This window comes from Ursus maritimus, unplaced genomic scaffold (assembly GCF_017311325.1).
Source record: "Ursus maritimus isolate PB19 unplaced genomic scaffold, ASM1731132v1 scaffold_2, whole genome shotgun sequence".
NCBI classification, from domain to species: domain Eukaryota; kingdom Metazoa; phylum Chordata; class Mammalia; order Carnivora; family Ursidae; genus Ursus; species Ursus maritimus.
Window position 1 is genome coordinate 6,241,937 of NW_024424452.1, and position 127,685 is coordinate 6,369,621.

At 48.8% G+C, this 127,685-nt stretch overlaps 3 protein-coding genes across 3 annotated transcripts in view; all 3 read left to right on the forward strand.

Moving 5' to 3' along the window:
- The first annotated feature begins 14,057 nt into the window (after window positions 1–14,057).
- Window positions 14,058–77,154, forward strand: LOC103669982 (myosin-16). Its single transcript, XM_040634785.1, has 43 exons — window positions 14,058–14,526; window positions 17,691–17,834; window positions 19,287–19,443; window positions 20,063–20,090; window positions 20,412–20,508; window positions 21,314–21,406; window positions 22,446–22,509; window positions 22,791–22,889; window positions 24,336–24,439; window positions 25,181–25,319; window positions 25,677–25,945; window positions 30,208–30,378; window positions 31,808–31,987; window positions 33,613–33,739; window positions 34,713–34,771; window positions 35,626–35,713; window positions 36,453–36,570; window positions 37,740–37,860; window positions 41,331–41,467; window positions 42,781–42,862; window positions 45,512–45,685; window positions 46,591–46,818; window positions 47,324–47,428; window positions 49,576–49,662; window positions 49,888–50,033; window positions 51,183–51,273; window positions 51,697–51,753; window positions 52,436–52,522; window positions 54,275–54,520; window positions 55,417–55,534; window positions 56,799–56,926; window positions 57,285–57,481; window positions 58,714–58,846; window positions 59,883–60,099; window positions 62,010–62,146; window positions 62,240–62,343; window positions 67,699–67,891; window positions 68,870–69,073; window positions 70,078–70,203; window positions 71,245–71,415; window positions 72,020–72,220; window positions 73,231–73,462; window positions 76,763–77,154. The coding sequence occupies exons 1-42, from the start codon at window positions 14,317–14,319 to the stop codon at window positions 73,429–73,431; spliced, it is 5,838 nt and encodes a 1,945-aa protein (XP_040490719.1). The 5' UTR covers window positions 14,058–14,316; the 3' UTR covers window positions 73,432–73,462; window positions 76,763–77,154.
- A 13,591-nt stretch (window positions 77,155–90,745) lies between these two features.
- ARPC1A (actin related protein 2/3 complex subunit 1A) lies at window positions 90,746–118,344 on the forward strand. Its single transcript, XM_040634786.1, has 10 exons — window positions 90,746–90,898; window positions 95,827–95,919; window positions 100,840–100,944; window positions 106,832–107,054; window positions 109,034–109,141; window positions 111,438–111,650; window positions 113,787–113,862; window positions 114,085–114,278; window positions 116,361–116,451; window positions 117,946–118,344. Exons 2-10 carry the CDS (start codon window positions 95,856–95,858, stop codon window positions 117,982–117,984), a joined length of 1,113 nt encoding a protein of 370 aa, XP_040490720.1. The 5' UTR covers window positions 90,746–90,898; window positions 95,827–95,855; the 3' UTR covers window positions 117,985–118,344.
- A 5,717-nt stretch (window positions 118,345–124,061) lies between these two features.
- ARPC1B (actin related protein 2/3 complex subunit 1B) overlaps window positions 124,062–127,685 on the forward strand; it is a 13,087-nt gene continuing 9,463 nt past the window's right edge. Inside the window, exon 1 of the mRNA XM_040634795.1 lies at window positions 124,062–124,203. The gene's annotated coding sequence lies outside the window, so the exon portion shown is untranslated. The remainder of the gene's footprint in view (window positions 124,204–127,685) is intronic.

Sequence of the window (127,685 nt, forward strand, 5' to 3'; positions counted from 1 at the left end):
CGGGAGGAAAAGCACTTTGGACAGAACCCGAGTTCTCAAATGGAAGTCACTTCATCCTTCCCTACGCCCAAGCCCCAATCATGAGTAGCGGCCACACCATCTGACCTGCCAGGAGCCCCACATCAGCCTCCCATTCCCTGCCTGCTTCCTCCATCAGCCCCACCCTCCACTGAGTCCCGCTCCTCAGCCCTCCCAACCTCTGTTCTGCTGACCATAGCAGGCCACTTGCCCACTGGTCTAGTGACACTGTCCTAGAACCCCTGCCCGACAAACTCCTACATTAAATTTTCAAGAATGAATTACCCGGATGGGTTTATTTACCTGGTTTGTTTAACCTGCCTTGACTCCTCTGATGTAGTAGGAATTACTAATCCTGTTTCACAGAGCGGGAAACTGAGGCTGCTCACATTGACATGACTTGCCTGAGGTTACATGATGGGGGAAGGCCAGGTCTGTGTGGCCCCATCTTTGCCTCCATGCTCGGACCTGTGCTGGGATGGTGTCTGACTCCCTCCCTTCCTTCCCTTCCTCCCTTCCTTCCTTCCTTCCTTCCTTCCTTCCTTCCTTCCTTCCTTCCATCTTTTATGGTGGTAACATATATATAACATAAAACTGACCATTTGAACCACTTTTGAGTATAGAGTTCAATGCGTGAAGTGCATTCACACTACTTTGCAGCTGTTGCCACCATCCGCCTCCAGAACCTCTTCCACTTCCCAAACTGAAAGTCTACCCCCATCAGACACTCATTCCACAAGCCCCTCCCCCAGCCCTGGACACCCAACCTTCTACTTTCCTCTCGGTGAGTTCGACTCCTCTAGGGACCTCATGTAAGTGGACTCATATGATATTTGTCATTCTGTGACTGGCTTCATTCCACAGAGCATAAAGTCCTCCAGGCCCATCCATGCTGCAGCAGGTGTCAGGCTGTCCTTCCTTCTGACTCCTTTCTTTGAAACAGGAACATGGTTTTGTTTTGTTTTATGTTGTTGTAGTTAAGATTGTTGTTTATAGCGGCGTCCCAAGCATGGGTGTAGGGCAGATGTCCTCCCAGGAGGGGAGGAGTATTTATCATTGACTTTGCTTACAAGGGCCAGCACAGGGTGGTAAAAAAAAAAAAGCAGGCTGATTTCTAGTCAGTTTTCATTCTTGTTTCAAATCCTCCACAGTCAATGCACCCCCTTGTTCCCCATATTCCTGGCCAACTGTTCCCACCCCCCCTCAACTTGGTCCATCCCTGATTATTTATAGATGCCTAGTCATCATATTATGATATAAAAGGCGCTTAAGAAAAAGAACCCTGGAATTAGAAAGTGGATGTAACAATTCCTCACGAGGCTTAGGAAAAGTTCCGTGATTGAGGTCAGTCTCTGGGAACCCACTGGCTCCTGACAAATGGAGCCATCCACATGCTTGGCCTCTGCGGGTGAGAGTGTGTGTGCATGTGTGCGTGCATGCACACACAAATGTGTCAGAGAGTCCCTGGGGTCTAGGGAGACTTTAACTTCCCAGGGTGATGACCCTTAAGCAGCTAATTTTAGATTCTTGGTAGATGCTATTGGCCCAGAAGCAGGAGATGAGAAAAGGGGATATTAAGGAAAGGAAAAGGCGGGGTGGGAAGACAGCAAAACAAAACCAAAGGCTGATTATTCATCAGGTCTGCGGGCACTGCAGTAAAATCAGAACCTGAATTCCTCAGTACAGTAGTTATTTCCTAAAAGCGTGTTCTGTTTAATGCCCTGATCCAGCCCCACTGCTCCCAAGTCTCCTCATCCGCCTGATGACCCTAAGCGTTTTCTTTTCCAGGAGTGTGGGGGCAGTCTACAGACACTTCTCCTCTCTGGGGCCTCTGAATATCAGAGGCACAGATCATGCCCGAAGCCCAGGGTCCTGTGTGGCTTTCATCTGATGCCATGTGACCCAGGAGCTGGGCTGTGGACAAGGCTCTGTAAGGACCAACTACTGGGCACCGACTCTGTGCTGGTTCTGCAAGGTGCAAGAGTGAATCAGACAGGGTCCCTGCCGCCAAGGAACTTAGAACTTACCTGCCATCACTTGAGCACCTGGGCTCTAATAATCACACAACGTCTTTCTCTCTGCCATTCACACCTCACCTTGTAACAAACTGGTGAGATGGATATTATTATAATCCCAGATAAGGAAGTGAGTTAGGTATTCAAAGACAGCACTGTGTGTCTAACACAATGTTCTCACTCCCTGTAATGGCTCCATGGAGGACATGTTCTCCTCAGAGAGTGCAAGAAAATAAGACCAAGGTTCACTCCAGCGCAGTCCCTGGCTCTAGAGGGAGCACCTGCTGAATGGACAGATAAATGAGTGAATGGATAGGTAGATGGAGGGGTTATGGATGGATGGATGGCTGGCTGGATGGATGATGGGTGGATGGATGATGGGCGAATGGATGATGGATTATGGAGGAATGATGGACGATTGATGGATGATGGAAGAATGATGGATGGATGGATGGATGGATGGATGGATAAATTATGGATGGATGGATGGATGGATGGATGGTTGGTTGGATGGATGACGGATGGATGGATGATGGGTGAATGGATGACAGCGGATAAATGATGGTAGATGATGATGGATGGACAGATGGATGAATGGGTGATGGATAACAGATGGATGATGGATGGATGGATGGATGGATGGATGGATGGATGGATGGACGGATGAGAGATTACCCAGCTGAGTTGGGGTTTGAGTACACCTGGACTTTTCAGACACTGGGCTTTACTCAACCTTGGGAGACTCACGGTAAATAAAGAGACTCTCTCCTTTGGAAAAAGAAGAATAAATACTTCTTGGCAAAAAGGCATGATGCCAGGAGGATGAAAAGTTGGAAAGATCTTTAGATATTTTTGAAATAATAAAATAAAAATGGTACTTCAGTGCCAAATAAAATCAAATTGAGATATAAGTCTAAGCACAGTATTAAAAAGAAAGAAATGCAGCCAGAGAAATTGATCTCCAGCAGCCTTGACCACCATATTTCTGGGATCCCATAAAATTCACCATTAATGAGGAAATCTCCAGTTGGCTTAGAGTCAGACACTTTTCAAGCTGAGCTGACTTTGGAGAACTCCTTGTCCAGGACCTAGGTTCTTTCTGTCTCAGCTGCAGAGCACTGTGTTCAGAAGAGCCTGTCTTAGGCCCTCTCTTTCATTTCAGAGCCTGCAAGGAAGATTCCAGCAGTGGCCTGCTGGGGCTCACCCTTCCCTGAGATGACCCTACAGGATTTCAAGGGTCTCTGGGGCAAGAGGCTATTTCTGGGCCTCAGACTCTGTGTCCATGTTTGGTCTTCAAGGAGCACACTGTGAACTTTCCTCCACCTGCCAAGGCTTCTTCCCGCAGCCCTCCTGGGAGGACACTGATCCTCTTTCGTCCAAGATGGCAAACAACAGCTGAGAATGTAGCTTCTGGACCTTACCAGGAAGGACCCTGCAACCACCACCCTGGGGCACAAAAAACAAAGGGAGCCTCTTGAGACACATCGATTGACGTTTGTTTCCTTTTTTTTTTTTTCCCCTAAAAAATAATTCCAGGGGCGCCTGGGTGGCACAGCGGTTGGGCGTCTGCCTTCGGCTCAGGGCGTGATCCCGGCGATCTGGGATCGAGCCCCACATCGGGCTCTTCTGCTGTGAGCCTGCTTCTTCCTCTCCCACTCCCCCTGCTTGTGTTCCCTCTCTCACTGGCTGTCTCTATCTCTGTCAAATAAATAAAATCTTTAAAAAAAAAATAATAATTCCAGGTCCTAAAAACAGTCCTCATTAAAAGAACTTCAGGCAACACTGATACATTTAAAGGTTTAACTTGGGACCCCTGGATGGCTCAGTCAGTTAAGCTGCTGCCTTCGGCTCAGGTCATGATCCCGGGGTCCTGGGATTGAGCCCCATGTCGGGCTCCCTGCTCAGCGGGGAGTCTGCTTCTCCCTCACCCTCTGCTCTCCCACCCCCCACTCGTGTTCTCTCTCTCTCTGTCTGTCTCATTTTCAAATAAATAAATAAAATCTTTAAAGAAGGTTTAACAAAAAAATCACCCGAAATTCCACCCCCCAGAGCTAATGGGTGCGATCACCTGGCAGAGCATCCTTTCAGACAAGTTCTTGGCACATCTGTTCACACAGGTGCCATTTTGCAAAAATGGCTTCAAGCTATTCCATAAACTTTCTTTAAAAAAAAAAACAAACCCAAGTATGCAATGGGCTCTGTTGAATGCCAAAAAATATGAATTTACGTTGTCAGTTTAAAAAATATTCATTGTACTTTATTGAACTTTATATTATTTATGTTACTATTTATATTCACTTTATTAACTAATACACTATGGATGGACAGTTAAGTTGTTTCCAAGGTTCTGTGGAAAGCCAGCTTAGAGCTGCCCGAGAAAGGGGGGAGGGAAGTAGGAAGGATGACCCTTGGGCTTCTAAGGAGGTCATCCAAGGGCCTGAGGCGGGAGCCTGGGGCTGGGCGGTGGCTGGCGAGGGGCAGCTCTGGGCCTAAGGCTGGAGGTCAGTGCCAGAAGCCTCAGGCTTGCCTCAGTGGCTTTTCCAGATCAGAGGGTCCCAGAGCCTGAATTACCTTGGGGGTGTGGGTCCGGGTGGACCCTGCCTCTCCGGCCTAACAATAACCCACACACTCAAACTGCGTGGAATGTGAAGCTGGTACAGAGAGGTGGCAATGAGATGCCCCCCTTGGGGGCAGGGATCAGGCTGCTAAGGATATAACCCTGCAGACACCTGCAGAAACTGGCTGAGGAACACCGAGGCACGATAAATATATTCCAGTTCTGTTCCCTGCCCTCCCACCTCCAGCCCCAAACCATGTCATCGGAACTTCCAGCTCCAACCCCTGACCTTGCTCCAGGGAGCCCAACATGCTCCATGGAAGCATCCCAGGAGATAAGCATTAGTAGATGGAGGTGGAATTTCTTAGGGTCTCCATACTGTGTCATTTGGGGAGACCCTTAATAGGTAGGCAGCATACTCCTACTTAAAAGCATTTTCAAGACAAACCACAGGCTAAGAGAAAATATTTACAAAATACACATCCAACAGTGGTTTTGTATCTAGGATATATGAACAATTCTTAAAATTCAATATAAAAGGGCTCTTGGATGACTCAGTCTGTTAAGTGTCTGCCTTCGGCTCAGGTCTCAATCCCTGATATTGAACCTGTGTTGGGTTCCCTGCTCAGCAGGGAGTCTGCTTCTCCCTCTACCCCTCCCCCTACTCATTCTCTCTCTCTCTCTCTTTCTCTCTCACAAAAATAAATGAATAAAATCTTTTTTAAAAATTCAATATAAAAAACATACACACAACTACCTGGTGACAAAACACGGGCAAAAGATCTGAATGGACACCTCACCTAGGAAGACACGTGGGTGGCAAATAAGCAAGTGAAAAGATGTTCGACATCATGAGTTGGTGGTGATTAGTGAAAAGTTTAAGAAAGCATTTTCAAGTCCATAACACCTCTTGATTGTTCCATCAATTCTGGGAGGTCAGGAAGCATTTATCATTATTATTATTATTCCCATTTCATAAGGAAGAAATGGAGGCTCTTGGAGGTTAAATCACTTGCCCAAGGGCAGAACTGAGACTCAAAGCCATGGAACTCTTTCCACTTGGGAGGTTTCTGTGTTCTAAGAATGTTCTAGAAGCAAGCACTTAGTATCCGATTGGACAAAGCCACACTTCTCATTTCAAGCAAGGAGTGAAGGCCACGCCCCCCCCCACATATCCTCCCTCCCCCACCATCATGGATGGACAGGCCAGTCTCATAAGCAGGAGGACCCATAGGCCTGCCCCTCTGGATGCCAGGAAACGTACTGAGCGAGTGACTGTTGAATGTCCAATAGCACGGCTCTCATAGGCTGGAAACCAACTCCTGTGGACCTTCCACAGCTGGCCCTTTGCTTCATAGAACGGGTAGCTGTTCCAGGAGAACCAGGTTCCTAGCCCAGGGCCTGGCACACACAGCAGGAAAGCCAAAGTAACCTTGGCTTCCCGGCCCTGGATCTGGACAGGAGTCTGATTTTCTTCAACATACCTTGACTGAGAACTCTGTTGTAGCTGAGGTTCTGGGCCCTGGTCCTGGCGGTGGGCGGGGCCCTTCTGGGGCACTGAGCGTGGGGGTCTCAGGCTGGCACAGGATTGACCAGGGTGCCACTCCTCCACCTTTATCACTGTGCCTCCTCTGCCCTCCCCAGTTTTCCCCCCAGAGGCCAAGGGGCCACAGTGCAAAGCCCTCCAAGGCAGAGAAAGTGTCTAGTTACTTGTATGGCATTGCTGGGGTCTCGCAAAGAACTTAGCGCGGAGCTCACGGAACTGGGAGAAGGAAGGAAGGCACATGAGGGCCAGCAGCCCTATTTCCCAAGGCAGCCATCTGGGGGCAGAGCGTAGCTCTCCATGTATCTAAGACCAAAGGCTTCTGGATATAGATGCCAAGAACAATTCCCATCTCGATGACCACCCGGAAATTTTGTGCTTGGAGTACTGTTCCCACCATATGGTCCCAGCTTTCACTCATGCAACACGCGTTATTAATCATCTAATAGATACCAGGCGCTTTACATGCATAAACTCCCTTCATTCGTAGAACAAAGTCATTCGGTAAGTACCGCTACCGTCCCCATTTTACAGACAAGAAAACTGAGGCGGGGAGGGGTCACAGAGCTAGTAAGGGGCAAACTTGGAACATCTGGTTTCAGAGTCCAGTTTTTGATCCCCACACTCTACTGCCTCCCAGGCCAACCCCTGCCCTCACCGTGCTTACATTCGACGAGGGAAAGAGCCCAGAAACCATCTAATAGACCCATAATGCAGTGTCGAGAGTGATACACGCTAGAGAGAAAGATAGGGCCACGTCTCAGACGCTGACTCACTGTGTGTCTTCGGACAAATTGCTTCACCTCTCTGAGCCTGTTTTCTCATCCGCTAAAAGCAGGTCATTAATCATCTGCCCCACCCACCTGCCCAGGTCGTTGGAAAGATCCAAATGAGCTAATGGACATGGGAGCACTCTGTTCTTATTGTTGTATCAATACTAAGCCATGACTCCAGGGAATTTTCTTCCCCTGGGGGGTCTAAGTCATCTTGTTTTCTACAGAGAGGAGTAACCAAACTTCCCCCACGTATCTTCACGAGCCAGATAATTCCAAGGCCAGTGCTATTCTTACCGCATTTTTAAAAGCAGAGAGCATTACGTGTACCCGCCTACTCTTGGGAGGTGGTACTCACCTGACAGTTACTCTGAGGGCCTTCTCCTGACCAAAGACTCTTACTGAAATGGAATTTGCTGGAACACTGGCCACTAAAAACTCCCTGGTGAGAAGCTCAGGAGACACAGAGGAGCAGGTGCTTGATATCTTATGCTGGCTCCACATCCATATCTTATGTTTCCTCCACTTGTCCTGTGTCCCAGGAGGCTGACCTCCACCGGCTGCCTCCCCAGGTCCCTGCTCTCTGGCTCTGGTTGGGTGTGGCCAGAGGAGATGAAGGGAGGAGATGGGTGAGCAGGTGGGGAGATTTGAGCAAGCCCCTGGCCCTACTGGGTCTGGTTGGGCAGTAGCTGGGCCGTCCCCCTGAGGACTACACTTTTCCCACTTTTCCTACACTTTTCTGGGGTGTGGTGGCTTTCCCACTGCCTCTCCACCCCCTGCTGGTTCCCCTAAACCCTGCCCCACCTTATTCAATAGGCTCTCCCTTAAACTCCAGGCTGTGATAGCTTTGGAGTGTGCTCTCTCCTGCTGGGGCCCAGCCTGAAAACCTCCTGCCAGGGAACATTTCTTCCCAGAATCACTGTCAGTGGGGTCCCATTTCTTCTCACTGACCCCTGCTCTCATCAGCCAGAGGATGAAGATCATGTGGGAATAAGCTGGAAGCTCCCTGGCTGGGGGGAAGGGAGGGTGGGTGCATTCTGAGGATGGACTGTAGGCCCCAGCTCCCACTGCATCCTCTCCTGGATAACTGTCTTCAAAGCCACCCCCCCCCCAGGGTGATGGGGTGTGGGGAGGCCTCCTCCCCTGCTCTCCCCAGAGAAACTCCACTTATATCTGTTGAGTCTCTCTCTCCCTCTGCCCCTCCCTTGAAAACAACCCTGCCAGGTGATCAGAATTTGGGGAGCCGGGGCGCCTGGGTGGCTCAGTCGTTAAGCGTCTGCTTTGGCTCAGGGCGTGATTCCAGAGTCCTGGGATAGAGCCCCGCATTGGGCTCCTCCACTGGGAGCCTGCCTCTCCCTCTCCCACTCCCCCTGCTTGTGTTCCCTCTCTCGCTGGCTGTCTCTCTCTGTCAAATAAATAAATAAAATCTTTAAAAAAAAAAAAAAAAGAATGTGGGGGAGCAGCTGATTGGCGGGAATGGCACCTCAGTAGCATTGACAACAGCCTTGATTGGAGGCATCTCAGCCAAACTCTTGTTTTACCTTTGGGGAAACTGAGGCCCGGCACGGAAGAAGCGCGGTCCCTCCTCAGGTGTGCAGTATTTAAACAGAGCAGGTGCTAGGACAGCTTCTACATCGTAATTGCTAATTAATCCAATTCTTCATTGACAGAGTCCAGTTTTCAGAATACAGTAATAATGCTGCAGGGATCAGTTGATAAAAGAAAGCGTCTGCAAAACAGTAATATGTATTAAATAAAAAGTTCTTTGGTTACCTCGGTAAAGTAGCTGCTTCCCAGGCCCTAATTCAGAGGGACAAAAAAAGAAATCAGCTCTGTGCCTAGGTGGGGTCCTTTTCCCTTTAAGAGTGAATTAAGGCATCCAGAACCTAAATATAAAATCTAAAACCATACAACTCTCAGAAGAAAATGCAGGGGCAAATCTTCATAACCTTGAATTTGGCAGCAGTTTCTTAAATATGATGCCCAAAACACAGGCAACAAGAGAAAAAAATAGATAGATTGGACTTCGTTAAAATTAACTTTTGTGCATCAAAGGGCATTATCAAGAAACTGAAAATTTTCTACAGAATGGGAGAAAATACTTGCAAATCATGTATTTGATAAAGATCTGGTATCTAGGGCTGCCTGGGTGGCTCCATCGGTTAAGCGTCTGACTTGATTTGGGCTCAGGTCACGATCTCGGGGTTATGAGATCAAGCCCCCCCATCAGGCTCCATGCCAAGTGTGGAGTCTGCTGAAGATTCTCTCTCTACTTTGCCCTCGGCCCCTCTCTTCCTCCCCACCCCAATTAAATGCTCTCTCACTCTCTCTCTAAAAAAGGGGAGGGGGCACCTAGTATCTAAAATATATAAAGAGCTCTTATGACTCCACAACAGAAAGACAAACAACCCAATTAAAATATGGGCAAAGGACTTGGATAGACATTTCTCCAAAGATATACAAATGACCAACAAGCACATGAAAAGGTGCTCAACATCACCAGTCATTGGGGAAATATAGATAAAACCCACAATGAGATACCAACTCACACCCACTAGGATGATCATAATTTAAAAACAACAACAAAACGAAACAAAAAGGAAAGTAACAAGTGTTGGTGAGGATCTGGAGAAATTGTGAATCACTGGCAGGAAGGTAAAATGATTCATCGCTGTGAAAACAGGTGGTTCCTCAAAAAGCTGAACATAGGGGTGCTTGGGTGACTCAGTCAGTCAAGCATCCGACTCGGTTTCAGCTCAGGTCGTGTTCTCACAGTTGTGGGATCAAGCCCCACGGCTGGCTCTGCGCTCAGCAGGGAGTCGGCTTGAGATTCTCTCTCTCCCTCTGCCCTTCCCCCCAGTCACATGCCCGCCTTCATTCTCTCTCTCTCAAAATAAATAAATAAGATCTTAAAAAAAAAATCGAAAACCTGAGCTCAAATAAATGTAACCGTATGTTACGCCATTCACAGTAGCCAAAAGATGAGAACAACCCAAATGTCCATCAATGGGTGAGTGGATAAAATGTTGCAGATCCATTCAATGGAATACTGTTCAGCCGTAAATGCTACAACTTGAATGAGCTTTGAAAACATGATGCTAAATGAAAGAAGCCAGACACGAAAGGTCACATGTCACACAATTCCATTCATACGAAATACCTAGAATAGGCAAAACCATAAAGATAGAAAGCAGATTGGTGGTTGCCTGGGCTGAGCAGAAGCTGTTGAAAGTGTACCAGGTTGGGCACCTGGGTGTCTCACTCGGTTAAGCATCTGCCTTCGGCTCAGGTCATGATCCCAGGCTCCTGGGATCGAGTCCCCTGTTGGGCTCCCTGCTCAGCGGGAGTCTGCTTCTCAAAAATAAATCTTAAAAAATAAAATAAAATAAAGGGTACCAGGTTTTCTTTTAGGCTGATGACGTTTTGGAGACTAGGTAAGGGTGGTAGTTGTGCAACATTGTGAATGTACTAAATGCCATTGAGTTACTCACTTACAGTGGTTAATTCTATGTTAATTTGTCTGAATTTAAAAAAAAAACAACAGTGGGGGGGGGGTGGAGATAAGGGTGAAGGCAGAGCCAGGAAGAATTTCTCCCTCCAGACCCAGAGGCCATCTTTGCTTGAGAAGGGTACAGATGGGGAAGGCAAGCCCGGCAAGGGCAAGGACTTGCGCAAGGTCACAGAATGTGTGGGAATCCATGGAGGAATTGGAGGCATGGCTTTAGGACTCCAAGCTGGCACTGCATCATAATGCCTCTGATGGCCAAGGTGCTGGAGGGGGTTCATGGCCGTGATCAAATGAGGGAAGTCCAAGCTCACACGGCCTTCCAGACGGACAAAGTCATCAACCATTTGGTTATCTGGGCTCATCCATGCCAAAGATTTTGGATGTGTCAGCCCGGGGCTTCCTCCTTGAGAGTCGGCCCCCTCCATGGGCAGAGTCCTAGCTTCGAGGAGAAAACTCATTAGCCAGCTGTTCTATTTCTGCCCTCAGTTTGCACCCCTGGGCTGAGGTCATCAGTTTCCCCACATGGGCAATGGGAGGAAAGAGAATGTCCTAAAATTACAGCATTCACTGATCCCCCCTGAGGGACCTGGGGGCATCCAGTCAAACTCTGGAAGGTGAAGCCAGCCAGAGCCCTGAGGGGTTCTTTTCTTTTTTAAGGTTTTGCTGGCTCAGACCTGTTGGGCAGGTATAAAAGGGAATGGCCAGCCTCTGCTGGGCACCCAGTCTCTTCCAGTGTGGTCTCAGGTGGGTACCATAGGGGCTGCGGGGGGAGATGGGAAACAGGGAGGTGGGTGCTCTGGAGGAGCCACCTGAGGCAAGAGGGTGTAATGATGCCAGATTAGCAAGGGGGAGCAGGAGGTGAGCATTTCTTGAGCACCTGCCTGCCCCAGGGGCTGCAGAGGGAGCATATTGTTCAGTGCTCCAAGGGATCTGGACCTGCGGGCAAGGAGGCAGCCACTGGGGCTCGTGCTGCACTCCACAATGAGACAGCAGCAGTTGGGATTTGAACCTGGATCACCCCCACTTCACTGCACCACCTGCCTTCCCTCGTTGGGGGCGGGGTGGGGGGGAGGAGGTGCTGGGTTCACCCAGGGCTCAATCCCAGCCCTGTCCTTCCCGCACCATAATGCATCTCTGCATCTCTGCTCCCCCCTCACCCCCAGGACCCATGCAGCTTTTGCATTCCTTGAGCTGAATGTTTTCTATGTTTTGTGGTTTATGATTTTAAAAAGGGGCCTGAGGGGGTGTCTGGCTGCCTCAGTTGGAAGAGCATGCAACTCTTGATCTCGGGGTTGAGAGTTTGAGCCCCACGTTGGGTGTAGAAATTACTAAAAACAATAAACTTTAAAAAAATTTTTAAATAAAAAAAGAAAGAAAGAGAAAGTAGATCTTAGTTATCAAAGATGCCTGGAGAGAGCTGTTGTCTGGAGGGAAAGGAGTAGCTTGAAGATGCAGGGGAGCCCGGGAGGTGGGCTCACTACTGAGCAAGGGGCTGTGGCCACTGAGAGGGGTGGGACCTGGTGTCAGAGGCTTGTACAGCCCTGGGGAGCAGCGCCTGGTCCCAAGGGTCTGTGCCCCAGGCCCCCAGGCCAGAACAATAGCAATGACACCATAGCTTATGGTTCCTGGCAAAACCATCATAAAAACAAAACAAAACACAGAAGCAGCCTAATTGGAATAAACAAAGGAGAATTTCTGGCCCTTCCTCCCACATTAGAACCATTTAAAAAGGCACCTGGCCCTCAGACTCAAGCAGTTGCTTTGTTTTAATGACAAGTCTAATGCATTTTAATCTGACTTTGCTGATACTTGCATTTTCTTTTTCATGTGGATTTTGGTCTCATTTCTCCGGTGACTTCCATCTGTGGTAAACAGAAGCAGGAAAATGAGGCAGCAAAAAGACAATGCAATTGAGCCCTCGGGAAAACAAACGACAAAAGGAAGTTTCTGTTGAGCAATCTTCTCTTCCAGGAAGGGGGAGGGGGGAGATCCAATGCAGCCTGGGCGCTGCCCAAGGTGACTTGTGGCAGAGCTGAGGGAGAACCAAGTCTCCTGGGTGCTGGACGGACTGCTGAAAGCTCCCAGGACACTGAGGACTCCCAGCCCAGTGCTCCCCCAGGACGGGACTCTGGATGAATTAGGCAGGGTTCTCACCCTAGGCTCTGGAGTCTTCAGTGGAGAAACAATTCCATCCTTTAACGGAAATGTATCATTCCCTCCCTTTTAAATACAGGCAACAAATCACAGTCCCCAACACCTGTGACTGTCGGCAATGGAAATCGCCACGATTTTCACATCACTGGACGATGTTGTAGAGAGCGGGAAAGATTGTCGGTCCCCATCGTTGCTTCAGAACGATGTTGGGTTGTTAGACTCGCGGTCAGATTGTGTCATTTGATGTGTTGGTGAAGGAGTACACGTATTCCTGTATTACACAGGAATATTCTGCTAATTATATTTTAATACCATTTGTTTCCTTGGTGATCCTGAATTTACTACCTGAATTTAAAAAGTTCATTTTGTCCAGTGGGAGCATAGGCATCACCAGATGGCACAGGACGCCCACCCCCTTCCTCTCTTTCTCATTTTCTGTGAAACAGACCAGCTTTGGGGTCGGAGAACCCACAGAGAGATGGACGCCACAGAGAGATGAGACCAGGAGGAAGTGTCTGCTTTGCTGCCACCTCTTGCCTCTCCTGGGTCAGCCTCTTCTGGAAACATCAGAGCCCTTGACGGGAAAATCTGGAGCCCTCCTGAGGATAGCTCGGGGAGGCGGGGATCCTGGGAGGCACAGGCCTGAGACCCTCCATCCCCAGCCGGCTTATTTAGAGCTGGAGGCTGTACTCGGCCTCTAGAACAGCATTGCTGACAAAGGCGCTCAGAACCACACCCTTCCCAAACTTTTGAGAAGGTTCTTCACCCCCAAGACAAACTGGGATACCCCTGACTTCTCTCTCTGCTACCATGAGTCCTCAGTTCTCCTACTTCTTGGTGTTTTGCGAAATTATGTGGGTTTAGAGACCAAGAGGCCCAGACTTGCCCCCAGAAGGGCCTCATCTTAAGAGAGGTAATCATTGAATTGGGACAATTACTCTGGACCAAACACTTGCTTAGCATCTGGCAACACCCGTAGACCTCAGCTCAGATTAGTGTCTTTAAACACATTAAAAAAAAAAAAAAAACCTACATAGGGTTACAAAGGAAACCAATTGTATTAAAATACAGTTATCAAAATATTTAAAAGTTAACCTGTGATACAGTAATTAAAAGTCTACTTCTTTATAAGTAGAATTAAATAAGAGCTAACTGAGGATGTAATAAGACCATGATTTCAAAGTTGAGATGAGGGTAAATAATATTTTGAGGTGTCTGCAACTATGCTAAAATTAAAGGAAACTAGCTGTGGTTTCTATTGGGGATAAACCCAACAGAAACTGTATTACTGGGGTGCTACTGTGCCGTGTGGCCTCTGTTCATACCTTAAGAGAAAACGAAAACCAAGTAGCAACTGTTTTCCTGTCCTAATTTCATGGTTAAAATCCTTGCTTTAGCCTCCCCAGGCTCCGGTCTTCTCCTCCATAAAACGAGCTTCCTGATCCCTACCTCACAGCCTTAGTGTGAGGGGCATATGAGAGGACAGAAGCAAAAGGGTTTTGCGGTTGGTGGGGGTGGGTACACAACTCTGAGGAGCTATTACCTAATTTCTAATTCTTGATTATTAAGACCTAATGGCACCAAGACACTCAAAGTGACATGAGAGAAGAAGCCTCATCTCTCTTGGGGCATTTGTTCTAGCCTACCCATCAGTCCTGGCAAACTGTCCTTGCTCTTCCCTACAGCACCCAGGGAAGCCCTGGTTCCCTCCCTTGGTTCCTTCCTGCTCCTCCCTCAGCCAAGCTGCGATGCCTGGTGGATACAGAGGTGAATGTGGGGACGATGTGGACCCGATGCCCTTCCTGGCACCTCCAGAAAAGGAGAGGATCGAAGCCATGAACAAGCCCTATGACATCAAGAAGTCCTGCTGGGTCAAAGACGAGAAAGAGGGCTTCATCGCTGGAGAGATCCAGTCTGAACAGGGTGACCAGGTCACCGTGAAGACAATCAACAACCAGGTGAGTGGGGAATAATCTCCAGGATGAATCCGAGCTTAGGGAGTGGCAGACACCCCGGCCTTGCTGTCCACGCTCAAGAGGCAGGGTGGTAAGAGGAGTGGATGCCTCTGAGTCCTGTGTGCTGGGTTCTAGTTCAGACTTGGCCACACTCAAACCGTGGCCCTAGGCAAGACACTTGCCCTCACTGAGCTTTGACTCTCTCCCAGAAGAGATTCCAACATGGTAGGACACCCGGAAATACTTCGTATGCTCCGAAATAGCACATGTGTGCACGAGATTGTCGCAGGAGTTACTTATCTTTAAAGTCCCGAACAGACTTCATGTGGCACGACAGTGAGCATCCCAGACGTCAGCAGTTGCACTGCGTGCCCACAATGGCACGAGGAATGTGAGGCAGGGCCCACAGCACCCTGGCTGACCCGGGGAGCTCTTCAACCCGCGTGCCCACAGATGGAGGCTCACAGCCCCTTGCTGCATGGTGCCAGTGTGCCGGAGCTGGCTTGTCCTGGCTTGCAAGGACCCAACACCCAACGCTAAACAACCAGGCGCTTTGCAGCTGAGTCTGAAACCTTTGGCAGCTTGCTGTCTTGACAAATGGTATAGATCAGGGATCCCCCCACCCCCGCCATATAGCTGGTTTACCAGCACACCACTCTCTCTACTGGTCTACACTGTGTCTGACTGTGAGGGTGACTTGAGAGAGTGGGTAGAAAGTTTGGTTCATTAAACCACTACCCTGCGGCAGATTCCCGGTGAGGTGCTAGCCATTTTGTTTAATCCTCTCGATAATCTTATGTAGTAGGATTTTAGGAGTTCTTATTTTGTAAAGGATCAAGGAGGCCCTACGTAACTTGCCCGTGGTCACAAAGACGGCAAATGACGAGCTCAGATTCAAACCTAGCTGTATCAACGTGCCCCCACGTCACCACACCATCTCTCCGTGGTGGGCTGTGTGAGCAGGAGTGTGAGGTGGTCCTCGGTCAATGTCAGGAAGACAAGGGGCCAGAGACCTTCTGTGATCGGAACCTGTGGCAGCTGAGCTGAGCTTTGTGCTCTGCTTCCCTTTGAGGGCAGAGGCAGCAGGGAGATGAGGCTATCCCTGCGTTCAAGGGGGTTGGAACACCAGAGTCAAGCTGGCTTCTCAGGAGAACCTGCTTTTCAGAAGGGCAGAGCACTGCAGTGTTGTACGGAGTAACGTGTGAGACCGTGGAGCCCAGGGGCCCCCATTTGCATACACGTTAAGGACAGCACGTAACTTCTGTGAGCATCCGCAGGTTTGGGACAGAAAGACTGACTCACCTGACTTCTGAAATAAAGGCAGACTTCTGCGATAAAGGCAAAGTCCCCTGTCCTCTCTGCCTACGCCGCCGCCGAGAGAGGCAGAGAGAGAGAGAGAGAGAGAGAGATAAGTGTTTGCCTGGGGGCGAGGCCCAGAGATCTGGGAAGTCCCGGAAATGAACTCTGAATAAAACCCAGCTTGATTTACCAGGGGGTGTGGTGACCATTAGTGGGTAGATTTTCCAGAACTGTCAAGGTTTCAAATTATCTGCCTAGTGGACTCATAAATTATTAAAAGTCCCAGAAATCCCAGCATGTGTTCAAGCCTCACATCTCAGGCTGCAGGCAGCTCAAAGATGTTTGTTTTCTGGATCACATGTCTTCAGCTTTGGTCCCAGATGCTGGAACTTAAGAGCTGGTGCTAGTTTTCATTTACAGACGAAGAAACTGGGGCACAGAGGGGGGCTGGGGTTTGACTGCCATGCACAGGCATTCCAGACTCCTAACCCTGTGCTACTTTCACCCTAACACATTTACTGCTCAGTACTCATTGTGGTGTTGTTGTTGGTTTTTTTTTTTTAAGATTTTATTTACTTTTTTATTTTGACAGAGAGACAGCCAGCGAGAGAGGGAACACAAGCAGGGGGAGTGGGAGAGGAAGAAGCAGGCTTCCAGGGGAGGAGCCCGATGTGGGACTCGATCCTGGAACGCTGGGATCACGCCCTGAGCCGAAGGCAGACGCTTAACGACTGCGCCACCCAGGCACCTTATTATTATTATTATTATTATTATTATTATTATTATTATTTCGGTCTTGTTTGCTTGCTTGCTTTCAATTTTATTCTTCAAGGTGGCTTGGTGGGAGCAGGGAAATGTCTTTTTTTAAAGACTTTATTTACTTTATTATTATATATTATTCTATTATATTATAAATATTTTATTATTATTATTATTATTATTATTATTATTATTATTATACTGGCAGAGCCACCCAGGTGCCCCCTTATTTATTTTAGAGATAGAGAGAGAAAAAGCAGGGGGAGGAGCTGAGGGATAGGGACAAGTAGACTCCGTTCTGAGCGTGGAACTCAACAAGGGACTTGATCCCATGACCCCAAGGTCATAACCGGAGCTGAAATCAAGAGTCAGACACTCAGGGGCGCCTGGGTGGTTCAGTTGATTAAGCATCTGACTTCGGCTCAGGTCATAATCTCGGGGTCCTGAGATCAAGCCCTAAGTCAGGCTTGGCACCCAGAGGAGAGTCTGCTTCTCCTTCTCCCTCTGCCCCTCCTCCCACTTGTGCTCTCTCTTTCTCTCAAATAAATAAATAAAATCTTTAAAAAAAAAAGTCAGACTCTCAACCAACTGAGCCACCCAGTCACCCCCCCCCTTTTTTTTCAATGAAAAAGTTCACTGCTGTTTAGAAGCCTCCACCAATTCTCAAGGCAGAGAGCCAAGAGTCACATCTCTGCAAAGAGTCCCTGGGATTGAAGAGCAAGTTCTGCTCAGCCATCAGAATGGACTTGGCAGGAAGAGAAGCGGGCCCAGAGGTGCTCTGAATGTAGGGATGGAACTTAATCACTTAGAAGGTATTTTACGTGATCCCACGTAAGTTAATACAGTTCTCCCAGCAACCAGCCAAGGAAGCTACTGTCATCCCTATTTCAGAGGGGAGGCAGTTAGGACTCAGATGGCCCTGGAGGTCCCTCCTCAGCCCAGGGCACACAGTAGGACATGGCTGGACCGGGAGTTGGGCCCACTGGTCACCTGATTCCAGCTCCTTCCAAGATACCAGAGAGTATGTGGTACCTTGCGCCAGAAGCCGATATGGCTGTGGACTGTACTATTTCCTAATTCCCGTTGTGTCTTGACACTCCCCCACCCAGACTGTCACTGTGAAGAAGGATGATGTCCAGCAGATGAATCCACCCAAATTCTACCAAGCCAGCGACATGGCGGACATGACTTTCTTGAATGAGGCCAGCGTCCTGAACAATCTACGCCAACGCTACACCAACATGAGGATCTACGTGAGTGCCCGGGGCTGGCGGGGGGGTGAGAGGTGGCTGCAGATCTTCTGCCCCCCTCCTGATGGGCAGGGCACAGCTGCTACTCGTTCCCAGCAACCAGCACACAGTATGGCTCCGATAAGGGCACGGGGACCATGTTTCTGACACCTTAGTACTTCCGCTCCAAGCCTTCGATGCCTCAGTGATGGTGCCATCTCCACAGGCAGCTGATACACCTTTCCTGAGGTTGTCGTCCGGAAGTCTTCCTCCCCACCACACCCCTGTAAACTCCACCATCAAGACATCATTTTCCCCCTGGTGACTTCATACGACCTTGTTCGATGTCACCCCCGTCCGTCCATCCACCCATCCATTCATCCATCCATCTGCTGTCCGCCCCACCCCCACCCTCAGACAGTACTGGCAGGAAAGAGTGACACAGCGGCAGGAGTTCCAGGGTGATACACTGTGTGTCATACTCTCAACTCCTTAAGTGGGCTCTATCTTATCTTTGTTTCTCTTTCTTTGGATCACTTTCTATTTAATAAGATTCCTTTTATTAAAAACTCAATATGTAGAGTGCAGCTATGCTAAGAAGAGGCTGGGGTGGGGAGGCGTTTTATCCCCATTTGGGCCAAAGTGGAAGGTTTTAAAGTTGAACTGAAAAGAGGCACCTGGTGGGGGGAGTGGTATCAGGGGGATGTGAGCATCCGGGAAGGAGAAGGACAGTTTGGGACTCATGGATGGGGACCCACAGACGTGGCCATGTTCTGCCCTCCCTTATTCTCCCCTCCGATAATTTCTCTACTACCTCATTGGTTTTCTGATTTTTTTTTCTTTTTAATGGGACGATTTCCTTACAAAATGGCCTTGTGATGAAAAGAGAAGCCGGTGCCCCCTCTTCAGAGTAGATCAAACCCAGCTGCCCACCAGGAAGGGTTGTGCCCACACAGGGAGGGCTCTGCAGCTCTTAAAACACCCCAGAAGTCCCTCTGTGAACTCTCATGGAAAATCTGCCAGATAGATTAAACGGAAAAAGCAAGATATAGAACAGTATTACAGAAAGCTATCTTTTGTTTTAAAAATAAGAAGGGGGGAGAAGAATGCATCCCTGGACTTGTATGTATATGCATCAAAAACCAGGAAGAGGGTGTTAGAAATTAACACAGTGCTTCCCCGGGGGGAGGAGGAAGCGGGCACCGAGCTGCTGGGGGGACTTCTTCCCACGTATTCGCCCATGCAGTGACTGTGTTATCTATGCAAATAATTAAACCAAAGGAAAATGAAGCAAATATAGATGAAAGTGAAGGATTGTTTTGCTTGCTGACTAGACGCTCAGATACAGATTTTGCCACTGTATCTTTCTAGACAGGCAGCGCCCTCCAGCAGGCCGCTCTAGGACAGGCTAGGGCTTAGAGGGAAGAGGACACCAGCAGGGAAGGCCAGCTAACTGTCTTCCTCCCCTCCCACCAGACCTACTCGGGCTTGTTCTGTGTGACAGTGAACCCCTACAAGTGGCTGCCCATCTACGGGGCCCGCGTGGCCAACATGTACAAAGGCAAAAAGCGCACGGAGATGCCACCCCATCTCTTCTCCATCTCTGACAACGCCTACCACGACATGCTCATGAGTGAGTGCGGTGGGGCCTGCTGGGGCTCTCAGGGTGGGCCACAAAAACTCTTTTTGCCATTGGCTCCAAACGCTTTAGAACCATGGGCTACCCAATCCCGACCCTGACTCCAGACCGCCCGTTGAAGTTCTTGGCTACGTGCTGAGAAGCAGCAGCATGTGATCTTAATGCCGGGTACCAGGGCTCGGTGAGGGCGAGGGCACTTGCTAAGTACCAGCCCTACCTCACACCGCATCTCATCTAAGCTTCACAGAAACATGGATGCCAGGTTAAGTAACTTGCCCAGAATTCAAGTCAACACCATTCCCTGTATGATCTCTGCTGTATGGCATGGTGGCCCGTGAAAGGATTTTTATTATGTTGCTTGTGACTGGGTAGCTGTATAGGATGGGGCTGGTAAATTCTGGGCTCTTCTGCAAAGGTGCACACTGCAGTGGCAGGCATGTGGCCGTGGACCCCACAGGCCCCAGGGGTTTGGGCCTCTGCTGGTTGCTGCAGTCCACCTCCAAGCTGGGTGGGATGCAGGGAGATGCGAACTGATTGGCCAGGGTGATGTCAAATGTCTAGTTTCTAAGTGTTTCCTAATTACATCTTCCTGTTGCTGTTTTCTTCCCTGCAGATCGTGAAAATCAGTCTATGCTAATCACGTAAGTGTCCCTTCTGTCTCTCAGTCTATATACGTATAATTAGGTTTGTGTCTTACACATGTAATTAAGCCTTCTTAGAATTAATTGGTGGGACTTTGTATGGAAATCTGCAGGCTGTGAGTGGGCTTAGCAGGACATCAAGGCTGCACCTGGGAAACTGAGGGGGGCCTCTGTGCCCCAACCCCGCCCCCAGCTGTCTGTCCCGTCCTGGCTGAGGGATGAATCCCGGGGAACGCTCAGCCTGCACTTTCTATTGCTTTGCTTCTCTGTGGCCAATCCCCTCTTGGTGCTTCACTCGTCTGCTCCATTTTCCGCTTGCAGTGGAGAATCTGGTGCTGGCAAGACTGAGAACACGAAGAAGGTCATCCAGTACTTTGCCAACGTCGGAGGAACTGGCAAACAGTCCTCAGATGGAAAGGTAGGGCCGAAGGGCACACCAGAGTCTGTCACCCCAGCCCACCCTGTCTTCAGGCATACACAGGGGGGCACACATGGGGGGGCATACATGGGAGGGCACACACAGGGAGCCACACACAGGGGGCACAGATGGGCACACACAGGAGGGCACACACAGGGGGGCACACACAGGAAGGCACACACAGCAGAGCCCATGTGACCCTTGCGGCTGTCCTGTGGGTTGGGGCCATTTTACAGAGGAGTAGACAGGCTTGGAGAGAAGGGTGGAACCACATAGGGAGAAGGAGCCCACAGACTTGGGTCTCCTCCTACAAGATGTATTCCACTGCCCCAGGTCCCGTCCCTCCCCAGAAGGGCAGGTGGCAGGGCCACTGGTGCTTGGCAGGGGAGAAAGGGGAATACCAGCTCCTCGGATCAGCTGCTTCTGCAGACCCTGGTGGCCGGGGACACAAGGAGCAGTAGCTGGGCCAGTGGCATCTATAAAAGCCCACAAAGCAAAGAAGAGTTTGTGAGGAAACCAGAGACACCCCGGGAAGGGTTTTCAGGCTCACTCAGGAGTCTCTCCAGCAATAGCAAAGCATGGAACAACAGCTAAGAAGCAAGGCCCGTCATCTGCCAGGTGCCCCTCCAATGTCAAGGCTGCAGAGGGACAGTCATCAGGTGTTGGCCTTGGAAGGTTCCTTCCTGCCCTGATTTCTAGGCCTCCCAAGGCCCTTCCCCTCCTAGTTCCTGGCTCAAAAGCCACAGTCTTTTGAAAGCCCTGAATCCCCAGGCAGCACCCAACCTTGTGTTTCTCTCTGGGTCAGGGGTCCCTGGAGGATCAAATCATCCAGGCAAACCCTGTGCTGGAGGCTTTTGGGAACGCCAAGACCATCAGAAACAACAACTCCTCTAGATTTGTAAGTGTGAGCAGCGGCAACCATGGCCCCTGGGGGAGGGGGACAGGTGTCATCGCCCTATTCCAGGTAAGGAAATTGCGGCTGATTTAAACATGCAAATAGAATGAGGCAAGTCACAGCATTTCCTTCCCAGAGATTTTTAAGGTCTTATCTGTCGGGGTCTATATCAAACAGAGCTCACGTCAGCATTTAAACCAAGGAGCTTGAAAGCAGAGACTTGGTAACTCGGTGATGGAGAGGCTGAGAAGTCAGATGGGGGAGCCAGAGATTCACAGTGGCTGGAAGCTGGGACAACTCCTCTCATCCCTCCTCCCTTCCACCCCCTCCCAGTCGGGAGGGATACGGGAAACGTGCTATCCCCGGGGCCCTGGTGGATTCTGAAGCTAGCTCAGCCCTCTTGTGGGAGCTCCACCTCCCCACTACCTGAGGTGCTGTCCTGGGAGGGGAAATGCCCGGGCTTCCCTCCTGATTCCCAGTCTCCTGCTGGGGCCCCTCATTGCCTAAGCCAGTGGGCTGGCAGGGAGCCTAGGTAAACAGAGCTGGGGCCGGGAGGAAGGGAAGACAGGTGAGAAAGAGAGGCGAGGGGCAGACAGGCCAGGAGCAGCAGTGATGGAGACACAGAGACACCTATTTCCAGAATTTACCAGTGGTTCTACCAAAGGTCAGGGAGAGGAAGGCGGTGTCTCAGTAAGGAAACTCAGTAGTGTGCCCCCTACATCCGGGGGCCAAATTACCACGTCTGCCTCTAAGCAGACTTCGCAGCGGTCCCAGCCCCTCCTGCCAGGGCTCCTCTCCCCAGAAATGCCCTGTGGGGCTACCCCACAGATCCTAAGTTTTGCTCCAAGCCCTGTCCATCCTCTCTACCCATCTGTGTGGGAAATCTGTGGCTCCATGTACAGGACATCTGGCCCAGTTACGTTCCAAACAGCACCCTTGGAATTCAGGGGGGCTGCCAATGAGGGACTGTGGCCAAACCTGGCCCACGTGTTGGTCTAGAACTACCTGCATCCTCCCTCACGACCCTCTCCTCCCTGCTCAGGGCAAGTTCATCCGAATCCACTTCGGAACGACAGGCAAGCTGGCTGGAGCTGACATTGAGAGCTGTGAGTCTGGCCCCCTTTAGAGGGTTCTTCTGGGCGGGACCAGCTACATGGTGTGTGGGACCCAGTGTGGGGGGGGGTGGGGAGTAGTGCTGGTCCTGCTCCCAGGCTCCCCTCCGTGGGCAGTCAGGCCCCCAGCAGCCGTGTCCAGGGCAGAGGGAATGGCTCGCCAGACTGGCTATTGTGTGGGGCTATAGGGAGAGGGAGGCCCGTCGGCCGTGGCACGCTGTACTCCAGACAGAATGGGACTGTATTTATGGACATGTTTGCGTCTTCCTCTCCAGATCTCTTAGAGAAATCTCGTGTCATCTCACAACAAGCCGCTGAGAGGGGCTACCACATTTTCTACCAGATTCTCTCTAACAGGAAGCCTGAACTTATTGGTAAAGATCTTTATGTCTGTCTGCCTGCCCCTTAACTTGTTTTGCCTCTCGTTTCAGTAACCAAAAGGTTCCCAAGGACAGAGCGTCCAGTGACCCACCCCCCCTCATCCCGTGGTTCTGCAGGAATCCCTTCGAGCTACGTGCATAAGGTTACAGGGAACTTTCTCAAAGTTCTACTCACATCCCATCTTCACGATGGCCTCATGAGACTTAGTACCACTTTAGACCCATACCACAGATAGGGCTTTGGAATGCCTGCAACTCACGGCTGAGACACAGACCTGGAATATGGGGCTTGGACCTGCTGCCTCTGGGCCCAACACTCAGACAGGTGCAGAGAGGTCAGCCCAAGACCACTGAATGTGCAATAACAAGAGGCTCCCCTCTGGGTGGACACAGCCCACACTGAGTACATGGTCTGATGAGCAGAGTATACTCATTCACCTAGGCGCTCTTGTGCAGGCACCGACCTGCTCAACTGTTCATGGCAGACCTCCTCAAGATATAAAGTCAGGGGAGAGGTGAAGACTCAATCTCCCACATACATACCTCCTAACCCTACCAGAGACTAGTACTGTTCCCCACTCAAATTTGGGCTTTATTTACCTCAGACACACTGTCCTTTTTAATTAATGGATGGCATTTTGAAATTGGAAGACTTCACATAAAAAAACCAAAGCATAACACCATCAACTTCTTGGTTTCTCTGGAGTAGCAAAAGATCCAGGAGCCATGAGCCTGGCCTCCCACATGGCACTAATCAAGGCAGTTGAGTGGTGGTGGCCCCTTCAGATGGAGCTCAAGCTCTCTTGTCTACCACACTCCCCACCAGGCCCCATTGCCTCCTTGACCCTAGAGCAGGGTGACAGCCAACATTTATCTTCCTTCTTGGGCTCTAGTTTTTCTCAACAGTAGCATGAAAGTATTTCTTGCACCCATGTCTCTTCCAAAAGTGGAAAAACAAAGATAGACCATGAAGGGCACATATTTGAAGAAAAAATAGATATATTTCTTTGTAAAAGCAACAATATCCATGCATATTATGTGCAAGTGATTGATACTGCCCACTGCAGACATTGTATTACCTCCTACCTTAGAGTAGAAACTGCACTTTACAGGACAAAGGAAGGGGAAAGGTATGAATTAATTTATTCCAAAAATATCTACGGGGGGCCCAATAGGCGCCAGGTACTGGGCCAAGTAGCGAAGGATACAACCAGGTTGCTGAGACCCTCTTGCCACCCCAAAGCTCATTGTGTGCCCCGTTCAAGTCCCTCTGTGACTCTGGGTGATCCCAGAGGGACCGTGTCTTATCCAGCTCTGTAACCTCACCATGTCCATCATCATGCCGGGCACAGGGGAGGCATTTAGGGATCTGGCTTAAAATGGAAAGAGAAGAAAACTGCATGTCACTCAGCCGCTAACCTGCTTTCCTGCTCTTGGCAGAGAGTTTGCTGCTGGTCCCCAACCCTAAGGAGTACCACTGGGTGAGCCAGGGCGTCACCGTGGTGGAGAACATGGACGACGGGGAGGAGCTGCAGATCACAGATGTGAGTGGACTGGCGTGGCTGGCACATGGTGGGGAGAGCCAAGACAGAGACTGTGAGGGCCCCACACACACTGTCACCAGAATTGGGGTGGGGGCCACTCCAAGCAGCCAGGCAGCAGCCCAGATCCTCCCCTGGAGATCTCTGGGGCTGAGCTGCACTTCTCTCCAGCCTGTCATAGCAAGCAGAACCAAACTAGGATTCCACAGAACCTAAGGGGCCATGTACTCCAGCCTAGCTAGAAGTGACCCTCTTGTCTCCCCATTCCCCACGGCACCCCCTCTCTTCTTTTATGACATTGAGCACCTGTAAGTTCTGTTAGGGTCTGACAATAGAACCGATTCCTGATGCGCCTTTGCCTTTCCCTCTCCCAGTACCTAGCATGAAGCCTTAGCAGCAATAATGATGGTAATGACAATGCAACTTCCCGTTTGTTATCATGTATCAAGTGCTATGTGTCAAGCATTGGACTAAACATTGACACGTCATTCTGGTTTATCGTTATGACCACCTACGATCCCCCTTTTGCAGACGACTAAACACAGACCAGCGAGGGTAAATAAATACAATGACTACATTGCAGAGCATCTGGTCTGCGCTCCTTGGAGGAAAACGGACCTGCCTCCGGGCCAGGGTGCGTCTGACCTCCAGAGCCCAGGCCGTACCACCGTGGCCACCCCCACGAGCGCAGGGCCACAGCCTCTATGAGAAGCCAGGAGTATCTTGCCTTTCTCTTCCCTGCAGGTTGCCTTTGACGTGCTGGGCTTCAGCCCAGAGGAGAAGATCGGCGTTTATAAGCTGACGGGGGGCGTCATGCATTTCGGGAACATGAAGTTCAAGCAGAAGCCCAGAGAGGAACAAGCTGAAGTGGACACCACGGAGGGTAGGTGTTCGGCTGGGGCTGTTCACGGAGGGGCCAGCCAGCTCTCTGAGGCTTCCTGTGCATTCCAGAGCCATGCTGTAAAGAGATTCAGAGATGTGCTTGGATATCCAGACATTGATAATCTCAAAGAGATGTGACAGAGAGTCAGAGCCACGATTCTGGTCTCTATGCTCTGCTTTGCCAGTTGACCTTGAGCGAGTGTGGAAACCGTCTCAGACGTCTCTTTTCTCATGGGCAACACGGAGTCTCTATTACCCTCCCCTTCCCCCTTCCCTAACCACAATAGACGGTGCCGGGGTTCTCTGGGGCAGGGCATCATGTTTCTCTCAATCACCTGCTTTTTCTGTCCCTACTCAGTGGCTGACAAAGTCTCCCATCTCATGGGTCTCAATTCCGGGGAGCTCCAGAAGGGCATCACCAGGCCCCGGGTCAAAGTAGGCAATGAGTTTGTGCAAAAGGGCCAGAACATGGAACAGTGCCACAACTCCATCGGGGCTCTGGGCAAGGCCGTCTACGACAAGATGTTCAAGTGGCTGGTGGTCAGGATCAACAAGACCTTGGACACCAAGATGCAGAGGCAATTCTTCATCGGCGTGTTGGACATCGCTGGCTTCGAGATCTTTGAGGTGTGCCTGCCCTGGCATTCTGTTCCTGCTTTGGGGTGGCCATTTTCCTTTAAAAAGCTACTTTTCACCATGTTTCTCTTGTTTCTCATCTTGGACTTGAGGCCGGTCTCAGTTGTTTGATCTTGGGTCTCTGACTTTTGGCATCCAGAAAGTTCCATCTTCATTTGTATGGTGCCAAATCATAAAGAACGGGGTAAACATACTGGATAGAATGGGTGGCGTGCTGGAGCTGGCCTGTAATGGCTCGCAAGAGCCGATCGTTGAATTTTCAGGAAGTTTGTGACCCAGTTGACATCATGTTGATATATGACATCATGGAAATTGGCCAACACTTCAAATCAGGCTCACCCTTCCTTCCTTCGTTCCTTCCTTCCTTCCTTCATCCCTCCCTCCCTCTCTCTCTCCTTCCTTCCTTCTTCCCTCCCTCCCTCTCTCCTTCCTTCCTTCTTCCCTCCCTCCCTCTCTCTCTCCTTCCTTCCTTCTTCCCTCCCTCCCTCTCTCCTTCCTTCCTTCTTCCCTCCCTCCCTCTCTCCTTCCTTCCTTCTGCCCTCCCTCCCTCTCTCCTTCCTTCCTTCTGCCCTCCCTCCCTCTCTCCTTCCTTCCTTCTGCCCTCCCTCCCTCTCTCCTTCCTTCCTTCTGCCCTCCCTCCCTCTCTCCTTCCTTCCTTCTGCCCTCCCTCCCTCTCTCCTTCCTTCCTTCTGCCCTCCCTCCCTCTCTCCTTCCTTCCTTCTGCCCTCCCTCCCTCTCTCCTTCCTTCCTTCTGCCCTCCCTCCCTCTCTCCTTCCTTCCTTCTGCCCTCCCTCCCTCTCTCCTTCCTTCCTTCTGCCCTCCCTCCCTCTCTCCTTCCTTCCTTCTGCCCTCCCTCCCTCTCTCCTTCCTTCCTTCTGCCCTCCCTCCCTCTCTCCTTCCTTCCTTCTGCCCTCCCTCCCTCTCTCCTTCCTTCCTTCTGCCCTCCCTCCCTCTCTCCTTCCTTCCTTCTGCCCTCCCTCCCTCTCTCCTTCCTTCCTTCTGCCCTCCCTCCCTCTCTCCTTCCTTCCTTCTGCCCTCCCTCCCTCTCTCCTTCCTTCCTTCTGCCCTCCCTCCCTCTCTCCTTCCTTCCTTCTGCCCTCCCTCCCTCTCTCCTTCCTTCCTTCTGCCCTCCCTCCCTCTCTCCTTCCTTCCTTCTGCCCTCCCTCCCTCTCTCCTTCCTTCCTTCTGCCCTCCCTCCCTCTCTCCTTCCTTCCTTCTGCCCTCCCTCCCTCTCTCCTTCCTTCCTTCTGCCCTCCCTCCCTCTCTCCTTCCTTCCTTCTGCCCTCCCTCCCTCTCTCCTTCCTTCCTTCTGCCCTCCCTCCCTCTCTCCTTCCTTCCTTCTGCCCTCCCTCCCTCTCTCCTTCCTTCCTTCTGCCCTCCCTCCCTCTCTCCTTCCTTCCTTCTGCCCTCCCTCCCTCTCTCCTTCCTTCCTTCTGCCCTCCCTCCCTCTCTCCTTCCTTCCTTCTGCCCTCCCTCCCTCTCTCCTTCCTTCCTTCTGCCCTCCCTCCCTCTCTCCTTCCTTCCTTCTGCCCTCCCTCCCTCTCTCCTTCCTTCCTTCTGCCCTCCCTCCCTCTCTCCTTCCTTCCTTCTGCCCTCCCTCCCTCTCTCCTTCCTTCCTTCTGCCCTCCCTCCCTCTCTCCTTCCTTCCTTCTGCCCTCCCTCCCTCTCTCCTTCCTTCCTTCTGCCCTCCCTCCCTCTCTCCTTCCTTCCTTCTGCCCTCCCTCCCTCTCTCCTTCCTTCCTTCTGCCCTCCCTCCCTCTCTCCTTCCTTCCTTCTGCCCTCCCTCCCTCTCTCCTTCCTTCCTTCTGCCCTCCCTCCCTCTCTCCTTCCTTCCTTCTGCCCTCCCTCCCTCTCTCCTTCCTTCCTTCTGCCCTCCCTCCCTCTCTCCTTCCTTCCTTCTGCCCTCCCTCCCTCTCTCCTTCCTTCCTTCTGCCCTCCCTCCCTCTCTCCTTCCTTCCTTCTGCCCTCCCTCCCTCTCTCCTTCCTTCCTTCTGCCCTCCCTCCCTCTCTCCTTCCTTCCTTCTGCCCTCCCTCCCTCTCTCCTTCCTTCCTTCTGCCCTCCCTCCCTCTCTCCTTCCTTCCTTCTGCCCTCCCTCCCTCTCTCCTTCCTTCCTTCTGCCCTCCCTCCCTCTCTCCTTCCTTCCTTCTGCCCTCCCTCCCTCTCTCCTTCCTTCCTTCTGCCCTCCCTCCCTCTCTCCTTCCTTCCTTCTGCCCTCCCTCCCTCTCTCCTTCCTTCCTTCTGCCCTCCCTCCCTCTCTCCTTCCTTCCTTCTGCCCTCCCTCCCTCTCTCCTTCCTTCCTTCTGCCCTCCCTCCCTCTCTCCTTCCTTCCTTCTGCCCTCCCTCCCTCTCTCCTTCCTTCCTTCTGCCCTCCCTCCCTCTCTCCTTCCTTCCTTCTGCCCTCCCTCCCTCTCTCCTTCCTTCCTTCTGCCCTCCCTCCCTCTCTCCTTCCTTCCTTCTGCCCTCCCTCCCTCTCTCCTTCCTTCCTTCCTCCCTCCCTCTCTCTCTCCTTCCTTCCTTCATCCCTCCCTCCCTCTCTCCTTCCTTCCTTCTTCCCTCCCTCCCTCTCTCCTTCCTTCCTTCTTCCCTCCCTCCCTCTCTCTCTTTCTTTCTTTTGTTTTTGAGAGAGAGAGTGAGCTGGTTTACCAGCACAACACTGGTGGCCTCCCACTTCTTTCCTACACAAGAGAGACTCAGGTCTCCTCGCAGACTGGTGTTGTGGGTCAGAAATAGTTTACCTTTATAACTGGAGGCAGCATGATTAAGAGTCAGTAGATATGGTTCTGGACTCAGGTTGGCCCTCAACCAGCTGTGTGACCTGAGGAAAGTAGCTTCCCCTCTCAGAGATTGAGTTTTCTCAACTCTAAAATGAACAGTCTGGAAGAGATGATCTGTAAAGTCCATTTCATTCCATTATTGTATTATTTTAAGATTTCTACTGGCCACAGATGGATTTAAACAAACAAACAAACAAACAAAAACAGCTTAGCCCAGAGGAACCTGGGTGGCTCAGTCGGTTGAGCGTCTGACTCTTGATTTTGGCTCAGGTCTGGATCTCAGGGTTGTGAGTTCAGGCCCCATGGGCTACATGCTGGGCATGGAGCCTACTTAAAAAAAAGAAAAAAGAAAGACAGAAACCCAGCTCAACCCAATTTCTTTCAGGCTCTAAAATGCTAATTGGGGGGCGCCTGGGTGGCACAGCGGTTAGGCGTCTGCCTTCGGCTCAGGGCGTGATCCCGGCGTTCTGGGATCGAGCCCCACATCAGGCTCTTCCGCTACAGCCTGCTTCTTCCTCTCCCACTCCCCCTGCTTGTGTTCCCTCTCTTGCTGGCTGTCTCTCTCTGTCGAATAAATAAATTTTAAAAAAAATGCTAATTGGACTGCCATCTACAATAGAATCGTTTAATTTCATAGGCAGAAGGAGGCTTAGAGTTTCCAAACTGTGCTCGCTGGCATTCTGACGGCCAGCAGAGGGACGAGGAGAAAGGAGGATGCTCTGCACCGACGACAGAGTGTGTGCAATAAACAGACAGGGTTCGATCCCAGCTTGGCCACTTCTAAGCTGTGGGCCTTGCTTTCTCCACCTTCTAATGAGACCACTCCTCAGTCTTGCCTCGTAAGGTTTTAAGCAGGTGCAGCTCAGCGCTGGGTCCGGCACAGGGGCTCTGTGATGACAATGGCACCTCTGCTTTAACCTGGTTTTCATGCAGCTTTAGCATCGGATTTCATTAAGTGAAAGCACTTCTCTGATTTTTTTATTTTTTTAAAGGCTCATAAACCCCCCAAACCCTTTCATCCTACAGATGAGGATAAAAAAACTGCACAGAGAGAGAGAGAGAGAACTGTCCAAAGGCACACAGGGGGTCAGAAGCATAAAGCCTCTGAAATGATTTCTATCCTGGGAAGAAAATGATTCTTTCCACCATGATTTTCATTAACCACACGAGGGGGGATTTGAGGTTTGGGTCCCCCTGCCCCCTCCCCCCCAACTCTCTTCTACCCCCGTCCCCCACAGCCCTGCTCTGAAGGTACTAAGCTGCTCTGGGCCTTTGCAGGGGAGGGTAACTGAGATGGGCTTCTTGCAGGGCTGATGGAGGACCGTCCAGTGGTCAGTGTTCAGGCCTCTGGGCAGCACCTGACAATGTTGGCCCTCAGCAAATTTGAGCTTGGCTTGTGCCCCGTCCCTCAGTCCTGGTCCCAGGGAGGCTCTGCCTGGGTCCTGGCTGACGCCCCGCTCTCTACCCTCCCACCCCAGTTCAACAGCTTCGAGCAGCTGTGCATCAACTTCACCAACGAGAAGCTGCAACAGTTCTTCAACCACCACATGTTTGTGCTGGAGCAGGAGGAGTACAAGAGGGAGGGCATCGAATGGGTCTTCATCGACTTTGGCCTTGACCTACAGGCCTGCATTGACCTCCTGGAAAAGGTAACCTGCTGCTCAGAGGTGGGGCTGAGAGAGAGGCCAGGGCTCTGACCGGGGCGTGCCTAAGAAGGGGAGTCACTGGGGCCTGTGGGGAGATGGCACTAGCAACACCGCTAATGACCTTGGTTGGTCTGGCCTCTAGCTTCCTCTCTGCAAAATAGGTACAGTAGTGTTGCAATGACCACTGTTAGTCGGGCTGTTGGCTGCCTCGACTCACTGGCTCATCCTAAGCTACCACACGTGCGTGTGTGTGGGGTGGAGGGGCAGTGATGTATTACAACCATTTCACAGATGGGAACATTGAGGCACAGAGAAGGGAAGTAACTTGTCCAAGGTCACACAACCTGTGAATGGCAGGGTCAGGTTCTAACCCAGGCTGCCAGTCTACTGGCCACCATGGGGAACGTTTTAGCAAAGGGCGTACTTCAAGAATATATATGGTTTAATCAAATGCAGAAAAGGGACAGTAAAGGGACTTTAACAGGACAGATGACAAAATCTGAACAGTCTGCTCATAGGATCGTATCATTGTTAATTTCCTGGGTTTCATTATTGTTACTGAGGTTGCGTTAACATTTCGAGAAGTTGGATGAAAGGCACGTAGGAATGCTTCACACTCTTTTGCAAGCCTTAAATTATTTCGAAGCAAAAATTAAAAAATAAAGGAAAAGAACTAACATATGTTGTATTTGAGGCTCAGCCTAGGGGCCGTCATAGAGAAGTTATCAGCAAGGCAGCCAGGGGTCTCTGATGTGAGACCAGCCTTAACCTCCCAGGAAAAGTATCTCCAAAAACAGGCTGCGTGCACAATCCCCCCTGCCCCCATCCCCTAACATCTACAAACACCTCCCTGTCCAGCTGTCATAGAACCTGAAATGTCCTCATGTTTGAGCTTTGGGGTTAAGCACTGCCCTCTTCCAGAAATCTTCCTTAGAGATCCAGACCCTCCATAGATTGGGGGAGGGAGGGACAGCATTTATGAGCTCCCTCATTCTGTGAGAAGAGACCTAGAACCATCTGTGACCCATGGTAGCCAGGAATGTCCTTGAGGGCAAGAGCGGATAAAAGAGAGTTAAATGCAAAGAGGACAGGTATCATTGACTTTACCATTTTCCTGAGGGCCAAGCCTGCCTGGCACTACTGTTTGGGAGGGATTAGCATTTGGGGAGCTACATAGCCCCTTCCGACCTCCATCTTTTCTGTTAGATTCAATGAATTCTAGCCTCTTTCAAGTCTAAATGGCTTTGGCATTCATAGACCAGACCATGTAGCTACTGCACCATTACCAGGGCTCCTTGCCCAGAGTTCTGCTTCCTGGCTGGCCACCTGGGTGTCTGGGTCACCCCTCCCACCGCCCCCAGGCCAACACCTGAGTGGCCCCATTGGGGTCCCCTGGCTTCCTGTAACACCATCCACCGCTCTTCCCTTCTAGCCCATGGGCATCTTCTCCATCTTGGAGGAACAGTGCGTCTTCCCCAAGGCCACCGACGCCACCTTCAAGGCAGCCCTGTATGACAACCACCTGGGCAAGTCCAGCAACTTCCTCAAGCCCAAGGGGGGCAAAGGCAAGGGGCCTGAGGCCCACTTCGAGCTCGTCCACTACGCAGGCACTGTGAGTACCCCCTCGGCGCCCCCTGTGGCCACCTTCTTGCTGCATTTGGCTCTGGCTACTGTAGGTCCTTCCTGCCATGCCCTTCCTGACGCTTCCCACCTCCAACTAGCACAGCCGCCATGTAGCAGGGTGATCGGCTCCGTGAAATGACCTCTGACTCATACTTCCTCATCACTTCTCCCTCAGAGAATTCTAAAGCAATCCAGGGAGCAGCCAGCAGTTGACGCCCTCAGACCCTCCAGGGCCACACCACTGTCTATGGCCCTCGGTTTGACGGCTGAACTAAGATCTTGGACAGAATTTCCAACACTTGCAAAAAGAGAAAAGAAATGCCATGAGCCCACCAATTATCCCCCAAATTGATTAACTTATGGCTCTGACAGCTCGTGGCCACCAAACCAACAAAACGACATCTCCGGAGTGGCTTTTTCACTCATGACAAACTTAGTCCTTGGGGAAGAGGGAATTAAGTGCCGCCAGGACTCGGGTTCTATTTGAATAATGGATAGGGGAGACAGTGTTTGTTCAGCCAGCTTTTAAGAATGAGTTTGGTTTCCTTGGGATTGCAGTATTGCTGTAAATGCCAAGGCTCCCGTTACCACTCGAGTTTGTCGAATCTCTGTGGGTTTAACTGCAGGGAAATAGCAGCCTTAGGACAGAGCTGTCAGGAAAGCTGCTGTTGGAGCGGGTACTGGGGCCGGGAGTTGATGATCTCATCAACCATAACAATGCCAATTACTTGCAAAATGAATCGTGCCAATGCCTAGAGCAAACAGCAGGTTGGGAGCCTGACTGCGGTGCTCTACCTCGCCTCCCACAATGAAGTGAGAAAAGCTCCGTGTTTGTAGCAATGGAATGTTTAAAGTCTAATGGGGCTTCCTCACCACTAAGAAGACTCTAAAGTAAGGCCCAGAAGGAAAGCCCAAAAGTTTTGGCTTCTTATCTCCTGCCCTCAGTTCCCTATGCTCAGTGGAAGAATCTGAAAAGGGCTTCCTCTTTGCCTCTCCAGCTTGGGCCACATGGCAAAATGGGCAGCAGAAATTAATGGATGCCCAATTACCTGAACACATGGACCCCCCAGTTATAGATGGATGGAGCCCCCCCTTCCACCAGGCAGTGGCCAAGGGATGTGTGCTCTTGAGCAAGGACTGACCAGACGTCCTTGTAGGGAGCTTTACATATAGCTCAGGATTTCACTGGTCAAGGCTAGTCACTCACAGCAAGGGCTAAGCCTGGAAGAAGATCAGTCTGCCTGGGTAGAAAAAGAGCCTGAGGTCAGGCAGGCTCAGAGTAGCCAGCAGAGGAAGACATGCAAGAGAAGGTCACAGCCGGGTGGAAAGTAGCTGGGGAGGCCTTGTTTGTCAGAAAAGCTCGGAGACAGGGTAGCCTAAACAGGCCAACTGCAAATGCCCAAGAACGCAGATAATGGGGCCCCCACCTCCTACTGTAGTTCAGGGACATCCCAGGACTCCAGGAAATGTCAAGAATGGAAGCCCCCAGAGATGGGGTTGAAGGTTGGTCCTGGGAGCCCAGAGCAGGCCATGCTGTAGGTAGAGGTTCTGGCTGTGGGACCTGGAAGGCAGAGGCTGGACCTGAAGGTCACTGCTGGCACTTGCCCCCTCCAGGTGGGTTACAACATCACAGGATGGCTGGAGAAGAACAAAGACCCCCTGAACGAAACAGTGGTGGGCTTGTTCCAGAAATCATCCCTGGGAATCCTGGCCCTTCTCTTCAAAGAAGAAGAGGCTCCAGGTACAGCTGACCCCTTATTGTGTCCAGTCTCCCTGTGCTGATGCCTTTAGTGACCAAAATGGAAATAAGGAAACAAAACTCTCATGTTCAACTCTTGCTAAATGGATGAATGAATGACAAGTTGCTTGAGGTAGGCCATGGACGAGGGTGCAATGGAGAGATACAGATGCATTCTGGGAAATTCCATCAACTGAATTGATCGCTGGGCCCGTATCACCTGTAGGTGGAGCAATACTGCCTTGGAAGAGTGGAGGCCCAAATGCTGTGTGCTTATTTTCTGCTCACTGTTCTTCCCTGTCTGAGGCAAAGCCCAAGCCCAGCCCTGCCTCCTACCCCATGGAGGTCGTGTGGCCCACAGGGAAACACCCCAGGGTGGGAGCTGCCCAATGTGGCCACCATTCATAGGGACAAGAAATGCAAATTTCCTCGAATTCAGAGATGTTTTCTCCATCCACATGCAATTCCTCTAGATGGTCTGTGGCTCCTCTTCCTTCCCAGGCAATGGGCGGTTTGTCCCCTTGTGTAGCCCTAAATCACAAAAGGACACACACTCTCCAGAGAGCATATGCCCCTTTTGACAATTAGGCCACAGTCACCCCATTTACCCATTCCCTGGTAGATCTCTGTTTCCTGGTGTGAGGGCCCCACCTTACCCAGTCCCAAGAAAAGCCTTTTTTTTTTTTGAGAGAGAGAGAAAGAGAGAGCGTGCAAGGAAGGGGCAGAGGGAGAGAGAGAATCTCAAGCAGACTCCCTGCTGAGCGCAGAGCCCAGTGCAGAGCTCAATCCCAGGACCCTGAGATCATGACCTGAGCCAAAACCAAGAGTCAGATGCCTAACTGACTGAGCCACCCAGGCGCCCCCCAAGAAAAGCTTTTTAAACCAGAGAATGCATTTCCTTGACACAGAACACTATGGGGCTGACTGTCGCCATGCTGTTTTCTGACATGAAACATGCTTGTCTTTCTTTCCTCAGCTGGAAGCAAGAAGCAGAAGAGAGGGTCTTCCTTCATGACAGTCTCCAACTTCTACAGGGTAAGTGGGGGCTGCCCTGTAGGCCACTTTGCATCCAGTGACCCCGCCTCTCCATCAAACCCTCCCTTCTAATGGTGTGGGGGTCGGCCTGCCGTCTCACAGCCAAGACAGGATGATTTCATTTCTATGCCTACAGTTGCCTCTTTCATTCCAGGAGTCGGCTTCCTTCTGAAGGGGTCACAGAACCATAGGTCCTCAGGGCAGAAAAGACCCTTAGAGATGGTGCAGTCCAACCATGTCATTTCAGACTACAATCCAGAGAGTGACATCAATGGACGTATCAGTGCCTAAGATCTTGAGCCCTAAAGTTGGCTGGCAGATCTTCTGGGCTGATCATAACTTCCACAGATTTAGGGCGTGACTGGGAACACGTTCCAAAGTGTAGGTGGGCAGCCACTAGGGAGATGTTGCATGAAGAAAGATTTCAGTATTTCCCAAGGATCTGGCTGCCCTAAGGCAGAGCGGGCTACCTCCCTGGAGATATCCAAGCAGAGGAGGAGGGACCATCCAGTGGGGAGGGTAACAACAGGCAGGGCTTTGTCCTCACAGGCACTACAGTTCCTTCTAGTACTGAGACTCTACAGTGAGCCAGCATTGAGTCAGGAAAGGCCCTGCTTGCTGAAAACCACGTCACCTTGGGCAAGTCCCTCTGAGAGGACAGCCACTGCCCAAGATGCTATCCATTATGATAGCCACTAGCCAAACGTGGCTAGTGAGTACTGGAGAAGAGGTTGGTGTGGCAGAAGAGCTCAATTTGAATTTCATTAATTGAACTCTAAAATAAATCCCTCTGCCGAGCAACACCAGCACTGAGCTCTACCCAGTCCTTCTGTTTCTTTTTCCTCCATCCCCAGGAGCAGTTGAATAAGCTGATGACCACGCTCCACAGCACTGCTCCCCATTTTGTCCGCTGCATTGTCCCCAACGAGTTCAAGCAATCAGGTACATCATGGGGCTCTGTGAAGTTAGTGTTTGCTCAAGTGAAGTACCCCCATTTATAGCAGTTCAATTATTTTCGAAATATGAAGTACTTGTCTCTCTTTTTTGCCTCCCTCTCCTCCCACCAATTTTTTTCAAACTTGGACAATTTTGACCCACAGAAACATTAAGAGTTAATAAAAAAGCTAACATTTGTTGAGAGCAAACTGTGAGCCAGGTATGAATTAAGTCTACTTTTAATCGCCTGGGATGATTGGGGCAAAGCAGGGCACCAAAGGATCCCCCAAAAATGAATCATCCAGGGGTGCCTGGGTGGCTTGGTTGGTTGAGCATCCGACTCTTGGTTTTGGTTCAGATCATGATCTCAGGGTCATGGGATCGAGTCCCGCATCAGGCTCTGTACTCAGCGCGGAGTCTGCTTGTCCCTCTTTCACCCCCTCTGCTCCTTCCCTCGCTCACGCACTCTCTCTCTCAAATAAATAAAATCTTTAAAGAAATGAATCATCCAAAAATCATGTTCTAGCTGCTTTGTAAAGCAAAAGTCATGTTCCGGCTGGGTGGGCACCAGCTGGAAGTCACATTCAGGAGGGCCTTTGGGTCTTGGCTGAATTGCGGGGCCCCCTGGGCAGTGATGGGAGGAGACAGGGGTTGATGACACAGATGCTCAGCGTTCTGCAGTGGCAAGGAGCAGCCTGTCCCACCCGAGGGTCCTGACGGCATCCTGTGCCCTCCCTTTTGGCAGGCGTGGTGGACGCCCACCTGATCATGCACCAGCTGGCTTGTAACGGAGTCCTGGAAGGCATCCGTATTTGCAGGAAGGGCTTCCCAAACAGGATGCAGTACCCAGAGTTCAAACAGAGGTGAGTGGTGTCTCCCTGATACCATGAGTCTACGGTTCTCAGTTTCCGGGCACTGACTAATTGAGAAATATAGTCCTGTTGTCGCAGACACTACACCTCACAGCAGCACCACCTCACTGCCATTGGCCTTTCACCTGCCAGAACGTGCATTTCTTTGCCTGAGGGCCTTCTCTGGCTCTGGAGCCTGCTTTGCTACTTGGCAGGCTGAAAGTCTCCCGGAGTAATGCCTCCCCAGGAGCAGCCCTCAACCAGTGGCTGAGGACAACTGGTGTATAAATACTTCAACTCCCTCATCCTTCTTGGTGGGCTAACTATGAGGCATGCTCTGTACTGGCTTCCAGGTAAATGTCTAAGGCTCTCCAGGTTAAACTTAAAAAAATAGTAACAATTAAAAAGCCCTGGTTTGTAGCGTCTTTGGATTTCCATGGGATAAACACTCCCATGGCTGATTTCAAGCCAGCAATGTGATGTCACTGAATGACTGAATGTGGGGTTGGGTAGAGATGCACACAGTTGGCTCCTGCAGGTTCCAGCACACCACTGTTCCCTGGGTCCCCTAGCAGCATTAAGCCCCAGCTGCCCATTGTGATAACGGGTCTGATAACGTGCCTCTTACTGACTTCCCTGACCCCCTTCCCAACTCTGCCACCCCCCCAAATAAACCATTTGCACTTGGATCCCTGTCTCAAGGTCTGCTTCTGGGGGATCCCAAACTGAGATCTCCACCTTAGGCATTGTTTTTCCTTCTACCCCCCCCCCCACCTGCTAGAACATATGACCACAGACGGACAGAGCAGGACAAGTAACTAGAGGTCATCTTGTCCAAGCCCTCTGAAGGCTCTAAACAGCGAAGGACTTGTCTAAATCACAAAGACGGCTGCTGGCAGGTCAGGAAAAGCAGCGCTTCTCCTATGCCTGGAAGGAAAAATCAGGAAGGCAAGATTTTGGTGTCTTCATTTCCAGGAGCACCTGCCTTCTCCTGAACCCCTGACCCACACCAACGTTCGCTCCCCAAGGTTTCCTGTCCCACCGCACTGCCTGCTGCGGCCATCTGTAAAACTGGTCTAACCTGTGACTCCAAGGCCGTCGCGAAGATCAACTGCGTGGATGTGCTTCCCGAGCTGCCAGCTTGGGCATGACGATGACTGTCATTGTCTCTCTCCCACCAGGTACCAAGTGCTGAACCCCAACGTGATTCCTCAGGGATTTGTAGACAACAAGAAGGCCTCAGAGCTGCTGCTCGGGTCCATCGACCTGGATGTGAATGAGTACAAAATCGGGCATACCAAGGTAGCTCTTCCGGTGACACTCCCTCCCTACGCCACCCAGCCTTGTCCCCAGAGGGTGGGCTTCAGGGTGTGAATTCCAGCTCGGCCACTGACCAGCTGCCTGCCTTGGGCAAGCCCCACAGCTGCGGGGAGCCTCAGTTTCCTCCTCTGAAAAAGGAGAGCTGATACAGCTGATCTCATGGGATTTGGGGGGTGATTAGCACTAATGTGGGTGAGAAGCCAGCTCAGACACGTACTTAATAAATGATAGATTATTTCCTAGGCCTGTAAGAGTCCCAGTCAGAATCAAGGTCCTGGGTTTGACTGGGGCATGAAGCTGGGGGGGGAGGTGAGGTCTGAGAGTGAAGCACCATAATCCCAGCCCACCCACATTGAGAGCTCCAGCCCTGAGCTGGCAGGTGAGTCGGGGCTGACTCAGAGAAGCTTCCTGATCCTGACTCACAGGGCCTGGGCTGCCCTGTGTCTGTCCCACTTCCTGGCCCCGCAGAGTCCTGCTGGGATTGTCAGGGCCAGCCAGGCTAACAGTGCGAGCTGTCCATCTACAGCTGCCCAAGCAGACCGCACCCCAGCAGGACAACCAGGGTGACCCAGCAGGGGTCCTAGCTTTGCATGCAGGAGCCTCAGGCTCAAAGCCTGTCTCTGCGGAGCCCACAGGCCTGCTGGCGCGCACGGACGCTCCAGGCTGTGCACACATCCAGCACATCTGGCCGCTCAGCAAACGCTCCTAGAGCGCCTCCCGCGCCGAGCGCGGTTCAAGGCTCTCGGGATGCACCAGTGAACAGAGTCCCTGGCTCCCTGGAGCTCGCTCCTGGTAGAGTGTTGGCGGAATCGTCATTGTAGGATCTGCCAGAACTCTTAGCTTTGGCCTCCTTCACAATTAAGACATGCTGCATACAGCTAACCTGACTTATAGGAACACCAGGTTTTGCCACAGAATCACTGAATACTGGCTGCTTCTGCCACCCCCCCACCTTTGAAGGATGGGAAACGTGAGGAAGCGGGGACGGGGGCATGGAGCTGATGTGCCCAGTTCCACCGAACTAGGCGGGACGGAGCAGGCCTCAGGCCCCATGACGCTGCTCTCGGGAAGGGGAGATGGGGCTGCCGTTGCCAGCACCTGACACCACGACTGGCTGGGCAAATGGACTGCAGTTTGCTGTTGTTCAAGGGTTGCATTGGGTCCAGATAAAGGCCTGGGGATTCTGGGGACAGCTTTGCTCCCCAAGGACCAGCCAGGCTCTGGTGGCAGAAGCAGAACAGAGAACAGGATGTTTCTGCCTGTTCCCATTGTTAGCTCATGTGGGCCCCACCCCCTGCCACAGGTTCACCTCACCTCTCCTAGAGGGACACACCTCAATGACCAGCCATTGCGAAATATCAAGACACATTTCCTGTAATCAAACCCAGTGTCTCAACCCCATGATGGCTAGCTCTTTGGGTTTTTGTGGGGGAGGAAGGCATTGGAGAGGGAGCATTCTTTTTTTTTTTTTTTTTTTTTTAGTTTTATTTATCTAAGAGAGAGAGTACAAGCTGGGGAGAGAAGCAGAGGGAGAGGGAGAAGCCGACTCCCCACTGAGCAGAGAGCCCAACATGGGGCTCGATCCCACCTGAGCTAAAAGCAGGTGCTTAACCGACTGAGCCACCCAGGCGCCCCGACAGGGAGCATTTTTTTGCATTCTTTTCCTGTTGGTGTCCATAGCATCCATATAAAAGATTTAGTTGGGGGCTCTGCTATAGTCTCTCGGGGCTGGGAGGACTCAGGGTCCTGCACTCCCACTGAACAGGAGGGGAGATCGAGGCTTCCCCAAGGAGAGTGGCTTGGCTAAGGTCGCATAGCACATCCAAGGCAGGCTGAGGCCAGGTACAGGTCTCCTGGATCCTTCTGTCCTTCTAGAAGTTTCTATCATGTCTTACTTAAAGCCTATGAAAAGGTATTACATTATAAAATATACTACTAATAAAACAACCACCCATGAGCCCACTTGAAAATCCAGAACTCAATCTTTGCATCTCTCTCCTCAGGAGTAACCCTTGTCCTGAATGTTAACCATCCTCCTGCCTTTTAAAAATAGTTTTATCACATATGCATCTGGCCTCAGGTTTTGCCCGGTTTTGAGCTTCCTGGAAGTATCGTACTTGATATACTCTTCTGTAACATGCTTCTAACACTTCATAGCATTTCCAAGATTCATCCTTGTTGGTTGGAACATGACAGCCATCCAGTGTCACTGCCGTATCAGGCTGCCTCAGACAGCCGCACCACAATTACCCTTTCTCCTGCCCTTGGAAATTGATCCCCCCCCCGAAGTTATTAACAATGCTACTTTGAATATCTTTGTGCATGTCCTATGGAGGAGTTTCTTTAGAATGAAATTCTCAGCCTTGGCTGTACATTAGAATCCTTTTGGGGAGCGGTAAAAATACCAATGCCAGAGCCTCGTTCCAGAAATTGTTTGAAATCACCTATGTCCAAGTATCAGCACCTTTCCAAGGCCCTCCAGGCAGAAATGATGTGCAGCCAGGGCGGAGATAGATATGTGAATGCTGAGGAGGATATTCGCCCGTTTCAGGGTGTGCAAACATCTAACTTGACAAGGGAATGCCAAACCATTTTCCAAAACTGTTGTGCCAACTCACCCTCCCCTTGATCCACAACCCTGCCAACACTTGCCTTTTTGGAAGTCTTAAAAGTTACAGGTGGAGGGAGGAGTGATTGGTATCTTGCAACCTTAATTTGCATTTCCTGGAGGTTGGGTATTTCCTGCTCCTTCTAACACGTTACAAAGCTGGCCCTATTTTCCTAGGGATGTGTCCCATTCACACACCAGAGCTGGGTGCCTGAAATTGTGCAGCGTTGGTAAAACTCTGTATCCTTTCTACAGAGTCAACCCCACCCCTGCCCTCACTTAGCCCCTCTTCCCACTCCCAGGTGCCTGGGGGACCGTGACTGTCCAAAGGCTGTTTTGCATGGCGGTAAAGAAAGAAGACCCCTTGCCTCCCCGGCTGCTGGGCAGTCACCATAGCAGTGAGGACCGTGAAGATCTATCACCTTTTACTTACAGCTTCACAGTTTATACAAGACTTTCCCACCCAATATCTCTATCTAATCCTTATAGCAACCCTCAGGGAGGGGTCAACATCCCCATTTCACAGATGAGGAACCGAGGCCCTGAGATGTGAGGAGACACGTCCAGGGTGATCCAGCTAGTAAGTGCAAGGCCAGGGCTGGGACCCATAGGAGGAGCCAAGGGCGAGGGGAAACAGATGCTGGGGCCGGCAGTGGTCCTGCTATTGGCGGTGTCCAGGCTGGGGCAAGCTGTTCCCGAGGGGCCTCAAACACAAGCACCAGACTGGCCCTCTTAACTTTTAAGGACATTTCCGAACCTCTGGGGCTTGGATTTAAAACTCCCCGCCAGCGGCTGCCGCTGGTGACAGCTGTGCTATTTTCAGATGACTGTGTCTTTCTCCCAGGTATTCTTCCGAGCCGGCATTCTGGCTAGGCTTGAAGACATGCGGGACGAGCGGCTGGCCAAGATCATGACGATGTTACAGTGTCGCCTCCGGGGTTTCCTTACGAGGATTGAGTTCAAGAAGATGCTGGAACGAAGGTAGCACTCACGAGCACCAACGGGTCAGAACCACTGAGGCCACGCTCACCCACACAGGATGACCAGGGACCCCGCCACACACACAGTGGTCAGCTCCATTAGCGACAATGGGCAGTGAGATGAGGGGAGGGTGCCAATGTCTTCGCTGGCCCAAAGAACCCTGCTGGGGTCCTGTATTCATTTTCTAGGGTTGCCGTAACAAAGCGCCACAGCCTGGCTGCCTTGAAACAGCAGAAATGTATTTTCGCACAGTTCCAGAGGCTAGCCGTCTGAAATCAAGGTTTTGCAGGCCACACTCCCTCTGAAGCTCTAGACGACAGTCCTTTCTTGCTTCTTCCAGTCCCAGTAGCCCCAGGCATTTCTTGGCTCGTGGCCACATCATTCCGATCTCTCCCTCTGTTTTTGCAAGGCCTTCCCTCTGTGTCTGTGTCTCCACACCAGCTTCCTTCTTTTTATACGGACACTGGGCATCTTGGGTTAGGGGCCCACCTTTCTCTAGTATGACCTCCTCTTAACCTAAGTAATGACATCTGCGAAGACCCTATTTCCAAACAAGGTCATGTTCACAGGTACTGGGGGTTAGGACTTCGGCATATCTTTTGGGAGAAGACACAATTCAATCCCTAACAGGAGCCACTTAATATAAATCCTACAAGTCACTTCCCCATTTGGATCCGTGTGATGATACTATGACAGGGATGTGGGAGGGCCAGCACCCTGTGAAAACTGAGGCCAGAAGGGTGAAGGGCCTGCCCCCTCGGTTCAGGAGGAAAGAGTCAAGACTGGAACCCAGAAGCCCTCACTCCAAGCCCTTTCCCCTAGAATCATGTTTCCCAGCAGTCTCTCTAAAACCATCATCAGAAAATAGCTCAGGCTCCCCTGGCTGGCGTCTGGTTGACTCTGGCTCTTTTCGGTCGTAGTATTACTAATAATAACAGTAATGAGCACATAAGAACAATAACGAGTTCCTGATATGCACCAGGTCCTCTGCGACCCTGGCTGAAGGCAGGGACACCAGTTAGGAGCTGAGGGTAGGACAGTAGCCCAGCCCAACCCGGGGCCTTGGCACATAGGAGGTCCTCAGTAAATGACAGTCCGGTGAAGGTGCCAGGGACAAGGAGGCAGATTCCAGAAACTGCGGGTGGATAGGCTGCAGAGAGTTATGGGTGATTTCCCGTGGAAGGAAGGGAAGTGCAAGAAGAAACGAGTGGTCTGTCTCAGCCTTGTGCTATCTGGGAGGAACCGTTCCATCAAGGAGGCCGGGCCCCAACACTGGCACTTTAATCCACGAGACCCCGGCTTCCTTTTTGCAGAATTGGCCTGAAAGTCATCCAGCGGAACACACGCAAATTCCTGGAGCTGCGTTTCTGGGGCTGGTGGAAGCTCTACAACAAGGTAGGTCTCGGGGGGCCAGCCTGCTGCTGCCGGGGGGCCTGGGTGGAGGTGCCTCTCGGGGGTGGGAGGCCACAGGATCCTGCAGGGACAGTCCAAAAATGAGACGGAGGACTCTAGCCTCCTTCCAGACAGGGGCGAATTCCTCTCTGAGGGACAATCACAGTGTGTCTTCCCGCCTCATCTCATCCCTCAAAATAACGTCTCCTTAGGATGGAGAGCCTCCCCCAACAGACACTACGGAAAGGGGGCTTGGTTATCAGCGCCTCCCCCTGGGCATGTTGAGGCATCTTCAACTCCTTTAGTGAAGTCCTCACCTTTGGAGCTTGGAGTGACCTCAGGAAATCACGGGGTCTGACCTCCCAGTTCTCAGGTTCTTCTGAGACAGCAGAGAGGGCAGTGAGTCAGCCAGGTGGTGGGGCCGCAGGACCCCAAGTGGCCAGCCTGCGCTTAACCAATGCAGGAGGCCGTGAGCCGTCCTCCTGATGCAGGTGGAATCATAGTGGGTGACGGTGTCCCTGCCTCTGGCCCCCGTTCAGGGGGAACACAGTGCTGGGCACCAGAGGAGGCTGGACACAGGGCTGCCACATTCAGGAGCTGGGAGGATGGTGTTGTCTCAAGGGGCAGCCAGGTGGAGGGGCGGGTCCTCTCCCTGTCCCTGCAGCCCCCATGGCTCATGCAGAAGCTTCTATCCCTTCTCCGTGGGAAAGCGATTTCTAAAACAGTGCTGGCCACAGGTTCGGAGGAAGGATAGTAAGTTCTGCATCCCCAAAGGCACCCGCACACAGGCCAGCCCCCTCGAGGGCCTGAGATCGCAAGGGAGTCCAGATGAGTATTTCTCAGAGTTCAGTCATCGCTGCTAACTTCCCCACCTGTTCTGTGACGGACCTTCTTTCCTTACGTCAACTCACATTTTTATTTTGAACTTTTTATTTTAAAAGGAAATTTTTTTATCCTTATCTGCTTTAATTTCATCCTAAGCAAGCCTTATCCACAAAATGGTGGATCACAAAATGGATTTGACAAGTTCTTTTCTGTTCTTAAAAATTATTTTTAAAAATTATTTATTCATTCTTATTCTTAAAGTTACTTTTAAAGTAACTATGTAACGATGAATATCAGAGGGTTTCTATGCGATGCTAAATCTATCTCATCTGTCCCCTTGGTATTTGTGTTGCCCTCTGGGAAGTTGCAGACCCACAGCCTTTAAGATTCTTTCAGGCAGAGGGGCGCCTGGGTGGCACAGCGGTTAAGCGTCTGCCTTCGGCTCAGGGCGTGATCCCGGCGTTCTGGGATCGAGCCCCACATCAGGCTCCTCCCCTATGAGGCTGCTTCTTCCTCTCCCACTCCCCCTGCTTGTGTTCCCTCTCTCGCTGGCTGTCTCTATCTCTGTCAAATAAATAAATAAAACCTTTTTAAAAAAAAATGATTCAGGTAGAAAAAAAAAAGATTCTTTCAGGCAGGACACCAGTGGTCACAGATGAGGAGACAAAGCCTGGAAACCTCCCAGTTCTTTACTAGAAAGTAAAACCACTAACTAAACACGGGAGAACAAGGTCCTGTTCCAATGAGTAAAAAAGTAAAATAAAATAAAAATCCTTTACTTTTACTTTTTAATTAAGCTCTAATCTTATTTAGCCAGATAGGATGAGTCGATGGGAAAAAAACAAAACAAAACAACACGCTGTGGGAGGCTCTCACTCATAGTTGTGTGTTACGTGGACCTGCCACCGTGGCATCCCAGGTCCCCACAGCCCAGGCTGGCAATGAGGCTTCCCTGTCATCTTCCAAGAGAAGTGATGCGTTCTCCCAAACCCATCTCCACAGGATGGGCATTTCCCTCCAGAGAAATGCATCCATTGACCAGGAAAAAACCCAAGGGCCTGTCCCGCCAAGCTCTCCTCGGAGCTCTAGGAACAGGAAGGCCGGAGGGAGATTTTCGAGGGGCTCAAGGTCTAGCAGGGCAGAGGACAGGTGGAGGGAGTTGATGGACCCAGGCACTCTTGAAGGGTAAGAAGGGCCAAAGCACGGAGATGTCCGGATGGGCACAGTGGGCGCAGAAGGGCAGGTGCTCCTGGCCGAGGGACAAAGCAGGCCCAGCCCTACAGAGCCCGGAGCAAGAGGGGCAGAGGCCACGAGGGAGGACGTACCAGCTGAGCTGGAGCGCGGTGAGCAAGGGTGGGTCGTGGGAGGCCTGGAAGACCACGTAGGGGAGCAGATGAAAGAAGTAAGTGAGAGAGACAGAGACACGGAGAATATACACAAGACACAGAGATAGACAGAAAGAGACAGAGAGAGGGAGGAATCAGTAAGGGAGAAAGGCAAGGGAAACCAGAGCTCGAATTCAGCCAGGGCTCCCAAGCACACACAATTTGTAGAACGATGTAAGCACTGGGCGAGGCTAGATGCCAAGGAACACCGAACTTGGTGTGTCATAGGATCAAAGAGCCCCTGAGGATTGGTCCTGAGCAAGGACGGGCCTTCTCTGTGGAGGCTAGGGACGCTTTAGGGCATCTCCTCACAGCTGCAGCCAGAGCTGCTTTCCACCCCAAACGGGTGTGGTCCCGTCTGAGGCAGAGCCCCCGAAGCCCATCACCGAGCCCCCGGCAAAGCCCATCCCCCTAACACAGTATGGTGTTGCTCACCACTCAGGTCAAGCCGCTCCTGAATGTGGCCCGGCAAGAGGAGGAGATGAAGGCCAAGGAGGAGGAGCTGAGGAACGCCATGTCCAAGACACAGGAGCTGATAAGCAGGGTAAAGGAGCTGGAGGAGAAGATGGCCACGCTCAGCCAGGAGAAGAACGACCTCACCATCCAGCTACAGGCCGTATGTGGGCCCCTGGAAGGGAGTGGAGGAGGGGATGGGAGCTGGGGGCCCTGGCAACTATCAGGATCCCCAGGGTCACTGAGAGTCAGACCCAGGGAGGGAGGGAGAGCCTTCTGAGAAGCCGTGTGCGAGTGAGATCACAGCGATAAAAGAACCACCATTGATAGAAGCACCTTCATGGGCTCTACCCCCTTATGCCTCACAGCCACGATTTCCCTTATTGTGCAGACAAAAACTGAATTTCAGTAATGTTATGCCATGAACCATAAGTCACACAGCTGGTCTGGCTCGACTGTGTGGCCAGTTGTCGTCTTACAGCACTGACCCCCCCGCCCTCAGGGAGACCCCAGTGGACACCCAGGTTGTCCCTCTTCTGTGCCTTCCTGTCTGCTTGACCTTTGACAACCCCACCCTCCTCTGAATATCGCTTCCCTCATCCCTAACTGTAGCTTGTGGTAACATCTGCCTGGCTTGCCCCTCAGGGTTGTTATAAGGAGGAACCATGGACGGGAAATGGTTTGTTAACACAAAAGTGCTGAATCAGCGTTGGGAGCTCTCTGGGTGGGCAGCCCAGGCCCCACTGACAGATGGAGGAATAGGCACATCCGGGCTCAGCAGATGCGAGGGCAGAGCCTGCGGTACCCAGTGCTGTGCAGCCCGAGTGTCCTCCATTCTCCTGGACCACCTCTGCTAAAACCTTAACTGGGATCTTGTGAAAATGCAGGTTTAAATGTAGCAGGTGTGAGGCCTGAGACTCGGCATCCGACCCAGCTCGCAGGTGATGCGGCTGGTGGTCTGGGGACAGCACGGCTGGACGATGTTTTGTCACACACATCACACGGGGCTCAGAGCTCATGCCTGGACCCTTCTAGGATCCCTTTGACTGGTGCTCTTTCTTCCGCCAGGAGCAAGAGAACCTGATAGATGCCGAGGAGCGTCTGACCCAGATGATGAAGACCAAAATGGAGCTGGAGAGCCAGATCTCGGACATGCGGGAGCGGCTGGAGGAAGAGGAGGGCACAGCGGCCTCCCTGAGCGCCACCAAGCGCAAGCTGGAGGGGGAGATGAGCGACCTCAAGCGGGACCTGGAGGGCCTTGAGACCACACTGGCCAAGACGGAGAAGGAGAAGCAGGTGAGGAGACCCTGGAGCCTGACCGCTCTCCTCACCAGAACAGGGAAGCCCGTGGGGCTCACACCTGGAGTCCCCACTGTAGCACTGCGCAGGACCCTCGCCACCAGCCACGTGGGGCTAGTAACTCACCTTGATGCGATTTAAAATGTGGTTCCTCTGTTGAGCTAGCTGCATTCTGAGTGCTCAGTAGGCACATGTGGCCAGTGCTACCACGTCGGATCCGCAAGTCTGGTGGGGCCCGAGGTCTACTCTCTAAGATACTGCTGACACCTGAGGACCGGGCTTTGAATAGCAAAGGCCTGAACTGGTGGCTCTCGCTGCCCCCCTCACCCTAAGATTCTGACTCGGTTGGCTGGAGTGTGCCCGGGGTGTTCCATTTCTCAGGCTTCCAAGTGACTCTGGACAGCGGCCAAGCTGCAGAGCCCCTCTCTTGGAACAAGTGCCTCCCCCAAGGGTGTTCCCAGCCTTAAGGGCCTGTCTCTCTCTCTCCTGCCCCCATTTCCAGGCCCTGGATCACAAGGTCCGCACCCTGACTGGGGACCTCTCGCTCCGGGAAGACTCCATCGCCAAGCTCCAGAAGGAGAAGAGGGCCCTGGAGGAGCTGCACCAGGTAGGTACCACCGGCTTGCGCTGGGGAGAGCAGGTGGAGCTTGGAGACTGGAGACCTGGGTTCAAATCTCGGCTTTGCTGCCCCTGAGCTGGGGGCACAGAGTCTCCCAAAATTTCAGTTTCCTCATCGGTGAAGTGGGCATTGTTATGTCTTATTGCTGTCCTCCCAGGTTTGTTGTAAGTGGGGTGACCCTGTAATTTATCACCCAAACTAAGCCAGTCTGAGAGTCCCTGGTGCGCTGGAAGGTATGGTCCCCAGAGTCATCAGGATGAGGTGGGGTGCACAGAAGTGCCCTGTGAGTGACGCACCAGGGAACCCTGATACATCTCGGCAACAAAGGGCATGAGCTCTTGTCATGGGAAGGCCCACTCGAGTGTTACGGGCTCAGGTCCTAAACGCAGAGCCAGCTCTGACCAGCCACCAGGGCTGACCGTGGCACAGACCACTTCATAGCTCTGGAGACACAGGTACAACGAGCAAGTTGAGGCCCAGAGCCGGACGGTGGACCCCCATTGCCATGTTTGCCAATACCACGAACGCACAACACATCCCCCGAGGACCTCTCTCTGCTGCCTCTGGAAATACTTCCCCTTAGACTGTGACTCTCAACCATTTCAAACCCAGAGCCCCCTTTTATAGCAAATACGGTCAAGTCTCATTATTCGAGGTAGTCACGTTCTATAAAGTCACCATGAACACTGAATTAGCAAACACTGAATGTCAGCTTTAAGGGGAAATAGGGGGTTAGGTTCCACCAAGCCTCTGGTCACATTTTTGTGAACCAATCAATACATAATACATATTAATGACAATCAACACGTTGCCTTGTTTTATGTATGTCTCTGTTGAAAGACACTATTTGGTCCATATTGTGGATTCCTGAACATTGAGCTCACAGTCAACAGCCCTGTATCTCATGCCTGAACAAAACCTATCTGACACACACATTTCCTCTGTGAGGCACGTCACAGCCTTCTAGAGCTTCGGGACAATAGACGGCATGGCAGACCGTGCATGGGGCCGCTTCATACAGCAAAATCACCAAAACAAAAGCACCAAAATGTAAAAGCCATGGCACTGCATAGACTCTGGAAAAGGACCCTTGTTTGCAGTATAAACGGAGACGAGAAGGCAGGGCTCCATCTCATCTGACCGCAGCTGGGAATGTGCACCCGGCCGGGACTCCAATGTTTCCCTGCTCTGCGCATGTCTGCGAACGACCGTGAAAGCACCACAAGTATTGATTTGGGATTACAAATAAATTTTAGCTAGTAGGTAAACTGGCAAATCGATAACCCGCAAACAATGAGCATAGACTGTATTTTGGAAGCCTCTCTTACTATCCTAAAATGAAAATTATTAAACTAATATGTAACTTTGAAAAAAATCAATAGCGTTCCCTTCTTCTTCAGGGGGAAATGAATGGAATGTAATTTGTAATAAATAATGGGGCGTCCGCGTGTCAAAGCTCACATAGATCCACTAGAAGAGGTCGTGAGCAGTAGGCCGCCCGCCCGAGCCTGCCTAGGTGGCTGCGGATGGGCACGGAGGGTGTGCTGGGACGCAGATAGTGAAGCGTGGCTGCTGTCCGTGACGCGAGTTTACAAAATGGTGATGAACTCTCAGGGAAATTTTGACAATAACGAACCTTCTCTCAGTTTTCATGGTAGATCATTCTTTAAAAAATGTAGTCTACACTAAATGAAAAGAAAATGGCTGAGTTATATGGAAAGTGGTGCTGGGTGCTCGGTTCAGAAGAGTCTAATTGTCTGGCTTATGTGACTGCCTGGGTGGGGCATCAAGTGTATGGACTGCAGGATTCTTCGTGGTGCTGGACTGCCCAGAGCAAGGCAAGGTGCCCAGCATCCCCGGAGCCACCCGCTAAGTGCCGGTGGGGCCCCCATCGTGGTGACAACCAAAAGCCCCCCACAGATTTCCGACACGCCGCAAGGAGAATCAGAGCCCCACTGATGGGTGAGGGCCCACGTGCAGCTAACAGGTGCTCGGGGCTGCTCCCCACCTCACCTGGCACCAGGGGCAGGGTCTCAGTAGCTGCCCACTGAGCTCAGAAGTGATGGCAGAGAACCAGGTCTGTTCAGCTGCTCCCACATGGCTCGTGGGACACACGTGTATATCTTTCCCTCCAGAAAACCCTCGACGACCTGCAAGCTGAGGAGGACAAGGTGAACCACCTGACCAAGACCAACAGCAAGCTCAGCACCCAGATCCATGAGGTAATGCCCTGCTGCTGGGGCCAATGCTATAGCTCAAGGGCCGGGTCCAGCTGGGGCACAGCGTCCTCAGATGCATTTGGGGTACGGACTGACTCACGCCCTGGGGAAGTGAGGGTCTCTCTGAGGCTACAGCAAAGCAACCAGGCCCAATCTGGTTCCTCATCACATTCTGGCCTCAGACTCACCCTCCACCCCTACTTTCTCTTGTTTTTCTTGTTTCTGCAGCTGGAGGATAACTGGGAGCAAGAAAAGAAAATCCGGGCAGAGGTGGAAAAGGCTCGTCGCAAAGCTGAGAGTGACCTGAAGATGACCATTGACAATCTCAATGAGATGGAAAGGTCCAAGATAGACCTCGAGGAGGTGGTGAAAAAGTATGTCCTTGCAGGCATTCCTTCTGCCCATAACAACATTAGCAGTATCTAGCACTTCCTGAATGGTGCCAGGTGCCGGGCACTGTGCTGAGGGCTCCATGTGCATTAATGCATGTCCCCAGCACCCGCTATGTGCCAGGCTCTGTACCCAGCACAGAGGATGCATAGAGGGGGGAGTAGGCGCTGCCCGTGCACAGGGAGCTCCCAGGCTCACACAGGGCCTGTTGGGCACTGGAAAGGGGACTGGTACTAAGCAAGGCACCTGTCCCAAAAGGCAGGGAGTCTTCATAGAAACCCATAAGCTGGACTTTCAAAGATCACAAGGAGTTGAGGGGCTATTTTCTCAGTATTGCTCTGGCAATAACAGGGGAGACAGGTGGAGCAGAGAAACACTGGAAGCAGGAAAGCAATGGGAAGGCTACTGCAACAGTCCGGGTGTAAACCCGAACTAAGCTAGAGGCTGAGGGGATGGAGGTGAGGAGTCAGACAAGGAAAGCTCCCGCGGAGTGGAATTTGGACAATGCATCTTTGAGGAGCATTTTGCTAAGGCAGTTTCACAGCACCACGGACTGCTAGGAGGGTGGGCAGCTCGCTCTGCATCTCGGCACGTTTTGTCTGTGGCACGGCCAGCCAGGGGGTGCACGGGACCTTGACCATCCTGCCCATCCACTTGGCCTCTGGCGTCTTAGTTCTCACATGTGGCTCCTTGGCGTACGGAACCCACATGTCAGAAGGAGACACCCTTTCATGGAAAGTTTTTAGAGGAAAATTTTCCCTAAAAAGGCAAAGCATCCAGGTGATTCTGGAGCCCCTAGAATGTGAGCTGTGCCAGAGCAGTGATGTCTGTCTGGTTCATTCACTGATGTGTCCCCAGAACCCCAAACATCTGGCACATAGTAGATATTCAATAAACTTCTACCAAATTAGGAAGTGCATGAGTGAATGAATAAGCAGCTGGAAAGCGTGTGCAGCAAATTCTGGGCTCTGCAGGGTGAGACCTTCTGGGCGTCACCCCAGACTGCCAGGCACTGGGGGATGAGTGGGTTTCAGCAAGTTCCACGCCTCCTCCAGCAGCCCAGGTTGTTTCCTCGCCAGTGGCTGATCTCCCCTCAGAGCTCTTCTCTCAGGAGAGCAAACCTTCTCTTGCAGGAGGGATATGGAAATCAATTCTGTCAACTCTAAATATGAGGATGAGCAGTCTCTGAATTCCACACTCCAGCGGAAACTAAAGGAACACCAGGTGTGTCCAGGACTGAGAGCACAGAGCTCTCCTTCTGAAATGCACTTCCAGGCACCTTTGCTCCCATCAGCTGCTTGGCCACCTGGGTTTCCCGAGGAGCAAGACTGCCCCCGAGTCCTTGAGACTGATCCATGTTCACCTCACACCAGCTTTGAGTCAAAGCCCCTACAATGATTACAGACCGTGGAGGTCTGCCCCTGTTCCCTCCCTGACCTTGTCACCTGGCCTGCCCCCACCACATACCCCAGCCTCCCTCCTGCCTCAGGGCCATTGCACACACTCTCTGTGCCGTTTCCCTCTGCTTTTGACGGTGTCCATCATACACTCAGCAACTTGCCATCATTTCCATACTAAAAGACCAAGTGGGTAAGTTTGTAACTTCACCCGGGAGAGATAACCCCCCTTTGCTTATTTGTCTGCTAGGCCCGAATTGAGGAGCTGGAGGAAGAACTGGAAGCTGAGCGGGCAATGAGAGCCAAGGTAAATGAAATACTTCCGCACTTCCGGAGTCTGAGGACCCAGTGCCAGCCACAATCCAACCGTAAGCAGACACTCCACTCAGGAAAGCAAGAGGACAGGTTTCCAGTTGAAAAGGCCTCGTTGATTCTCGAGCTGTGCACCAGGCACGGTGCTACATGAGCAATATTAATTATGATGTAAGATGCTAAGATACTATTTCTGGTGTGAGTCCAGGGAGAGGAGGCTAGTTCTGCCCGGGGCAGGTAGAGGAGGCAACATTAGCCTGGGGACGCGGAGACTGAATGCAACAGACTGACACCGGCAAGAACTTCTAGGCAAAGGGAAGAAATAGCACCTCTCTGCCCAGTTACAAAGAATGGAAGGAGTCTTTAGGGTGGGGTCCTGCGGAGGCTGAGGCCAGAAAGCTGGTGGGAGATGAATCCTCACACACCTGAACTCCAGATTCAGCCAAACCCGGCCGGGGGTAGGAAACCCGGCCGGGGGTGGTGTCCTTCTGCACTTCCACCCAGTGCAGAAGGACACGGGCATCCTTCACTGAGCATGTGGGGTGGCAGGCAGAGGGCAGAACTCCCCAAGTGCAGGCCCCCAGCCTCACAGACACCATGCAGTCACTGTAGTCTTTACCAGAGAAGAGACCGGGGCGCCTGCACGTCTCCCGTCATGGTCATTTGATCTTCCCCAGGTGGAGAAACAACGCAGTGACCTGTCCCGGGACCTCGAAGACCTCAGTGACAGGCTGGAAGAAGCTGGGGGAGCCACATCTGCTCAGGTATCATCCTCAGGGGACCAGGAACCCCAATTCCGACCAGCCTGCAGAGAGAAAAAAAATCGCTGGATGATGAGCAGTGGGGAAAAGACCAGTTAGTTCTTGCTGAATTTCTGGGACTAACATGAGGAGAAAACAATAATAAAGAAGAGGCAAGAGAGGGGCTGGTTTGGTCCCCTTTCTGCTGGGGCTCCTTAGCTCAGTGGTGTTGACTGAAGCAGCACTGGACTGAAGGCATAGGGCAGGTGTTGTAAGATTCGTGTTTATAGAAAATGTGAGCTGCAGTGAGGCCAGCAGATCAGGAAAGGATTGCCACTAAAGAGACAGTCTGTGACGGCTCCCAAGAAGAGGGGCATGCCGTGCAGGGCCACACGGGGAGGCACCAAGGTCAGCGGGAGGCAAGGGCAAGGGGAAATTGTAGGCGAGAGCCTTTACTGTGGTTTGTGAGGAAGGAATGGGGGAGGCAGAGTAAGCAGGCTTAGGATGGGCTAGTTTGGATCATTTCAGCAGGCTCTAGGGCACAAAGGCTGTCCCTAGTTGTCTGGTACCTGGCCATGGGGGTACTGAAGGCAGGTTAGGCTGGCTGAGAGTGTGAGAACCCCATAGAGGAGGGGCTGGAGGTATGGGCTCTAGAGTGGTTGCTTTGCATTGGAAATCCAGTTGTCTGCTATCTCTAGGAGTTAGCTAACCCTGGGGAGGGGCTGTCCTTCCAGGGTCAGCAAAGCCCCAGATGTCCAAGCATCAGAATACAGAAAATGAAGACATGGTTAATACAGCGGGGTGACCCCACACTCCCAGGGCTGGAATCCAAGCCGAGCCTCTGGTGTGGAATGCATCTTCCTCTAATTCACATAAAGGCATCATGGAGACTGGCAGAAGCCACTTGAAACTCTCCTTCTAATTCTGTGTAGTCAGGGCTCTTACAACTTCGGACCCTGGGTCAGAGCTGAGAGCAGGAATGTGGACGGCGTCCCTTAGCACTGGAAGGCTCCCTGGACTCCACGTCCCATCCCCTCACCATTTTGGCCACAGTCTGCTCGCTGTGGAGGGGCCTGCTGAGCTGGTGCCCAGCTGTGGTCAGGGTCCCAGGAGGACAGGCAGTAAGAAGGGATGACGTCTAGCAATGCAGGGCAAGTTAAGGGAACAACAGGATTTGGGGCACCAGAGGGATGGGAGGAGGCGGGGTCATGGGGCTATGTGACATGGGGAGCCACAGAGCAGGGGCTGCCTGTGGGGCTCCTTCTGGAGGCTCAAGGGGAGTGTGTCCCAGGCCTCTCTCCTGGCTGCTGGTGGGTTGCCGGCAATCTCTGGTCTTCCCTGCTTATAGCTGCCTCACTCCAATCCCTGCCTCCGTGGTCATGTGGCCTCCTTCTTCTATGTCTCCCTGGATCCAAATATCTCTCCTCTTACAAGGACAACCCGCCATTGGGTTAGGGCCCTCCCTAATCCAGTTATGACATTTTAACTTGTTTATATCTGCGAAGACCCTATTTCCAAATAAGGTCACATTCACAGGTATCTGGGGTTAAGAATTGGTTGAGCTTATCTTTTTACAAGGCACCGTTCAAGGCACAATGCTATCTAAATGAATCTGGTGGGCAATCCTCCCAGAGGCTCAGGATGGATATTTCCATCAAGACATCCTATCAGTGGGGTGCAGAAATAGCAGGGGACCGCTGAGCACATGGACAGTGTCCGCCCTCAGGCCGCCAGTGCCGGTCAGTTCTGCTAAGCTCCGCTTCTCCTCTCTCCCAGATTGAGCAGAACCGCAAGCGGGAGGCGGAGCTGCTAAAGCTGAGGCGGGAGCTGGAGGAGGCGGCCCTGCAGAGCGAGGCAGCGGCCTCCACGCTGCGCAAGAAGCACACGGACTCCATGGCCGAGCTGACAGAGCACGTGGAGAACCTGCAGAGGGTCAAGTCCAAGCTGGAGAAGGACAAGCAGGTCATGAAGGCTGAGATCGACGACCTCAATGCCAGCATGGAGACTGTGCAGAAGTCCAAGGTGAGGGAGGAACCCCGCAGAACCACAGGGGGGTGACCCAGCGTCCAGTCACTTCGCAAATATTTCCTGAGCCCCCCAGCAAGCCCGAGGCATGTTCTGGATGTTGTAAAGGGAACCGAGATGAGCCCATCCCCGACCCTACTGGATGGTATATGACCTTGGCCAAGTTCATAATCTAACTGTGCCTCAGTTTCCTCATCTGTAAAATGGACACGTTAATAATTCCTACTCCATAGCTCTGTTGTGAGGGCTACAACCGTCTCTGGCATATAAGAAAAGCTCGATAAATGTGAGCTATTAAGATGACCGTTACGTTAGGACGACTACATCCTCAAGGAGCTGGGAGACTAGTAGGCTAAATGCATACATCACCACAATGAAAAAGGGGTATATGGCAAGAGGGAAAGGCGAAAAAGCCATTCAACATGCATTTACCAAGCATCTGCCATGTGAAGAGCCTTCTTGTGACATGAGGGCAAGGGGGGCTCCAAAGGTGAGCAGGGAGGATGCTTTGGGGTCCCTGTTGCAGCTAACTAGTATTCCACACTTCAGACACTCACGAGGCATCTTCACAGACCCTAGTTTATCTGCAGACTCCTGCACTTATGCTAGTACTTTTTCTTAAACTGAACCGTTGAATTTTCTTACTGGGTGAGGTCTGCAGGGGTCCGGAGTGGCCATAAAAGGGAGATGAGCCAGAGAGTGAGGGTCTGTGTGCCAACCCAAAGTCTCTACGTTTATGTTGGTAGACACGGTGAGCTAGGGTGGGGGGAAGATGGTTCTGAGTCAGGGATGTTCTCGAAGGACTAGGCAGGCAGTCTGCACTAGGGGAACCCGGTGGGAAGCAGGGAGGGCCTGCTCCCCATTTCCCCACCGGGTTCATTCTGCCTGAGCAGATGAATGCCGAGGCCCACATCCGAAAGCTGGAAGACAGCTTATCAGAAGCCAACGCCAAGGTGGCTGAGCTGGAGCGAAACCAGGCAGAAATCAACGCCATCAGGACCCGCCTGCAAGGTGAGCTGGTCCCTCCCTGCAGCTTCCTGAGGAAACGTGTGTGGAACAGAACAGGGATCCTCAAGGAAACTGAAGGAGTAACTGGGTCCTCTTCCCAGAGCTTTCTTGGCCTTGGAAAATTCACATCCCCTGTGATGAGACAGGAGATTTGATTCCACCTACCAAGTGCTCCAAGTGTCATCTTTACCGCGTATATAACAGGGAACACTATTCAAAGCATTTCCCTCCCAGTTCTGTCAACCACCCTGTGAGGTCAGCAGGAGGGCAGACAAACACAATTTTTAAACATTTTAAAACATGACCCGCATACTAACAGACAGTGAACATGTGTCACTAATGAAGGAGCCAGAAAACGGCTCACCTGCCTTCAAAGAGCATTTGAGGGCCAGAGATTAACGCAGTCGGTTGGGGAAGGGATGCTTGTATATAACTTTGCTAACTTAGATGCAAAACCAGTTAGTGTCTCACAACACAATAATACTGCAACCTCTGGGTTTGGTTTGATTTGGTTTTTTACCAGAAGCATCTCTAGGGCAAAAATAATTTGCAACTTATCACTATTCACTTCACACCTAACTTTGCTGAGGCTGGGCTCTTATCTGCAGTAAACAGCAAGCCAAACAACCACACTACTGCCTGCGAGGAGTAAACACTCCTTAGGCCAGTTAGACAATGTTCCACTGTGAAACCAGAGAACCTGCTGGCAGCCTCTGGCCTTATTTTCCACATCCTGAGTACTTTTGAAAATCAATATCCCCATTTGATAGATAAGAAAAGGGAAGCTCAGTGAGACAAGGTAACTTGCCACAAAACTAACAACTTCTAGAGCAGAACTGGAAACCCCTGCTCGTCCTCTCTGGCTCTTGCAAGTCTTCCTGGCCTCTGGCCCCAACAGTCAGTTCACAGACGACAAGAGTATAGGTTCAGGGACCGTGACAATTAATTTTTCAAAGTAAACACTCTGCCCCACGTTTCCTTCAAGCTTCTTTGCTGTATCTTATGCCAGGGGCTGGGACTTCATGATCGGAAGCCCCGCCCCCCATGCAAGATGCCTGGATGTTGGCAATGCTTGGACAACTGCTCCTCTCCTGGGCTCACTTAATTTAGGCAGCTCGTAAGGATTCACCACACTCCCCTTTCCAGCTCAGTTGGCCAAGTCACCATATTTATTGGGTACTTTGGGAACACTGCACTGGCGGAGCTTAGGATCTGGCTGGGGAGCCAGTTTTCCATCCAATGTTTCTCCCATTCCCTTCTCACCCAGCTGAAAATGGGGAGCTGAGCCGGGAATACGAAGAATCCCAGAGCCGGCTCAACCAAATCCTGCGGATAAAGACATCACTGACATCACAGGTGGATGATTACAAGAGGCAGCTGGATGAAGAATCCAAGGTTTGTTTGGGGATGGGGTCGGGGGTGACGGAGCTGTCTTTCTGAAGAAAGTTACAGGTTATAAAGATGTAGAAGGAACATGAAAAATATGATTCAATAGCAAGTTAAAAAGTTAACTATAAGACTATGGTACACCATGTGAATGACTAAATGAAACTGACAAAATTCCATATCCTCGTGGCCAGTAATGGGAACAAAACAAGGAAAACAAACCCTAATGGTCTGGGTTGTAGAAGCAGGTGTCCTTTTCCCCCTTTATTTGCTGCAATGTTGATCCAACGTTGTGTATGTCTAAGCCATGGCCCTGGGGGCCACAGGGACCAGTAAGGCCTCTGATGGGCTCGGCTGCTCCCCGCAGTCTCGCAGTGCGGCCATGGTGAGTCTTGCCAATACCAAGCATGACCTAGACCTGGTGAAGGAGCAGCTGGAGGAGGAGCAGGGAGGCAAGTCGGAGCTGCAGCGCCTTGTGTCCAAGCTCAACACTGAGGTGACCACCTGGAGGACCAAGTATGAGACCGATGCCATCCAGAGGACTGAGGAGCTGGAGGAGACCAAGTGAGTGTCACCCTGCACTGGACAGCAGGAAGGCTGGGGTGGGGCTGGCACTGGCAGGGGGGGCTGACCACGTCAGCCACCGCGGAGGCCAGGGCCATAGCCAGAAGAAGGCAGTTCACAGGCTCCTCTTAAGGGGCGGGGGGGATGCGTGTCTGGATAGCGAAGCCCACTTTGTGCCCTCGGCAGAATACCCAGCCTTCGGGTTCCCTCTTCAAGGCTCTCTATGTCCTCTGCCTTAAAGTGCTCAGCTCCCTGCAGGGAGGTCAGGAGCAGGGTCTCCACCTCCAGGCAGGGCTTCTCTGCCCCTAAAGTACTTGGGAAACTTCCACAGGTCTGGTGGGTCTGGGGCGTGGCCTCTGGGCGATGCTGGGAGGATGCGGACCACACTCAGCATCAAGGGCCCTCACTGCCAGTTCTCCTGCTCTGTGCTAAATGCCTTCAAATCTCGTGAGCTTTCTTCCTCATTTGTAAACTAGAGAAGTGGACACTCTGCTTGACGGGCCTGAGGAAATAAGAGTGGACACGTGAATGTGGCTCTGAGCTGCCTTCTCATATAGGAACAGGCTGGCTTGGTTAGCCATGGGAAGCCCTGCATGTGAGCCTTCTGCAGCAGGCAGGGAGGGGACCCCGGCCTCCTTGCTGGTGCCTCCTGCCCACTGGGGTTTGTGGCGACAAGAGAGCAAGAAGCACAGCGGCCTCCAGCTGACATAAATCTCTTATCAAAAGCTCTTTATACGATGAGCCTCAATCTGTGTGCTGCAGCTCCCATGTCCTGTCCTCCAGCCCTTTTCTATTCTCTGTTGAGAGTGTCTCCGAGCTGCCTGGTCCCACTCCAAAGTTCAGGCTGAATCTCAACCCCTCACCTCTCTCTGCCTGGACCTTCTTCCCCAGACACCTGCAGGGTGCTCGCCTTCCTCTTCCTCTGCTCATGTGTCCCCTTCCCTGCCTTATTTTCTCCATGGTGCTTATGTCTCTGTGTCTATCCCCCATCTAGAGCAGAAGTTTCATGAGGGCAGGGGTCTTGGTCTGTTTCTCTAATGCCTAAAATGATACCTGACACAGAGTAGAAACAATAAATAGTTGTTGGACGGACGGTGACTGCTTCCCTCCAAACACTCTCCATTTCATCTGCATCTTCCCCTCTGTGGCACCGGAGCTCAGCATCACAAACCCAGCCCCCAGCCCATGGGCTCCTCTGTTTTCCTGATGGCCTCTCTTGCCCTCGCCCACAGGAGGAAACTGGCCGCCAGGCTCCAGGAAGCAGAAGAGACAGCTGAAGCTGCCCAGGCCCGGGCTGCCTCCCTCGAGAAAAATAAACAGCGCCTCCAGGCGGAAGTCGAGGACCTCACCATCGACTTGGAGAAGGTCAGGGGGTCAAATGCTCGCTGGGTCCAAGAGACCTCAGGGAGCTGGATGAAACTATCACATGTCTGGGCTTAGCAAGACGAAACAGGTGGTCCAATAGGATGGAGCACAGGGTCTGTATTCAGGCCTCCTGGACATGGGCTCCTGCCCGATCTTAATACTCAACAGGCCACTGTTCAAATAGGTCTGTGATGAGGACAAAACTTAGTCCCGGGAAGTCATGCAACTACTGTCTCTGTTCCCCTTTTCCTCATGCAAACCACAGCCCACACACTTTGTGTGGCTAAATATTGTTTGCATCCCTGGTGCGGACTGATCTGCAAGTCTCCAGGCCGAATTAAATAAGATTTCCACCGGCACATAGCAACCTGGTCTTGGTCTAGACAGGGAATCGTTTCGTGCCAGCAGTGACGGCTACGAAGGCAGAGGGTCATATCCTCGTGAGAGGCTTCAGGAAAATAGTCCCAAAACCTGAAAACCTTTTGCTCCCCGTCCCCGCAATTAAGAAATTAAGCAAAAATTTACAAAATCCAGTATTGCACCACAGCAAATACATAGTTGCCCGACAGTTACAAAAAAGGTGAAAGGTCTATGAAAAATAAGGTCTGAGAAAAATTAGCTTTGATTCACAAGAAAAATAACACCAAAGCCATCCCTGAGTTGAACAATGACATATAACACATATTAGTAAATCACAGAGAAATAGGTAATGGAGAGTTGGGTGAATGTTTTTAAATCTGGGAAGGCTGCTGTGGCCCGATCGCTCATTTTACACCTAAAAAGTTCGAGCCCGGGAAGGTAAGATGGACTGCCCAAGTTTGCACATCTAGTAGTAGAAGCTTAAGAAGTGGGACGCGGCTCTTTCCAGACTCTCTGCCCCTTGCTTGTGCCACACATGTGGAATTATCTCCCAGCCCCCGAGAAGTCTGCGGTCACCAGAGTTACTGGGCAGGGGTGGGGAAGGTAGGGAGGAGGGCAGAGGAGGGGAAGGGGCTGGAAAGTCAGACCCCTGGAGACCATTCCCACCTCTCCCTAGGCCAATGCTGCAGCCGCTGCCTTGGACAAGAAGCAGCGGGTCTTTGACAAGATGCTGGCCGAGTGGCAGCAGAAGTGCGAAGAGCTGCAGGTGGAGGTGGACAGCTCGCAGAAGGAGTGCCGCCTGTACATGACAGAGAGCTTCAAGATCAAGACCGCCTACGAGGAGTCCCTGGAGCACCTGGAGTCGGCGAAGAAGGAGAACAAGACTCTGCAGGGTGAGTCTGAGGGCAGGGGACAAAGACACAGGCAGGGCCTCCTTCCTCTTGAGCGCGTCATGGCTTTGAGCACCTGACACATCGTCGGCACCAACACTGTGTAGAAGCACTCGGGCACTCAGCAACAGGACTTCAAGCAGGTGAGTCACTGAACCTTTCTGTGCCTCAGTTTCCTCACCTGTAAGTTGGGGAGATAGTGCCTTCCTTGTAAGGTTGTGGTGACAGTGAAACAAGATGTGTGAAATCGTCACTCAGTAGAGTGGCTGGCACAAATAAGGGCTCAGTAGATTTTGTGTATTGTAATACACATACTCGTGTAAGATTTCTCACTAACAGGAGGCCTCGGGCTGGAATTTCATTCTGTGGGATGCTATTTGAAGAATGCTGCCTATCTGTTGAGGATCGTTTTGCCATACAGAGATCTGACTGCATTATTTGCTTTTATGGCAGGTGCAAATTACTAATCACAAAATCGGTTGTGCAAGAGATGCCAGTATTTTTATTTTCAAGAACTGTTTTTGGATCCCTGTTCTGCCGAGCAGCAGACGAAATCTCAGTCGATACCCTCAATTTGGGTTAGATGCCTGATGGAGGGTAGAAGCAGATGGTCCCTGACTGTCCCCAAATCTGCCCAAGATCCTAGGAGTCTCTCCCTGGGGAGCTGTCAGCTTACAGGGGAGAATTGTGTGAGCCCAGCATTTGAGGTATCAAGGCTCTGCTTTTGTAACCTCAAAAGTCTAAGTACTAAAGGACCTGAATATAAATACATGAGTTAAGATTAGGAAGGAACAACTAGAACACCCAGGTCAAGGTTGCCTGGACTAGAAGAGGGCAGAAAATAGGAGGGAGGTGATGATGAGGCACTGCTGAGGGCCAGTGGCCCAGGGCCCTGCCTCCTCCCCTACCCACCTCCGTTCCCCATCCACACCCTCCCACCAGCTCCTGGTGCAGATGATAAAACTCTCAGCTAACATAGGGGTTAAGAGCAGAGGAATACGCACCTCACCTGGCAGGTGAAGCACAGGTAAGAAAAAAGACTTGTAAAGCAGCCCCAGCCTGGTGGGAGCCACGGAGGAGAGAGGCCAAGTAGCCTGCCTGGGCAGAGAGGATGTGAAGCAGCATCACACTGTTCCTCGTGGTCACAGAGCAGTGCAGTGGGGAATGTTCCAGAAACAGCCGCTATGTTCAGGGACAGGTGATGGGAAGCCATGTGGGTTACAGGTGTGTCTATGATGCCAGCACAGGTGGACACCACGAGCTGAGACTTCGATGATGCTCTCCAAACCCCACCTGGAACTTAGAAACCCAGGTAGGGGGAGACCCTGGATTAAATGAGATTTCTCTGAACTCAGGGAGGCTTGATGTGGAAATGGAGTTTGGTCAGGGAGTAATCAGGACACTTACATTCCCTGGACACCTCTGGTTGTGGGCTGAGATTTATGATTGCTCCAAGGTGTTGTAAGTCCCTGGGAATTCCTCTGGGCGGGCAACAGAGGTCTCCCAAATGAAGAAGGAGATCAGAAAGGCTCTCATCCTCCCACCTTTTCTTGTGAGGTTGGTTTTCAGACCTGGTGGCTGGGAGGCAGAGGGGAGAAGAGGTTCTCTGAGAAAAGATGGCCCTGAACGAAGGCCTCACAGGCTCAGGGAGTCCTGGGCACTGGCCCCAAAGCTGCTCTGTGCTTGCTCACTCCTCTCTGGGTTTCAGCCTCTCATCTACAAAATGAGGAGTTTGGACCTACTGTTCTCCAGTGTCCAAGCCCTGATGCTCCGTGAGTCTATGACTTGGAGTATATTGCTTCTCTTTAGACACAGTGAGGCTAGGACTGCCTGCTTCTGCCCTGCCACATGCTCTGGCCCTGGGAAGCTGGTGGTCCTCATGTGCCTTACCAATGAGAATATTCCTTCCTCAGAGGAGATAAAGGAACTGATTGATCAACTGGGTGAGGGAGGACGGAGTGTGCATGAGCTACAGAAGTTGAAGAAAAAATTGGAGATCGAGAAGGAAGAACTCCAGGTGGCCTTGGAGGAAGCCGAGTCTTCCCTGGAGGTAAACGCATGGCCATCACCTGGGAGGCTGGACCCTTGGCCAGGGACCACGCACCTACTTGGCCAGAAAGACTGATGTTTATATTCCCGGCAGGTTGAAGAGAGCAAGGTGATTCGAATTCAGCTGGAACTGGCTCAGGTGAAAGCTGACATCGACCGGAGAATCCATGAGAAAGAAGAGGAATTTGAAGCTACAAGGTATAGGGATGAGACGATGGGAGGCTGACTTGAGGTAGCATGATGAAGCAGAGTCCAGAAACCTGGGCCTCTGCCACCCACGAGTCATGTGACCTTGGGCAATTTAGGTGAACACTTTGAAATATAGTACTTTAGTGGTCACAAAACCCCATGAGATAATAACCCATAATAACAATAATAATAATAATAATAATTTAAAAATGGACAAAGGACTTGACTAGACATTCCTCCAAAAAAGGTATACAAATGGCCAATAAGCACATGGAAAGATGCTCAGTATCACTCATCATTACGGAAACGCAAATCAAAACTACAATGAGATTTCACCTCATACCCATTAGGATGGCTACTATCCAAAACACAGAAGATGACAGGTGACGGTGTGGAGAAACTGGAACCCTTGTGCCCTGCTGGGAATATAAAATGGTACAGCTGCTGTGAAAAACAGCATAGAGGCTCCTCAAGAAATTTAAACTAGAATTGACATATGATCCAGCAATTCTACTTCTGGGTATGTACCCAAAAGAATTGAAAGCAAGGTCTTGAAGAGAGATTTGTACACCTGTCTTCATTCAGAAGGGCTACAGCATGAAAGCAACCCAAATGTCCATTGACAAATGAATGGATAAACAAAATGTGGTCTGTACCTACAATGGAATTTTTTTAAAGATTTATTCATTTGAGAGAGAGAGCACACACATGTGCACGCACGAGCAAGGGGAGGAGCAGAAGGAGAGGGAGAGAAGCAAGACTCCCCGATGAGTGCGGAGCCCAACGCAGGGCTCAACGCAGCACTCGATCTCACGACCCTGAGATCACAAACCGAGCCTAAATCAAGAGCCAGATGCCCAACCGATGGAGCCACCCGGGTACCCCCATACAATGGAATTTTATTCAGCCTTAAAAAGGAAGGAAATTCTGACACCTGCTATAATATAGATGAACCTTGAGGACATTATATTAAGTGAAAAAAGCCAGTCACAAAAAGACAGATGCTGTATGATTCCACTTACAGGAAGTGCTTTGAGTAGTCACGGTCATAGAAACAGAAAGTGGAACAGTAGTTGCGAGGGGCTAGGGGAATGAAGGATATGGGGGAGTTAGTGTTCAGTGGGGACATGATTGCAGTTTTATAAGATGAAACGAGTTCTGGAGGTGGATGGTGGCAAGGGTGGCACAGCGTTATATATTTAATACCACTGACTGTGCACCTAAAAATGGTTAACATGGGAAATTTCATGTAACGTGCATTTTCCCACAATAAAAAAATTAGGAAAAATAACCCTGTGAGATAGGTGCTATCATGCTATCTAACAGATGTGAATGATGATAGCTTCCTCATCCCGGCTCCGGGGTGCGGGGAAAATTAAATGAGATGGTAGCTATGAAAGCACATGTTAACCTGCAAAGCCACACAGCTATGTTACTATTAACATTCATGAACCCTTAGAGAACATCCACCACACCATGGAAAAGAATTGATTTGTTGGGGTGCCAAGGACTTGGAGATTTCTTTTTAATCCAGTGTCCTCTGTTGCTGCTTGAGGTTCTAAGAAACTTTTGGACTCAGCACTAGGTTTTGGTTTACAGAAATATGATTTGTTGTGATTCTGAGAAGACCAACACATTTGCAACTGTCCACACTGGCACCCTGCCTAAACTGCCTGTCTGAAATCTCCCCGCACTGCGGCTTCCTGAGTTTACAACATGCCCCACGATCACTCCTAGGGCTGTAGAGAGCCACTGGGGAGAGAAGCCCCATGACTCTGCGGCCATCGGGCTAAACCTGACCCCCACCCTAAATATCTAGCTATGCCACTATGCGGTTTGTGTGTGTGTGTGTGTGTGTGTGTGTGTGTGTGTGTGGTGTGTGTGTGTGTGTGAGAGAGAGAGAGAGAGAGAGAGAGTTTGCAACAGATTTGAGATATAATTTACATACAGTTTGCCCAGGGCAAGGGGAAAATTGAATGGTTTTAAGTTGTGCAATTATCACTACAATTTTAGAACATTTCATTACCCCTCCCCAAGAAAAACCCCATATCCCTTAGTAGTCATGCCCCATTTCTCCCCACCACCCCCACTCCCAGCCGGAGGCAACAACTAATCCAGCCGACAACGTTCTTTGGACTTGCCTGTTCTGGACATGCCGTGTAGTGGACTCATACATTATGTGGGTCTTTGTGACTGGCTTCTTTCAGCAGAATGTTTTCAAGCTTCATCCGTGTTGGAGCACGTGTCAGGAAGTATTTCATTCCTTTTTATTCCTGAATAATATTCATTGTTTGGGCAGGTCACATTTTATTTATTCATCAGCTGATGGACATTTGTGTTGTTTCCACCTTTTGGCTACTATGGATCATGCCCCTACGAACATTCATATACAAATCTTGTGTGGATCTAAGCTTCCATTTCTCTTGGATATAGACCTGGTTCTGGTCGTACGTTAACTCTATGCTTAACTTTTTGCAGAACTGTCAGATTCTTTTCCAAAGCAGTTGCACCATTTTACATTCCCAGCGTCAAGGACTACAGTTTCTCCAGATCGTCTCCAACATTCATCCTTATCTTTTTTCTCACAGCCATCCTAGTGGATGTGAGGTAGTATCATAGCTGATGACGCTGAGCATCTTTCATGTGCTTATTGGCCACATGTGCTCATTATCCGGATAAATGTCTATTCTAGTCCTTGGCTTGTTTTAAAAACCAGGTTGTCTTTTTATTGTTGAGTTGTAAGAGTTCTTTAGATATTCTGAATACTAGACCCTTCCTTTATCAGATATATAATTTGCAAACATTTTCTCCCATTCTGTGGACTGTCTTTTCACTTTCTTAATTTTTTAAAAAGATTTATTTACTCCAGGGGCGCCTGGGTGGCTCAGTTGGTTAAGCATCTGCCTTTGGCTCAGTTCATGATCCTGGAGTCCCAGGATCGAGCCCCACATCTGGCTCCTCACTGAGCCTGATTTTCTCTCTCTCTCTCTCCCTTTGCCCCTCTCCCTACTTCTTTTTCTCCTTCTCTCTCTCTCTCAAATAAATAAATAAAATGTTTAAAAATAAATAAATAAGATAAAGATTTATTTATTCCAGAGAGACAAAGAGAGTGCACAAGCTGGGGGAGGGGCAGGAGAGGGGGAGAATCTCAAGCAGACTCCCCACTGAGCAGGGAGCCCAAAGCAGGGCTCCATCTCAGGACCCTGAGAACACGACCTGAGCCAAAATCAAGAGCCGGACGCTTACCTGACTGAGCCACCCAGGCACCCCACCTTATCACTTTCTTAATGACACCCTCTGAAGCACAAATGATTTTAATTTTGATGAAGTCCAATGTCTCTGGTTTTTTTCTTTTGGTAGCTTGCATTTTAGGAGTCATATCTAAAAACCCATTGCCTAATCTAGTCACAAAGATTTCTACCTATGCTTCCCAGATTGGGTAAGAATTTTATAGTTTTATGGTCTTTGAACCATTTTGAATTAATTTTTGTAGAAGGTGTGAAGTAGGGGTCCAACTTCATTCTTTTGCATGTGGATATCCAGTTGTCACAGAATCACTTTTTTTAAAAAAAAGATTTTATTTATTTGACAGAGAGAGACACAGCAAGAGAGGGAACACAAGCAGGGGGAGTGGGAGAGGGAGAAGCAGGCTTCCCAGTGAGCAGGGAGTCCGATGAAGGGCTCGATCCCAGGACCCTGGGATCATGAGCTGAGCCAAAGGCAGACGATTAATGACTGAGCTACCCAGGCGCCCCACAGAATCACTTTCTGAAAACACTGTTCTCTCCCTACTGAATGGTCTTAGCAACCTTGTTGAAAATGAATTGACTAGGGTTTATTTCTGGATTCCCAATCCTATTCCATTGATCTATAGGCCTGTCCTTATGCCAGGACCATAATGTTGTGGGTTTTTTTTTTTTAAAGATTTTATTTATTTATTCAACAGAGATAGAGACAGCCAGCGAGAGAGGGAACACAAGCAGGGGGAGTGGGAGAGGAAGAAGCAGGCTCATAGTGGAAGAGCCTGATGTGGGGCTCGATCCCAGAACGCCGGGATCATGCCCTGAGCGGAAGGCAGACGCTTAACCGCTGTGCCACCCAGGCGCCCCTGTTGTGGGTTTTTTTTTAAGATTTATTTTATTTATTTGAGAGAAAGAGACAGAGAGCACAAGTGCAAGAGGCAGAGGGAGAGGGAGAGAGAATCTCAAGCAGACTCCATGCCAAGCGCAGAGTCCAACACAGGGCTCAATCTCACAACCCTGAGACCATGATTCAAGATGAAACCAAGAGTCTCAATCCCCAAAAGTGCCACCCAGGCACCCCCACGATGTCGTGATTACTGTAACTTCGTAGTAGCTTTGAACTTGGGAAGTGTGAGTCCTCCAATTTGTTCCTCTTTTTCAAGATTGTTGTGGTTATTCTCGGTCCCTTGGATTTCTGTATAAATTCTAGTATCAGCCTGTCGGCTTCTGCAAAGAAGTCAGCTGGGATTTTGATAGGGATTGCAGTGAATCCCACCTTAACAATATTAAGTCTTCTGATCCATGAACATGATTGTCCTTCCATTTATTTAGCTCTTCTTTAACTTTTTTCAACCTGTTTTATAGTTTTTCTTGAATTTATTTAAGTAAAAGTGAATCAAAATTTTGTTCTCTTCTGAGAATGTTATGACACCTTCTCCCATGTCTAGAAATTGAATTCATCTCTCAAAGTGCTACAAACCCAGTAATGTGCAAGTACACAGAAGGTGTTCAGGGGTGGAGCAGAGGTGAACACAGCATGGGGCAGGTGACAGGATCTTTACGTGCTACCCATTTATCTCCCTCAATGAAACAACTATTTTTTGAATATCTAAATATAGTCCCCTTCGATGAAAGGAGATTAACACAGCTTCTATGAGGGCCTTGTGAAAATGTTCATTACATTGATTACAATAAAATTAAATATAGCAAATACAATCAAGCAATGACTGGTGTTTTAAAGAGAGACATAAATCTGACTGGTACGGCCAAGGCTCACATTTTGTAATTTAAACAACAGGGCTAGCATTTGGGTTTCAATCCTGACTCCATGGTGGGCTACACCTCTGGCATGTTTTTCGTCATCGTGGAGCCTCAGTTTCCTTGCATGTTTTGCATGTTATATGAATTGAGATCCCAAAAGATAGGTGGTAAACATTGACCTTCGTTCCTTTTCCCAAAGAACAATGCTCCCCCACTTACACGTTTAAGGGGAGATAGGGTTTAATTTCAAATATGGTGGCCATATCCATGCCGAAGGTCTCAGACCTCTAATCTAGGGAGGGTAAGCACAGCCTGACCAGCGAGCCCAGCATGCCAAGACCGTCTCTGTTTGGACTTGCAGGAAGAACCACCAGCGGGCAATTGAGTCATTGCAGGCCAGCCTGGAAGCGGAGGCCAAGGGCCGGGCAGAGGCGCTTCGGCTCAAGAAGAAGATGGAGACGGACCTGAATGAGATGGAAATCCAGCTGGACCACGCCAACAAGAACAACAGCGAACTTGTAAAGACCCTGAAAAGGCTACAACAGCAAATCAAGGTAGCAATTTGGGAGGAGGAAGAATTAATGACAAAGTAAGCCATCCCCAAGCCTGCAGGACTCCTGGAAGCTAACTGTATGCATGTCTGCAGCTAGGACAGAGGCATGAAAGTGACAATGTGGGGAGCCTGGCATTCCAGGGAGCAGGAGTCCTGGGGACTCATGCATGAGAGGCCCCAACCACCAAAGTCCATATCCTGGACCACTGAAAAGAGGGAAGAAAACAGGAAAACAGAAAGTTGGGCCTGTCTTGGTTTTGAAAGTCATTTTTGACTTATTAAAAGTGAATTCAGGCACGGAAAAATAAAGAACATAATACACAGCCATATACCCACCACTCATCTTAAGAAATAAGCATAGATTTGAAGACTTCCTTTATCCCCTTCTGTCATCAGGCTAATTTTTCAAGCACCTGTGGCTGGATCCATGCATTCAACACATATTTATTGGAGACCTGCCTGCTCTAGGCACTATATTAAGTGGTAGGGATACAAGAATGCACGCAACAAACAGACATCCCTCCAGATAGGCAACAAACAACAAATAAATAAAATTGTAGTATTAAAAAAGGTGGTAAGTGCTCTAGAGAAATAACAGGACCAGGAGAAGGGAGACGTGGATTAGCCAGCAGGGGTGTAATGGTCAAGGTCATGGAGGAAGGCCTCTGTGAGAAGGCCCTGCTAGAAACACCAGGTGCTCTATCATTGGAAAAGCCTTGACCTCATGCTAACCGCCCACTGGACAAATCTTCTGGACACCTGGGTCCTGGCCAGCTAGGTAGGCCTCAACCAGACCGTGAACTCCCGAAGGGCAGGTCTACACCTTGCACTCTCTTCCTCTGTGGACTCCACCTCCCCACCCTGCCCCAGCTCCCTCCTGAGCCCGGTCCATAAAGGTCAGAGCTTCTCAGGCCTGGCCAGCCCCAGACCATGCCAGGACCCAAAAGGTGGGCTCAGTCCAGGTGCTCTTGCCCCCCAGGACCTGCAGGTCCAGATGGACGAGGACGCTCGGCAGCACGAGGAGCTGCGAGAGCAGTACAACCTGCAGGAGCGGCGCCTGAGCCTGCTACAGACAGAGCTGGAGGAAGTGCGCTCAGGCCTGGAGGGCAGCGAGCGCTCCCGCAAGCTGCTGGAGCAGGAGGTGGTGGAGATCACCGAGCGGCACAACGAGGTCAACATCCAGGTAGGATGGTGGCTTCCTGGGGGGTGCTAGGCCGACTCATAATTGGGGCACTGGGACAAGGCCCGGGTGGTGCCCAAACCTTGTGGGCTTCCTTCAGAACTTAAAGGCAGATAGTGTCCCCATTTGGGAAATCTTCAGAACTCACCTGCAGAGACTTGACTTGTTATGGCAAGAAGCCCATAACACAAAATGTACCGTCTTAACCAAGTTCAGTGCACACACAGTGTGCATGCACACGGCTGCGCGGAGCTTTCAAAGACTCCCAGACGTTCCCTTGGAAATTCTGATCCAGTGGGTTTCTGGTGGGACTCCAGAAATCTAAACTTTTAAATCCAGACTCCTCAGGAGATTCTGATGATTTAGCCAATTTTAAGGATCACCATTATCTTCAGTGTAGCTGAGGACGGAACTTCAGAACTGGAAGGGGTCTAGAATATTCCAAAGTCTGACATTCACTTTTCAAATGAAAAACCGTGACCCAGAGAGTTGAGTGGCGTATCCACGGTCAGCAGTGGGGACCCCCATCTACTGCTGGTGGTAATACCAGTACCGCTGATAGTGCAATCCTTTACCAGCACAGCTTAATTCTTACTAAGCATCTCATGTGAATTCACCAAAAGAAAAAATGTGCATGGGACATACAAGGATTATAACCCCATTTTAGAGATAAGACCAAAGCCTAGAGGTAAAGAATTTACCCACGTAGGTGGAAGTACTGGGGCTTGAACCTGGGTTTTCCCAGCTCTGAGTTCAGGATTATTCTAGAGCTGCCACCCATCCCAGGCCTAAATGACATTATTCCTGGACTCCTTGTGACACAAGTTCTGCTCTAAAACCCAGAGAAAAATGCTGGGAGAGACCCTACCCCAAGCAGGGAGCCCAGGGCCATTTCCTGTTGGGGAGTCTGGCAAATGTGTCTGGGAGAGGGTTGTGTTTCTTTCCTGGACATGGAAAGGACTGTGCAGACTTCTGGCTCACAGTGATGTCTTCATTTTCTCCTCTAGAACCAAAGCCTCCTTGTGGTCAAGCGCAAGCTGGAGTCAGATGTCCAGCGCATCTCCAATGAGCACGAGGAGCTCATCAGTGAGTTCCGCTCGGCCGACGAGAGGGCCAAGAAAGCCATGACTGACGTAAGTGTGCACGCTGCCTGGGGCTGGTGGAAAAGGCCTGGGCACTCCAGGCCAAGCTGCCTGCTGAAGACCAGGCCACCCCCGGCAGGGAAGGCTACCCCAACCACTCAAGGGTCACTCTGCAGCAGGGCCCTGCCAGTAGGACTGTGGTCCTTGCTCTGAGGAGTCTGGAGGCTTTTCTGAAAAGCCAAATACATGAAAGTAAGGAAAAACTACAAGCTACACGTGAGGGTGTGAGAGATCTGTGCTTGAGGCCTGGGGCCTGGGTCAAAGGAGCCACTGAAAGTGAGCTTTTCTGGGCAGGCCTTTTGGCAAGGAGGAGCATTAAACCAGTCTTGAGGAGAGCATTAGTGAAAGGAAGATGGGTGCTGTGTCCAGGGACTCAGGGGCAGATTCAGCAGGNNNNAACGTGCTGCCAGTGGTTTTGCCCCAATATCCCTTTGAGTATTCCCATAACCTTGAGTGGCAGAAACCATGTACCCAACTTTAAAGATGAGGGAATACAGATTTTATTGCCAGGTTGCTTTCACTTGATTGAAATGCCAGGAGCTCAGGAATATTGCTGCTTTTATTGGTGCTATGTCGGGAGAGCACAGACCCACACCCAGCATACAGATTTTCTATGAATATCTGTGGAATGAATACAAGGATGAGAGGGTAAAGTGACTTGCTGAAGGCCACACAGGGGCCAGATGCAGACCTTTGTCTTCCTCCTCCAGACCTGTGCTTTTCCCACCCTCTGTGCTGTGTGCCTCGTGGAGGAGACAGCAAAGAGGGGCTGGAGAGCCCCAGGCTGGTGGAGTCTACGGAACTGGGGGGCCTGGTTGTGCGTGCATGAGCCTGCCTCCTCCCCTTTCACTCGGAGGGCCACAGGAACATGGGGCACCCCCTCTACCAAAACCCAGCAGCACATGAGCGAGGTTCTCCTCATCCACCACTCGGTCTCCCAGAGACCGGAGGACAAGGTCCCTCATCTCTCAGAAGCACTGTGAGGCTGCATGGGAACCCAGCTCCAGCCCCCCGTCCTCTCCCCTCCCACAGGCTGCCCGCATGGCGGAAGAACTCCGGCAAGAGCAGGACCACTGCATGCACCTGGAGAAAATCAAGAAGAACTACGAGATCACCATCAAAGACTTGCAGGCCAAGATGGAGGAGGCTGAGCAGCTGGCCCTGAAAGGAGGGAAGCGCACGATCATGAAGCTGGAAGCCAGGGTGAGGGCACCCCTGAGCTCAGCCAGGACAGAGAAAGGGCAGAGGTGGCTGGGCAGGGGCCTTTTCCCAAAAACACCAAGCCCAGCGCTTGATGAGGAGTTGGGTTACTCAAATGCTAGGAAGGGAAAGGAAGTTGAGACAAGAGCTGTAATTTATTTATACAAAGGGCTCCACTTCTCCTCCTTCTCCCCCTACCACCTTTCCCCCAGAATGTGCGTCACCCCCAAGCAGGGCAGTTCCCAGGATTCTTCCTCCGTCTCTGCTCCCGGTCTGTTTCCCACATTGTTCCTCCCTTATTACTTACTTAAAACAAGCCTTAGTCTTCACCATGGGGTGTCAGAGCTAGAGGGGCCCAGGAGGTTTGGCCCCTGCCTCCCCCACTTCCCAGAGGAGGAAACTTGAGGCTCAGGGAAAGGGACACATGTGACAACCGCAGCAGGTGCATGAAAGGCAGAACCCACCTGACCCCCCTGGCCACAGCTTACCTGCTCTCCTCTGGGGAGGAAGTGGACATGGCAGCCATGACACCCCCACCCAAGGCCACTGAGCTCCCAAGTTCAAAAACCTGCGTTCCCTCAGCCATGTTCCTCTCTTCCTCCCTCAGATCAAGGAACTAGAGACCGAGCTGGATGGTGAGCAGAAACAGCACGTGGAGACGGTCAAGACACTGCGCAAGAATGAGCGCCGCCTCAAAGAGCTGGTCTTCCAGACGGAGGAGGACCACAAGACCAACCAGCGCATGCAGGAGCTGGTGGAGAAGCTGCAGAACAAGCTGAAGGTCTACAAGCGGCAGATCGAAGAAGCGGTAGGTGCTCGCTGTGCGTCCCTAATACACCTCCCTTCCCAGCCCAGGTCTCAAGACTTGGTTAGAATTAACCACAGGGAATCAGGTATCAGCCAAAAGACAATCCCTGAGAGCTTTATGTTCGTGGCACTTGGTTCTCACTATCGTGTTGGAAGCAGACTGGATACTATACACTGGAGATAAGAACATGTAGAAAATGGAAAGATCCCCTAAGAACACCCGTGCTAACTAGGGTGCCCACTGCAAGGTGTGCTCCAAAACCGGGAAGGTCTTGGCTGCCTTTGTCCTGCTTCTGCTGCCCCTTGTGGCCTCTGCCAGGATAACTTCTCCCTCCGGCTCATCCTGTGAGACACAAGACCATTCCCTTCTTTGATCCTCCCAACACAAGGCGGGAAGACTGATATTCTTAGTCTGTTTCACAGGTGAGGAAACAGCCCAGAGTGGGGTATTTATGTTATGTTAGTAATCGTTAAAATCCGAGTCAAATGGTTAGCAAATGATGGCTTCGAGTCTCAACCCTAAACCACACGTCCACCTACCGGCACCAACCACCCCTCCATCCCAACCCCGACATAGATATTGACCCTGCCATTGTTTGCTGCCAGTTCTGGGGCTACCACACTGAATCCATCAGCCACTCACACAACCAGTGCCTTTCCCGAAAGGCTCGATAAAGACCAGGCTTACTGTTAGTGTGGTTCTAACGAAAACATCACTACGACTCTCCTGGGGAGACGAGGGGATGGGAGATGTGTGGTGGGGGCCAGGGAAAGCATTAAACCCACATCTTTCATAGTGGGGCACCACTAGCTGATGCCTAAAACCACAGATGACAGAAGCAGTAACAGAGCACATTGTATTTAGAAATACGGATGTCAAGGACAAAAAAGAATCATCTGAAAGGACTGAAAGCCTGGACTCTTACATGTCTGTGTAGAACTGATAACGAGGCACATTTAACCAGAAGCAGCCAGGTCTCCACCCTGATTTCCACCATGCCTTTGTCACAGGAGGAGCAGGCCAACCAGACCTTGGCTCGCTACAGGAAGACAGTGCACGAGCTGGATGACGCTGAGGAGCGGGCCGGCATGGCAGAGACCGCCCTGAACAAGCTGCGCACCAGACACCGCGTGGCTGGCAAAGGCATCACCTCCGTGGAGATCATCCAGGTGTCCAAGACAGGCTCCTCCAAAACCCTTTCTGAGGAGTGACGCTCTCCACGTTCCAGCCCACAGCCAGTAGGTACGGACTCCACTCTCGATGCCCGTGCCCCAAATTTCCTTCCCTGCTCCTGCTTTGCTCCTTCCGACTCGACGTTTCCTGTCTGCTGTGCCCTGACCTCACACCATGGGAATTCCAAAGCTCCCCGGTCCCTTCAGCTGCACCACTCCCTCTCTGCCTTCTCGAAGCCCTCGGGCGTGGCGCTGTCCACCTGTAACACAGGTGCTGGGGGTCATGATGCTCCCCCATCTGGGTGGAAGCTCTTTGAAGACAGGTTCCATGTCTGATGCCCCTTGACATTAGGCCTGGCAGACAGGTGCTAATGCTTGTTTCCACTGGAGAACCATAGGGACATTTGCAAGCTTACAGCCAGTGTGTATTCATCCTTCACAGCCCCACAATATCATTATTCCTGAGGATTTCATCAATACTGGTTGAATTTAGATTTCTTACATTAATAACTATAGTTGCAGCTACCATTTCTGAGCACTGTCCCATAGGAGACCATGTAAAAGAGTCCTTTCTTATTTTCTTTAACTCAGAATCGACTGAGAAAAAAAATGTAGGAGACAAATATATAAAAGTCAAAATGCTATAGTTTTATTATAGTTCTAGATTAAGAATTTAATGGGTATCCAAGGGATTAAAGGTACCTGCCGAACTGAACCACCACAGCCCAGCTCCACAAGGAGCAACCCCCACTCCAAGGGGAGGGACGACCAGAACTCATCAAACCTACAGGCAGATCCAAAAGGAGAGACCAGATGGGGTTCATCCCCTCCTTCCTGGTTCCTGCTTCTAAACACAGGATAAATCACTCCTCTTCCCATGAATGGAGCAAGGGAAAGATGAGGAAAGAGGCAAAGAACATTATTCTGGAGCAGTGGTTCCCCCAAAACGCGGTCCTTTTGAGCAGCAGCATTATCAGCACCTTTGGGCCTGGGGTACCTAACTGGGCCTGGACTGCATACAGGCCATTGTTAGAAATGCAAATTCTTATGCTTCACTCCAGACCTACTGAATCAGAAGTTATTGGAGGCGGGCCCAGCGTCTGCGGTTTAACCAGCCCTACGGTGATCAGATGTATGGTCGGGTGTGTTAGAGCCAAGGCCGTAGCAGAAATCTCCCCTTACAGAAACGCAGAGCCAGGGAACAGAGGCTTCTCCGCCTTTTACCAGAACTAGGCACGTGGTAATGTTTTTCACTATCTTATTCATCCTGTGGTAAGGAGATATATAAATATCTCCATTTGTCAGGTGAGGAAAATGAGCTCAGAGAAATTCAGTGACTTGCTCATGGTCATACAAGCCTTGTGCTGTGGAAAGGCAAGCTGTCTTTTATTTTAATTACTGCGGAGATGAATAAGGCTGCCCTCTGTTTAGGATTAAGTAGGACAACTCAAGATCAAGGACTTGGTTTAGGTTGGGAGGGAATGGGGCTGAAGTCTCAGTGTACTGATGGTCCAGCCTCCATGGATTATGAGAATTTTCTTCTGGTCTTGTGTGTGCACATCCAGATGGATGTGTAAGGTTCCCCACTCACAGCTCTCTTCCAGTACTGGGTCAGTTTGGGTTTTAGTCAAAAGTGATAACCCCACTGACCTTTGAATTCAAGCTAAGACTTTTCTTATCATTTGGTTAGGGAGGAAACAAAAGATAGGAGATAATCTTTTTCTTAATTCTCTAATTCTTAAGTAATGGTTAGCTCAAGAAGTTAAGGAAACCAGAGGCTTGCCTTTGGATGAATACTACAATTAACGTATAACCATCTCCTTTTGGGGCAAAACCCTGCAAGGAGTCCCTTCTGTTGAACTCTCACTTTGGCGGGGGTTACTCAGGAGGCTCCCTGTGCCACCCAGACTCCGGAGGTAGTTCACTCCTTCCACTTGCTAAATCTCAGCCTCCAGGATTAGCCATCTTGTGAAACAGATCCTCTGCCCTGGCTTAGTGACTGTTTATTCCTGGGGTGCTAGTCTTGGTCCAACAGCTCTGTCTCCACACCACAAGGCCACCGTCCTGCCAACGGCACCCAGAGGTGATGAGCCTCTTTTATCCCATTTCCCCTTGTTGGTCACAGGGCTAGATACGCCATCAGTAGCCAGGAGATGTCTTAAACAAATTAGTACATGAGTCAACACTGAGCCAAGACCCCACAAGAGTTTAGTTTTCCAAAGTGGCTTTATATTCAGTTCCACAAATATTGACCAAGCTCTGAATATGGACTAGGTCTGGACTCTGAGATACAGAGATAAATAATGAATAAGAAAGAATGTCCTCCCTTGTGGAGCTCAGAATCTGGTGGAGAAATAGAAGCACACATCACCACAAGGCTGTGAGTGAATGTTCTGTGATGCTGTGTTGACATCTCACAGGGGAGGATGACAGGGGAGGAGTGACTAGTTTAAACTGAGGTGGCTGGGTAGAGCAGCTCCCTGGAGGAAAAAGTCTAAGAAAAGTCTAAGGCAGTGCCACTCAGTGAGTGGTCCATTTGTTACCTGCCCAGGACAACAAAAGTACAGAAACTGAGAGGAAGTTTATCAACATTTTTACAGCAATTGATACTGCCATGACATCCAGATGCATGATCAAAGTATTTTATAAAAGTATTGTTTCTGAGATTAAGTAAAATAAATGAAAAGAACAAGTTTTTAATGGAAATTAAAAAGAATAAGTAAAATTAATCCCTCACCAGATAGGGAAGGAAAGAAAGGAATTCCAGATAGAAGACCCAACATATGCCTAAGCGCAGGGGTCAGATGCATACAAGGGAAGAGCGTGACTAGGGAAGAGGAGCTCAGAAAGAGGGGAGAGTGCTGGATGCAGTGGGAGACGAAGCTAGCTGGACAGGCATGCTTGAGGATGTGAAGAGCCCCATTGGGTACAAGTATCCCATAATTTCCCTAGGGAAATCTTGCTTAGTTTTTAAATCCATGTGTGGGATGTAATGAGCAACTTTTCTTTCTCGGGAGGACATATCACAATGGCAAAACAAGCCTGTGGGCCCCTCATGAGACACCACAGGCAGGCTCGTGGTGAGCACTGTATCCCTGGGGACCACACTCCAGCCCTCTCAATGGCCTGTATGCAGTCCAGGCCCAGTTAGGCACCCCAGGCCCAAAGGTGTCTCTAACCTTCACAACCTCACATAGAATGAACCAGCTCTGATCCAATAATGGTGTCCATTATGAGGAAGGAAGCCTGTGCAGCTGCAGCCCATGCATCTAGGGGACACCGTCTCTCCAGCAAGAAGGAGGCAAAGATGTCAGAACTCTTGGCTCTGGTCCACAAGGATTTTCTCACCCTCTCTCTTTCTTCCTTCCAGGGTGACACAGATCTCAACAGCAGACCATTGAGAGGAAAAACGTATGAAAATAGAAAACTGGATATCCTGAGAATGTTTACTATGCAAAAGAAAGTACAAGTCAGAAAGAGACAGGTGCGACAGAATAAAGATAGCTGTGGGGGAAAAGGGTTTGAGTATGTAAATACCCAGCCATTTGAAGAACTAAAATTAGTGTGGCTTCTCTGACACTGCATCAAGCTGTGTAAGCACTTGGATAGCAGTAACAGTGGGTCTGTTTCAGTTGAGATCCTACATGTTCATGTCAAAGACGGAATATGTAATGTCTGTGTGCCCTGGCTGTTTTCTAGAAGTAATTCCTCCTGTGGACAATTTTAATGCCCTGTCCCAATACAGCTTAAATAAAAGAAACATGAAAAACAGACTGGAGATTGTTTGTAAGGGAAGAAATTTTATTTTTCTAAGGCTTCTAAATCCAAAGGCAATTTTTACAATATGTCCGAATTCTGTTTTATCCCTATATCCTCATTCACAGGCTTATTTCTTTCGGAAACCATGAGAATTATGCAGTCTTGGTGAGGTTCACTGCAAATTTTGAAAGGGTAGACCACAGATACGAAAACGAACCAGGTTCCATAAAGCTGAGAAAACTACAGAATCCCTGAATGGATGTTACAGGATCCATCCAGGCTAAAGACCCACAAGGCCCCGACATGCTCTACCTTGACATCTCCCAGGATGAGCAGACACAGGCAAATTTTCCTTAAATCACGATTTAAATTCTTCCTTAAATCAAGTTGAGACCTGCCCCCTGGCGGCATCTACTTGTTAACCCTGGTTTTGATACCTAGGACCCTGCAGAACGACCTCCATGGCAGACAGTTCTCATGTCCCTCCAAGATTTCTCTTCTCCAAGGCTGAATATTCCTGGGTCCTTCAACCCTCCCAAGAGTGAGAGGGCTTCCGTTGTCACCTTTAACATCCTGGACCCTGTTCCTCCCCTTGCTTTCCTAGTCTTTGGAGTGCAGGATTGGAGGAGACAGCACCATGAGGGCTCCCTGCCAGTGCACAGCCCTCAGACGGCACCTCCCCCCAACTCCCTGGAAATGGTGTCTTCCCTTTGAGTTTAAGCACTCTGATCTCTCTCCAGTGCCCTGGCAGACAGAAATCATTGTTCAGCTGGTAAAGGAAGGGATATTAACATTCCGTTGGTGACTCCCACTCTCTCTCCACACTAGCCCATTTCAGCCCTGTGGTGGTTCTACACCTGGCACTCTCTAGACAGCTCCAGAGGGAACCCACTCGGTTCCTTCCGTACAAATGGATCAAATGAGAAGACACTGCCCTCTGGCGGTGGGGTCTCCAACTGCTTTGTGTGAATATCCTGGGAGGCACCAAATCACACAAGTAGAATTACACATACTGGAATTTTAGGGCTCAAAGGGATAGTCAGAGGGTGTCTAGTCCAACTCTCAGCCAATTGGAGATTCCCATCCATAACATCCCTGAAAAAATGGTAATCCAACTTGGATCGGAATCCTTCCCACTGCCGTTTTGACTGACAATCATGGCTCAAAGTAAAATTGAGCCTGAATATGTCTCCCTGCCTTTTGCCCTCATTTGGAGCTACTCTTCCACCTCTGTAATTACATAAAATAAGTCTAGTTCTTATACTTTGAAGTCAGACAAATACGGGTTCCACTTTCTCAGCAGTGAGACTGTGGGCAACTTAACCTATCTCACCTCCTGTTTTCTCAACTGTTAAATGAGGAATAATAACAGTAGCTGCCTCTTAGGAATGTAAAGTTTAAACAAGATAACCTGGCACAGAGCCTATTATGCACAACACTTAGACGCTTGCCAAGCTTCTTCTAGCATTCTGTAGGACTTAACACTTGATCTCCCAAAGGAGGCTTGGCCTGGCCTGTCAGTCTGGCAGCCGACAGCAACGAGTCTCTTACTGGAGAAATGCAAGGGGATTTCCATGAAGTTTTAAGACCTCACCATCATTTCCCGGTGGATAGTCTACCCACGGTCTCCCCACATGTGGAGAATTTCAGAGCAGCTCCTCACTTTGCTGGAGGGGTTGGGCGGGGCGCAGATGTTGGTGGGCTTAGTGACTTGCCCAACACCAGTTAACAGCAGAGCTAAAAATTCTTCGTTGGGTGGAACGAGGAAAGGTTTCTGATCCAGTATTTATAAGAAAATGGCTTTCATTTAGCCACATGTGCTATTTTTGCCTAAGGACGTGTAATTTCAGAATGGCTTGAAGGTCTAAAAGGATATATTCTATGGCCTTGCAAAATAATAGCATTAATTAGTATCCATGAAGACCAAAATCAGGGCACTGGCACCAGGTTCTGCAGAATAAATGGAGCAAAGGGGTTTTGCTAAACGTTTTGGGCTAGCTTTCAAGGCTGCTAAATTTTGTGTCTCTGATTATATTAACTGTACTTTCTTTTTTTTTTTTTTTTCTGTATTCTTGATACTCTGCCATCTGGGGCCTCCCTGACTGAGGAGACACTGCCTCTCCCAGGGCTAGCCAATTCTTACAGATAGCGAACGGCTTTCATACAGACTAACCAATCCAGAGCCCATACTCCAAATCTCCTCCTCTAGTTTGCTCTTATATCCTCGGAGGCATTATTCCTCTGCCCTAATCATCCCAGGGCCAGATACGAGACAACTAGGGACAGCTCCTATACTCCGGAGTCTACTGAAATTATTCAAACTAGCCAATCCTAAGCCTGCTCACCTTGCCCCACCCATTCCTTCCCACAAAAACCACAATAAAGACTTGTGTGCATGCTTTCCCTTGCTGCTCCTGCCTCCTGGCCTCCACCAGCACTTCCTCACATGGCCCTGAGTGTCATGCCATGCCATGCCATGCCTCCTGTTTCTACAGATGGGTCTGTGAGTGTAAAAACTTCCTTTGTGACAATCATTTCCATATCTGTATGTCTAACTACATCTGATTAAAACAAATCCCGGATACATTAAAAAATACCAATTATCTTCCCCCTCCTTTCACATGTGAACCAATCCTGGGGCCCTATAGGGAAGCCAGCAAGTCTGGGTCTTGCCAAGGACCACACCCTTGGGGCTTCCTGAAATCACAAAATCATCACAAAGACCCCTTGACCCTTTCACCTATAAGCTACCAGGAATTGGGCTGGAGATCTGTTGTGAAAAGGTCAAACTTGAGTCACAGTAAAATCCCAAGACTGGAAGGAAACCTGCTGGCTGTTATAAGGGATTCTTCTTCCCTCTACTTCCTGAACCCTGGCTTCGACTCACAAAAAAATGTATCCTGTAGCCTTGGAGCATTGATTCCATAAAACTTTTCTCTACACATATTTTTAAAAACCACAACTTTTAAATATAGGCAGCAGAACAGTAATCAGGCATTTAGACCAAGGGGAAAAGTGTATTATGAGCATTAGGTTTAGCAATTAGGAAGGCTACTGTGGGAATAGGTACAGGAGAGGCACTCAGCCCAGTCGTGGAAGATAAGGGAAGGCATTCTGGAGGAAATCATGTCTTCGCTGAAGCCTAAGTAGAAGTAGGAATTGCTCTCCCTCAAAGGGGAGGGAGAGCATGTGGGAATGGACAGCGGGAGTGGGGAGGACCAGCCAGAGTGTGCTTGGTAGCGGGGAGCAGCACATGAGCAACAGTGGCACGAGCAATAGAGGCATTCAGTGATCTTACGCGTCAACCCCTGCACTCACAGACGGTTCTGGAATTAGTGCAGGGTGAGCAACCCAGGTCTCCACCTTTCCATACTACTCTTCTCTTGGGTCTGTCAAGACAGTTGCCACAGCTCTAACCGTCCTATCTTCCCACAACCATGTTTAAGACAGGGAAAAAATAAAGACTTCCTCACCATCCTTTTTATCAGGGAGCATATTTATTCCCGGAAGCTCCCGAGGAGACTTCTTGAGTCCTGATTGGCAGAAATGGGCCACACACCCATCCCTAAACCAATTAGTAGCAAGTGGCAATGCAGTTGCCACATAAGGCAAGGAACATCTGTGGCTCATTCCCAGGGTTAGGGAAGGTCCTGGCTTCCCTAAGAGCCACCTGAACAAAAGCAGTGGAGCCAAGAGGGTAAAGGTGATGACGTGTGGATAGCGAGAGTGTCTGTCACACAGAGGACACGGTGAGAGATGAAAGTAACAGAGCGTGGGAGACCTTGATGACTTGTCATGGAGTGTGGACTTTATTCGGAGGGCAAGAGAGGTTTGTCATAATTCAATTCAGATTATGCATTTTGGGCAGGGAATACAACATAAGCAAAGTTGTGTCCCACCCACTGCATCACACCAGAAGACACGTGATGTCAATTTGTGCCACCGTTTGTGATGTTAAGTTTGACAGTTGATTAAGGTGGTGTCCACCCCACCTAACGAACATTCTACAAAATAATTGGTGTGGACTCTTTAAGATTGTCAATGTTATGAAAGGCAAAAAAAAAAAAATGGCTAAGGAGCTATTGCATATTAGACTACAGAAACATGACAATTAAATTCAGCAAATAATCTTGGATTGGCTCTGGGATCAAGAAAAAGAAATTGAGCGGTGCCTGGCTGGCTCAGTGAGTGGAGTGTGTGACTCTTGATCTCAGGGTTGTGGGTTCCAGCCCCATGCTGGGTGTGTAGAGATTACTTTAAAAAATTAAAAAATCTTTAAAGAAAAAAAAGAAATTGCTAGAAAGAACATTATTGGTGAAATTTGAATATGAACTTATAACAAACTTATAATTATATATTATATAATTAAGTTTTATAATTAACTTATGTTAATTATTTTGATAGTAAATAATAATACTGGAGTAATGTTAAATGTCCAGAATGTGATCGTTGTGTTATGATTATGTAAATGAAGGTCTTTGTTTTTTTGGTTTTTGTTCTTTAAAGATTTTATTTATTTATTTGACAGAGAGACAGAGCACAAGCTGGGGGGAAAGAGAGGACGAAGCAGGCTCCCCACTGAGTAGGGAGCCCGATGCTGGGCTCAGTCCCAGGACCCTGAGATTATGACCTGAGCTGAAGGCAGAGCCTTAACTGACCCACCCAGGAACCCCAATGAAGTCCTTGTTCTTCAAGATACACACCGAAGTATTCAGGGCTGAAGAGCCACGATGTCTGTGACTTACAAATGGCTCAACAAATAGGGGCACCTGGGTGGCTCAGTAGGTTAAGTGTCCAACCCTTGGTTTGGCTCAGGTCATGATCTCAGGGTCATGAGATTGAGCCTCACATGAGGATCCACACTCAGCTGAGAATCTGCTGGAGACTTTCTCTCTCTCTCTCTCTCTCTCTCTGCCCCTTCCTCAGCTTGTGGTCTTTCTCTCTCTCTCTCTCTGCCCATCCCCCTGCTTGTGGTCACTCTCTCTCCTCTCCTTCTCTCTCTCTCTCTAATAAATAAATAAATCTTTAAAAAAGAAAGAAAGAATGAAAGAAAGCAGTGGCAGCTGATGGATACCAGATGAAGGAACTCAGTGAGCAGTGAGAACTATCAGAGGTCAGGAAGAAAGTGAGACACACATCTGAGGGTCAGCAACCAATGCACGGGGGTTGAAACTGAGAGTGTGTGAGAGATCACTTAGGGACTGTGTGCAGAGGGAGGCAAAACTTGAGTTCATCAGCATCTGAAGTTCAGACCCAGAGGCAGGAACCAAACAAGAACAGTTAATGCCATAAGCAAACCAGCCATTTCATTCAGTGCTCCGACAAAAATATTCATCAGACTTGCAATTTTCTATCACTTTAAATTTGTTCCTGGAGAGACATTCTTTGTGTTGGTTAGCTTCCCTCCAGGTGTAGAATTACTCAACTTTTCACCAGCAGTTTCATTTGGGGCCGTGACAAAAGAAGCCCAGAAATACACCTGAGATATACACACACAAAAGCAAAGGCACGCTATATACCACAATTAGAACTACAGTCATCCCTGGATAAGAAGCTGTGGTCCATATATACGATGGAATATTACTCAGCTATCAGAAAGAACGAATTCTCAACATTGGCTGCAACATGGACGGCACTGGAGGAGATAATGCTAAGTGAAATAAGTCAAGCAGAGAAAGACAACTATCATACGATTTCTCTCATCTATGGAACATAAGAACTAGGAAGATCGGTAGGGGAAGAAAGGGATAAAGAAAGGGGGGTAATCAGAAGGGGGAATGAAACATGAGAGACTATGGACTATGAGAAACAAACTGAGGGCCTCAGAGGGGAGGGGGTGGGGGAATGGGATAGACTGGTGATGGGTAGTGAGGAGGGCACGTATCGCATGGTGCACTGGGTGTTATACGCAACTAATGAATCATCGAGCTTTACATCGGAAACCAGGGATGTACTGTATGGTGACTAACATGATATAATAAAAAATCATTAAAAAAAAAAAAAGAACTACAGTCATCCCAGGTTAATCCATTTCTGAAAATAAGTCCAAGATCAAAAGAGCCTATATTAGATTATTTTAAATGAGAAATAAGAATGCATGCACTGCCTGCCTAAAAATTCTAACGAGTTTCTGAATCACTAAAACCCCCTTAAATACCTATAAAACAATTCTCCAAACATTTGCACGTAATATAAACATTTTATGTGCTTACATGTATCACTAATTATTTAACACTTCACTAACTCCATGGTGATTACATTTGTCAGCAGTATGCGACGATACACACTATATTAGATGAGAATTAAATATTCCCTTTAACCTGCAACAAATGTACTGCAAAGCAAATAAACAATGTGACAATGTGTTAAAGATATATAATTAATGCAATAGAATTTAGCAAAATAAAAGACAAATAGAGCAATTTTTAAAAATACTTACCAAATGATTCTGGTAATGGAGGACTAGGGTGACAGACCCCTCTCCCACTCGCGATAACTAGAAAGGTGGAAGAAAACATACAAAGATAAGAGAGATAAGAGAGCTAATAAGGTAGCAAACACCAGGTCCATATCCAAGAGAAAAGAGAACATCAGAGAGTGAGCCTAGCATTTTAGGACTGCCTCACCCCAAGGACTATTTGTTGATTTGAGACCAGATGACTGAACAGTACTTTTAAAGTCTATCTAAGAGACAAAAGATGGAGTTCAGGGACCTCCAAGGACAGGAATCCTGGTAAGAGTCTGTTGTAGTAGTCAGGGATCCCCAGAGAAACAAAACCAATAGGAAACAGGGGCGCCTGGGTGGCACAGCGGTTAAGCGTCTGCCTTCGGCTCAGGGCGTGATCCCGGCGTTATCAGATCGAGCCCCACATCAGGCTCCTCCGCTGGGAGCCTGCTTCTTCCTCTCCCACTCCCCCTGCTTGTGTTCCCTCTCTCACTGGCTGTCTCTATCTCTGTCAAATAAATAAATAAAATCTTTAAAAAAAAAAACCAATAGGAAACAGACAGATGCAGATATAGACATCCTGTTACATCAGTAGATACACAGATATAAAAAGACTTAATAAAAGGAATTGTCTTACAGGATTATGGAGGCTAGCAAGCAAAAAATCTGCACAGTTGATATTCCTGCTCAAGGCTGAAAGCCAGAACTGCTGGACAGCCAGAAAGAGCCAATGTTCCAGTTCAAAGGCTGTCAAAGAGGAAGGAATTCTCTCTTACTTGGGGGAAGTCAGGCTTTTGTTCTATTGAGTGGTGAACAGGTGCTCCTATTGGCTGATGCTCACCCGCATTATGGAGGGCAATCTGCTTTATTCAGTCTACCCATCTAAAAGGCCAATCTCATCCAAAAACACCCTCACAGGAACTCCCAGAATAATATTTGATGAAACATCTGGGCCTCCTGTGGCTCATTTAAGTTGACAAACAAAATTAGCCATCACATTTGTGCTTTGGGATTGGACACTAGGAGTAACGGTGAATTAGAAGATGAACATTCTTCTCGAGGACTGGAGCCCAGCTTTGAGTCATCTGGATGACCCCGAAAAATCTCAAATCCTAAAATTCGATTAAGGTGATCCCAGATTGCAGACATCCTCAGGCCCTCGGCAAAATTAAAATGAGAATCTTATCTGGGCAAAGATAAAAATCATTTTAGGTCTCAAATTATTTCTACATAATTTAAAAACTAAAATGTTAGACACAACATTGATAACCAACCATATAAGAGGACAGAATACAAATGAGAACTAGTCAAAACAACAAGTTGGTAATAGAAACAATCCACGGGAACTTCAGAAAATAGCAAATACATTATATTTACTATAGAATTAAAATATATGACAAGAATAGCATATAACTATGGAGAAGAAGAATAGTGGAGTTAAGGTAATCTAGGACCTTTGCATTATTCAGGAAGAGAAAGTACTAATAATTGGTGTGCTCTGTAGGACAAAAGCCCCAATCTGCAGCCTCTGCTACTCTCTATGGTATAAATGCTCCCATGGTGGCCAATTTCAAGCTACCCACAAAAGGTTACTAAGGAAGAATCTGGGAAAAGAGAGCACAAGCTGTTCTCCTGAGCCAGTGTGGCCCGCTCCAGCACACCCCTAAATTAGTTCTTTTTTTTTTTTAAAGATTTTATTTATTTATTCGACAGAGATAGAGACAGCCAGTGAGAGAGGGAACACAAGCAGGGGGAGTGGGAGAGGAAGAAGCAGGCTCACAGGGAGGAGCCTGATGTGGGGCTCGATCCCATAACGCCGGGATCACGCCCTGAGCCGAAGGCAGACGCTTAACCGCTGTGCTACCCAGGTACCCCACCCCTAAATTAGTTCTTGAAAATGGAATAAAAAACAATCAATCCAAAGAAGGCAAGAAAGGAGAGAGGGGGGAAAAAAACAGAATAGTCAGGACAAAAATAAAGCATATAAAAAGACGATCGAGGGGCGCCTGAGTGGCGCAGTCGTTGAGCGTCTTTCTTTGGCTCAGGGCGTGATCCCAGCGTTCTGGGATTGAGCCCCACATCAGGCTCCTCCGCTGGGAGCCTGCTTCTTCCTCTCCCACTCCCCCTGCTTGTGTTCCCTCTCTCACTTGGCTGTCTCTCTGTCACATAAATAAATAAAATCTTAAAAAAAAAAAAAGACGATCGAGTTAAATTCAAATATATCAGTAATTAAGTGTAAATGGATGGATATTTCAGGTAAAAGATAAATATACTATAATCATAAATTGCAACTGCACATTGTTTATGAACAACACATCTAAAAGCATAAGGTAATAGAAAAGTTGAAAGTAAAAAGAAAAAAAAGATATACCAGGCAAACCCTAACCCCCCAAAAAGCTGGTATAGCTATATTAATATCAGAGAAGTAAAGATGAAGAGCAAAGCCCTATTTAGAAAGGAATATTCCAGGGCACCTGGCTGGCTCAGTTGATAGCCCATGAGACTCTTGATCTCAGGGCTGTGAGTTCAAGACCCATGTTGGATGTACAGCTTACTTAAGAAAAAGCGGGGGGGAGCGCCAGGGTGGCTCAGTCAGTTAAGCATCTGACTCTTCATTTCGGCTCAGGTCATGATATCAGGGTGGTGAGATGGAGCCTGGAGTCAGGCTCCCTGCTCAGTATGGAGTCTGCCTTTCTCCCCCTCCCTCTAATCTTGCCCCCACTCCTGTGCTTGCACATGCTCTCGCTCTCTCTCTCAAATATTTTTTAAAAGAAATATTTCATAACAATACAACATCTAACTCATAAGACATAACAATTCTATAACATAGAGGCATGTATAATATAGCCTCAAAATAGGGGCGCCTGGGTAGTGCAGTCGTTAAGCGTCTGCCTTTGGCTCAGGGCATGATCCCGGCGTTCCGGGATCGAGCCCCGCATTGGGCTCCTCCGCTGGGAGCCTGCTTCTTCCTCTCCCACTCCCCCTGCTGTGTTCCCTCTCTCGCTGGCTGTCTCTCTGTCACATAAATAAATAAAATATTTAAAAAATAAATATATATAGCCTCAAAATATATAAAGAAAAAATAACAGACAGTAGAAATAGACAACTCCATGACCACTTGGAAGATATTAGCCCACCTTTCTTTTTATTTTTTTCTTAAAGATTTTATTTATTTATTTATTTATTTGAGATAGAATGAGAGCAAGCAAGAGAGACAGCAAGACAGCACAAGCAAGGGGAGAAGCAGAGGAAGAGGGAGAAGCAGACTCCCACTGAGCAAGGAGCCCAATGCAGGACTCGATCCCGCGACCCTGGGATCGTAACCTAAGCCAAAAGCAGATGCTTAACCGACTGAGCCACCCAGGTGCCCCATCACACCTTTCTTAGTAATCAAAACACGCAAGCAAAAACAAATTAGTAATTAAGCTAGAAATTATGCCATTAAGGCAGAAATCAATAACAAAAATATAACTTAAAACTCCCATGTTTAAAAATTAAGAAATGCTGGGGCATCTGGGTGGCGCAGTTGTCAAGCGTCTGCCTCCGGCTCAGGGCATGATCCCAACACTCTGGGATCAAGCCCCGCATCAGGCTCCTCAGCTGGGAGCCTGCTTCTTCCTCTCCCACTCCCCCTGCTTGTATTCCCTCTCTCGCTGGCTGTCTCTCTCTCTGTCAAATAAATAAAATCTTTTAAAAAAATAAAAATAAAAATAAAGAAATAAAGAAATGCCAATTCTATCCAAACTCTTCCAGAAAATTTAAGAGAAAGAATATTTCTGAACTCATTATGAAGCCAGAATTACTCACATACCAAAACTAAAAAAAGTAAAAATTACAAGAAAAGTAAACTGCAAAACAATATCCTTCATATGCCAAGATTCTAAATTACTAAATTCCTTTAAAGTATTTGCTTTGACTTTGTTATTACTTTTGATAGTATGTCTTTGAGCAAGTTGCTTACAGCCTTTAAAGATTTTTTTAATGTAATCTCCACCCCCAACATGGGGCTCAAACTCACTACCCCAAGATCAAGAGTCACATGCTCTATCAGCTGAGCCAGCCAGCTGCCCCTTAAATTGCTAAATTCTTTTTTTTTAAGTTTTGTCTATTTAAATAATGTCTGCACCCAACATGGGGCTCGAACTGACCACCCTAAGATCAAGAGTTGCATGCTCCTCCAACTGAGCCACCCAGGCACCGCTAAATTGCTAAATTCTTAAGAAAAATTTTACCAAATGAATACAATAATGTATAAACATAATGTCAAGGGGCGCCTGGGTGGCTCAGTTGGTTAGGTGCCTGCCTTTGGCTCTGGTCATGATCCCAGGTCCTGAAATCGAGCCCTGTATCGGTTCCCTGCTCCATGGGGAAACTGCTTCTCCATCTCCCTCTGCCTGCCACTCCCCCTGCTTGTTCTCTCTCTCTCTCTAATAAATAAAATCTTTTGAAAAATTAAATAAAGCGTAAGCATTAACACAGAGTTTCCATTTATGTTTTTGTCCTTTTGTTTGCCTATACCTTTTATAGACATTGATTCAATAAATATTTCCAGCAGTCTTTGTGGTGAGTAGGTGGTAGGCATTAACCCATGTAAAATACAAAATAGAGGCAGAGGGGAATCTGGCTGGCTCAATTCGTAGAGCATGTGACTCTTGATCTCAGGGGTCGTGAGTCTGAGCCCCACATTGGGTGCAGAGATTACTTTAAAAATGTTTTTAAAAAGAAAAAACAAAATGGAGGCAGACTGGCAGTAAGTGTTCACTGTTGTTCAGCTGGGGCTCAAGGGAGAACCAATCTTCTTACCCTCCAAACCACATCCAGATACTAAATCAAGGCCCTCCTGAGCAGATGGAAATCCTTAGTCTTTGCAAACATGTAATCTTTCTGACCTATGACTGGGTACTTCCTGATGTATCTGTATATGCCCTTCCTCCCACTCACAACTGGTAGTAACCTCTGTGTTCTTTAAAATCCCAGACTGTTTATTTCATTCATTCGTAGGTTCATTCAACAAATATTAAGTAGTATCTTCCAGGTTTAAGGCACTGTGTATTTCCTTGTATTTAAAATTATGTGTATGGGGCACCTGGGTGGCTCAGTCGGTTAAGCCGCTGCCTTCGGCTCAGGCCACGATCCCCGGGTCCTGCTCAACGGGGAGCCTGCTTCTTCCTCTCCGTCTGTCAAATAAATAAATAAAATATAAAAAAATAAAATAATGTGTGAACTGATCTTATCCTAGCTTCTGGGCTCCTTAAGGACAGAAAGATCTTACCCAACTCTTCTGTACATTTATCGAAATGCTTAACACCAATCTTGGCACTTGGTGAGTACTCATTAAATCCTAATGACTTGAAGTTTGACCAAATTCCAATTCAATCCTGTTCCTATTCCAACTGAATCAATAAAGCAAACAAAATAATTTCATGGTAGTATCCAACCCTTTTTTTAAAAGATTTTTATTTATTTATTTGACAGAGAGAGAGACAGCTAGCGAGAGAGGGAACACAAGCAGGGGGAGTGGGAGGGGAAGAAGCAGGCTCCCAACAGAGGAGCCTGATACGGGGCTCGATCCCAGGACTCTGGGATCACACCCTGAGCCGAAGGCTGACGCTTAAGGACTGAGCCACCCAGGCGCCCCCCATTTCCCATTTCTTTTTTTTTTTTTTTTAAGATTTTATTTATTTATTCGACAGAGAGAGAGACAGCCAGCGAGAGAGGGAACACAAGCAGGGGGAGTGGGAGAGGAAGAAGCAGGCTCACAGGGAGGAGCCTGATGTGGGGCTCGATCCCATAACGCGGGGATCACGCCCTGAGCCGAAGGCAGACGCTTAACGCTGTGCCACCCAGGCACCCCCCCCATTTCCCATTTCTAAGTACTACCTTCCCTCCTACTAATTAAGAGAATCCTCATTTGGGATACTAGATCAGTGTCAGTACGCAGGTAAAAAACCAAACACTAAAAATAACTCACCCTCCTTGGAACTCCTATGGCTTTTATAACCAGGGCCTGATGGGATAATGGGAAACGTTCTGGACCAGGTATCAGGAGGCCAGTCCTGGCACCGACTTGTATCAGCACCTTCATCAAGGTCTATTGTTTTGTATGTTATTGTCATCTATCCCGATGATAAACTCCTTCAAAGAAGTTACTGTCTTTTGTAAAGAGGTGCAATCTAAATAAAACAGTTGGTATTTTGACTCTGGATACCAGAGTCTGGATACCCTACATACATCTGGATTAGTTCATGTAACTTGCAGACACAGGAGGAATCCTTGCTTCTATGTGTGCCATCCTTCCTAGGCCAAGATGTTGTCACTGGGAGGGAGGTAATTAATTTAAAACGATCTTTCTGCTCTCTCAATCTGTCCTCCATCTTCCTAGGACCAAAGACTTTGTAGCCATGGGGCAAAATAAAACCAATTACTTCCAGTGCATCAGGGCTCCTTGGACAGCTGGATTAACTAACCCTACAGAACAGAGTGTGGCTCTGAAATCAGGAATGTGACAACTTCACTTTTGTGAACATCACGTTCTGGGCAAACACTGGGGTCAAACTCATAAGCCAGCAGAGGCACTCTGTTGGTGATCTGCAGCGGCCCCAACAAAAGGAGTGCTGCTCCAAGATTTCCATGGGTTCAAGGGCGCCAGGTCTAACCGGAAGTGGGGTTCAGGGCATTTCGTAGACGCGTCATCTGTACAGTAAGCACTGTCTCCACGTATTTGGGGGACTAGAGAGTGATGAATTCCCCCAACTCCTCCGTCCTGTGGCGCCATTTTGGGAGCAGGGAACAAGTGATTCTGACCGAAGAAAGGTCGAGAAGGTTCCTCGGGGAGGGCCTTAGAGGTTCTCAAGAGAGGTTCTCTCTGAAGGAAGAAAACCGTAGTCGTTATCGGGTCCCTGCGGCTCAAAAAGGCCTCAGTTCTAATTCATTTCCCGACAAATGCACTTGTAAAAGCGCCAATGCTCCACACGTCGGTCCGCGAGTCTTAGAAAACTTCCAGAGGGGAAAAAAAGCCATCCACGCGGCTTCACCACCACCTTCGAGCAGGTCTCCCGGCTCCCAAGGCCGGACCCTCCCCGGCCGCACTCGCGCGGGACCCCGGCCGCGCGCCCAAGCTAAGCGCGTGCGCACAGGGCCGCGCGGCCGCCCCGCGCAGGCGCCGTAGCCATTTCCGGGATCTGTCAGCCGCTCCCTCTGGGCCTCGGTCCTCCGCCCGCGCCCGCCGGAGCTTGTTCGCGTCGACTGACCAGAGTCCGCGAATTCTCCGCTCCGAGCCGGTCCGCCCTACCCCGATCCCAGGTAAGGGACAACAGGGCGAGCTCCTGGCCCTGTTGGCCTCCACTGGCCCGGCCTCGCACCGGGCTTGAACTCGCGGGGGCGGTGAGGCGGGGGCTTAGGCCGCGGGGCCCAGGGGCTGAGGGGCGGGCCGGGTCTCCTGGTCCGGCCTCCGGAGGGGGCGGGGGATCCCCATTCTCCCTGGGGCCCGCCGAGCCCCTGGGGTTCCCATACACGCACAGATCGCTTCTCTCGAGATTTTCCAGCTCCGAGCCTCCCTCAATGCCAGAATTAGCGGCTCCTTCACCTGCGCTTCCGTAGCCCTGTTCGCTCTTGTATGATGGGCATTTGTCAAAATCTGTAAAATTGTAAATTAGGTGACCTTCCCGCTAGTCGAGCTTCACGACGGAACATTCCTTTCTTTAGCGTCTAGAATAGGTACTGCGCGCGGTGGGCGACCCTGGAATGTCCCGCTCCTGTCTAGGGCAGCCCTACAATCTTTTAGCTCTTGGGGAGGGGGACTCCCGAACTCAAGAAAGACCCTCCCCCCGAGTTCTTTAAGCTTCCTGCGCTCGAGTGCCGCCTTCTCCTAAGTCAGTATTGCACAAACCCGCCCCTACTCGCTCCGTGGAGCCTTTTATGTAGCCCCTTTCACGTTCCAGCCCCTCCAGTAGGACGGCCCATATTCCAGTCCCGGCACCACCACTTCGTTGGGAAGATTGCTTCTCTGAGTCCCCGTTTCCTCGTCTATAGTAGGAAGGTCCTTAGGGCTTTTTTTTTTTTTTTCCTTTTATCAAGTGAGTTTATTTGCGTTAATTGCCTAGATTAGTACCTGGCCCAGAGTAGGTGCTTAGTAAATATTAGCTATTCCCACTGTTGTGGGCGTTCTGTGCATATCTATCTTCCCTTCCTTTCCTAACCCCTGCACCTCCGCCCAGACTTGAGAACCAGGAAAGTGTCAGATGTATTTATGTTTCTGGCCCTATCCCTGTACTTAACTACACTGCTGGGAACATGGTAGACACTTAATAAATTGTAGCTTAGAATCTTTGATCGGAAAGCCATCTGTTCTCACTGCAGCTCTAGAACTTGAAGGAAATGCTAACCTACTTTTATCTACTTCAACTCATTGCCTAAATTACTGAAGTAATCCTAGTTCTGCTCTTTTCTTTTTTTAATCAATTTTATCTCACCTTTTGGTTTCAGGTAGGACCTGGGTTTTTCAGATATCTAAGGGAAAAGGAGAGGGTATCAGTCTGGGGGGTGTTTTTGCCCAGTTAGAGAGTGGGTGTAACTGGCTTCCTACCACAGAGTAGTCTGAAACCTTCCAAGGTTAATTCATCTACTTATCACAGTTAAAGGAGTGGATTATCTTGGAAAAATAAAACACTTGCATGGAGGAAGAGTGGTGGTATTTTGATCTAGTTAACTAATCGTATGCTGAAACAAATTCTGCATAAAGAGGTTTAAAATGATCTGCTGGTGAGGCTGGTGCCTGGCATTGAAACCTGGTCTCCGAATGTTGTGGAGGGTGTGGTGACCTTGTTGGAGTACCTGGGATTGCTGGGTTGGGTAATGAGAGCAATTAGAAACTGGATGAATCACAGTGTTGGAAACTGACCCTAAACAGATAACTGAAATCTTCACTGTACAAATGCTTTCAGGCTTCAGGGCCAAGAATTCAAAATATATGTAGATATTTCCAATTTCAGAGGATAATAACCAGCGTGTGCTTCTAGAGATGGTTCAGAAGCCTTGGATCAAAGGAGGGAAGAGAACTCATTCATCTCTTTTGGACTAGGCTTTTTGTACCACATGTTTTCGCATGTTATCTCATTTAATTCTCATAGCTACAGCCTTGGGATGTCAGTGACATGACCATTTTACATATTTTTTTTTTAAATGAGATTTAGAGATGTTAGGTGACTTGCCCTGGGTCTCATAGCCAGTATGTGACCAAGGCAGGATTCAAACCCAGATCCCCTTGGCTCCAGAGTCCGTGGCAACCAAACATCAGAATGACTGTACTCAAAGTGATAGGTAAAGAAGTTAGGTTGTAGGGGGAGTGCCTGGAATCATACTGTAAATCATTGTAAGTTGTTTTTTCTCTCAGTGCTGTACAGTAAAAGCTTATCAATAGAAGCTTGTCAGATTTCATGTAACCATCTTTTTGTCCCTTTTTCTCCTGTCTACTCTCATTAAGACAGAGGTTTTCAGGTTTCACTTAAATATTAATCACAGTTTAGAATTAGAATTATCATGCTATGACAGAAGGTATCTTTTTCTTGGTACAGAATTCAAGCTGTAACTCTCCTGCACTCAGAGTTTGATGAATACAGACCGTGTTTACTGGGTGCCTTATAAATTTGACAAACATGAATATTGTCTTACTCTACAGACTTAAAATACCCACATGATTATAAATGAAGTACAGGTCTGAGTGTATGTCCAAATATGGAACTTGAGTGATATAACAAATTTAGAAATGCAATTTTAGAAGTAATTATGCCATTATGTAAATGTTTACCTCTTTTGAAAGCTTTGATACTTCACTTAAAAAACTGGGTTGAGGAATGGTGGCAGGCTCAGTCAGTGGAGCATGTAATACTTGGGATTGTAAATTCAAGCCACACTTTGGGTGTAGAAATTACTTAAAAATAAAATAAGTCTTTAAAAAAAAAACTGAGTTAAAGAATGAGAAAGTCTTTGCAACTGTTCTGTTTTAACTATACATGAAATATGTGCTTTTATTGCATGTAGATAGTCACACTGAATTATTTGTAGGCCAGTTTTGTTTTAATTAACAAATGAGCCTATAAAATATGGCTTTTGAACTAAATTGCTTTTAATTAAGGAGATATTTGTGACACGGTATGTTATTTTGAGTAATATGAGTAAAACCTGTTGTGATGGGTAAGCATCTGATACCAGATGTAAGAGAGAATCATGCAGTGAGCATCTGGAAGTTTGTTTTAAAAAACATATTAAGCAGCCTCATTTGAATTCATTTAAAACAGTTTTGTTCTTTTTAAATTTTCAGTTAGAGGCTTTTTCTTTACTTGTGAGTTGCAGTTTGCTTTCTAGAACATGTAAGAGTAAAAAACCAGTGACCTAAATATCTTCACTGAAGAATAGAATATGAAACACATTTCTCTGCCAGTTCAAGATATCATATGTTTTATTTAAGGGTGCGCTGAATCTCTTTTGACCTTTGGATTTCTTTACAACAATTAACAGAGACATTTCTTCTGCTTTCCACTGAGATTGATTTCTGCTTTGTCTGCTGAACTTTGTTCACTTCATAATCTTCTGCTGTCCTTTCCATTCATTTCCTATTTACGTCAGAATTCCTATCTTACATTTCAGTCTCCACCGTAGGTTAAAGACTTGTACTCATGTGTATTGAAATTTCAGAGCGTTGTGTGAGTGCCTCTTAGAAATGATAAAGGGGGGGCGCCTGGGTGGCACAGCGGTTGAGCGTCTGCCTTCGGCTCAGGGCATGATCCCAGCATTGTGGGATCGAGCCCCACATCAGGCTCCTCCGCTGTGAGCCTGCTTCTTCCTCTCCCACTCCCCCTGCTTGTGTTCCCTCTCTCGCTGGCTGTCTTTCTCTGTCAAATAAATAAATACAATCTTAAAAAAAAAAAAGAAAGAAATGATAAAGGGGAGGAGGATCTGGGTGCTTTTTAAAATTCAGTGTCTCATTTCAGGTAATGGTTGCCTCTTTGGTGGATCTAGTTTGGGTATCTATGATAATAGAGAATTTTATTTGATTTTTAATTTAATGATGTATCACAGATTCCTGCTTTTCATTTTCAGTAAAAAGTTTAAAGAGCAATGTAACAAACATCTCTATAGTATACTCTGTGTAGATTTACCAGTTGTTGACATTTTGCCAAATTTGCTCTTTATAAATCTACTTGTTGTCCTGAACTATTGAAAATAAATTACAGAAGACATCATGACACTTCATCCCTAAACACTTCACCGTCTTTATCTCTTAAGGGTTAGAACATACTCCTATCTAATGGCAAACAGAGTGAAGACATTGAAAATAACTCCATATTGTTACGTAATTTAAATTCATGTTTTCCTTATTGTACAAAATATGTCTTTTATGGCTATTTTAAAAATATAGATTACAATCAAGTTTTGAATTTTATTTTCATTGCTCTTTTAATCTAGGATAGTCTGCCTCACACCCATTGCCTTTTTGAATAGTCCAGGCCAATTGGTTTATAGGATGGCGTATATTCTGGTTTGAACTGTTTGTTTCCCCTTTGTGTCATTTGACTAATTCTACTCCCCTGTAGTTCCTCTAAACTGGAAAGTAGGTCTGGATCTTGATTAGATTTAGAGCAGATATGTTTGGCAGAAATACTCGATAGATGGGTTGGCCGTATTACCAGGTTTCTCCAGGATGGTCCTGTGATCTGTTGTCACAACGTAATTAATAATGCCCCTTTTTGCTTTCTTAAAAATTTTCTGGTCCGGATGATAAATTCAGTGGTCACTGTTTTTAAGTCATGATGTGTACTTCCTGTTTCCTCTCATCAGGAAGCCCATCAGATTAGATTGTTCCAGTCTTTTCAATAAGTTTGATCCCTTGGTTAAGGTGGTGACTGCCAGATTTTCTGGTTGTTAAGGCTCATTTTTCTCTCTTTGAAATTAGTAAGTAATCTGTGGGATGATAATTTGAGATTGTGTGAATATCCTGTACCCCAGCAATCTTTAACCATGGTTTTAGAGTCCCTTGATGACCCTTGACAGAATAAAGTATACATTGGCGGTTTCAATGGTTGTTGTATTTAAGTGATGAAGTTTTGACATTGAGGTTGATCTTTTATTGGGACAATAATGTTTTATTTATCCCCAAACATTTTGGGATCCCCAGACAACTTAAATATGTGTTGTCTGCCATTTTAAATGCTTTTTTCTGTTGCTTATTACAGCTTTCTATCCTTTGAAAACACTAAGAATAATGTCCCTGCATCAGTTTTTACTAGAGCCAATCACCTGTCATGCCTGGAACAGGGATCGTACCCGTAAGTATGCTATTAATTTTACTCCTTGATTTTGGTGCCTTTGATGTATTTATACATAAGCAGTTTTTTAGGGATCACATATTTGTGTCACATGTGAAAAGGGCATGGACATGGATTCGGAAGGAAACTAGCTCAGTTGTTTGGTTTATAGATAAGAGAAACCAAGGCCTAGAGTTTCCAGTGGAAGGACTTTCCAGTGGTTAATGTTAGGGCCATTGCTAGCATCTAAGTCTTCTGGCTCCGTGTCTGTATCTTTTTCTACGATACCAGTGGAGAATGGTTTATATCAGAGGCATCTTTCATTGCCTTAAGAGCCCAGTGTCTCCAGTGGTTGTATAGTAATGTCACAGTCATCCAATATTTAGTGAGAATACTAGGACCTAGAATTAAGCTATTACAGAGACGTATAGTTTTCTCCCAATGTGCTAAGAGCAGTATTAGCTAATATTTACTATATTATTTGTAATAAGCTTGAGTTTCTAGTTTTCTAGCTCCAACCAACTAGAAAAGGATGGAAAAGACTCTTAGAAGTAGGCACAGTACAACAAACAAAATGACAGAGTATATAAGAGGGAGGCCAAAAAAAACCCTAAAAACAGAGACAGAAGTGTAGTAGTATACCCCTGAGTTATTTTTAAAAATTAAATTATATTCACTGTCTTCTTTAAAATAAAGCTTTATTGGGGTGCCTGGGTGGCCCAGTCGGGTTAAGCATCTGCCTTTGGCTCTGGTCATGATCCCAGGATCCTGGTTTGGAGCCCCGCATCAGGCTCCCTGCTGAGCCTCTTCCTTTGCCCCTTGCCCTCCACTCATGCTCTGTCCCTTGCTTTCTCTCTCTCAAATAAAATATTTTTTAAAAAAAGAAAAATAAAATAAAGCTTTATTGAGATATACGTCACATAAAATTCACCCTTTTAAAAGATAATGTCAGCAGTTTTTAGTATATTCCCAGTTATGTAATAATACCACTGTCTAGTTTCAGAATATTTTCTGTCACTACAGAAAGAAACTCTGTACCCATTAGCAGTTATTCCCAGTTTTGCTCAAAACTGCCAGTCTTAGGCAACTACTAATCCACTCTGTCTGCATGGATTTGCACACTCTGGACATTTTGTATAATGGAATCATACAATATGTGGCTCTTTGCATCTAGCTTCCTTCACTGACCATAATGCTTTCAAGGTTTATCCATTTTGTACCATGTGTAGGTACTTTATTCTCTTTTATGGCTGAATAATATTTTATAGACATACCATATATTTTGTTTAAGATTTGTTTATTTATCCTAGAGAGAGAGAGCATGCACACGTGCAAGTGGGGAGACGGGCAGAGGGAGAGAATCTTCAAGCAGACTCCCTGCTGAGTGCAGAGCCCAATGCGGGGCTCGATCTCACAACCCCAAGATCATGACCTGAGCCGAAATCAAGAGCCAGATGCCCGACCTACTGAGCCACCCAGGCGCCCCCTAGACATACCATATTTTCATCGGTTTATTCATCAGTTGGTAGACATTGGGGTTGTTGCCCCTTTTTGGCTATTACAACTAACACTGCTGTGAACATTCACATACCAGTTTTTATGTGGACATATGTTTTCAATTCCCTAGTTTATAACCAGGAGTTGAATTTCTGGGTCATATGGTAACTGTGTTGAACATTCTGGGGAGCTGCCAGACTGTTTTCAAAATGGCTGTGCCATTTTACATTCTCACTAGTAGTGTAAGAGGGTTCCAGTTTCCCTGTGTCCTTGTCAACACTTGTTATTGTCTGTCTTTTTTGTTATATCCCTCTACGCACTATATGCTAGTAGGTATAAAGTAGTATCTCATTGTAGTTTTGATTTGCATTTCCCTTTTGATGACTAATGATGTCGAGCATCTTTTCACATGTTTTTTGGCTATTTGTATATCTTCTTTGGAAAAGTGGCTATTCAGATCCTTTGGCTATTTTTAAAATTGGATTGTCTGTTTATTGTTGAGTGGTAAGAGTTCTTTTATATACTCTGGATACAAGTCCCTTACGCAATATATAATTTATAAAATCTCCCATTCTGTGGGTTGTCTTTTCACTTTCTTGATCATGTCCTCTGAAGCATGAAAGTTTTTAGTTTTGATAAAGTCCAGTTTATTTTTTCTTTTGTTGCTATGCATTTGCTGTTGTATCTACGAAACTATTTAATTCAAGGTCACATCTTTGTGTTTTCGTCTAAGAGTCTTACAGTTTTAGCTCTTATATTTACATCCTGAATCCATTTCAAATTAATTTTTGTATAAGATGTGAGGTAGGGGGCCCAACTTCATCCTTTTGCATATGGCTCTCCATTTGTCCCAACACCATTTGTTGAAGACTGTTCCCTCTCTTGGTACCCTTGTCAATAATCACTTGACTGTAAATGTGAAGGTTTATTGGACTCTCAATTCTGTTTCATTGATCTTTATGTCTATCCTAATGTCAGGACCACATTGTCTTGGTTACTGTAGCTTTGTAGTAAGTTTTTGAAATTGAAAAGTGTGAGTTCCAACTTTGCATTTCTTTCTCAAGATTCTTCTGGCTTGGGGCACCTGGGTGGCTCAGTTGTTAAGCATCTGCCTTCAGCTCAGGGTGTGATCCCAGGGTGCTGGGATCGAGCCCCACATCGGGCTCCTCTGCTGGAAGCCTGCTTCTTCCTCTCCCACTCCCCCTGCTTGTGTCCCCTCTCTCGCTGGCTGTCTTTCTCTCTGTCAAATAAATAAATAAAATCTTAAAAAAAAAGAAAAAGATTCTTCTGGCTCTTCTAGGTCCCTTGTATTTCCGTATGAATTTTTAAGGATCAGCTTATTAATTTCTGCAAAGAAGCCAGCTGAGATTTTAATAGAGATTGCTTTCAATCTAATATGTAACATGACAGGATGGTGAATCTAGAGCTCATATTTTGTGATCATGTCACAGTTTCATAGCTGAGTTTCCTATGTCCTCTGTGTCTACCATGTAAAAATGGGTTTGGGGAGTATTTCCAGTTATTTTTAGTAGAAAGTTATTGTTTTCATTTAAACTACTTGATAAACTTAATATGTTAAGACATATTTTTGTTATTATAATTTGAAATTTATAGCATTTTTCAACTTTAGATTTAGATTTGGCTTTTGAAGCATCTTAGAAATTTAGAGAAATATATAAAACTGGTTTTGAGAAAGTACTTGAAGTCTTGGGATTTTAGAGCTAGATATTTATCTGGTTCCGCAGTTTAATCTGTAAAACAGATATAACTTTCCTAAGGAGGGAAGGGAAAGCTAATACAATAGAAGGGGGGAAATGGTAAATGATCCAAAGTCTGCATCATAGATCCTAATTTTAATTTTAAGAAATCAGTGTTTTGGGTGTCTCAGTGGCTCAGATAGTTAAGCGTCTGCCTTCGGCTCAGGCTCAGGTCATGATCCCAAGGTCCTGGGACTGTTACCCGCATCGGGCTCTCTGCTCACCGGAGAGTCTGCTTCTCCCTCTCCTTCTACCCCTTCCCTACCCCCCACCCCTGGCTCATGTGCGCGCTCTCTTTCTCTCACGCTCTCTCTCTCAAATAAAATCTTTAAAAGAAAAAGAAATCAGTGTTTTGGGTTTTTTTTAATGAATTAGAAAGGGGGAAAATCAATATAAATTCAAAAGAAATTATCATATACATGTATATTTTTAATATTTCAAATTGATCTAAGAGATTTCTCATGAAAACAATTTTATTTTGTGATTCTTTTTGGCTTTATTGTAAAGGAAAGCTTTGATGTATTTTATGAGCAGAATCAAGTTTTTTTTGATAAATCGATAGTTTCAACCTGGGTGCATGATAGCAGTAATGAGAACGTATGAGCTATTTTCAGTGTTTCAGAAATTCTAACAGAAAATAAATATTTATTGCTAATAATGTTGGACAGGTAAACTAAAATGTCAAATATCTTTAGTATGGGCTAAAATTATATCAGCAAAGTTTGATAACATTGTTTAATTCTTACTGGTTAGAATCTTTACATAACAGTTATATATGGCTCTAATAAAATGAATATTTATTTTTTTAAAGATTTTATTTATTTATTTGAGAGAGAGAGTGAGAGATCCTGAGCAGGGGGGAGGGATAGAGAGAATGGCAGATTCCTTGCTGAGCAGGGAGCGTGATGCAGGAGTCAATCCCAGGACTCTGGGATCATGCCCCTAACTGAAGGCAGACGCTTAACCAACTCAGCCACCCAGGTACCCTAAAATGAATTTTTAAATTCAGTTTTTCTACAGAACATTTTAAAATAAGGGATCCAAGAAGAGGTAAAAATAATAAAAGGAATTTTTCAGGTGTGGATCTTGGGAACCATTTTTTTTTTTTTTAAGATTTTATTTATTTATTCGACAGAGAGAGCCAGCAAGAGAGGGAACACAAGCAGGGGGAGTGGGAGAGGAAGAAGCAGGCTCATAGCAGAAGAGCCTGATGTGGGGCTCGATCCCAGAACGCCGGGATCACACCCTGAGCCGAAGGCAGACGCTTAACCGCTGTGCCACCCAGGCGCCCCGGGAACCATTTTAAACAGATTTCTTACTCCTTCCTTGAATCTATTTTTAAGAAGCCAGCTGTCGGGATGCCTTGCCAGCTCATTTGGTGGAGCATGCAACTCTTGATCTTGGGGTTGTGAGTTCGAGCCCCATGTTGGGTGTAGAGATTACTTAAATAAATAAAATCTTTAAAAAAACAAAACAGGGATGCCTTGCTCAGTAGGGAGCCTACTTCTCCCTCTGCCTGCTACCCCCCCCCCCGCTTGTGCTTGCACGCTGTCTCTCTCCCCCTTTGTCTCTCTCTAACAAATAAATAAATAAAATCTTTAAAAAAAAAAACACCCAACTGTAACATATCTCTTTTTTTGGTGACAATTTCAGGTTTAGGTGTTAACTGTTGACTTTTTTCCTCCAGAGATTGCTCTTAGCCCCAATAATCACGAAGTCCACATCTATAAGAAGAACGGGAGCCAGTGGGTGAAAGCTCATGAACTCAAGGAGCACAACGGACACATCACAGGTAAAGGAAGACAACCGTGAGCTTAGTATGGTACTTGAAAATCGAGCACTCGTCGTTAAAAAAAGAGCCTCATAAAGTAAGTCTACCATATTTAAAGTTGTGCAGCATTTACTGAGTTTCCTTCAGAAAACTCAAGAAAATCATCATCATAGTGATCTCAGTTTTCAAGTGCTTCTTTTAGCCCAGCTGGTCCACAGTACTCCGCTAGCCGATGGGAAGCACTGATCCTGCTCTGACGAGTGAAGAGCTTGGATGAAGTGACAGGATGAGAAAGTGAAAACTAGACATGTAGCGCGTCAGCTGTGGGAAAACATAAGCCAGACTGTGTTCCCAAGTGCTGAGGGGACTCAGTGTCTTCCAAAAGCTTTCTGTATGTTGTTTGTGAGGCGAGGAAGACATTCCAAAATACTGAAGAGGACAAAGAGTAATGTAACGAACACCCACATCGCCACCACCTAGAATTAACAACGGTGGCAGAACACTGAGGAAACAGAGCGTTAATAATAAGGAGTATTATTCAAGATAATGGTACAGTCTCCTCCCACTGCCAGTCCTGTTCCCATCCCCCAGAAGCAGTCTGTGATTTGGGATGACATTGTCCCAGTTCACTTAATACTTGTACGTACCCATACGCACGCGTAAGCAATCTTCAGTACCTCGGGCTGGTCTGTTTGCTACATAAATGGCACCGTGTTGTGCATCTCCAGCTTGCTTTTTGCATTTCACGTCGTTCCTGAGCTCTGTGTTGATCAAGTTTATTCTTTTTAACCCTGTGTAACAATTCATACCTCTTCTCTCCTCCGAAGGATGTTGAGGGAGTTTGCAGTTTTTCCTGATAGTGAAGTGCTAAGTGGAGCATCCCTGTGCAGCTGTCTTTGTACGTGCGTCAGCGTGTGTTTGTGGCAGACCTGTTGTACCCCTGGGGTGTGCCCGTGCCCAGCTGTGCTAGGCCTGGTCATACCGCCTCCATCCCAGGCCCCCGGTATGGGAGTGCTTCCCCCATCCCGCACGTACTTGCTACGATCAGATGAGTAAAAGGTTGTGTCTCCAGAAGTTGCATTTTCCTGATTAATAAAAAGATTGAGCATATTTTCTGATGCTTATTAGCCATCCTAGGTTTCTTTTTCAGACGTTACTCCTGACCGTTTTTCCATTGAGTTTTTATCTTTTTCTTGTTGATTCATAGAAGACAGGATGTTAAAGCATTGGCTCTGAGGCTGTTCCCTGAGTATACATTAGCCTTCATCTTTGACAAAAACTATCAATAGATGGATAAAGGTGGCGAGCAGAGCAGTGCTGGATTTCATTAAGCAGGTGTCAAATAAGGGAGGAGGAGCAGTAAGATAAAAACAGAGAATTTCTCTAATGTTTTTCAGAATTCAGTGAACCAGGGGCGCCTGGGTGGCTCAGTCGTTAAGCATCTGCCTTTGGCTCTGGGCGTGATCCCGGAGTCCTGGGATCAAGCCCCACATCAGGCTCCTCCGCTGGGAGCCTGCTTCTTCCTCTCCCACTCCCCCTGTGTGTGTTCCCTCTCTCGCTGGCTGTCTCTCTCTCTGTTAAATAAATAAATAAAATCTTTAAAAAAAAAAAAAAATTCAGTGAACCAAATCCTGATACCAAATTTCCAGACAATGAATTGCTTTTTTGTGAAGTGATATCTGGCTGTTTTTAAAAGAACATATTCACGTACTGCTGTGTTAAGAAAGAATTCTTGTTCCTTGATCTTTACCACTATAACTTTTTCTTTATCTGTTTTCTGGCAGGGTTGATTCAGCCTCTTGCTTTGAATAGTTTGGTCAAGCACGTCAGAACTTACTCTGCGTAACTTTTCAATTACAAATTTGAGAGTCTTGGATTTTCCCTCTCTTCACAATGACATTTGCTCTTAAGTGGGCTGCAGAGTGACTGATAATTTTTTTTTTAATTGTGACCCTGGAATTTTGTCTCTGGTCCTCCAACATACTGATTAGCTTAAAGACATCCTTCCCTCCAACCAGAGAACAGCAGCATGTTTTGACCTCCTGCACCCTTTCCGTTGTATTCCCCAGCAAAAACTCGTGACCGTCCCTTCTTGTTTTTACTGGTGATTTGTGCGTGATGCTAGCAAGCGTCAGGCGCCACCTGACTCTGTTACTGAGCCAGCACGAAAGACATCATTTATAATTTCTATTTTTGTTGCTATTGCTTTCCCATGACCTTATTTCTATTAGGTTTGGCCTAGTTTCTTTACATTCCTTTGCCAGTGGCCTTATGGCCTAAAAATAAGAACATTCATACTTGAAGTTGGAATTTTAACATTAGGAAATACTTTTAAGTGAGGAAGGGCTAAGGTGAAAGACCAAAGAAATAGCCAAAAAAGTGAAATACATAGTTATGTTCTTTTCTCTTCTGCTTCTCTTTTGGAATTCTTTGAACTTGGGCCTGTTTTCATCCAGTTGCTCAAATGACGGGTTTTTTTTAGATCTGAAAAAACTGTAGTTGGAAAAATCTAAATATAACTCTGTGGCAGAAGACCAAGGATCAAACATAGTTTCTCAGAAAGATAGTAACTACAGAAAAAAAAAAAAAAATCTTCTGATGTTTTCTAGAAGAAAAGACCAGTCAGTACCACAGAGAAAAAGAGTATGGTTAACATCAAAGAGATATCAGAGTTCTAGTGTTTGTTTCTGTGCGTTTCTTTTTTTGTGTTAAAAGTGATCACTCTCTTTAAAAAAAACATTTTACTATGGACAGTTTTAAACAGATAACATAAGAAAGGCAGAAGAATGTAGTGAGCCCCTGTATACCCACCATCACCCAGATTCAGCATTGACCACCTCACAGCCAACCTTGTTCTCAACTCACTTTCCTCCTCTTCCTCCAGTTTGGAAGAACATCCCAGACAGTGTATCGTTTCATATTTCAGTTTGTGTCTCTAAAAGAGAAGGTCTCTTCTTTTCCATAATAACTGATACACTAGTTTTGATGGGGACCTTAGTAAGGTGCACACACGGTTGTGATGAGTTGATCTGTCTCTTAAGTCTTTTGTTTATAGGTTCCCTTTTTTCCCTTTAACTTTGTAATTTATTTGTGAAGAAAACTGAGAAATCAGGTTGTTTGTCCTGTAGTGTTTTCTAGAACCTGGATTTTACTGATTCCAAGCCCATGGTGTTTTACATATTTTTCTGTCCTCATATTTCCTGTACATTGCGAGTTGAAGTTAGGGAGTTAGGAAGTTCTTTCGTCAAGGAGGCACATGGTGTCTAGTCATCGTTCTGTGATGTTAGCAACGGTCTGATCAGTGACCATATCCATTCATTTAGTAGTGGCTGCAGGTGGTGGTCCAAATCTGTCATTTCCTCTCTGTTAGCTGATCACATTTATGAGAGACACTTCCCTTCCTTCATCAACTGTTTGGCTACCTGGAGGTATAGTTAGTATGGAAAAAACAGGACAGATGCTTGATTCTCTCCCTTTGCCTTTAAAGTCTTCAGATGGAATTAAAATTTTTAAAAATTATATAAAAAACCCTAAAATTTTAAAATAAGAGCATAAAAAACAAAAGTAAATAAAAAGAGTTAAAAGCTTATATCATCTAAAATACTTTGAAGCTGTGACCGTTTTTACAGCTTCCATACTGAAATGAAAGATGTGGCTACAGGAGTAGAGTAGAAGTATAAAAGCAGAAGACGGTCCCTTCAGTTTTTTAGAGAGTATGGATCTATTGATTAAGTGCCTCATGCTTAAGCACCTGAGGAATTCTTATAAAACATAATATGTTTAATCAGAGGTGATCATATGGAATAAGGGGTGAGATTTTAGATTGTCAAAATCATCACAAAATCACTGAGGTTCTCATAATTATAAGGCAGTATTCTGGATGTTAGGGGACACATTTGTTTTCTATTGCTGTGTAACAAATACTGCAAACTTAGCAACTTAACCAAAGCACATTTATTATCTCACAGTTTTTGTGGATCAGCAGTCCAGGCATGGCTTATCTGGGACCCCTGCTTAGGGTCTTGCAAGGTGTAATCAGTGTGTCAGCCAGGGATGAGTTCTCATCAGAGGCTTGACCAGGGAAGGATCCACTTCCAAGCTCCTTCAGGTTGTTGGTAGTAGAATTTCCTAGCAGCTGTAGGATTAATGTAATGTAATCTTGTCCACTAATCATGTACATCTAATCACCTTCCCAGCATTCCATTGGTTAGAAGCAAGTCACAGGTCCTGCCCACACCTATAGGGAGGGGACTTCCCTAGGTCTTCCCGCTACAGTAGTTTCAAAGACTTGCTTCTGATTGTCAAGAAGCTTGTAATCAAGTCAAGAAAACAAGACTTTCATAAAAATAACAATATTTTGCATCACACTTTGGGGAATTTATCATAGGTCATTTTAATCAGAACAAAAAGGTATGTTCCTGAATGCTTATTCCAATGTTACCTATTTTAATAAATGGTTAGAGACTAAAAACATTGAACAATGGGATGTTTGGGGAAATTATTATAATAAGATCAATTTTCTGAAATAATGCATAACCTGTACTGATTTATAAAAAGGAGAAGAAAATGTTTGCTGTAGTATTTTGGGGGAGAAATATGTATGGACATAAGAGTGGGGACAGGGCTTTATTTACTTCCTGCATGTCCCTTTGTGGTGTTTGTCTCTCTTGGATTTTGCATTTATAGTTAAAACTTAAAATCTAATAAAGGGCTGCAAAACTATCCTATAATGAATGGACTTGCAATCAAAATACACATCACTTAGAATACACTCCCCCATATCTTTTTCCCCTCAGTGGTGCAAATAATTGAGCAGACTATTCCTGTAGGTGAAAGAATGAATGAACTCTTCATACAACTAAAGTCACTGTGAGTTGTGACCATTGGAAACTTTGATTTATATTCATCTTTTTTCCATATGTTAAGAATGATAGTGATCAATTTTTAGGGAGATATCTATAATAAAAATTTATTAGTTGGGATGCCTGGGTGGCTCAGTCAGTTAAGTGTCCGACTCTTGATCTCAGCTCAGGTCTTGACTGCAGGGTTTGAGTTCAAGCCCCATGTTGGGCTCCATGCTGAGCATGGAGCCTACTTAAAGAAAAAAAAAAGAATTTATTAGTAACATTTCTGCATGTTCAATGTGAAATTGTATTTATAGAAAGTATCTCGTCATGTAACTACAGAACGATTGAGCCCTAGCGGATTTTACTCTTGGTATATAACAAACTGATCTTGACTTTGGGATCCTTCACGGAGCCATCAAATAAGTAAAAGTCTGATAAATATGAAGAATAACCCAAACATATTTAGATCTCTTCCTCGTTTAGATGCAGAGATACTCAAGGACTCTTTCTAGGACCTGTAGCATATAGAAAATAGGTTAATTGAAATGACCATGACCCCCCGAAGAGTATATAATGAGTCACAATTTATATTTTTGCCTCTCTTTACTGAAGATTATTTCAATTTACCCTGGTGTTTTATTTAGATGTCACGTAGCAGATTTTCAGTTAATATCTTGGAGTGAGGTCTGTTAATGAATGAAAGTACTTTTTTAAACCCCCCAAAAATCTAATAAAGAGAAAAGAAAAAGGTCTTTGATACCAGATAACTTTAGGAACCTCTGAGTGGGTGGTAGAATGCCCGTTTAGCTTTGTAACCTCCACCATCATAGAACAGCTCTGTTCTGCCTGGCCTCATGTAGGATCCTGAGTTCAGAACTTTGCAGAGAAACCTTGCCTTTGCGTGTGAAGTAATGATCAGGACCATAGATGGGGGGAAGGTTGGGGCTGGGGAGGAAGATACCAAGCCCACATCTAGCCTCGCCATGGCAGTGCCCACCTGGCTGTTTCATGTCTCCTGTCATTGGCCAGGCAAAGCAGATGACGCCACGTCTCACTTGCAGGTATCGACTGGGCTCCCAAGAGTGACCGCATCGTCACTTGTGGGGCAGACCGCAATGCCTATGTCTGGAGTCAGAAAGATGGTGTCTGGAAGCCAACCCTGGTGATCCTGAGAATTAATCGTGCAGCGACTTTTGTCAAGTGGTCCCCGCTAGAGAACAAATTTGCTGTGGGAAGTGGAGCACGACTCATTTCTGTTTGTTACTTTGAGTCTGAAAATGACTGGTGAGCTATATCTTGAGTATTTTTCATTTCTCTCTGTGGAATTATACATTTGGACCACTGTGTTCTTGGTGACTTCTTGAAGCACTGGGTGAAGGCTTAACTGTAACTTCAGTGTTTCCTCATCTGGAGATCTTTTTTTTCCTCTGAAGATCTCCATTCCCTTTGAGCATTTTTCCTTCTTACACGCATGTTGAGTCAAATCTCACATCTTCTCATGTCCATACTGACCTGTGGCCCCATGTTCTGATCTCCTAACTGGTAGGTTCTAGAAGATGCTACTACTCTTCTCATTCTGTGCTGTCCAAATTGTTTTCGTACTCTTACAGGTAAATCATAAACTTGAGAGATTCCCAGGCATGACCTGAAGAATAATTTTTTTCCTCACTATCTGTCCATGTAAAATATCTAAGATTCCTGCAGATAACAATGTACTCCTTTAAAATTTATTGGCTAACCAGATCTGTGTCTTGGTATAATGTTTTATTCATTTAAACCTTTGGAGTAAAAATTGACCAGAATCTTGGAACTCTCGTCAGCCTGTTCAGCTTTCTGTATAAATCACTTGTAGCTGAGCCACTCAAAATACAGAATTTTATTTTATGGCCAAGTAACTCACCTTAACTAATCCTTCTCGCTTACTTTGATAAGAAAACGACTCTGCTCTGTGTGACGAGCATTCACAAAGGATGGTAAATAGCCTTCAACGTGGAATTGTCATGCAGTACGATCTGGCAGTGTTTGTATTTGCACTAAAAATAGCAGGGTACACATTACTCTTTGTGTCAGTGTTACTGTTTGCTTTCTGCTGAAACAGTGAAAGGAACAGATTATATTATGTTTTGCGAAATTTAGTGAAATCTCACAAATTTTGATTCTTTGGAGAGTCTGTGAATTTGCAACAAGATTAAATTATGAATTTAAGACCTGCATTTTTCTTTCAAGTGTGTGTAAAAATAAGCCTAACAAAATGTTTCCTGCCAAAAATCATTTTAAGAGACTCACTGTAATGAATAGATAAAAACTTTACTTCCTAGGTAACGTTCAACCTCAGAGATTGCTCACATTTTTATTCATTGAAAAATAGTCTCAAATATAGGCAATTGGGCTGTTCTGTAGTACAAGGTATTGTCATTTGAACAAGCTGTGTGTTCAGGGGAGTTTCTCAGCTTTAGAACATTTCACTGGTGTGATGTGAGTACTTTCAAACAGTCTCTAAAAGCCTTTAAAGAAACTGCATCATAAGCAAGTCAGAATACTATTTTTCAGAAGGAAGTTTTTTGGATAGGTTCCTGAGAGAAAGATTCTGTGGAAAAGCAGTTTGGCATTCAGGGATGGGCGTTCGGCTCGATATTGAGTCTCTCAGCTCTGAAACAGCAGAACATGATGGGTTTTTAAGCAGCAGTTTAGGGGCAGAAATTGAATTAGTGAAGCCAGAATAATGACTGATCTCAGATATAAATAAACTTTTCAAGTGGAGCGAGAGAATTCGTTAGAACGTCCAACAAGAGGTTGCGATTTTCTTGGTTATGATTTCTCTGAAAAATAATAATTTGCAGCTTCACAGAGATGTAGAAAGGAAATTGAGCTATTTTACAAGCCAAACTTAAAATGAAATAACAGGTCACTGAGTATTTGTAATAAAAATTTAAGTAATTTCAAACCCCATATTTTATTTTAAAGGTTAAAGTCACGTGTAATCTGAAACTCCATGAACAGTATCCAGAGTTAATCCATAAATATAGTTACTCTTGGGGATCCCCTGGCCAGGAAGGTTCAGAGCTGGCTGCTGTGATAAGAATGTCAAAGCCTAAAAGACAGAATAGAAAGGACTATTTATGGCTCTTCTCCCTCTCTCCGTTCCTCTCTCTGGCAGAGGACCTGCACGCCACGTGTGTATCACCTGACACACCTTTGTCAGGCCCTTTGGAAACTGTTGCTCGATGTGTGGATAAACTGAAACGGATTTTCTCCTTTTGTAGGTGGGTAAGCAAGCACATTAAAAAGCCAATTCGCTCCACGGTCCTCAGCTTGGATTGGCACCCCAACAATGTTTTGCTGGCAGCAGGATCATGTGATTTCAAATGCAGGTGGGAACAAATGAGAACTGATAGATTGATCTGTTCCTTGTTCATCTTTCAAGTATTTTTCAGGTTCCTTTTCTTTGCAAGGTACGGTGCTAGGTACCGTGAGGGACTCAGAGATGGAAGGAGCTTGTGATCTAGGAAAGCAAGCACAGAAGTCACGGAGGGGGAAGGAAGTGGACTTGGAGGTGTGCCGTAGGAGGGAGCTGCGCGGGTGGGGCCGAGGAAGTTTTCCTTGGGCAGAACATAATGTTTGGAGCAGGGGTATGGTAGCCCTCGGACTATGGTATTATTTCTCATTTCATAACCCAGGCAGAGACTCGGCAAATTCCAGGCTGAAGCTAAGATGAATGAAAGATAGCTGAACAGTGCTCTGCTGAGCTATGACTGTGTTCTTCCTTTTCAGTTCAAGCTTTTTATTTGTTGGTAGCGTGAGGCTAGAAGAAACACAGCCACTTTGCTAAGAGCTTTAAGGATCATATGGTGTAACTGCTTTTTACGGTTATTCTTTACCAAGAAGGCTTTTTTTCCCTTAGCCAAAAGAGAAGCAAATAAGTGTTACTTCACATTGACAGTGTGGTGGGTTGGGAGATGGGATGCATCTTTCTTTAGTAGGTTATTTGGAGAATTTCCAGAAAACCTGGCCTAGTGATTTATATCCAAGAATATCCAAGGGTTTGGTGTTTTGTTTTATTTTTTTAAGATGTGTGTGGGAATTTGGCTGTGGAATGGGGATACAGCGGCGTCAAGGCCGTCTTTGGAAAAAGATTGGTTCTCCTACTTAAGAACCAGTGTTAACAGCATAGACATCCTGTGGGAGAATTCAGGAGTTTTGTTGTCCGATGTGTTGCCCAGAGTCATTCCAGCTCCCTTGAAGGATAGAACTGAATGATCCGTACCACTTGAATTATCGGGCTATGTCTGAAGAATCTGGTTATGAAAATTCTTTCGATAATATTAATTTCCAGAAATAAACTTTGCTTTGACTTGTGGTCCTGTGGGTAAGAGTCTGTTCAATTCGTGCTCTGGGGTTTGCAACTGAGAACCACCCGTTCTGTCCCAGCCTCTGATGACTAGAGCAGTGGCCGTTGTGATGCTGACTTAAGGCCCAGCAATTCTCAGACTCATAGAGGACAAACTGACGGGTGCCAGAAAGAAGGAGGGTGAGGGGCTGGGCAAAATGGGTGAAGGGGAGTAGGAGGTACGGGCTTCCAGTTGGCAGAGTAAGTCACAAGGATGACAGGGAACATAGGGACCCTGCAAGAGCGTCTATGGTGACAGATGGTAGCTACACTGGCAGTGAGCCTGGTGTAAGGTACAGAGAAGTGAATCACCATGTTGTATACCTGAAACTAATGTAATAATGTGTCAGCTGTATTCAAATAAAAAAAAAGTAAAGCCCAGAGATTCCAAGGTCACGTCCTCTAACTTACCGGTAACCCACTGTGCCCTTCACCTCTCCAGGGCTACTGCTGTCATTGTCATTTTGGAGCAAATCTCTCAGCTCATTTTAGGGCGTCCTTAGGTCCAGAGGTTCTTGAAGAGAAGCTCTACCAAGTAGAAGTAGTGTTGGAGGGGGGTGGCTTCCGGGCTGCTCTTTCTCCCCCTGCTTCCTGAGTTCGGCATCCAAACCCCCTCACACACAGCTTGATGGAATTCGAGAGAGAAAGAGAGAGAGACTGCTGCCGGCCGGCCGTAAAGGACCCTCCTTCACCCCAGACGATAACCTGTCACAAAGACTGGACAGTGAGCCCTGACAGCGCGAGAGCCTGAGGGACAGCCTGCCCACTCCCTCCCTGGCCTCCCTTGGCTTCCTGTTTGCGTGTCCCCTTCTTTAAGTGGGCTAGTGCCATTGGTTTATTGCAGCGTGGCACATACTTTCCTCTCCTGCCGTGCGGCCGTGTGGGCTTCTGGAATACTGTGTTGCTGCGCTCACTTAGCAAGGTCGGCCGTGTGCCAGGGAGGGGCGGCAGCAAGACCCTCCCCCAGAACGTGCGCTCCAGGAGGGACAGACTTTGTGCTCATTCCTTCCAGAACTGCACCCCTAGAGCAGGGCCCGACGCTTCGAAGGTCTCCGTGTATACCCTCTGATTGAGTCTGCACTTTGCCAGACTCAGATGGGCCTGTAGGCAGCCCTTAGAACCAAGTCTTAAGAGATTTGTGGATGTGACTTTGTCATGTTTTGCTTTTCAAAGATCCATCTCTGCCTTCTGAGACACCTTACGGCAGCTGCCTGGGGCCTGTTTCTGTATACATGTGTTTTCATTTACTTTTTCCTTCTTTCCTGCCCCTTAAACTTCAGAGTGTTTTCTGCCTATATTAAAGAAGTGGATGAGAAGCCAGCCAGTACACCCTGGGGCAGCAAGATGCCTTTTGGTCAGCTTATGTCAGAGTTCGGCGGCAGCGGCACTGGCGGCTGGGTGCACGGGGTCAGCTTCTCTGCCAGCGGGAGCCGCCTGGCCTGGGTCAGCCATGACAGCACTGTATCCGTTGCCGATGCCTCAAAAAGTGTGCAGTGAGTATTCGCCTTCTGCTGGAGTTAGTGGTTTGGGATCTCGCACCAGCTCGGCTAAGGCTGTCCTTTCCTGGCTGTAAGTTCAGGATGTGAGCGTAAAAATCTGACCCAGAACCGCAAGGCCACCTTTAAAGTCACAGACACACATTTAGATTGTCCCTTTGGGGAAATTGTAAACAGTTAGGTCTCACTTCCAGAAACACTTCTTAATGGAGGTGATGAGGGTAATGCCTTTGAAGGACCCTCCTGGTTTGCAGCTGATGAGAGTTCCTTCAAATAGCCAGTTTAGTCTGTTAGTGTGAATCCCTTACAACAGGTCAATGTCATCCAGCAGCCTTACGTAGGAGATGGTGTTCTTACTCTGTGTAGTCAGTGAATTTCATTCAGTCATACTGAAAGCCCTGATACCAGTTCCTCTGGAGTGTGCCGGAAGAACTTGAATTGCAATGACTCATTTGTGAGGGAGGCACCTGCCCAGCCGTAGGGAGAGCACCGGGCATCCTGTCACACGTCAGAATATCTGCTCATCATACGCTGGAGGAAGAGAGGGGATAATTGGAATTCTTTCCCCTTCTGAATCTTTGTTCTCTCCTGGTGAATCCTTTCCATTGGCAGCTAAAGGTTACCCACCTTAAAAGGTTTCCTGACTTGTCAACCTGTGCGCTGAGAACCGGTCCCATCAGGTGTGTCTGTCTCCCTCCACTGCACGATGACAACAGAGTGACATTTCAGAGAGGATATTTTTGTACTAATTGGATTGAATTGGGTTTATTTTCTTTTTTCTTTTTAAGATTTTATTTATTTGACAGAGAGAGATAGCCAGCGAGAGAGGGAACACAAGCAGGGGGAGTGGGAGAGGGAGAAGCAGGCTTCCCGCGGAGCAGGGAGCCCAACGTGGGGCTCGATCCCAGGACCCCGGGATCATGACCTGAGCCAAAGGCAGACATTTAACGGCTGAGCCACCCAGGCGCCCCTATTTACTTTTTTTAACACCATAATAAATGGTATAGTCTTCCAGATTTCTGGACATGTATAGGCACTTACATGTCTTTTCATTTTGAACACAAATGGGATTATACTCTACATTTTTACAGTAATTTGTCTTTTGTCATTCAGTTTTGATGTCATGGTTATTTGATCTGTGTACAGTTTATTGTAATGCGTAATAAGCTCTTAGCATATGCTTATTACAATCCCTGTCTGCTCTCATATTGATTTATGATTTGGCTTTTCCGGTCCTGCAAGTCAGATTATATCCTCTACCCTTCCCGTTCTCGAACACAAATATTTCGTGTAGTAGGAGCCAGGTGTGCCACAGTAAGGCCTTCAGATGAGGTGTTAGGACTTTAATCCAATTACAGTGGTATTGGGAGGGTGGGGGGGTTCTCCTGAGATATAGTTTTCAAAATGCATCATCTTTTACATGAAGTTCTTTGATCCCGATTCATCAGCCAGCGTGTTTGCCCGCCACGTCTGTTGACCTCTTGGCCAGGTGCTGCAGCAGATAGCTATTAGGTATACGGGTCCACGCACCTCCCCCAGCTCCTCCCCCAGTGCCTGGCAGAGAACAGAGAATAGACTCTCCTAGACGTTTGTGCCCACCCTCCGGGAGCCCACGGTGAGCACGGGGCAAGGAGAGGATGGCAGGACAAGGCATTCAGTCGTGAGTGACAGTGACACGCAGAGCACTAGGTAGTCAGAGGAGAAGCCACTTTAGGCTGAAGCGGTCCAGGAATTCATGGAAGTGGTCAAATGAGAGCTGAGCTTCAGAGACCAGGGTGGACTTTGGTGGACAAGCAAGAGACAGCATGTGGGTAAAGGGTGTGGGAGCGAAGCAGAGATGGGAAAGAAGAAGGACTCTCTGGGGACCAGTTTGTCATGAGTGGGGGGCCTCAGAAGCAGGTGGGGCCCTGGGCCAGAGAGGGCCAAAGGCCTCTGTTTCTACAGGTGACTGACCCCAGGGCTGTGTCACGCTGGGGATTCCTGAAAGTACAGGTCATGGGGCTCCTTTTAAGCATAAGAGTTCGTTTTTACTGCACAAGCCCCTGTGAAAATGGGTCCTTTGTCATTCACAGTGTCTATAAAGAAGCTGCGTGGTCCGTTCCATCTCAGTTTAACAACTGTTCTTGTGTTCAGGGTCTCAACTCTGAAAACAGAGTTCCTGCCCCTCCTGAGCGTGTCATTTGTCTCCGAGAATAGCGTTGTAGCCGCGGTAAGTAATTCTCCTCATTCTCCCTTGCAGTAAATACACTGTATTGAATTCTCCAGAACAGGGACAGTGCGTGCTCTGTGACTGTGCACCGGCACAAACCTGAACGGCCTTTTAGAATAGCTAGCCTCGAAGAGTAAGAGACGCGCGTGGTGTGCCCGTTCTGCTGAGGGGTCGGCGGGTGGGCAGCGCACCCTCTGGCGCCTGACTGAGATCTCGTTTCAGGGCCACGACTGCTGCCCAATGCTCTTTAACTACGACGACCGTGGCTGCTTGACCTTCGTGTCCAAACTAGACATTCCAAAACAGAGCATCCAGCGCAACATGTCTGCCATGGAACGCTTCCGCAACATGGACAAGAGGGCCACGACCGAGGACCGCAACACAGCCCTGGAGACGCTGCACCAGAATAGCATCACGTACGTGCCACCCGGCTTCCTGGGGCCCCCGGAAGCCGCTGTAGCCGGGGCCCTGACCGGCTGTGGAGAAGCGTTCGCTGACGAGGACGCCTGTCTTCCTCTCCTTGTTTCCTGACTGGGTCCCGGTGGTGCAAGTTGTGTACCGTGTGCCCAGACGTTCCTTCAGGAACGGGAGCAGAGAGGAGTCTGTAGCCTCCCGACTACGGGCTCTTACTTTCAGCTTGTGACAGAGCGAGCCGCCCCCGCCTAGTCATTCTGTCCTTCGCGGTGCGGCTGGCGCGCGGCGTCCCCGGTGAGGAGCGCTGGTCCTGCGGCGGACGGCGAGCTGGCGTGCCTGCCGACGCAGCCTCTTCCCGGGGCCTGCCTCCTCCAACGCTGAGGGAGAACAAAAGGAGACCTTCCTGAATGTTGTGGTCCTGTGGTAGTGACCGCATGACGGGAAGACTAGTTATACCCTGGTTGAAAAGGTAACTCTAGCTGTCATTTCAGCCGTGGAATTCAAGTGATGTGTACCAGTAAGATCATGTCATTAAAGAAACAGAATTCACTGATACATGGCGAAACCAAGGAGTTTCCTGACTTCGGTTTTTCATCAGGCATATGTGAACTGTGTTTTATCCAGAAAGCTTGGTTTTTTCTAAATCTAGAAGAGAAATGTAGTCTGTTCTTGATATTTTCCATGACTCTGGTCAGAGTTAGGTACCAGAAGATTTTCTCTTTTTGACTAGACCTTTTGTGTTGAGAGACTTTCATTGAGGTGATGATGGCGGGAACAAGAATGGAAACCTCTAGACTTTCTCTTTGAGAGAATTATTAAATGCAAGTTGTGCTTGTCATGTTCAGTGGAAAGGGCCGCTGGACTTAAAATAGGCCGAAATGTCTGCTCTGCTGGAAAGCAGTAACTTGAAGTCTTATCTGCACTTCTAGTTTGTCTCGAATGACTTTCAGAATTATTTCTCGTGAATTTCTCTGAAGCGTCTCTGCAGACTGTGTACCAGGAAGGAAACAGCTCTCGTTGCGTCTTCGAGAGTTTCTGGTTAAAAATAAAAAGACCCTTGCAGATTGGCATATTTGCTTTTATTTGCAGTTATTAAAATTGTTCTCTTTGCCCTTAAGCAGAGGGTCAGCACACTTCCTGTAAGGGACCAGAGAGTAAATATTCTAGGCTCTGAGGAGGTAGCCAGTCTCCGTCACAGCTGCTGACATCTCTGGTGGCACGCAGGCAGCCAATGGCAGTACATATAAAAATGCGCGTGGAGGTGTTTCAATAAACTTTATGGACACTGAAATTTGAATTTCCACTTAATTTTCATGTCACGAAATAATAGTCTTAATTTTTTTGTAACCATTTACAATCGTTAAAGCCGTTCTTAGTTCACAGGCTGTACAGAAACAGGCCATATGTGCCATAGTTTTGCCATTTCCTTCCCTAGGTGGAATGTTCTAGACTTTTCAGAGGAGAAAGAAAAATTATTTTTTTTTTTTAAAGAAAAATTATTGTCTGAGCTATGGAATTTTCTTGAAAGTTTTTCAGATAATTAGGCTAAGACAGGTTGTTCCATTCATCTGTTGGTTACTTGGACTCGTGTGTCTGAACGTTGCTCATATTTACGGTGATTCATTTCAGATGCAGGGCGAGCTCTTGACTTACAGACCCTGCTTGTCTAGGAGGGCGATTTGGGAGTTTTTGTTTGGAGCCAGTTGAATTTCAGTCATGCTTCATCCTGCCTCTAGCTTGTTTTTGTTTTTAATTGTTTCCATTTTCGTCATTGCTGTGGTCCTGCCCACACTCTGCTCCCGGGCAGTTGCATGCTGCCTGGCCTGGCTTGTCCTGCCTCTGCACGTCACACTAATTAATGTAGCTTCTTACCTTTTCAGTCAGGGCTTTTCTGGACATCCGGTCATAAGATGCGTTTGAATATTTTCTGCATCAGATCGCTGCAGCCTAGTATTGATGGACAACTTAATATTTAGGAATTGGGACTTCGTTGCCTTAAAACGCCCTTACACTATTAGCCAGGAAGGTTGGGGCCCACTCCCTCCACATACCTGACAGTCTCTCTTGTTTTTGCTTTTTTTCAGTCAAGTGTCTATTTATGAGGTGGACAAGCAAGATTGTCGCAAATTTTGCACTACTGGCATCGATGGAGCCATGACAATTTGGGATTTCAAGGTATTTTCCACTTTTCAGAAGAAACCTTGTTTGCATTAAAACTCTTTCTGTGACAAGAATGTTTCTCATTTCTTGGAACAAAATGTCAAATCCAGTGCACATCAGAAACGGAGAACATTCGATTGTGGTCATTAAAACCTGAAAGTCTGGGCACCTGGCGAAGAGAAGCCAGTGCCTCTGTCTACACGGAGGAGTTGGGGGCGGGGGTCGCCAGCACTGCAGGGAAGAGATTGGCCTGAGCTGCATCGCCAGGTGCAGTGGGATCGTTTCGGGGGCACGCGGGGGTGGGGGGCGAGCTGAGTTGCAAGAGCAGCAGGTGCAGACCAGCTGAGCTCGGAGCATGCGCCGTGTGTGAGGCACTGCCAGCGGTTTGGGCTGCGCTGTGGGTCCCGCGGAAGCACGAGATGCAGCTAGGAAGCAGGAGAGGCCGCTGGGCCGTGTCTGTGACAGCCAGGAGCTGGGCCGCAGCCAAATAGGGAAGCACCAGCCTGTCAGGTGCGGGCGGCCTGGGCTCTGGGCAGAGGCTGTGCGGTCCGGTGAACAAGTGAGGAGGATGTGACCCCCAGCTGTGGCAGGGGTGTGGCCCCGAGCTTCTGGACTGGAGGGAGATTGAGGAGGCCACATGGAAGGGCCTCGTGAGGAGCAAATGCAGGGGGACTCCGCACACTCTGGCTTGGGGATTGGACGGACAGTGAGCGAGATAAGGAGCCAGAGGGGAGCAGAGGGGGTAAGAGAGAATGGCTGCTGCGCGCAGCCCTGTGCATTTCATTTTCTCCTGGTTGTTAAGCCCCAAACAGGTAAATGTTTACAGTAGTTTGCTCCTCCTTGTGCATTTCCATGGTGTTTGGTTTCCCCCCCTCCTTGGGTGAAATACATAATATGGAAGAAAGCCTCCAGAATACTGTGGAGAAACAAACCGTCTTCCTCCAAAAGTTCCCCCACCCCCACCCCCCACCCTTTCCAGTGTGGCCATCGAGGCCCCCATGAAATTAGCTCCCAGAGCAGTTACACTCCGCACTTTATTCTTTGATCCCTCGGGTCAAGTCCTGTCCTCTCCCTGTGTACGCGTGTTCGCGAGGAGGTCCCGGGGCAGTGTCCTTCAGTCCGTGTCCACCTTTGAGCACCTGCTGTGTGGCCCGTGTAAGCAGAGTGCCCGCCGCGAGGGCCTCCGGGCTGTGGTGAGAGGCACGGAACATGCACTCCGGCAGTTGTCACCAGTAAGCCGGTGGCCTGGCGAGGAAGCGCAGGCCCTGAGCCGGCAGAAGCGTCCAGATCCTCTGGTCGGAGCCATGGTGACAGGGCCGCACAGGGCTTGGAAGGGCCAGCAGGGGGCCCAGGCCTGGGAGAGCATGTTTCAGAGCTAGGTAGGCCAGATTGGGGGGGTGCGGGGCCTGCACATCAGTCAAGGGGGAGAGGGCAGTCGTGTGGGGCCAGGGGAAGTCCCCAAGACGACCGTCTTCAGTAACCCTCAGTGTTCTTCCTGCCCTTTCCAAGACCTTAGAGTCTTCTATCCAGGGCCTCCGGATAATGTGAAGCTGAGTGAGCCTCCCAGATCCAGCATGACAAACTGACAGACTGACAAACTGACCAACGCGCTGACGCAGCCCCGCCGTGTGCATGGTGGTGAGGAGAGCCAGCCGCAAGGAAACACTGAAGACACGTTTCGCGCAAATACCGTTTGTGTGTTTTGTTTGAATATAATTGGTGACAGTGTTGGTTTTTGAAAAGCAGCAGTGATTTGGGTTTGTTCTTTGTTTTTGCTATTTCATTCCATTCTTGACCAAAGCTTCTCTTTAAGTAGTTTATTATGGAAAATTGTCACACTAACTTAAAGGAAAGGGTGGGAGATACGTCAATTGTCTGCTAAACAATTAAATAAAAATACCGAATGTGTTTTTGGTTTTGTTTCCTTGTGCTATTTCTATTAGAAAAATAGAGACAAACGCTTCATAGTATACTGGTTGGTTTTTAGGGTAAAATCTTGGATTCTGAGTTCCTGAAATCGAGCCACCCTCTAACACCTCTGAGAAAAGCATTCCCTGAATGCTGTGGTCAAGCCTCGCGGCGCCGCTGCAGAGCCCCGCGCCCTTCGCGTGCGCACCAGGCCGCAGACGCCCGCCCGCTGAGCCTGCTCGGAGGCCGGGGCCAGGACGGGGCAGCCAAGCCCCACAGCGCACTGTGGGGACGTGCTGCGGGGGAAGGGACACGGTAGCTTCCCGTTTCCGTGAGGCATTATGGGGCCCAAACTGAGTCATTCTCATCATAGTGTAGAGGGGAAGTTTAACATTCCAAGGCTGACAGTCCTGAGAGGGGCAAATGTGAGGAATTAGCAAAGGAAGTAAACGCAGAGAAGCCTTGAGCACGGCCATGTTCTCCATCTCGCTGGCCCAGGAGAAGGGGAGCAGTTGAGGTCTGATGGGTTGAGGCCCGTCACCAAAAAGAAAGAATTCAAGAGCAAGCCATTAGAGAAAGGGACAAAGATGAAGAGTACGAGTAGGAAAGGAGCTACTCTGTCACCAGAGTGTGGGGAAGTGGCCCCACCCCTGCCCGCCACTGCCGTGATGCCTCTCACAACGGGTTTTATAAGTTTTTAAAAATCAACTAGCTGTACAGGGAGGGGCTTACTCTTTAACTTTGGGTTTATCATCTACATCGGGCAGTTTTTCTGTTGCTTAGGGCTGCAGAATTACCCACGGGGAGCAGTGGTAAGAATGTCCAGACTTTGTGGCTCTCACTGCCGGAGGGAGAGGGGTCTTGTGACTCTTTATGACCTGACTTAGGTCAAGGCCTAAAACCAAAATGACTTGACTTCGATCAACTGGCCTCCCGAGCCTCCCTTGCCTCCTGTCTCACAGTGGTTCGAAGACAACCCCGGTTTTAGGACACTGGGAACAGTGCTGCTCAGAGGACATCATGATACGTTCTCAAGAGTAATTTTGCCCTTTTGGTGTCTCGTGGGGAGCATTACTTTCCTCCGGGAGAGAATCTCAGCAGCCGAGGGGCTGGCCTGGTGGGCCGGCCTCATCCCTGTTTGCGGTAGCCTCCTCTCGGGACCCCCTGTGGCAGGAGCCCCTTTGTGTTTGCACCCCTGCGTCCGCAGGGCTGTTGTCACCGAGGATAGACAAAAGTAGGCCCTAAACAGGAATGAGCTAAAAATTTCTTTTTCGTTTCTTTAAATCACACGGTTTGGCAGACAAGCCCAGAGGTTTTTAGAGAAACACTGTATTCCATGAAAAAACAACCGCAACAAAGAAAAGTTTCTAACTTTGCCTCCAAGAACTTAGCCAGAGTTATCTTTTTTTAACTTGGGCCATTTCTCACCCGTCGAGGAAGGCCCATCCGAGTGACGGCAGCCGGAAACCCACAGTGCTGCTGGGCCCGGGGCCACAGTAACTACCAATCTGGAGGGGGCTCTGGGTGACTGCCAAAGCCCTTTGATTCGGGGCTTTGGGCTTTGATGTCAGGTTATAGTTCTGCCAAGTCGTGTGACCTTGAGCAACCTAGTTAACCTGAGCCTCCGAATCCCCACCTGTAAAATGGCGGTAAAAACAGGATTAGTGGCATCACCTGGGTGGCTCAGTCAGTCAAGTCCCTTCAGCTCAGGTGAAGCTCAGGGTCCCGGATGGAGCAGCGTGGGGCTTCCTGCTCAGCGGGGAGTCTGCTTCTCCCTCTCCCTCTGCCCCTCCCCCCTTGTGCTTTCTCTTCCTCGCTCTCTCAAATAAATAAAATCTTTAAAAAAAAAACAAAAAACAGGATTAGTAATTCCTGTTAGATACTCAGTAAAGCCAAGGTTCACTTTTAGGCTTGGCACTGGCCCTATTACAGGCCCCGGAGACCCTAAATAACAATGCCATGGAGTGGGAAGCAGTGTATGAAGGATCTTGCTAACCAAAGAAAAATCCAATAGTTCTTTCCAGAATATTCTGAGAAAGGCTGAATTCAGCCTCAGAACCCAGATTGATTGCTTGGGCAACTCTTCGGTTTGGCCCAACGGCCATCACACTACTGGTTTAGTTCCCACGTGTGCCCAGCCCCGAAGGCAACGATGTGGTGTGGCTGAGGCATGAGCTACCCCGTGTGGACTCAGGTGCCATGTAGATCAGGATATAAATTATAAGGTTAGGTTATTTAAGTTATTTATATATGTGTAATTTCAATACTGGGTACAGTAGGTCAAATAATGGCCCCCTCAAAGATGTCCATGTCCTAATCCCCAGAACTGTGAACTTTGCCGATGTGATTAAGTCAAAGACGAAGAGGATTCTGGATTACCCAGGTGGGCCCACAGTAGTCCCAGGGATCCTTAGGGAGGCAGGCAGGTGAGTCAGAGATGGGGCCGCAGGTGAGAGTGTCGCTGGGCCACGGAGCCAAGGAACGCAGGCGGCCTCCGGACGCTGGAAAAGACAAGGAAACAAGTTCTCCGCAGGAGCCTCCAGAAGGAGCGCCACACGGCCCACCCAGACGGGGGACTCTGACCTCCAGAAAGGTAAGAGAACACATTTTGTTGTTTTCACCTGTCCTGTTTGTGGCAGGGTGCTCCAGCCACAATAGGAAACGAATACATGCCCAGTCACTTCAGAAAAAGGAAGGAAGTATGGTCTAGAACAGTTTTTCACATTGAGGGTCAGAGCCCATTCATGGCTGTAAAAATCCGTTTAGTAGGTCCTGACCAGCATTTGGAAAAACTGAAACAAGAAAAGGACATTTGGCATGGCAGTGGGCGCGCGTCACGATACCTAGGCTTCGGATATATGTGGGGGTGCATACGGGGTCACAGTATACAGCCCTGTGGGTCGTGAACAGAAAACGTTAGCCACCACTTTAACGTCATGCACCTCCGGGGGGGGGGGTCCCAGCAAGGGTGCAGTAGCCACACCTTGGAGACCACGGGACCAGGCCCCGAGGTGCGCAACTGCTATGCGTTACCTACTCACAACAGCGCCACACGGTTGCAACTGTTACTGCCGCATTTTAAAGATGACAGAACAAGGGGTGGGGTGGCTCCCTGGCTCAGTCAGTGGAGCAAGGAAGCGACCTTCGATCTTGGGATTGTGCGTTCGAGCCCCACCCAACGTGGAGGGAGCCGCCGTGGTCACCGCTAAGCACGCCCCCTGCTGGGCGAGGACCCGGGGTGGAGATGCCTAGTGAGCAAGCCCAGGTGAGTCAGCCCAGGCTCGGGGGGTGGGGTGAGGTCACTGAAACTGTGGGAGGGGACCCTTCCAACTCTACCTTGGGAGGGTTTCGTTGCAGTTCCCAATCAGACGGATACAAAGCCATGTGGTTGTGCAACAGGTGCCGACCCCATCGGGCCCGGGATACGAGACGCTAAGCGTGTTCTGGGCCTCCTGGGCTTTGCCCGCCTCCCATGCAGGTGTGGCCTGGGAAAGGAGACAAGGGTTTCTCCTCTTCCTCCTCACAGGGATCAGGTGGCAATCCCTTGATCTCAGGGAGAGCGATACGTGGTCCCCATGTGGGGGTGGGCACACGCTGGGACAGAAGGAGATCAGACCGGGTGCTTCGGGGAAAGGGTTTCCTCCCTGGTCTCCCCACTGCCTGGGCCAGCCCACCACGTCCAGAGTCCAAATGCCTGGAGCGTGGCTGCCCTCTTGTGACCAGGAGGCAGCAAGGCCAGTGCAACCAGGAGGTAGGAACAGAAAGCCGGAAAGAACCCTGAGGACCTGAGGATATTGCCCCAGCCCCGGGATGAGTGCCCTCTTCCAAGTCAGCCTGGGTGTGTAGCTGCATTTCTTGGAAACCTGAGAAGGGGGAGTGCGGCATCTTCATCCCAGAGGGGCGTGGGAGCAGTTTCCAGGAAGAAACGAGCTGTTTGAGTTGTTCCAGAACTTGGAGTGAAATCCTTCCACCCCAGGTTCCCCTCACTCAGGAGTTAAGCTTCACTTAAGGCTTGGAGAACTTTGGTCCCCGCAGGACACCCCCCGGGGCTTCCCAGTGTGAGGTGGTCTTCCCTCAATGTCCAGGTCTGTGAGGGGGCTGGCAGCGCTTATCCTGAGTTAGCCTCACTTCACAGGTTCAGAGATAAGAGCACTGCAAGAGGAGGGCTTTGCCTGGAGCTCATTTTTCTTTTCTTTTCTTTTAAAGATTTTATTTATTTGACAGAGAGAGAGACAGCCAGTGAGAGAGGGAACACAAGCAGGGGGAGTGGGAGAGGAAGAAGCAGGCTCCCAGCGGAGGAGCCTGATGTGGGGCTCGATCCCAGAACGCTGGGATCACGCCCTGAGCTGAAGGCAGACGCTTAACGACTGAGCCACCCCTTGTTGGGGTTCCTTAATTCATTCACTCGGGCAACAGGTGCGCGTGGAGCTCCTGAATGCCAGGTGCACGAGGCAGAGCAGAGCAAACCATACCAGCCCGCTCCCTGCTCACAGTTTATATGCTCAGGGGTTCCTATTGGTCCGATGCTTCTAGTGACGAGGAACAAAGTCTCAACTCAAACCAGCTGTAGAAGTGGAGTCCTTGGCTCACTGGTCTGAAAACCTCCAGAACCAGGCTGGGCTTGAGCTGACCAGTCAGAGTTTGACCATTTCTCTGGGATTTTCCCCACAGCTAGTTGGGAGGGCTGGTGACAGCCCCGCAGGGTCTCCTCCAGCTGGGAAGGTATGGTAGTCCCACTAACCATGGCTGACGCTTGCTGAGCTCTCACTGTGTGCTGGCTCCTGGAAGAGCTCCCAGGTTTGGATATATGTCCTCCTCCCCAAAACCCCCCAGGAGGCAGAAATCAGTGTAACAGGAGCTGGGACTGGTGAACGAGGGATCCTGCTGGGAGTCTCTCGGATACCTCCAGTGGAGCGTGGGTTGTGGACAAAGTGAGCTAAGACACATGTCCTCCAGGATGAACCGACGTTGGCCAGGTGGGGACGGGGTGGGAAAAGTGTTCCAGGCAGAAAGAACAGCATGTGTCAAAGCCCCAAGACCTGTCAGGGTGGGAGTCTGGCCCCAGACCTCCTGCGATCGGGAAGACCCCGCACCCCATCTGCTGCTGGCCGCCGGGGGAGGGGCCTGACCCACTGAGAGGGCACAGCAGGGTCTTCAGGGTCTCCCCCATCTGCCCCTCATCTGGCCACATCTCCAAAGCTGAGGCAGAGGCTAAGGACGGAAAGACCGCTGGGGACCACTTGGCCCAGGACCCAAATTCATGTGGTTGCACGGCCACCAGGCAACTTAAAGGAGAGAAGTGGGGTGCAACGGAATCAAAGGGCAGGAAGTCCTCATTGAGAGAAGGAGCGGCGCCAGCCAGAGTCGCTGCAGGAGGCCAGCGGCCACCCCTCCCCGGGGCGCATTTTGCAGTGAGGGCGGGAGGGCAGGGGCTGGCAGCCCCGCCTCGCCCTCCTGCCCGCAGCCGGTTCCCGGCCTGCACTTTCTGCGCCCTGTGGCTATCAGCTCACAGAGGAAGGATGGAGAGGGCGCCCTCTCGGCGGTGGGGACGTGCGCACCCCGCGTAGCTGCTGCTCCGGCTGTGCGCCTCCCTGAGCCTCAGTTTCCCCACGCGTAAAGTTGCGAGGGGCAGTCGCAGATCATTTCTGGACGCCTGGGCTCCTCGCAGCCCCCACCCCGGATGGCTGGGCGGGGCCTGGGATCTCGCTGCCGCCACCCTGGTCGCCGCCCCCGTCCCCGCGGGGCTGAGGCTGGGAGGCCCCGCCCCCCGCCCACGAGGAAGTGGCTGCGGCGCGGCGCGGGGCCCAGAGCCGGTTCGGCGCGTCGACTGCCCAGAGTCCGCGGCCGGGGTGCCCCGAGGTGAGGGGGCTGAGGGACCCTCCGGAGGGGAGGGGGCGCCCCGAGGGGAGGGGGCGGGGAGTTGCCTGCAGGTGAGGAGGGTGCGGGGCGCTCGTAGACGTGGGGGCGTGGGAGGGGGTGCCTGGGTGAAGGGGCACAGGGCTGGGGGCTTGCCACGTGTGTGGGGTCGCCTGGAGGTGAGGGGACCAGGGGATGGTGGGCCGGGCCCGGGTGGGCGGCCCCCTCCGGGCGAGGGAAATGCAGGGCTCCCTGCCCCCGGCGCCCTCGGGGCGGCCCGGGCCCCCTTGCCGCCGCCCCCCTTGCCGCCGCCCCCCTTGCCGCCGCCTCGGCCTCCCCTTCGGCCTCCCCCTCCCTGACCCTGCCCCGCGGTCGGTGCCCCCCGCTATTTCGGGCCGCAAGGGCCCCACGCCCAGTCACTTCCCCTCCATCCTCCAGCCTTCCGGGTTGCTTCGGCCGGGAAATGAGCTGGCGCCCCCGCCCACCTTGCCCCTCCCTCCCCTCCCCCGCCCCCCTCCCCCCCGCCCCCTCCTGGGCCCCCAGCCCAACCCCTGCCCCAGGGGCCCGGGTCCGAGGTCCTCACGGGGAGGGGGTCCCGAACCCGGACAGAGCGGCCCCTCCTTGGCCGGCGGGGAGAGCAGCGGGACCCGCCCAGGGCGGTGACAGTAACACTGAAAAGACTAGCGGGAAGCCCCGGAGCCAGCGTAGCGCGGGGACCGAGCCGGAGGCTCCCCGGGTTCTTCCGGACTGTCCCTGGATTCCCCGCGCCTGGCAGGCAGTGCTGCCCAGTGGTTAAGGGCACCCGTTCCCCGTGAGGCCTCTGGGACGGGGTGAGAGTGCTAGCTTCCGTCACTGGACGATGACCTCAGCAAGCCACCTAACTTCCCTGGACCTCAACCTATCTTACCTGTAAAATGGGGACTACTTGGGATAATGTGTGGAAGGCACTTGGCAACACACCAGGCACACACAAGGTACAAATGTGCTCTAACTGTTGCCACTGGCATTATAAGGCCTGCCCACATTTATCAAAGTGTCTGGATGATGCGAACCTCTTGAGATTTGGGGCCAGAATCCCAAACTGGGCCATGTAGGAGCTGTGTGGCTTTGAGCGAATCTTGGCTTTTTGTTTGAGTCTGTTTCTGTCTGTACAAAGTGAAGATTTAAAAAAACAAAAACACCAAAAAAAAAAAAAAAAAACCCCACAAAACTTTTTAGGCTTGCTTTCAAGGGTAAGAGAGAATGTCTGTCAAAGTCTTGGGTAAAAATACTGGGCATTTAAAGATGCCAGTGAAGCTAGTTTATATGTGTCTTTGTGCATAATCCACACACATCCTTTCAAATAGTTAAATGATACCCCAACATGTTAGTGTCACAATTTACTCTTGCTATATTTGTAGTCCCTTGGATTTTTCCACCCTTCCCCTATGCTAAAGGGGGTTATTATGAACATGTTTGCTTAAAAAAAAAAAAAAGTCAGTGGTTATGTCCTTAGCACCAGAATGAATTTATGCCACCAAAGAGTGTTAATTTTTAAGTTCCTGTTCGTGTTACTCTGCTCGTTCCAACCCAGTTGTTCAATTGTTATTGCATCGCTCGTCACAAAGGCTGAACAAATGAGCAACAAATGAGAGTTTCTCCACAACCCTGCCAACATTGAGTTTTATGTGTTTTTGGATTTTGTTTTGTTTGGATTGCTTTATTAATAAGTTTTATGGTGCCTTTCTATGATTGCTTTCATTTATATTTCTTGACTTGATTTTTGCCTGGTTTGTAAGACTTCAGGAGCAGACCTGGGGAGGAGGTATTGGCTGGTCTGTCTGGGTGGCAAGGGCTATTCTATGCACAACAGGAAGTTGAGTAACTGCTTCGCACGTGTGCAAAATGGCTTGCTGGCAGCTCCCTGGAGCGTCTGAGCTGGGTGGGGACTTCCCTGAGTGCCTGTAGGGCCAAGATCCTGGTCCAGACTGCTCCTGCCTGGCTTAGCCTCAGATACAGCCAAACCTCTAGCTTCAGACGTGGCCAAGCTTCTTTGAAAGCGGTAAGGAACCTACAGCCGGTACCTTGTTCAGCCCCAACCTTTTCTGATTGAGATGTGAAGGAAGTACTGGCTGACGCGTCCAGCCAGTATGGACAGTGTCAGAATTTGACCCCAGCGCGTAAGGAAGGAGCGCTAAGTCGGACTTTACCTGGCTTGCTCTGCTTTGGAGGGGAGCTGAGTTCTTCCCAAATGCTCAGGGAGGACCTTCTAGATTTCAGGTTTCCATGCTTTGCTAATCATTGACCCTAATCAGGAAGAAGAAGAAAAAAAAGAAAAAGAAACACTGAGCACATACCCCCCCCCCAAATACTTAAAAATTGCATACATATGCCACTGAGATAAAGCATATTCATTTCTTATAGCCCATCCCCTAAAGAAAAGGATGGGGTTCGTTCAACCACATTCAAGAAATATTGAGCACCTATTATGTGCCAGGAACTCTAGTTGGTGCGGGGGATACATGGGTCACCAAAACCTACCTCCATATCCCAGTGTGTGGTCTCTGGCACCCCCTGGAGGGAAACCCACACCCTACTTTGGAGACCCAAACCTCTCCCAGACCTCAGGCCACCCTTCCCTGTGCTCTCCCAGCCCCAGCCCTGGGTGATCTCCAGCGCATTCATACTGAGTGTTCTCTGTGTGCTGGAAGGATGTAGGGGAAGGGCTACTGGGAACACGGAGATCCTGGCTTTAGGCTGGCAGAGGGGAGCCAGCCAGGGGAGACCTGGCGTTTGGCCCACACTCCCCCAGCCTGTTTCTGGGGTAATGAGGCACAGATCACTGCATGTGAACTTCTAGTCCCAACACCGTCCCCAGAGCCCCTTCCTGCCTCTGTCCCCAGTAGTCCAATGGGCCCACTGTGCTGGCTCCCAGGGCCACAGTGACAAGTGGGTGGGTGTTCCGGAGGCCATGGCCTCAGCCTGCCTTTGTCCTCCCCCCACCCCACCCCGGAGCCATTGCCGAGGCATTGTGTTGTCAGCACACTTGGGCAAAGCACCTCTAGCCGCATATTCTTTAGGGTGACTGGTTGGCAGTGGGTGCTAACCCATCCCCCATGGAGGTTTTCCTGGGAACGATGAAGTCAAAGTTCCGGCGACAGGGTGGCCCCATGTGAAGGCTGCTTCTCTGCGTCTGACCACTGGGAACAATCCAGTGATTCTCCTCTAGGAGGATGTGGCCCTGAGGCGACAGTGGCCAGAGAAGCTACTCCCCTCTCTGGGTTACCACTTCCTCCTTGCTAACTTGGGGGTTGGAGTCCTTGCCGAGGCCCAGCTGGTTTTAGTTGTTTTGCAGAAGTTATGAAAAGGGGAAAATGCACCTCTTCTCTCCCACCCCCTTCCCCCATATCTACCCCCAGCCCCTTTAAAGTGTTAGTTAATGCAGTGTACTGTGAGTATTTGTCTGAATTCATGCTGAAGTGTGATTGGCTGATAGATGTGGTGTG

What these genes read in the sequence shown, in the direction of transcription:
- LOC103669982 (XM_040634785.1), top strand. Translation starts at nt 14,317, where the DNA reads ATGCCTGGTGGATACAGAGGTGAATGTGGGGACGATGTGGACCCGATG. An exon ending in ACACCAACATGAGGATCTAC is followed by an intron (nt 17,835 to 19,286) that starts GTGAGTGCCCGG and finishes CCCTCCCACCAG; the next exon opens with ACCTACTCGGGCTTGTTCTG. An exon ending in GGCTACAACAGCAAATCAAG is followed by an intron (nt 67,892 to 68,869) that starts GTAGCAATTTGG and finishes CTTGCCCCCCAG; the next exon opens with GACCTGCAGGTCCAGATGGA.
- ARPC1A (XM_040634786.1), top strand. Translation starts at nt 95,856, where the DNA reads ATGTCCCTGCATCAGTTTTTACTAGAGCCAATCACCTGTCATGCCTGG. An exon ending in TCATGTGATTTCAAATGCAG is followed by an intron (nt 109,142 to 111,437) that starts GTGGGAACAAAT and finishes CTTAAACTTCAG; the next exon opens with AGTGTTTTCTGCCTATATTA. An exon ending in GATGCCTCAAAAAGTGTGCA is followed by an intron (nt 111,651 to 113,786) that starts GTGAGTATTCGC and finishes TCTTGTGTTCAG; the next exon opens with GGTCTCAACTCTGAAAACAG.